Source organism: Pyrgilauda ruficollis, unplaced genomic scaffold, assembly GCF_017590135.1.
Source record: "Pyrgilauda ruficollis isolate IOZ18807 unplaced genomic scaffold, ASM1759013v1 scaffold169, whole genome shotgun sequence".
Lineage (NCBI taxonomy): Eukaryota > Metazoa > Chordata > Aves > Passeriformes > Passeridae > Pyrgilauda > Pyrgilauda ruficollis.
In genome coordinates this window covers 878,264-1,018,951 of record NW_024515764.1, presented here as the reverse complement: position 1 = coordinate 1,018,951, position 140,688 = coordinate 878,264, and the positions used below count along the sequence as shown (strand labels likewise).

The window sequence follows — 140,688 nt, the reverse complement described above, 5'->3', positions numbered from 1 at the left end:
GTCCCAGGCTGGGTTGGACAGGGCTTGGAGCCACCTGGGACAAAGTGTGGAAGGTGTCCCTGCCATGGCAGGGGTGGCACTGGATGGGCTTTAAGGTCCTTCCAACCCCAACCACTCTGGGATTCTATGAAATGATGGACAGCAAACCTTTTTCTACCTGTTCTGTGTCCGAGTGCAGGTGAGAGAAGCTTATCTGCAGTTCATGATCACCATCGCCAAAATGATCCGGGAAGACAAGAACGCGTCCAAAGATGATTCCTTTGTCCAAGAGGAAATGGCAAAGGTCATGGAGCTTGAAACAGAGATTGCAAACGTGAGTAGACAGGTCAAGGACTCCTCAGGAAGCTGTGGGGGGCAAGGGGAGAGGGGGAAGAGTCTCTTGCTGGTTTGAGCAGCAGTTTTCAATGCACCAGAAAACCCAGAGTTCAGAACAAGTGGGGGAAGAAGAATTTTTGTGCCATGAGCAGCCCAAAAATCAGAGCCTCTGTGTCTCTAATTCTGCCTTCTGTCTCTAACACTGCTGCTGTGCTGCTCCAGTCCCAGCCTTATTTCTATTTGGAACCCTTCTAAAGCAGGATAATTCACCCTCTGCTAACTATGCACTGGAATGACACCAGGGCAGGCTCTCTTGCATCCTTAATAACCTACAGCACCCCAAAAATCTCCCAGATATCTTTCCATTCTAAAGAGGACACAAGGAACCACTTGACTCAGCATATCCCTGAAACATTATTGAAAAGGGGGGACCCAGGTTCCTGCACTGAATTTTTGGAAGCAGCACTGGGCACAACCAAATGATTTTCCTTTTCCCAAACAAACTGGTTAATCTGAATATTATTGGAGTGTGTGTATGTGCACCTGCATGTGATTTCAGCCATTGATATTTCTGTCAGTTGATTCCAGTAATAACCTTGTGAATGTCTTCAGGCCACCACTCCAGCAGAGGAAAGGCACGATGTGACCTTGTTGTACAACAAAATGACCTTAGCAGAGCTGCAGGAAAAGTTTGCATTCAATGTAAGTGTTTCATGAGCAGCCTCATACTTCAGGTCTTTTAATTACAAAATGGCTTTGTGAATTGATCAGTGCTTCAACAAAGGTATAAAATCATTCCCATTCCTGATTTTATCTTCAGAATCTCTTTAAAGGCTTTGTCCTACTGAACAGCTGCATTCAAGGTCATAGGACTGTCAAAAGTCCAGTTACTGAGGCATTTAATCATCCAACTCTGGAATGTGTCTCTGTCTGCCTAGGAATTTAACTGGACCTTCTTCATCCAACGTGTCATGTCTTCAGTGAGCGTTCAGGTGGACCCAGAGGAAGAGGTGGTTGTGTATGGGATGCCTTATCTGCAAGAGCTGAAAGCAATTATCTCCAAGTACTCAGCCAGGTAAAGAAATCACAGGATAGGTAGGACAAAAGTCACAGAAGGATTGCTGAAATGTTGATTATTGGACTCCCTTGCTAGTTCTGAGTTTCTGAGGGAAAATGAGACCCCTGTAAAATACAGGAAATGTCTTTGGAGGTTTCAAATTCCAAATACTGCAGTACAAGCTGTCTCACTTGCTGCTTGCTTAGAAAAGGTTAAATGGGAAGAAAAAAATACATGACAGGCTTAGCTCTTGTTACATTCTAGAAGGAAGAAAAATAAGAAATGAATCCCAGAACAGACATGACAGCCCAGTCCTCAGGCTGGATGACTCTGCAGTTAAATGAGATGCTGTGAAACGCAGCACTGGCAGCAATGATTTCCTTGTCTCCATCCAAAATTGAGATTCCCCTCTGACTGCCCTAGTGCTGGTTTTTACAGGGGGCTAAGCTCAGCTTTGCTTTCCCACACAGCACCATCCAGAACTACCTCATCTGGCGGCTGGTGATCGACCGGGTCAGCAGCTTGAGCCGGCGCTTCAAGGACGCTCGGGCCAGCTACAGGAAGGTATTTCCTCTCTTCATAAAGAGGAGAGCACAACTGCCACCAAACCCAACACAACCACCCTCTCAGGCACTGGGAAAGAGATGAGCTTTAAGCTCCCTCCCAGCCCAAGCCATTCTAGATTCCGTGATTACATCACAGAATCTTCAAACAAGCCCAATTCCAGCAGTGGGAACCTTTGGGTCAATTCAGGCAGTGGTTTGAAAGCTTTGAGTTAATTTAAGCAGTGGTTTTAAATCTTTGGGTTAATTTAGGCAGTGGTTTGAAAGCTTTGAGTTAATTTAGGCCATGTAACCTTTGGGTTAATTCAGGCGGTGGTTTGAGAGCTTTGGGTTAATTTAGGCAGTGTATGAAAGCTTTGGGTTAATTTAGGCAGCAGTTTGAAATCTTTGGTTTAATTTAGGCAGTGGCTTGAAACCTTTGGGTTCATTTAGGCGGTGGTTTGAAACCTTTGGGTTCATTTAGGTGGTGGTTTGAAACGTTTGGGTTCATTTAGGCAGCAGTTTGAAACCCTTGGGTTAATTTAGGCATTGGTTTGAAACCCTTTGATTAATTTAGGCAGGGGTTTGAAACCCTTGGGTTAATTTAGGTGTTGGTTTGAAACCTTTGGGCTAATTTAGGCATTGGTTTGAAACCTTTGGGTTAATTTAGGCGTTGGTTTGAAACCCTTGGGTTAATTTAAGCAGTGGCTTGAAACCTTTGGGTTAATTTATCGCGGTGGGAAGGCTGCAGGGGCAGGGCTAACACTAGGCCCTGGTGCTGCAGGCCCTGTACGGGACGACGCTGGAGGAGGCGCGCTGGAGGGAGTGCGTCAGTTACGTCAACAACAACATGGAGAACGCGGTGGGAGCCATGTATGTCCGGGAGACTTTTGCTGGTGAGAGCAAGAGGATGGTATGTAGTTTACCCTTCATACTACTGTACATCCGCTGTGGTGGCAGCTCTCTGGTCAGAGAGAGGGAGGAAGTTAGATAAGCTTTGCCGTGAGTCGGCCTGGGAAGCTTTGGGGAGCTGGAGAGAAAGAATTCTGAGCAATCTGCGCCTGGTGTTTTGTAATAAGCTGTTTACAGCCCGTAAGGTTGATTACAAATGGGTGTCTTCTTAATTAGCCAATGGTGATGGTGTTTTAAGGGGCCAATCAGGCCCACCTGTAGTGAACTGGAATATAAAAAGGAATGGGTTTTCTAATAAAGTGAGTTAGCCTTCTGAATGCCTTGGGAGGCTGTGTCACCCATGATTCAACAGCCACACATCCACAATGCCCATAGTGCCCATTCCCTCTGGTGCCTGGGAGAGTTATCCACCAGTCAGGAAGGTGCAAGGACTCATTTGTGATGCTCTTTTATGTCATTGTTGTATGAAGAATGGCGAGAAGCAAATGACATTTGACTCTAAAACTCAGAAGGCATAAAGCAAAACTTTTTTGCCAAACTCCTCATATTCATAGGCTGGATCGTTCACCCAGAACCTGATTGGTTCTCAAACAACATTTCTCATACCATTGGATAGTTAGGAACAACACTTTCCTGTACATCTCTCTCTATAAAAATCACCTACAACATTCCACATGTTCATAAATACCAGGTGCAGAGACCAAGATAAGAATTGTTTTGATTCTTTTCTCTGAGCTTCTCACAGCTTTTCCCAGAACGACGCCTGGGAAAGTTATCTGTTTCACTCCCTGACCAAACTGTCACTTCCACACTTTTAGATGCTCAGTACCATGGTTCAGAGCACAGAATTTGGAGACATGGCCTTCCAGCAAGAAGCTCTTCATCCCTCCTTAGCTGTGCCTGGGAATAGGGCATGGGAATGATGAGTGTCTCCCTGGCTCTCTTTCAGGTCCGAGATTTAATAGAGAAGATCCGTGAAGTGTTCGTGGAGACCTTGGATGAGTTACAGTGGATGGATGAGGCATCCAAGGAGAAAGCTCGTGAGAAGGTCAGACATAACAAAGAACTTCAGTTTTCCCTTATGAACATGAAATATTTGGAATTTTGTAGTATCATCATATCCAGTTTCTCCACAAAAAAGAGGAAAAGAGAACATTATGATCCTGTTACATTGTCCTTTCCTTTCAATCCTTTGTTAGCCCACATCAATAAAAATGCCAACTGAATATGACGCAATTCCCAAAAAAAAAACCATTTCCAACTTCTAATTGACCTCAGGACCATCAGCACCATTCCAAAGCCAACAAAAAACCCCAAACATTTCACTGGTTTTTGTATTGAAACTTTAGCAAAAACAACCCAACAACAGCACACCAACAAAAATCACAATTAAGAGGAAACATTCAACTCTTTTCTTCCAGGCAATGGCAATCAAAGAACAAATTGGCTACCCAGATTACATTTTGGAAGATCACAATGAGAAACTGGACCTTGAATATGCCAATGTAAGTGTTTAGTGCATATCTCACTAAATACCTCAAAATAAACCCCGTTTTTCTTGCCACTGGAATATTTGTACCTGTGCAACTGCCCTTTCCAAGGACATTAAAATGAACATATTAATAAATAATTGGTGCAAAGAACCAACTATTCTGTGAAACCATGCAACCAAAACATTCTTTAGAGGACATTCAGTGGGACGAGGAGTTCCTCTTCCTGCTCAGCTGACCAATGTGCTTGGATCCCTGTTTGCGCAGTTAAACTTCAGTGAACACAGCTACTTTGAAAACATCCTGGAAAACCTGCGAGCTGGAGCCCAAAAGAGCCTGAAAAAGCTTCGAGAGAGAGTTGACCAAGATATGTGAGTTGCCAGACAGAGCCACAGACACAACCTAAATTCTGGGTTAATGGTGGGGGTGTTCAACTCATGCTGTGGGTACCTAGGAATGCCCGTGGCTGAGATAATCAAGGAATTAAACAATTCTAAGGTAAAGTGAAAAATGCTTTTCCCCTTGAATTTTGTGTGTTTGGGATGAAAGCTGCCCATAAAGAAGCCACCAGGTATTTCCTGGTATCAGGAATTCAGGAATTCTTCACAGCTGTGATCAATGCACCCTTTTCCCTACATCAATTCTTGCCTTATATAATCTCTTTGTAAGGATTTCCCTTCTTGTTACAAGGTTCTTCCTTCTCCTAACAAGAAAATTTTATTTCTTTATATATCCATATATAAATTCCTGATGATATATATATTACATATATATATATAGATATATAGTACATATATGTGTGTGTATATGTATACATATATATATACATACATAAATATATATGCACACATATATACATATATATATATATATATATATATATATATAATCCCTGAAAGGATTATATCCTTACAATCCTTTCCTACTTACCTTGCACTTTTTAACCAGAATTAAATTTAAAAAATGTCTGGGAAAAAAAAAAAAAAAAACATAATGACTAACTGTGTGCAACATTTATTTTTAGATGGATAATTGGAGCTGCAGTGGTCAACGCATTCTATTCCCCCAACAGGAACCAGATAGGTAGGTTTAAACACTTTTAACCAGCTGATTTTATCCACACAGCAGTGCAGCTCTGCATCCAGAGTCAAACCTGCTTGTGCCCGTGCAGGAATTGTGGGCAAGGCTGCCTGGCTGTTCAGCTCAGGCACGTTGGTGATGAATATTCAGCTCCCCTGTTTATTCCTGAACAGCCCTGGGTTTGAAAGCCTGGGACAGCACCAATGCCAGCACCCAGAGAACACCCCCAGCGTGCCCTGGTCTGCTCCTGCTCCTGAGTTTATGGCACAAGGGGCAGCTCTCCAGTTTGCTCTGTGCAATTACACTGCCAAGAGGCACCCAGAGTGCAGAAAGTGCCTCTGCCCCCAGAGCAGCAGCTGTGGGAGCTCTGCAGAGCTGCTGGGCTGCTCCTCCTCCTTCTTGGCACAGACCTTCAGAGCCTGCCTGGCTCCCTGTGCTCTCTGAGCTCACACCTCAGGCACGAGCTCAGGTCAGAACTGCTGAGTCTCTGCTGAATTCTGAGCACCCCAAGCAGGAGAGGCAATAGATAATTCCCTCCAGAAGTGCTTATTCAAATTCCCAGGCTGCCAGGAAGACCTGCTATCAACTGCTGATACCACAGAAGGACAAATCCATGGGGTTTTAGGCCAGACAGTAACTGCATCCTGCTCCCAGGGCAAAGGCAAACAGCCCAATCCACCAACAGGCACAACAGAAAACTTCTGTAACTGCTAAGAGCAGAAACATCCAAATTGCTGATCATTTAGCCCTCTGCTCTCACCCAAAATCTGATTTCCTTTGTGCAGCTTCCACTCACCTCCACCCTGCAGGTACAGCAGCAGCAGCACCTTCAGCCACAGCAGAGCCCTCCTGGGGGCTTTACTGGTGGCCAACCTCAGCTCCCAGTTTATCCCCAGTGCTTTTGCACAGACTGGAATCAGCTTTCCAGGCAGGCAACTCAGGTCCTGAAGCCACCTGGTTCCTCTCCAGCTTTGTCCCTATAAATCATACAAAAGTAACTCACTGAAGCAACTTGGAGATGAATATGGCTGTGTAAAAATCCAAGCACAGCCACCCACAATAGTGTGTATGCCAGTTAAATTCTGTTTCTTCATGTCTCTAGCTTGAGAAAACAATTCTCCACACTGCTCTGTCTTGCTGCAGTCTGGATTATGCATTTCTCCACAAAATTGTGTGGATAAAACCTGTGTAGCCAAAAGGGTTTTGTCTCTGAATTAACTTCTTGCAATATAATTTTAGATATCTCCCTTCATAGAAACTATCTCATTAGAGTGAATTACTGCCAGCCTGAATTCCTCTAGAATCATTTATGCTTTTCAGCTTGTGTAGAAGGGGTGAAAAGCAAACCCCATGGTTCTGGATAAGGTTTTTCCCAGCAGACTGGGGCAGAACAGATCTCATTGCCCCTCTCAGCTGGCATCGAGTGCCCTTGGTGGTCTGTAGGAATCACTCCTGTGCATGTTTTACACTCCAAGTGTTGGTGGTATCAGCAGATGATTTCTAACCTCTCCTTAACCCAAATAAAGCAATAAAACCCCCATTAGTTCCCCTATAAAATGGCTCTGGCACACAAACTGTGCCTGTCTCCAAAGGACAGCTCCTAAACATTCTGTTCTTGACTCACTGCAGCAAACATTGTGGACCAAATTAGGCTAAGCTTAATGTAAATGCTGCTCGGGTCTCAAACAGGGAGATATTGTAGCTGCAGATGTGCTAAATTAAACCTTTATTAACTTGTCATTTTCCATTTATCAGGAGAGAAACAATTTCACATGAGGCATGAGCTTGTTTCTCATCATTTTATATTTTCTGTTCCTTCCTGACCCTTACACCAAGCAAACAACCTGTCTGCCAAGGATGCAAAATGAATCCACTTTACAGCATCTCCCTCTTTCTCCCTGTTTTTGCAGTTTTTCCTGCTGGGATTCTCCAGCCCCCCTTCTTCAGCAAACACCAGCCCCAGGCCCTGAACTTTGGAGGGATTGGGATGGTTATTGGGCATGAGATCACTCATGGGTTCGATGACAATGGTGAGGAGATGATGGAAAAAAATGTTATTATGTCTAAATAACCCAAATGTTATTATTTCTAAATAATGCCATGAGCTAAAACTCATGGCATGGCAGGAATTAAAGTGCACTGGGACTGAAGATCCCTGCACAGTCACACCCAGCTCAGCAGCAACAGGAGCACACTGGGAACACTCTGTGGAAAGTTTTGCAGGGAGGGTTTCCTGAACAGAGCACAAGAAATAAGCAGATGTTAAAAAAAAAATTGAGGCAATGACAATTCTCAGTCAGAAAATGTTATTTTTACAGCATCATCGGGTCAGAAACACAAAACAAGCAGATCCATGGGCTCCTGAATACAGTGAAATCTGTGAACAACATTTTTGGGATAGAACAAATGTCAGTAGTGTCTTGAAATCCCAGGAGACTTTGTTTTTCAACACAAATGCTTGAAATAAGTTGACTTTTTAAAGTTTCTCAAATGCCATGTAAAAGAATTTGGGGGAAAAGCTCACTTCTGACTCTACAAGTCAGGAGTTTCTTCCATGTGTTTTTTCCCATGCTGATAAAGTTTGTGCAGATGGCACATGAACACACAACACAGCCTCAGAAACTGAGTTCCTGAGCAAAGAAAAGCCTTCTTCTAGCCAGAACGCCAAGAACACAAACTCCAGAACTGCAATTCCAGCTTTAAATTCTCTATAAACCTCAGTTCTGTCATGTGGCCACACAGAAAAAGCACCTCAGACACCTCAGGGCTGAGGGAAGGTTTTGTTACATGATATCTGAAAAACGCACCTGGATATAAAACCAGGCCTTGGAGCTATAGGTGAAGTCAGGGCTGCAGACTGAACAGGAAATCAGGGAATAACAGGGTCCACAGTTCCATTCCCTTGTGACAGAGAGAATAAACTGTGCCCAAAATATTTCTGAGCATCCAAATTCAAGGAGGAAAGAGGAAGGGAGTGCAGCTCCAGCATCCCGGCTGCTACACTGCAGGAGCAGCAGTTTTAAAATCTTGCTCAGGACCTTCCTCTTATCCCTGGGTTTTCCTGCAGGTAGGAATTTTGACAAGGATGGGAACATGCTGGACTGGTGGAGCAACTTCTCAGCGCTGCATTTCAAGGAGCAGTCCCTGTGCATGGTGCACCAGTATGGGAATTACACCTGGGAGCTGGCAGGGGGACAGAACGTGAGTAACAACCACGGCCACAGCTCTGGCTTTGCACAAATAATGATTTCTACAGGGATCCTGGCCCAGAAAGCCCAGGGTTTGTGTGCAGTGATGTTCTGTCCAGCAGCAGCCCAAGTTCTGTCCATGTTGTGTTTGTGTGTGCTTTGTTCCAATCTACAGCTCTTGCCCTGTGATTTGTTTAATTTCATTCTCTCCTCTCTTGTCCCAGCACAAAGTCACAGCTTCCCTCTGCTCCAGGCATGTCAGGCTGTTGTATGACTGGCCTGTGGTTCTTAGAGTCGCTGATTTTACTGACAGCAGGGTAAATAAATAATTATTTTTACAGGTCAGTGGCATAAGCACTTTAGGAGAAAATATTGCAGATAACGGAGGAGTCCGACAGGCTTATAAGGTAATCCTCAAACACCCTGTGAGTTAACTTTACCTATTCTATGCTAAAAAAAATTACAATTAACATGTTATTAGCATATTCCAAAAGCTGAAGCCTCAGCTGCACACCTGGAAGTTCATGTGGCCATGGCTTGCTGCCATTCTTGCCCCCAGGAGCAGCCCAAAGGTGGAGCTCAGTGTGAGCAGGGAATGTTCTTCCCTACAAAGAACCCGAGCTGATGTGACAGTAAAACCTTTTAACTTTGGTGGCTTGAGTATGGTGTTAAGGGTGTTTATAGAACACCCTGAATTTGAAATCTAAATTCCAACCCTAAGGGACACCATTCCAAGTAATTGCTTCATTAGGGAGGGGTGACACAAAGTCCCTGCACACGGAATCCATGGATGTCCTGTGGTGCTGGATCTGTTTTTACCCTCAGCTCTCCCTTTTGTTTCATGCTTTGGGACTATCTCAGCACCTGAGAGGCTGCAGAAACAGAATGTTGGGAATTAACCAGCATGAGGGCACATTAACTTGTCTCCATCAAGTCAATATACCTGAAAAAAGCAAATTGGCCAATTAATGTGCAACAATAACAGGTGATGGATTTAACATTGAGCAAGGTTATTATCTGCTATTTAATGAGCAGTTACCTGAAGAGAGAAAAATCATCACTACAGAGAAGCAGAGGAGATTTAACACTTTATTTACAGGTACAAATTCCTGTAGAAAGAATCCATGAAGTCAACAGTGCTCATGCTGACAGCTTTTTCATAAAATTCTCTGCACTGTTTGTATTGGAGAGAGAAAATGTATACAAATACAGAAGGGAAGCACGCTGGTTAATGCATGTGGTGACTAAAATCCCTCCTCCCATTCAAAATCCTCCTGCTGCTCCTCTGAGTTGATCTGTGATCATTTCCAGGCCTACTTGAAGTGGCTGGAACAGGAAGGGAAGGAGCCAAAGCTGCCTGGACTGAACATGTCCCACAAACAGCTTTTCTTCCTCAACTTTGCCCAGGTGAGAACACACAGGGTTGTGCCTCAGGCCCTTGGACTTTGCTGGAGCAAACACCTGGGGGCAAGGCAACTCAAGGGCAGGTAGATCTTTCCCAGAGCACCAGATCTTGATAAAACAAAAGCTAATTAATAAATAATTGCATCTATTCTGCCTCTCTATAAAAATACCCCAATGATATCATAGCAAACTGGGATGGTTCTTAAGAGAGCCACTGAGGGATTCCCAACATGAATTCCCAATACTGACCCACCAATGATGAATCTCCCTGTGCAGGTTTGGTGTGGCTCCTACAGACCAGAATATGCCAGTCAGTCCATAAAGACAGATGTCCACAGCCCTCTGAAGTACAGGTGGGTTTTACTCATTTACTGACTCACAACTCACTTCATTCAACCCCTTGCACCCCGACAGCACGGGAGAGTCTGATAACACACAAGATAACTCCCAAGTGATTTCCAGATTTTCTCCCATGGCTTGTAGGACACTGCTGGAGAGCACTTACCTATACCTGACCTGCAGGTGAATTTGCCAATCCACAGGGGATGGAGCAGACCAAACCCCCTCTGTTCTGGCATTTCATTGCTCATATCACCTACATTTCCTAAATCATCCCCTATCCTGAACTGCAATCAAGTTCTGAGGCTCCAAACCACTTTCTGCTCCCCACAACAACAATCTCCATGTAAACGAGTCTTTTCTTTTTATTTAGGGTGATGGGCTCACTGCAGAACTTTGAAGCCTTCTCCGAGGTGTTCCACTGCAAGAAGGGCACGGCCATGCATCCCGCGGGGAAGTGCCGCGTGTGGTAGGCAAGGATGGGACACTGGTGACACCACAAACAGCTGGTGGCAGGGATGTGCCCGCTGTTGTGCTCAGCCCCAGCCAGAGCTGCCGGGGCAGCTGCTGCAGTGAGAGCCAGGGAAGCACTCAGCTGTCCCAGAGGGACTGGGAAGCGCGCAGGGATCACGGGGATGGAACCCGCGGCCGGTGCCGGAGGCCACGCGGCGTTCCCGGCCTCAACGACTGTTCCCAATGACATCCTGACTGTTACTAAGACACTGCTTCAGGGTTACAAGGACTAATTCTTACACACAAAATATATATATATATATATATATAATTAAGAAATTGTCTATCATATTTTCCTTGAGAAAAAAGCCAACATTTCCCATTTTTTCCATTCCTCATGGTCATGTGGATGTCACCTCCCAGATGTCCCAGCACACCCATTCAGGGCCTTCTCTGTGCCTCTCCAGATTCTTTCACATCTCATTTTATAGACAATTCTGGTAACTAAAGCATTTCTATCCTCAGCAAATTCTTGCTTAAAAACATTCACAGGGATGCTCTTCCAGAATAATCCTTTTCCTTAAGATACAGCCAAAAGCCACATAACTCAGAGTTTTCCCTTCTGCAGGTATCAGGAAAGTTCTTCCACAAAGAGAATGTGTTTTCTTCAGGAAAAACTTTATTTTTTGACACAGTGGACACAGAGGATATTAACTTTCTTTACTAAAAGATCCATGGCTTTTGCTGTGCACAATTCCTTTTCCCAGCAATATCTCCTTTTCTCCTAAAACCTGAAAAATCTGTACAAAAATGCATTTGGAAACTGCACTGTGTATTATACAGAATATTTAAAATTAAGGAAAAAAAAAAAAAAGGCCATTTTTTCCCCACAAACAAGCAACAGCAGAATAATTAATGCATACCAAATGTCAACTGTCCATGGGGCAAGAAGAAAAGTCCAGGCATTCCACACAGCCCAGTGCTCCTGAAGGGGATGTGAAAGGGAAGAGTTTGCAGCCCCTGTGACACTCCCAGTGCCTTGATCACTCAGCTATTGCCGACTTTGATGCTTCACAAGATGCCACTGGGCTATTTCATTAACTCCTTTGCAAACCCTCCTTTTCATTTTCAAGCTGCCTTTCTCTTCATGATGATTTAGAGGGGAAAAAAAAAAACTTACACACAAAAAAAAAAAAAAACCAACAAGCAGCCACAAATCTATTTTTCAGAAAGGAATAATAATTTTAATACGCCAGCTCCGCTTTCTGGGGCTCAGCGATGCTGTCTGAGACGTTCCACTGCTCCGTTTCCACTGCTCTGGTTCCGTTTCTGGTGCATTTTTTCCCCAGATCAGGTTAGAGCTGGTGTAAACTCTCGTGCTGTCTGTGCCCCTGCACTTTGGTCACTGCTTTGTTGTTCATGGATTGCTATTTGTCGTGACAGTGAGCTCTATGTCAAGACGCCTGTTGCACTCTCCTCCTGCACTTGAGTTCCTCTGCTCCAAAGAACCCCCTTCAAGTGAGGCATCACTACAATTATCACATTTTAGGAGTACAAATTTTGTCTTTATGGTTGAATTACAGGGTCCCACCCTTCAGAGATATATTTAAAATGATGCTTATTCTTGTAGAAAGTGTATAAAACACCTTTTGCCAAATAGCAGACATGTATCCATGGAAACAATTAAGCTGGTTTTAATCCTGTGCCTTTTTATTTTGCCATAGGCTATTTTTCAGTATTTACACTTGAAAAATGTAACATGTATTAATTTTTAATAAAATTTAAAAGAAAAAAATCATGGTGTTGAATTCAGAAGGATTTCCCTATGGAGAAGTATGGGGAGCTTTCCTTGGTAAGCATCCTACTATAATGAGAGTATCTTAACTTCCAACATTTAATAGTGAGTTTTGAATATTATTCCAGTAAATGCTTTTCTTTCTAGCACAGGAATCACTCGACAGCAAGGCAGTAACTGCCTGTGTGACTCTGCAAAATCACTGAGCCCTGGAGATGGGCCACTAAAGGCTCTGGCACATGCAGCTAACTAAAATGTGCCTGGCAGGGTTAATTCCAAGTGACCACCACAGCACATGGAAGTTCCTCTATTTTTTTCCCTGTAAGTTTACCCCATCTCCCACCTGCAGAACACTTCCCAGCTGCCAGTTTGTGTCCGTGCCAAGGGCTCCAACCTCCCCTTACAGCCCCCCCGACCCTGGTGCTGTGCCCACACAAAACTGGAGATGGGAGACCGGCTCCAAACCCCCAGGAAAGGGCCCTGAATTCCTGCTGACCCCTGTGCTACCTTTCCACAAGGACAAAATGCTTCAGCCCTGCGGGAAGTTCTGCACCCAGGGGTGTTCTGCTGCGCTTTAGACTCCTAGACAAGCTTTATTACCTGCTTAGGAAAAGAAGATCCTGATGTTTCCCAGGAGGAATCCGAAGCCTTTCCCTCTCCCATGCTGCCACCTGGTGACAAATCCTGCTCCAGCGCCTAAAAGACCAAAATTCACATCCAACAGGAGCAGCTTTCAGGCTCCATCGAACCACAGCTGGTGTAGACATCAAATCCTGCAAAAAAAAAAAATCATTTTTAGTTGGCAGATTGCTGGTCCTGGTTGATGCTGCACCTCTCTCCCTGGCTGTGCAGAGCTCCCAGCTCCCCTACAGCAGCTGTGGTTTTGCACAGCCCTTCCTATAAAGCAGAGTTTCTGAAACATCACCTTACTCTGCAAAAACACCCAGAACTAATTCTGCTGAAACAACTAACACAGTAAAAAAAAAAAAAAAAGGGTTGTGCTTGGGTTTTTTAACCATCCCCATTGTGTGTCACAGCTCAAACAATGCCCAATTCAGGCCTGGTTTCTTTGGGGTAGGCACCAAGTTCCTGCACAGGAGCAGTTTTTGATCCCCTTTCTCCTTGTTAGCATCAAAACCTGCCCGTGCTGTTCATGCTTTATGACATGTTAAAGGAAAATACAGAGTTTGAACAGTCAGCTTTTATCAGCTTTTGTCAGCAAATCCTACTCTTTGGTTGAGAAATCTCAAAATTGGGGAAATCTTAAATTGGCGAACCAAAACCACTACGCCACTCTAACAGCAAGAATCACTGCTGGGTCACTCTCAAATCAGATTTTAATGTATTACCCAAAAAGATGCTGACTCCTGCGCTGCTGCAAAGGAAAGGAAACAGCCCCACCAACGAGCAGTGAGGGGAATTTTCAACTGAAGAGCTAAGACCATTATTCAGGATTTTATTACAAAACTACCCCTTTACAGTGATGTTCTTCATACTTGTGGGGCACGTAACTTTTCCTCCTTTGCCAGATATTTGTGAGGGCAGCTGCACCAGCCAGCAGAACCACTGAGACAAGGATTTCCATGATTGCTGCCAGAGGTGGAGCTGGGGAAGAGTTCTGCTCCTCAGGTGTGATGTGAGAAAACCCCTCAAAACCTGACAAAGCCCTCGAATCCTGGCAAGCCAACCCCTCAAAGCCTGGCAAAAACCCACCCCTCAAAACCTGGCAAACCAAGCCCTCAAATCCTGGTAAAAACCCAGCAAAACCTGACACAAACCCACCCCTCAAAACGTGGCAAACCAAGCCCTCAAATCCTGGTAAAAACCCAGCAAAACCTGACACAAACCCACCCCTCAAAACCTGGCAAACCAAGCCCTCAAATCCTGGTAAAAACCCAGCAAAACCTGACACAAACCCACCCCTCAAAACCTGGCAAACCAAGACCTCAAATCCTGGTACAAACCCCACTAAACCTAACACAAACCCACCCCTCAAAACCTGGCAAACTAAGCCTTCAAATTCTAGTACAAAACCCTCAAAACCTAACACAAACCCACCCCTCAAAACCTGGCAAACCAAGCCTTCAAATTCTAGTACAAACCCCTCTAAACTTGGCACAAACCAATCCTTCAAAGTCTGGCAAACCAAGTCCTAAAATTACAGTACAAGCCCCTCTGAACGTGGCACAAACCCACCCCTCAAAGCCCAGACAAACCAAGCCCTCAAATCCTGGTACAAACCCCTCTCATCCTAACACAACCCACCCCTCAAAACCTGGCAAACCAAGCCCTAAAATTACAGTACAAGCCCCTCTAAACCTGGCACAAACCCACCCCTCAAAACTCGGCTTAGGGGGCTAAGTTTGTGAACAAATGGTGTGGAAATAGTCAGGTTCTGGGCAGGTGCAGGGCATTGCTGCCCAGGTGGGGGATTTTGGGACAGGAGGGGCAGTGACTGAGGAAATGCTCAGCAGGATTCTGCAGGAATCTGTGTGACCTCAAGGAGCATTCCTTGAGGTTTGTGACTCACGTGGTGGGATTCACGGGAATATACAGAGTAAACATGAACAGGAGTTCCTTGAGCTTTATGAAAAATCCATTTCTTCAGAATTAAAACCTTTCTCAGGGATGCAAGAGGCTGCACATCCTTCAGATGGAGAGACCCACACCGAAGTTGCACACAAATGCATTTTATTGCTCTCTACACACACAGAGATGCATACACAGTATGCAGGTGAGCCATAGGGCAGTCCCAGCACTGGGAGAAACATCATCCACCAGGAATTCAACCACTCAATACAGATAAAAAAATCATTATTATAATGAAAATGCTAAAAAAAGCATAGCTTACACCCAAAATGTATAACATTGACAAATCAAGCCTGTTACCTACTACTTTTCTTTAACATAAAGCAATAACATACTCTTTTTCTAAATTGAAAAAAGCATCAAATAGTAGAAATATTCCACATAGTTTCCTAACTCCTGGTCATCCCTCACACTGTACATACAGGACTATGAAAGGGCCATGGGGGAGAAATCCAGACCAAAACCAAACCCGTTTTCAATGTTGCACAGCTGATAAGCAAAGAGAGGGAAATACTTTAACCAAGTGTGCATGAACCAAAGGGAATAAATTTATCCTCATGGTGTGACTGAGCCAACCAGGGTTGTCAGTCAAGCCAGAGCAAAGCTGATGGCTCTTACAGGGAATATTAGAGAAAATCTCCTACAGCAAGTCCTGTCCATCACAACATTTAACATTTACAAACACCCTCCTTCATTCTGAAGGTGTTGCCCCTGCCTGGGCAGCACTGCACCAGTGCCTACACAGCTTCAACACTCAGCTTTTGCCAGGGGATCCCAAAAAAGTCAAAAGCATGGCATTCTCTCATACATAAATAAAACACAGGGGGGGAAATAATATTCCCTACGGGAGAGAGGATCAGAGCTGGACTATCAGATGCAGTCAGGTCCTTCCTCTGGACTGTCACAGGTCCGTGCAGTGAGGACTCCCCTGACTACCAGGGCCTCCAGAGAGGGCTGCTGGCCTTTGGAGACACTTGTTTCAGGGCACCGGCGTTCCCAGGGGAGAAGGAGACCTCTGGAGCAGCTGACTGGCTCTTCTGGAAGTGGCTTAGAAGTTTGGTCTGTGTTTCAGTTCGGACTTTGTGGAGAGAGAGGAAATAGAAAGCTTCTTGCAAACACCTGGAATAGCCCTCTCTGAAGTCAAACTGGGAGCTTTTGTGGAAGGGTCCTGCAGCTGGAGAAGGGAAGAAAAGAGGGAGAGGGAAGGAAGAATAGTTTAGAACAGCTGTCCATGGCTCGAGATTCATACAACAGTCACAGATTTGCAGTAAAACGGAGACTGAAAGAAAACTCAATACTTACTCTTCATCTGCAGCTGGCTCTGCTGCTTCAGGTAGCTGACAGCCACTTCCAGGATGTCGGCTTTCTCCAGCTTGGAGTTGGGCTGGTGCCTCTGGAACTCCTTCTCCAGGAGCAGCTTCAGCTGCTCGATGCTGCTGTTAATCCGGTCCCGGCGCATTTTCTCCACCACCGGCTTCCTCAGCTGTAAAAAGCAAAGGAGAAGAAACCTGTTATTAAAGGATGCTCTCCCTGACACTCCGCAGGGCTGTTTGTCACCCAGCACTGCTCCTCAACAGAGCGAGGCAAGGTCTCAGCTGGTGTAAACTCCGCTGTGCCTGCACTTACTTTGTTTTTCTCCTTTGCTGTCAGCAGGTTGTCGGGCTCCAAGAAAACAGCGCTGGGAGCCATCCGTCCTGAGCAGAGAGGTCCGGGGGCGGAATCCAGGAGAAGCGTGTTGCTGGAAGCTGCCTGCAGCCGGTATTTATACCATCCAGGCTGAGCGAGAGCGTGTGGGTCTGCGGCTCGCTGGTGTTTCCCACACTCTCCAGCCAATCCTGGCCACGGGCAGCACAATGGGAGAAGCAGCTATTCCTGCATGCTCCAGTGGCACTGAAAAGCCGGCGGATAATGACCTTCTCCCGGAGGAGCAGGTGGGGAGTGCGCGCTCCCTGCAAGGCTGGCATCAGAGTTACGTGTCAGGAGCTGGGAAAGAGCTGCCCTGCCACGGGAAAGGCTGCTGACTAATGCCCGGGATCAATAGCATTCCGGGGGGAACCCGGGGTTCACAGGCGGGAGGAAGGAGGAGGAGGAGGAGGAGGCTGGAGGAGGTCAGCTGCCCATGGCTGGAAGGAAGGATGCTCCAGGAGCGCGCCCAGGCACACGCTGCACAGGAGCAGGGCACACGCCAGCAGCCCCTGGCTGTGAAAAATTACTGGCTTTTCCCAAATATTAAAATTAACGATATATGTTAGAATGTGTTATATGTGTTATGTTAAAATGCATATTTTATGATAGGCTTTTCACAAATATTAAAATCAATGTTATATGTGTTATGTTAGAATGCGTTATATGTGTTATGTTAAAATGCATATTTTATGATTGGCTTTTGGCAAATATTAAAATGAATATTATATGTGCTGTGTTAGAATGTGTTATGTGAAAATGCCTATTTTATAATTGGCTATTCGCAAATATTAAAATTAATATTATATAATGTGTTAAATCTTATATGTGTTATGTTAGAATGTCTTATGTTAAAATGCCTATTTTGTGATTGGCTTTTCGCAAATATTAAAATTAATATTATATAATGTGTTATATGTGTTATGTTAAAATGCATGTTTTATGATTGGCTTTTGGCAAATATTAAAATGAATATTATATGATCTATGTTAGCATGTGTTATATGTGTTATGTTTTACTTTAGAGGGAAATCTTTGGTATCAGGCCTATCAGGGAGTCTGTACCTCTCAAGTGCCTCAGGCAATGGGGAAGGAGAGAAGGGAAATGTGGCTGGGAAATTGGGATAAAAAGGAGGCTGGGTCCTCCAAAAATTTGAGAGACCCCAGGGGAATGCCCCATGGCCTCTCCTTTTATTGGAATAAAGTAAAAGGACTCCTCTGTCTCCTTTTTGGACATAAACCTCTGATGTTTGTGGATTAATATTCCTAACATTCCCTTCCCTCAGAACCTTATGCAGCCCTTTAGAAAACTCTCATTAGCGCTTTATGTTTCTGTTTCCAGACACCTGCAAGACAAACACTTGTGGAGAAGGGTCTTGGGATTGTTTCAGAATCAGTTCAGTATCACGTGCTGCCTCTTACTTCATCCCCAAAACACATTTCACTCTATTTTCATTTGGTCTATAAACAAAGGAAAACTGGGTGCAGAAGAGATTTATATCCTCATAAACGTATCAGAAACCAAATTCCTCATTCCTCATTATTCTCCCCTGTGCCAGTTGCTGTGTTTGGTGCACAGCCTCTGCTCAGGAAGTGCCTGAGCTGACAGTCTGATAAAACCACAGCCAGGGATTCCTGCTGGAAAACCAGAACCAGACCTGCCAGCAATTTATCCACCAAGGAATGTCAGCGCTTATGCTTGTGGAGCTCTTACTGTAGTGAGTAAATACCAGTTGTAGTCACATTAACACATGTGTAGGTGTGTTCACCTTTACATTAACGTGTGTGTGTGGTCACACAGGGCCTTTAAGGTGCACACACACACCCAGGGCACAGGGACACGTTTCTCCCTCACTCATTATTGGTGCAGCAGGTAAGGCTCCAATGACCTCTTCCAGGCTCTGCTTTTCCATCCCTATTGTGCTGCCCTGAATGGGCTCCCTTCCCTCGGCACAGAGCAGCAGCTGTTGAGCTCCGGCTCTTTTATGTCAGGTTGTGGGAAAGCTTTTGTGACACCGTTTCACATGTTCTCCTCAAAGCCTGTGGATTATCTCTGAGCCCATGTAATGCCACCTCTGAAACCAATCTGTGCATCCCTCTCGGGGACATTCCCTGAAACAGAAACTCCGGAGCTGGGACTTGTTTCTCCAGCTCGTTAATTGAGCACAGGAAGAAGAAAAGTGCCAGTCCTGTGATGGGCAGGGAAGTTTTGCTAGAGACAATTGCTGCTTCCCTCTTGCTGCTTTCCTCTGATTCTCCACTCAACACCCAGATAAAAACTACATTAATTCCATGGGAGCAGTCATGTCAACCTCACCCTCCTTGCTCTTGGCACAGTCAAGGGGTCAGTGCTCAGAATTTCCTCTCCACCAGCATCCAAACTGACCCAGAGCCTGCACCTGAGGAGTCTGAAGGCAAAATAATCATCTGTGGCATTCCACTTTTGCTGGAGAGGCTGGAAGCCTCTGTGGGTGTGATAAGAATTACAATATTCCATGTATTATTGGGAGGTGAACATAGCAAAATCTCCCCTGGGTGGGAAACGCACTGAGGTTCCTACATCCTTGCTCTGTGTCACACACAAATTTTAAGGAATTGGAAATACAAACATGTATTTAAAACAGCTTTTTCTTTTCTCTTTGGTTGCACAAGCTCTGAGGGGAAAAATTAGTCAATTACTGACCTATTTGGAAGAGTTATTCAAATTAGATGCTCAATAACCAAAAATAGATACTCTGCTTTGGCTGGAAATCCAAAAAAAAAAAAAAAAAAAAAAAAAAAAAAAAAAAAAAAGTGGTAACAAAAATTTCTCCCTATTATAAAGTTTGCAGACTCTGTGGACTTTACACTAAGAAGAATGAATTTGGAATGACACATCTCCTACTCCAAACACACACACTGCTGGACAGAAAGCTCATTAGGATCCCAAAATACTGGATCTGGATGTTTGAAACAGGGCATCAACAACAGCCTTGCCCCAGAATCCCTGCCAGATGTTAGCCCTTTAGAAAGCCTTGAGGATGCTGCTGCTTTCCCAGGTCTGGAGAGATGCTCCCTGCTCCCACTGCTTCCCTCCCAGCCCAGGCTGCCCAGATGGCCTTTTGGGAGCAGGGTTTCCCACTGAACACAAAGCAGAGCCAAGCACCGTTGCTAATGTGGTTTGTAGTCGGGCACACTTCCTTTGTGACAGGAGGGAATGTGGTTAAGGAATGGTGTGGGACACTCCGGAGCAGGCAAACTTCCCCAGCCCTGTGTTAGTCAGTCATTACTAACACAGAAAGGGGAGCAGGGGCAGGGATGAACTGGGGACAGGAAAGACAGCAAAATGTGGGATTTTTAGCCAGTGCTGAGTCCTGGAGAGCATCCTGAGGTGGAAAATAAAATGGGTCCAATCCCAAAGGCCTTACTGGGATCCACACTGAAGCCAACAGAGAATTTGGAGTCCAAGGTTTGCTCTTCTGATGTCGTACCTCTGGAGCTATTTCCTGATCTCTGTAAACTTTAAATACAAATTACCTCCACGCCTACCTCAGAATGTATCAAAACCTAATCAAAATTTGAATTTTCTCCTGCCAAATATCAAAACAATAATCAGATCTGTTGTTTCCCATTTCTTTTCTCCACCTGGTATTGCTGGTATAAAACTTGACTGAGTTTTCTCAGCCCTCACAGCTCCACATGGGCCATACAAAACTCTCACAATACCCTCATGGTCCACAGGAGTTGCTGCGTTTTCTGGGACATATTAAACAGATTGGGGAGTTAAAGAGGCAAAGAGGGGATGTGGCTCAGAATTCTCAGTGCAAGCTGACCCACCTCTGCCACCTCCCCTGGGACAATTCGCTGTGGCCTGACTGGTGGATGAGCAAGACTCTGCTCTGCAGCTCCTTTCCGTGTCATTTCCTCCCAGCCCTTCCCTGCTTTTCCTCCTAACCCTTCCCTACATTTCCTCCCGACCCTTCCCTACATTTCCTCCCTGTCCTTCCCTATCCTGCTGCTTGGCTGGTGCAATTTCTGTCTGCCTTCACAGCTTCCTTCCCTTTTTTTTTTTTTTTTTTTTCCTTTTTCCTCGTGGTTTACTTTCCCTCCATGCAGGTTTTATAATCTGGTTTTTCAATCTGTCACTCCTTTCCCCCCCTGCCTGTCACAGGCAGATGTGGTTTGAGGACAGGGGTGTCTCAGAGCCCCACAGCCGTGGTGAGTGTGGAGTTCCCTCCAGTTTCCCACACCACTCTCCCATTCAGGGCATTCAGGCTCAGGATAAAGGAAGTGTGCCATGCTACAAGCTGAATTAGAAATGGTGTTTGACTTCCCTTTGTACTGCACAGAAACCTTGCTCTGGGCAGACCATCTGCATAGCCCTCACCGTGGAGAAAACCATTGATCAAGGCCTGTCAGCCCAGCTGGGGGAACTTGGGAAAGTAATTCCTTGTGCCACTTCAGTTCTTTAGGGCTTAACATCTGGCTGGAGGGGGAGGCGACAGTTGATGGTTTAACAGTCTTGCTTCCTTTCAAGTTTGGGATGCTGTTTTGATCCCAGATAAGCCGTTCTGAAATCCTGATTTTAATAACATGGAAAGCATCCAGAATAGTAGGAATAATGCACTGGCTTTGCATTTTCAAAGTGCTTTACAAATACCAGCTAATGAATTCTCAGCGACCTCCTCCGTGGGTGAGGATGTATTATTAGCAGTGGTTTACAAAGGCGGGAAAACGAGGCTGAGAGGAGAAAACCAAGATTTCAAGATTTCAAACAGCCTACAGGTCGCAGGCTTCTACGGCCAAGAGGTTGCTTGAGACATCTGGTTTGCAAAAATGCTCAGCACCCGCTTTTGTTTTAATTAGCTTTGGCATCTCTGAATGGGGCCAGCTCCCTTGCTTGTGGGAGGACTTGGATTTCCAGGCTGGACCACACTCACAGCCATGCACCACCCAGATAAGCAGATACCAAAGTTCTCCTTTGCCCTCAAGTGCAGCAGTGGAGCTTTAAAATGTCGTTTAGTATCATTTTTCTAAGCCCATGAAACAGCTGGAAAGGAAGATAAACTCAAATCCCCAATCAGGAAATACTTATTGTTGTGTTCAACAGAAAATAACTCCATCTCTCCAGAAAGTAAACTAAGTTTTCAATTGCTTAATCATACCCCTGCAGACCTTCAGCTGTGCTTAGTCCCTGGGCAAGTCTGTCTGTCAGCACCATGGAATTCTGCTCAGCTGCTTCCCAGCAGGTATGGTTATCCTGGGATTGGAGCTCCTCAGGGAGGGGCTGCAGCGTGCCCTGGATGACCTGGACTCCTGAGGGAATACGAGGAAATCTGACAACGTGCCTTGCCCTGTGGATGGAGATGAGGGCACCCAGCCCTGCCCATGACCTGGCAGCTCTTGTGTGTGCCCCTCTGCCAGTCCTTTGCCTGGCTCAGGGCCAGGTTATCCACCTCCTGAAAAACCCTTCTTGCTTTTATCAGACACCCTCTCTTCATTCTGCTGCCAGCTGAGCGTGGCAAAGATGTCTCCAAACCCCACTGCCTGGCAGGGCAGGACCTCACAGGAGCCCTGGGACACTTTCCCCAGACGTGGGGGAAAAAAACATGTCCATTGTGCTTTACAGCTGGTGACTGATGGCTGCCAAGCACAAGAAAATGGGTTCCAGTGGGAGCTTACACCCCAAAACTCACCCCAAAACTCACCTCAGAACTCAGGCTGAGCTCAAGGGAAAAGGAGCAATCCACTGAGGCATAAGGGAGAGTCAGCTTCAGGTTATAGACTTGTTCCCAAGGCAGGGACAATCAAAGGAGGCTCAGGGGACACCAGGAAGCCTGTGGCTCTTATCTCCCACCACTACCCTCGCTGCCTCTGGGTGATTAAATATCTGCCCCATGCAGATGGGATTAATTGCTGATCCTGTCAGGATCCTGCCCTCCTGCCTGGCACAGACACACCATTCCCCTCTCATTAATGACAGTAAGTGGCTGCTGGGGCCAGACTTCAGGAGCCACGTTCCCTATTCCCAACCTGCTCTGCTGAAATATCCTCTCTGCAGGATACCTGCTCCCTGCCAAAAGCCTGGCAGCACTGTTTGCTGAGTCTTGTGACTTTTATCAGGAGACTCATAATACTTAGGGCCTTCAGCAGGACTTCATGGCCAAGCCTCATAATTCTATAAAGAGAGAAAACTAATTATATCAATCCAAAGTCCTAATGCTCAGTTTAAAAAAAAAAATAATAAATCTATCAAAATGCTTTTATTTTTATGGGAAACATCAAATTGTTTTTGTTAAACCTCTGTGATGTTCAGTCAATTTCTTGGTTCCTCAGAGCCCAAATTTTGGTATTTGAAAGGCTGGCAGCACTGTCAGACCCGCAGAGGTGTGGAAAAGCTGGGTGCCACCACCTCCCAAAAAACCCACCCAAAACCAAACAATGATGGAAGTGCATGAACCCAGCAGCTCCTGTTTGCTGCTCCCATTGCACTGTCACTGACAGGCTGCTCCTTTCCTTGGCCAGGCCAGGGGAGGTGACTGATGGGGAGCTCCAGAGGACTTTCAGGGAGCCCCCAGTGAACTCAGCACCATCCAGGATTGTTGGGAGAAACCTCAAACCCAGCTGGCAGCACGTGGGAGATGCCTCAGCCCCATCCCAGAGATGGGGAGCAGCAGCATTTCCAAACTCCCTCCTAACTCAGCCCTGAGAGCCCCGGGAAGGAGCAGGAGGACAGCATCCATCCTGTCCTCCTGCTCCTTCCCGGAGCTGTTTTCTCTCCGGGTTTGGAAGGAGGAGGGTGGTAAACACAGAACATGGTGGCTCCCGCCAAGCCTGCTCCCAGGGCAATGTGTTCCTTTGAGACATAATTGATTCCTGCCATCAGGCACCAGCCTGCTCTCCCCCAGGGTCAGCGCTTTCCCACATCCAACCCCATTATCCCACAGACCATGCCTTTTGTACAACACACTCCAGCTATTCATGTGCAAAGCAGCTGTAATCCCCAGACCTTTCAGAGTCAATATACCAGGAAATAATAAATCCCTCTTGTGCACTCTTGAATATGCCGAGAGGTGACTTGTGGGAATTTCAGCTGGGCAGAAAAATAATAAATTCTCCTTAATTTTTAATTATTTGTGATACTCGCTGTAGAAGGACTATGTCATTGGGACATGACTACTTGGGGGTCACCACACAAGCAGCTATAGAAATTGCTTTTGCCTCTAACAACCCTAAAAATGCAGATCAAGTTGTCTCACATGTTTCTTAATGATTAAAGTCCACTTTCCTTCACTCATGCACCGGGGAATGGCAGTATATTAAACATCCTGGATCTGAAGAAAAACTAATTAAAAAAGGTTAAATCTGTGAAGAATGTACTTTACAGTATTAAGACCCCTTTTTGAGTGGGTTCTGATGTCTCAAGGAGGCAAGATAATGCCACGTTAATGACATTTAATGGAATATTTCATACAACAGTTCTAATAACAACATAACCTTTTCCCCTGGAAGAGGAAGATTTCCCTCGACTCCCACTCCACTGGTTCACATGCAGAGTTCCCTGTGGGAACAGAAGCCAGTCCTGAATAACAAGTTTTTTTATGGTTATTTCTTTATATATTGCCTTCCAGCCAGACCATTTTTATACTACTTTCTGTGTGGAATGTCATGTCACTGAATGACCCTGAGTAGAGCATGATAGGCAGGATTAGGGTTAGGGCTGGGGTTAAGGGCAGGGGCAGGGTTAGGGCTGGGAGAAGGGATCTTCATCTGAGACACCAAAGGAAGCAGGGGCAGGGTTAGGGGCAGGGTTAGGGCTGGGAGAGGGATCTTCACCTGAGACACCAAAGGAAGCAGTGGCTCCTCAATTAAAAGCTGTCAGAGGGTCATTAGGGGTCACCTCAAACAGGTAGTTCCTTGTCTTTTCACACCTTGGCCAAGAGCCTCCAGGGAGGAGGTTGTGGGAATATGAGGGTGATGAAGGGATGTGCTAACACTGCAGGGATTTGTGGTGCTGAAATCTGTGAATCTTAACCTTTAGATCAGGTCCACCCAGCAGTGACATACAGACCCAGCAGTTTACCAGGGTTCATCATTTTGAGCAGCACTCAAAGATAACATTTCCCACCCAAGGTGTGTCTGCCTGGGACACTGGCACTGTTATTGCTGCCACCAGCAGTTCCCCACTCAGCTGAGATCAGAGCTGGCTTCATCCTGACCTCCCCCCATTTCCCTGGCTGTAAAAGCTTTCCCAGCACTGCTCCCAACACACAGGGAGAAGAGGCTCTCTCAGCACCCCCAGCACTGCTGCTCCTCCACTCTGCTCCCTGAGGTGCTCCCAGGTGATGCCAGAAAAGCACAGGGGCCAGGTGAGCCCCATCCCTGCCTCTTACCACAGGCACAGGTCAGCTCCCAGCTCCCACAGGGCTCTGTGGAAGAGCTCAGCACCACTCTCCCATTTCCCAGAACAGCAAACTGAGGCACAGTAGCACAAACCAGAGCCCCAGGACAGCCCAAGCTGCAGCTCAGCTCAGCACTCCTGCAGCCACCCCTGCATGAACCGCTGTCCCTGCCCTTGTCACCCCTTTCTCCCCTGGAGAAGCCCCTGGATGGTGAAACGTGCCCATTTCAGCCTTCCTGGGTGAAAAAGCCAAGAGTTCATGGTGCCCCAACAGAAGCACAGCTCCACAAAGGGGTTATTAGCGCCAGGCTGTGTGGGTTTGGATTTCTCTGCCTTTCCCATACTCTTCCCCCATTGATAACATTTCTTGCAGGGACAATAGAAGTGTGCCTTGCAACTACTCCCGACATTAGTGACGGTGCTTGAGCCTGAATGATTTAAAAGGAAGGAATCCAACTCCCAAAAGACCATCTGGCTATCAGTTCTAATACAGCAATAAAGGTCAGGGCTTCTCAGGAGTTGGGAAAAAGATGGTTTTTGACACTGAAGGGTCTTCAACCAGCTTGGTCCATGCCTACCTGTCTGCCAGCACGGCTCCCCTGCTAGGAAAGGGATAACCCAGGATAGCAGCTCCAGGAGGAAGGCCAGCCAGAGAACACAGGAAAACAGGCAACACCTCATTAAAGCTGGCAGAAGCTGGGGCTTGGTCTCTGAGCTGTGTCTTATTTTGTATCATAATCCTTTGACTGCTTCAAAGTGCTCATGAGATGTCTTGTCTCCTGGCTTTCCCACAACGCAGGGAATAAAGGGCTCCAAGGACAACATCTGCCCTTCACAAAGAGCTGGGTCCATTCAGGCTGCTACAATGAGTCCCACGTCACTGCCCATAGCAGTGACACCTCCTTCCTTCCTGTCAACTGCCCATTACCCCTTCGCTTCACTGCAGCATTTCCAAGCAAGAAATTCTTTGGTTTTCTTACCTCACTGCACACTTCCCTCCTCCCTTGCCATGCCCGGATGCTCAGAGGAGGAGCACACCTCTGCCTGGGGCACCCTGAGCTGGACCCACACGTGGCAGGATGCAGCACAGCTTTCCCCAGGTAGCTTCTGGGTTATTTTTGGTGCTGTCTCAAGGGCTGTACCCAAGCAGATATTTTACTCACAACGCAAGATCAGAGCTGACCTCCAGTGCCCTCACAGCTTCATTCTTTATCTCGCCCTTATCACAAAATAAAGGGTTTCTTAATCCATCCTGGCGTTTCCGTGCAGATACAAGCAAGCAGCACATTTTCCATATAAAAAATGGAGTGGGGATGACATGCTGAAGGTTACACAGCGAGGTGTCTGAGATCTGACATTCAGAACACTCACCAGGGCCAGGCTGCAGCGAGGCCAGGCCAGAACCAGGCACACCTGAAACCTCAGCAAGAAGCAGAACCAGCCTTACTGAGGGCCAAAGATGGGCCTCGGCTGCTAAATCCCATTCATGGCCCACCTCTGGTTCCCCAAGACTTCTCAGGACTCTGGGTTGAGCCTCGTGCTGTCCTTTAGCCCATCTTAACCATCATTCCTGAAAAGGTCTGTGTGGAAGAGATAGATGAGAAGAAGGAACAGCAAGAGCTCCAGGGGTGACTCTGCATGGCCCAGCTCTGCTGGGAGGTGTGGGCTCTCCTTGGTGGGGACAGTGGGAACAGTGGTGCATCGGGCTCACAGACTCTGGTGTGTATTAAGACCCGTTTTTGAGTGGGTTCTGATGTCTCAAGGAGGCAAGATGATGCCATATTAATGGCATTTAATGGAATATTTCATACAACAGTTCTAATAACAACATAACCTTTTCCCCTGGAAGAGGAAGATTTCCCTCGACTCCCACTCCACTGGTTCACATGCAGAGTTATGATTCCCCTGTGGGAACAGAAGCCAGAAGATAAAAAGTGGAGTTACAATTCTCTAGTTATTCTTGCTGTTGATCCAACAACCATTTAGACACGTCCTGCCAAGAACCCTGTGGTCACCCTTCGGGTCACCCATTAAAGTGCAACGACTGGATGGACACACACACACACACAGAGCTCCCCCAGGCTCTGGGGAGTGCAGAGATGTCCCTGGGGCTGTTGATTTCAACTCTAGCAGGGCTGCCCTCCCTTTCCCACCTTCCCCCCAAAGTGTGCCTCCTCCATGCCCGGCACATGCGAGGCTCAGGAATGCCATTGATCCCAGCCCAACCAGCTGGAGGCTCGGTGCTTTCCCAGCTCCCCACGCCCCGCACACTCCACCAGCAGCGTGGGCAGAAGGTTATTCTCCCCGGGGCATTGGCAATCAATGTACCATGCACTAATGGATGCTTCCTCTATTGTCCCTCTGCGGGCCTGGATTGGCTGCGGGGCTGTGGGAAACACCAGCCATCCCAACACTCACGTATCTGCCCCGGCTCCCCGGGTATAAATAGAGGCACTTGGGAGCTGCCAAAGCATCTCCTCACACTCGGCACAGCAGCTGCCTGGGGTCTGTGCCCAGGGCTCAGTGCTTAGGATGGCTCCCAGCAATGCTCTCATGATCCACATGGAGGAGAAGCTGCTGCCAAAGGAAAAGAATAAAGTAAGTAGAGCCCCAGAGGGGACTGAAAGGCTGGCTTGCCTCTAGCAAATAAATATTACCTGGGAGAAGAGGGGGAAGTGGTCTGGGGGAAAGCAAATATGTTAAAGAGAGATAAGAGGGATTTTATAGATTTTTAAAAATTAAAATGAGTGGGGAATGGGTAGGCATCATCACACAGCTATCCTGCCAAAAAAAAAAAAAAAAAAAAAAAAAAAGTGTCTTTGAAGATGGGTGTATCAGGGCATCAGAGGGGAAATTGGGTCAGGTCTCACCAAATCCCTGACGATCTGCTCCCTCTCTCACAGCTGAGGAAGCCGGTGGTGGAGAAAATGCGCCGGGACCGGATTAACAGCAGCATCGAGCAGCTGAAGCTGCTCCTGGAGAAGGAGTTCCAGAGGCACCAGCCCAACTCCAAGCTGGAGAAAGCCGACATCCTGGAAGTGGCTGTCAGCTACCTGAAGCAGCAGAGCCAGCTGCAGGACCAAAAAAGTGAGTGCAGAGCAGGTATTGCACACCTGGACCTGCTCCCAGGGCTGTGCCCTCCCAGACACCCCGAGGAGAGCAGTGCACATGAAAGTCACCCACAAATCATCGCTGCCCCATGTTTTGGTCATGATTTTAACCCTCTGCGTTTGCTTTTTCTTTCTCTTTCAGCATTCGTCCACAAGAACCCAGAGCAGGACTTTAACAGCGGGTACCTGCGGTGCCTCAAGGAAGCTATGCACTTTCTGTCCTACTACGAGCCCAAGAAGGAGACCCAGGTCCAGCTGATCAAGCACTTCTGCAAGGCTCAGCTGGGTGCAGATGCCTCCTACTCTGCAGCTCTGCGTGGCTCCCCCCTGTCTCCCTGTGTTTTTCCCAGAAAACAGCCTGCCCAGAAGAGCGTGGCTGCTGCTCCCACCATCTGGAGACCCTGGTAGACCTGCTGAACTTTATCCCCACGTTTTTGCTCCAAAAACTAGAGGGACCTGTGGTTTGTTAGTTCCTCTTTGAAGTAGGAAACATTGCTTTCCAAAGGTGGGAGGAGGGGGCGGTTATTGTTTTTCTGTCACCAGAAATGAGGGTCGCTGGGTGGTTTCCCTTCATAGTGAAGGACTCCGGGTATATCTTGCAGCAAATTTGTTGCTTTTATTGGTGGCTCCTGGCCAAAGACAGGACCAAGTTCTGTGGTGATTTAGAGAGCAAATGACCTTTGGTTTCCATCACAGGCTGCTGAGCCTGTGGCTGTCAGTTGAAATCTTTCTGCTGACTGCCTGGGTCACAGGTTCAAGTGCTCCATTGTCTCCAGATAATGTATTGACCTTCCTCAAGAAGGAGCCCTTTGGAGAATGTGTTTTGTATCATAAAGAGAGGATTCAGCCTTTCCCTTTTGAGTGAAAGATGTTGTTAAGAAATGCTGATTCCTCTGAAGCTCCTCTGCTATTTTTAGTATCCTTCTTACAGAAAGTTGTGATGATCACAGAGAGCTCTAGGGACAATTCCCTTCATGTCACTTTGTGCTGCTCTCATGTGAGGGATAATTGGTGCCTTTTGTAAAGGAAATACCTCTGCTATACCTTAAGGAAAAGGGGGAGGAAGGGAGGCAATAAGTACTTTATAATCATCCACTGAGCATGCTAAGGAGCTTAAAAAGCTTTTATAAAGTTGTGATGTATTCATCCTGTGTGATGTTCAGCTTGCATGTCTTCACTGTACAGTACAATAAAAATGGTTTTAGTCATTAATGCTTTGCTTTGGAATGATTAAAAGGGCTGACACTGCTGGACTGGGTGCCTGCAGCCTCTCCTGTGGTGGGGAAGCCTCAGGAGGTGTCAGTTCTGAGCCCTTCACTCCAATACATGAATTACATCTGTGAAATCCCTTTGGCAGAGCTGGGTTTCAGATGCTGTAAGGAAGCAACCTCTGGAAAAATTAGCAAAAAATCAAAATGGAAATGAATCTGAAGTGAGGTGCTGAGAAGTGGCAACCTTTCAGATTTAACAGTGACCTATTCAGCCTCCCAACAAATCACTCATTCCACAGCCACTTCATTTCCCCCACTAATTTTTCCACCAAGCTGAGATCAGCCTTGTGCTTTCTGCCTGTATTGTGCAAATTTCCCAATAATTTCCAAATAGTTTGGCACCTGCCTCAGCTTGGGGATCTTTAAAACTACCTGCAATGGGGTGAACTAATTTTTGGTGTCTTAATTTTATGACACAAATTCTGCTAGGCTCCCTTTACTGAAGTGAAATTAGCCCACATATGGCTAAAGGATAATTAGATAAGAGAGGCTGAGAAAGCATTTCCTCTCCTAAATTATTTCCTTTTATTTTACCTCCTCTTCAAAACAAATCTGCACAAATAATCATTTCACAAAGCTATTCTCTAACCACAGTAATTCACTGGTTTGGGTTTATGGCAGGGGACACTCTCCTTCTTCCAGAGATACAGGAACAGCACCAAACACATTTGGTCAACAATCCAACTTTCCTCCGACTCCCTGGGAGAGGTGCCCTTGAAAAGCTGCATTTCAAGCACTCAGGGTTTGCTCCCAAACAAAAGGAAACACTGAATACCTGATCTTGTCAAAAGCACAGAGCAACCTGAGATCTGCTCAGTTTGATCTGACAGATCAAACTGCATCCAGCACTGAACCTGCCCAGTGCTCCTTGGGTTTGCGGTGAAATCCTCTGTTAACCACACAGAAAATCCCCAAAAGCCAAACAAGGATGTGCTGCTCTGCCTTATTTTGGGCCGTGGATCATTTTGGTTTTATTTGTGCACAGACTGGTTGAGTGCTCTTCTCTGCCAGTGCAGTGCAAGGGGGGTTTGGTACAGGTCTCTACCAGTGCTCCAAATTTATTCTTCCTAATGAACTGCTAAATAATTCACAAGAGATATTTTTGGGCTTTATGGTTGCTTAGCAAGCTTGAAGAACTCACTTCAACCTCGCTGTGCTCAACTTGTCCTTGCCAATTAGCACAGGCTTCTGAATCCCAGCAAAACTCCAGCTGTTGCCCGTGCCTGTGGGGTTTTAAATCAAGCCTAATTAGGGCGGTTTGGGGGAGTTCAGGCTCAGCTGCAGTGCCATGTGCCCCAAAGCCCAGCCCAGCCTGATGTGCAGCGCTGGCAGCACAGCCACACGTGGCAAGGAGCGGGCTGCTGCTCTTCTGGGGATGGGATTCCACCCAAGGAACCAGGCTCGAGGGTCACAGCTGGCAGCACCTCTGCACGTTGTGTAAAAAAAAATTAGTGTAAGGGAAAGAAACAGTGAATTCCTCCTCCCTGGGTGCTGGGAAGGGACCAAACCCCGCTGGGAAAGCTGCTTTTTGTGGTGCAAGTGCTCCCTTTCTGCTTTCCACCAAGCCCAGCCTTGCCCCTCTGGGCTTTAATTAACCAATTAGCCCAGAGCTAAAAGCCAGACCTCCAGCCTGCCCGGCCCTGCGCAGCAAAGGTTATGTTTACAATTTATTAATTATTATCACTTCTCATAATTGAACTCAAAGCTTCTTAGGGCTCCTCCGGCCCCTGGGGTGAGTCTCCCCTGCTCCCAACACATTCCCACCCTTAGGGAAGATGTTGTTGATTATGCTGATCCCACAGCTCGGGAATACTCTCCTGACAAAGCCCCTATTAACCTCAGAGTGTGGGCCTGAGTTTCTCGGAGTTTCCCACACTTTCTTCCCTATTTAGGGCATTCAGAAGCCCACAAAGGAAGCGTGCCTCACAACAGCCCACATTAGTGACGCTTTTTGGCTCCGCATTGTGACGAGCAGCAATTCCTGTCCCGATGGACCATCTGGAGAGCTATTTTCCCAAGGAGCACATTGATCGATCAGCATTATTCGAAGCCCCTTTTAAAACTTGGGAACGTTATGCTCTTTGACACTAAATAGGTGTCTCAAGAGGGGTTGTCAGAAAGATTTTAAAACCATTTAAGGAAGGCACAAGGAAGGGGAAAAAAAACATTAAAAATCGTAATTATTTCTTTAAAAACGCCATCAATGGCACCTGGGAGACAGGCTGGCATGAATGTAGGAAATGGCCTGAAATAAAAACGCTCTAAAATTAGTGCAAGCCATCAAGTTGTGTGCTGGAAGCACAGCCACAGAGGTACAGGGCCCTGCTTTTTAAATCTGTGTGACACCGACAAGGAAATTCTGGGCTTCCACCTTCCTCCAGACCTGTTGCTCCATTGCAGCACACTGAGCTCCCCTCCATGGAAAATTATGGGCTAAGAAAGCTGCCAATTGGTGTTACGAGCAGTAGCAGCTTTTGTGCAAACTGTGTGGAGTAAATGACACCTGGGCTGAAACCACCACCCGTAAACCAGGAGCAGAAAGGCTCAGCAGCAATTCCTCAGGGAGGAGATCCTCCAGCTGCTCTGGTTTATGGATTGTCATGGACACCAGCCTAAAATGGCAGTCTTGGGGTGGCTGGATCCTTTCCTGGATCCCTGGGGTTGTTCCTCAGCTCACAGCAATCCCCCCACAGCTCAGGGTCAGCGGGGAGCAGCTCCCCTTGGAGGTGATGAAGATGGGAAAAGCTCCTGCCTGGCATTGCTGGGCTCTGAGGACAGACAGGGACAGCCCCTGGCAGGCTGTGATTTTGGGAACAGCACCTTCGTGATGCAGCTGAGGGTTTGGTGGGATTTACAGAGGAGCAGCCTCTGCCCACAGCATCTCCAGATCTCACAGCCCGCTCCAAAAAATGGAATTATTGTGTCCTGTTGTTCAGTCAGCTCCATGTTTGGCAGTTTTTGGGATTTGTCTCTTTTAATCCTTCCTTCCCAAACCAGGAAAAATTGTGTCTCTGAGCCTCAGACAGTCCAATTTTCTGGCTCTGCAGCAACAGTCCAAGGCACAAACTCCTCCCAGGGACAAGGATTTGGATCACAAACACGTTTCAGGGGGACAGACTGCTGCACCAACAGTGGGATTTTTTAAAAAGACCAAACTGAGCAAACTAATTACAGAGTTTTAACAAGGACTAAATGGACTTCCTACAGCAGAGGATGATTTTTCCTTGCTTAAGTCCTTGCAGGGAGGTCATTCTGCACTCCATATATACAGCAATATACTGTAAGGACAGCCCAAGTCTGGACAATTTCTTATTCACAACCACCAAGACAATTTATTATTCACAACCACCAGTTAGGAAATGCTGTTGCCATTAAATTTTCAGGTCTTAATAACCAAACCAACCAGGGGGAATATTTGCTTCTCTCACCCCACAGCAGCACACAGAGGGTGCAGATGTGGCAGGCACGGGGGAGTGGAACTGCTCTGACAGGAGCCAGGAGGAAGGGGACTGAGTCTGCACCTGTGAAAAACAGGATAAAGAATTATTGTAAAGTTTAGTAAGGGATAAAATAAGAGACAAAACTCCAGTGTCGGATTATGGCTTTTTCCGAACCACAGATGGGGCAACTGAGAGGTGTTTTAAAAATTTTTATTCAGTTTCGAGTCTTATGAGAAGGGTGAGATAGCACAGATGTTACAATTCATGTTGTTATAATATAATTTATAAACTTATAGTAATATAATTTATAAAGTTATGATTTGTTGTTATAATATTAGAAGTTAACTATTTTAATTACAATACACTATGTGTTTCTTAGCCTATCAGCTTTAACCACACCATACTATAAATACCTTAAAACCAATCATCTAAAGTTACCCCTCATAAGTCCTACTACAATACATCTTTCATAATTCTGTTTTTCTAAAATTTTTAACCTTATTTACAAAACCATCCTTTAAAACTTATTTCTAATTCGATTTCTCTCCCAATAATGTCTATCCTATTCTATAATATTTCTAAGTCAATATTTCTTATCTCAAAATTTGCATATACATAGACACTATATAAACCTTCTATCAAATTTTAAGAATTTTCTACAAATCCATTTCCCACACATGCAGCCAGGGATAGTCCCAGCTCCAAGGAATACTGCAGATTACAAGCTCACAAAATAATTCAGCAAGCTGATTTTGAATGGGACTCATGGTGTTCAGTTATAATTTTGACAACCATCAAGAATTAAAATCGCTACACCCTAAGTGATTAATCTAAACATAAATTGTCTTTGGGCTGGGGAGGGAATACACCTGGTTTATGCAAATCCATGAGGATCCAGGCAGTGAAAAAGGCTTTAAAACCTTCAGGTTAATAATGGATTACAGGATCATCTTTAGTAGAATTATATCCTTTTATTCACCAGCCCTCTGTGTGATGGCACACTTTGCTCTCCAGGTATCCACAGACATAGGGGAGGGATGCTCTGATTATTAAATCAGAGGTTTCCTGTCTGATTTTGAAAGGCAAACACAAGAAATAAGGAGGGTTTCCATCAGTGTTGTAGTTGTAAGAAACAGGTATTTAAAAACTGCATGAGGCCTCCCATGCCTGACTGGCAGATCCTGAACATGACGGGGTTTGTACTGGGTCGTGCTGGAAGGGGGCAGCAGACCTGAGCTGGCAGCTTAAAACCGCCTGGAAAATAAATAAATAAATATTGCTCCAAGGCAGCTCCAATCCAGGATCCTGCCTGGTCCTTTCTCCTTCATCACAGAGGTGAGAAATCCCAAGACTGAGCACAGTCACAGGAGGGCCTCACACCTGGGTACATCCTGAAAATGGGACAATATAGCAAAATAATAGTCAGGAATTGACTTTTCGCTCCCTCTCAGATGTCTGGAAACGGGAAATATATTCAGGTGGAGACTCAGGAACAGTGAGGCATTTACAAAGTGGCATGAAATTAAACAGGACGTGTTTGGGAAAGACATCACAATCACGACATGCCACGGGCTGCTGTAGGAAAGCCCAGATTACCCAAACAAAAGCAAGGAAGAGCTCTGGGTATAACTTACAGAGGGACTTTAAACAACAGAGAGGAAAATATTTCAAGCTAATGTTTGAAGGGTTCTTCCCTTGATTTTAGTCCCTCCTTGCCTGAAAATTATCTGGTACTGTATTCATCTGAGCACGGTTTAATGTCAATGAAAGGGTTTAGTCCCTCTAATTCTGCATCTTTCCCTTTTCAACCTCTCTTTGGGGCGCAGAGCATTATCTCTTCCTGGGATCAGTCTTCTGTGCTTCATTTCAGCCCAGCCTGGGAAAAGGCAGCGCGTTGAGATGCTGCCGCTCCCAACATCAGGCAGAAGCCGGGTGATAATGACGGCCAACGCTTTCCCACGTTCCCTGCCCAGCGCCGCGATGCCAAACCCTTTTGTGTCCCACACTCCCCAGCCCACCTGCTCCTTTGGGAGCGGGGTATTATCCCCAGGCAATTCACAGTCAATTTGCCATGCTGTAATGGATGCTTTCCCATTGTCCCGGGCACGCATGGATTGGCTGGCGACTGTGGGAAACTCCGGCTCGCTCCGGACCCAGACTTTTGTAATGCGGCCCCTGCGTATAAATAGGGCAGATCCCGGCTGCCTGCCCCACTCGGAGCTGGGAGCAGCCCTTGGGATGACGCTGCTCTCTCCCTGGACATCTGCCCTAAAGCAGGACAGCATCCCATGGGTCGGAGGGAAGCGCAGAGTGAGTACCTGAGAGCCGGGAAGGGCAGCACCTCTGCGGCGCTGAGAGCCGGGGAGGGGAAGGCTCGCTGCTCACCTTCCCTCACCTTCCCTTCTGTGTTACAGCTCCGGGAACCCCGCATGGGATTTACAGCAGCTGGAACTGTCTGGAGAAGGGATTTCAGAGGCGCCAGCCCAACTCCGAGCGGGGGAAAGGCGAAATCGTGGGGGGATGGCTGTGAGCGAGCCGGGATACGGGCGAGGTGAGTGCTGCCCATCCCATCCCATCCCATCCCATCCCATCCCATCCCATCCCATCCCATCCCATCCCATCCCATCCCATCCCATCCCTCTCACTGCCTTTTCCTTTGGGAAAAGCTCTGGCTGTGTAACACCCCCGTGTAACCCTTTTCTCCTCCCCTGCCCTTGCAGCCCGCAGCGGGATCATCCTGACGGGCTGAATTCCCGTCCCGTTCCACGGGCAAGCTGAGCTGCGGCTCCCGGAGGTCACAGGTGGCACCTGGGGACTCCGCTTCTTCCTCGCACCCACCTCCAGCCACCAGCCTCGGGCCAAACCAGCAGCCCCGAAGCGATGCCAAACCCGGCATGTGACGATTCCGCGATTTTTGGGCGTTTCCCGTGTTCCAGAGGAGACCGCGGCTTGCTGTACAAGTCGCCCCCGCTCCTCTCACGAGTAGGGAAGGATGTTCCCCCTTTGCAGGTCGTCGCCCTGCACGGATGTGAGCTCCCCTTCTCGCAGAAGGACTGCAGCCATCCCACCGCGGGGAGAGAGAGTTGTTCCGAGGGAATGTGAGCTGTATCCTCCCGCTGGGAGGAATGCAGGGGCCGCTCGGCTCTTCTCAGCCTCTGCGAGGTTGTCCTTGTAGCTCTGCTGGGAAAGCTGGAACCCCTGGGACGGTCAGAATTCCCAAAAAAAGCCTTTTCCTCTTTCCTTTCCCTCCCAGGGCATCCACAGCTGGAATGTGTCACACTGGACACATTTGGGAATCTGGCCTTTCCCACGGTGCCACGAGGGGTTCTGTAATATTTGTAATCTATAATATTTATAATTATAATATTTATAATCTATAATATTTATAGTCTGTACTGAGCACGCTCTGAGAATGGTTAAACCATATCCCAAACGGTGTAGAGGAAATTCCTCGGGATGTCTTGCTCACGAGCCAGGGCTGTTTGTGAGGTTCAGGATGCGTGTGTGCCTTTTGTAAAGGCAGGGGCTCGTTTTTGTGTCCTTGTAGGACTGAAAGTTACAGCTGTGCTGTCCATTATGAAAGAAATATTTAAGTCTTTCGTGAAAGGCGGGTGTATAAATTATATTTAGCTTTTGGTACCCTTTTGCCAGGGGAAAATGGGAATTTGTTACTGTCCTTGGAGGATGTTTTGATGTGTTCTGTGCAAGCTGCACCAATGTATGACCCGTGCCAGAGTTATCTTGAATGTCAGAAGTTGCAGAAACTTTTAGCGGTCAAAAATAAATAAAAATCTGCTTAATCGATCCAAAGTTATTCTTTTTTTTTTAAGTAGTTTTTACAGCTGGTTTCCCTGTGGTCCACTGACATGAGACAGATTCCAGTGAAAGCAAAGATATTCAGATTTAACACCGAATTTCCCATTGGGACCTCTGCAATGCTGATTTCCATAGCTCGGGAATATCAAACCCCAGCTCTCTCAATGTGAGACAAAAATAACAGCACGCCCGAGCAGCCAATTCTCTGGGAATTCAGAGCCAAGAAAGCTCACTGCAAGGGTGAAAAAAATCATGGAATGGTTTGGTTGGGAAGGACTTTCAATATCACCTAACTCCAACAGGCAGGGACACCAAACACAGAAACTACTTTTAATTAAGAGATAAAGTTTCCCAAGGCACAAATTCACATTCTTGGAGATGTGTCGGGGTCATAAATCACATGGAAACACTTGGTGGGGGTTAAAATTCAGGGGTTTGGCTACAGGGGACACGCACAGTGGGGCTGTCCTGGACCCCCGTGAGCTACCGGGGATCCCCCCGGGGGTCTCTGCCCTCCCTGGGGGTCTCTCTGCCCGTTCTCCCCAGTCCCCCCCAGGGGTCTCTCTGCCCCTTTTCTCTAATCCTTCCCGGGGGTCTCTCTGCCCGTTCTCCCCAGTCCTCCCCGGGGGTCTCTCTCCCCCCCTCCCAAGCTTCCCCCGGGGGTCTCTCTGCCCATTACCCCCCAGTTCCCCCCGGGGGTCTCTCTGCCCTCCCTCAGGTTCACTCTTCCCCCTCCTCAGCTCCCCCCAGGGTCTTTCTGCCCTCCCCGGGGGTCTCTGCCCGTTCTCCCCAATTCCCCCCGGGGGTCTCTCCCCCCATCTCCCCCAAGTTCCTCCCCTAGGGTCCCATCGACCCCACCAGGGCTCTGTCCTTGTCCCCCCCACCCTCGCTCCTCCCGGGATCTCTGCCCCGGGGTCTCTGCCCGTCCCCCCAAGCTGGCCCCGGGGGTCTCATCACCCCCTCCCTGCGGTCCCCCTAAAATTTCCCCTGAGGGTCTCTCCGCCCGTTCTCCCCCAGTTTTCCTCGGGGATCTCTCTGCCCTCCCCGGGGTTTCTCTGCAATCCCCGGCTCCGGGGTCTCACCGACCCCTCCCCGGGCTGTCCCCCCGTTCTCCCCGGGGTCTCACCGACCCCTCCCCGGGCTGTCCCCCCGTTCTCCCCGGGGTCTCACCGACCCCTCCCCGGGCTGTCCCCCCGTTCTCCCCGGTTCCTCCCGGGGTCTCTCCGCCCCCCTCACCGCGGAGTCCCTCAGGCTCAAGGCCCCGCCCCCGCTGGTGGGCGGGGCCGGCGCGCGCTCCCCGCCTGATTCCTCGCGCCTCCGCTCGTTCGCATGCAGATTTATGCGCATACATTTGCATGCCGATGAGGCCGGGGTGAGGGAGGGAGCGGGTCGCGTTCAAAATGGCGGAGCGGGGCGGGCGCGGCAGCGGTCACGGCAGCCTGGACAAGAGCATCACCCTCCCGCCCGACGAGATCTTCCGCAACCTGGAGAACGCCAAGCGCTTCGCCATAGACATCGGTAACCTCTCCGCCCCCCTCACCGCGGAGTCCCTCAGGCTCAAGGCCCCGCCCCCGCTGGTGGGCGGGGCCGGCGCGCGCTCCCCGCCTGATTCCCCGCGCCTCTGCTCGTTCGCATGCAGATTTATGCGCATACATTTGCATGCCGATGAGGCCGGGGTGAGGGAGGGAGCGGGTCGCGTTCAAAATGGCGGAGCGGGGCGGGCGCGGCAGCGGTCACGGCAGCCTGGACAAGAGCATCACCCTCCCGCCCGACGAGATCTTCCGCAACCTGGAGAACGCCAAGCGCTTCGCCATAGAGGCGGGGGGGACCTGCGGGGAGGGGGCGGCGGTGGGGAGCGGGCGGCGGCCCGGCCCCACTGAAGGAGCCCGCGGGGGGCCGGGCCGGGCGCGCGCGGGGCACGCTGGGAAGTGTAGTCCCCCGCGACGCGCGGGCCAGCGCGGGTGGGCGCGGATTCACTACAGCTCCCAGCGGGTTGCGCGGTATGGGGGGCGGCGCGGGGCACGACGGGAGTTGTAGTCCCGCCGCCGGGTGCCGGCGCGGCGCGGGTGAGGAGCGGCACTACATGTCCCGGTGGGCCGCGCGCGGGTAACGGGCCGCGGGGAGCCGGGCGGGGTGGCCCGGTCCGGGCTGCCCTTGGCGGCCAAGGGAGAACGGGGGAGAGCGCGGGGGGCTCGGCCGGACCGGCCGTGGGGCGGCGGGGCTGGGGGGCATCGGTTGCACCCCCTCAGAGTGCGCCGGGCCCTGCCCCAGTGCGCCAGCACCGAGTGCGGAGCCCCTCGGCCGCCCCCCGGGCCAGGCCGCGGCCCGCGGGATGCTGCGGGCGCTCCTCCGGCTCTCAAAAGCGGCCTGGAAGAAGCAAAAAGGGCTGGGGACGGCGGCTGTGGCACTGCCCGGGCAGGGCGGCTGGGGGGCTTGGCGTGTGTCGGGGTCTGTCACTGCTGCCTCAGTCACCCCCAAAACCACCCGCTGCCCTGTGCGTACGCGCCAGCAGCCGACACTGGCGATTCCCGAGGTGACACACAGGGTGACACACGTCAGGGGGACACACAGGGTGACAGGGTGACACACAGGGTGACAGGGTGACACACAGGGTGACACCTGCGCGCCGCAGCCGGGAACTGTGCGGGGACAGGCTGAGCCTGTTCGCAGTCCTTCCCGTGCAGGTTTCAGCAGTCGTTCTGCGGACACCCACTAAGCCGCAAGTGCCATTTCACACATTTTCCTTTAGGAGAAAAGCCAGGGAAAAGAAAAGCAAGTTATTGCTGCTCAGGTGAACACTGCTCTGTGTGCTGGAGACTCAGGGACAGCAGGGAGAAAACCTGCAGCATGATAGAAAATGTTGTCGTGTCACTTCAGCCCCTCAGGAGCTGCTGGTTCCACGCCTGTGAAAATAACAGCTGGAGCTGGCCCTTGGTGCGGGTCAGCTCGGAATTAGAGTCGTGGGATTAGTTATAAAACCTAGTTACATGTCTCAGCTGGTGTTCTGAATGGATTTAAGTCTTTAAAAAGTGGGAGGGGAAGGGGATAATGCACAAAGCGTGGCTCTGCGTCCCGTGGGTCTGGTGGTGAATTCCTGCAGCCCGTGTCATTGTCGGTGTAAAGAACGTGACATTCCAACACTGAGCCTCAGTTTGGAGCTGTGGAGGGAAACTTTCCCATAAAAACTGTGCAAGCCCTCACCTTTTAGTAGAACAGACCGTGGGTTTTGTTTACCAGAAACTTCAAAGCACTGCCTGGGACACTGAAATCAGATCCAAGGTCAGGGAAGCTTTATTGCTTTTGTTACTTTTAGTGTCTGTCCCTGGTCACTCTGTGTTGACCTCACTTAAATTTTCCTGGAGTAAACTGCCTGTTTTTCTCCTACAGGTTGCAAATATTTTCCTAACAAAAATGTTTGAGCACTGTGGAAGAGCTGACACTATCTTTCACCTCTGCTGCTTCATTTCTTGGTGCAGTGCCAGTGAATTTAGCCATTATTTAGGATCTAACATTGCCAGGTTTTTATTTACTTTCAGGACTTTAATGTTAACCCAGTAGTGGATCACAGTTACCCTCAGACCTGGAGCACTGTGGTGGAAAACATTGAAGTTATTCAGTGTAACCCCAGAAATCCACTTTTGCAGGTCAGATGCAAAGACAGGGCAAGGGGTTGAATTCTTTTTCAAGGGGAGAGTTGAAAGTTTTATTGCCATGAGCAGACTGGAGGCCTGAAGGGGGTGATGAGGCTGCTCTGCTCTGCCAGACTTGCACATTGCTAACATCTCCAACTGCTGTGTGCTTGAGAAACATCACTATGGGCATTCTTTAGCCCAAAGCCAAGACCAGTCTTGCAAAATAATTACTCAGTACAAAGGGTCATTTTCTAACCAGCCATGAGTTTGCAGATTTGTTCCTAAAAGCAGGGTAGGAATATTATTTAGGTGTTGCTGCTGAAACACTCTGTGCACATGGTGGGCATTGCTCAGTGGTGGCAAACCAGCTGAGAAAATCCTGCTACAGATTTGGGGGGTTTCATAAAGTTTCCAAACAAGGTGAATAACAGCAGTACATGTACTGGCCTGGCTAATTAAGAATTTCCACTGCTCATCCTCATCCCACATCAGTCAGGCAGAAACTGAATTTATGGAGTTTTTCCCTCCTGTGATGCTCTGGGGGTTAACCAGGCCAAGCAGTTCCTCAGCAAAGGTTCTTTCTGCATTCTCATTATTTTTCTCTGGCTTTAACTGAGGAAACTTGGAGAACCAACATGAACATAAGTTCTATTGTTTGCTCCAAGGTGAGCCATTAATCATAACTTGTCATCTCTTCATGAACAGGTGGTTCATTAACCAAGTTGGCTTATTACTCAACTGTACAGCACAAAGTGGCAAGAGTGAGATCCTTTGATCATTCTGGAAAGGTGAGAATTCCATCAGGGATCAGCTGCATGTGATTGACTCACAGGAGTGAGGTTCTGGACTGGGTAGAACAAAAATTGTACCCAAACACATCCAATAACTTGTTCTATATAAAACTTTTTGGGAGGTGTTTGTATTGCCAGGTACTATTTGAAATGTTTATTTTCCAGACAGTAAGTGTGGTACTTTTGTAAAAATACCCTTCTCCTGTGCAGACATAAGTTTCCTCATGCAGAGGGATTTCCTGCACATCAGCCACATGGGAGAATTGATTATCTCAGCTTAAGGAGAATTAAGACCTGTGAAACTCTATTCTTCTTTGACATAGCTTGAGGTGTTATGTTTAGTGGCATTAACACAGTTTCAAGGGCAAGAAAAGCACAAGTATTGATGTTCAGTAGTTCAGCATTTAACCTTGTTTCTGCAAGAATGTTCTCTAAGAAATCCCTTTCTCTTTTAAAGGACATAGACAATGAACCTTTGTATGAAATATCTGTTCAGGAGGAGATTACAGCTCGACTTCACTTCATTAAATTTGAAAACACTTACATTGAAACCTGCCTAGATTTCATCAAAGACCATCTTGTCAATACAGAGACAAAAGTCATCAAAGCCACAGGTGGTGGTGCCTATAAATTCAAAGACCTTATTGAGAAGAAACTGGGGTTGAAGTAAGTGGAACTGCTTTTTCTTCCGTAAAGAATTAACTTACACCTACTCCAAAAGCTTTTGTCATTTTCCTGGGCATGCTCAGAGGTGATTCATGTGACAGTCATTTATTGTACAGCTCCTACCTAAACTTCATGCAAAGGCTTGCAGGAGAACAAAGGGCAGCCCCATGAATTTACAGCTTCATAAATTTCCTGCTCAAGCACCGTTATCAAACACCAAATACTAAAATGCTTACCCTGAAACCTGCCTAGATGTCATCAAAGGCCATCTTATCAATACAGAGACAAAAGCCATCAAAGCCACAGATGGTGGTGCCTATAAATTCACACTTTCTCTGCTATAAGTGTAGAAGAACATTCATTTACCCCAATATTAAACATCACTGGGGAGAGCTTCAAGGCACCTCTCCTGTGTGATCTGTGTGGTAGATTCCTCAACCCCTGAGGCTCTGTGCTCATCTTTTACACTGTCTTTGCAAATTAAGTATTTCTCCTGATAAGCTGGGCTCTGTTATCTGTTTATTTCACACCAGCCCCTTTTAGTACCTTATTGGCTGTTACTAAAGATCAATTGATCAAGATAAGGAAGCACTTTCCCCTCTTATCTCATGTGGTGCACCTGGTTTAGATTTTTATTTGGTTCTGACATACTCAGTTTTTCTCCAGCTCCAAACCAGAGCAGCTTCCTCGCTGTGGAACACACAGATCGTTCTGTAGTAGTTGAGATGAGTTTGTGCCTTGTTTATGTGCTCCCAACAAGCCTCAGGATATTTCCTGTAAGAGTTTCCATAAATCAGTAACAGTACAGAGACACAGAAGTTCACAGAAGTGTTTGCTGACTTATCAATCATCTTCTCTAGGTTTTGTATCACATTCCCAGACTCCACACTGGGGATATCCTGTAGTGAATCCTGCTACTCTTGTGAGAAGTCTTTTTTTCTGTGTTTGCTAATCCCACTTGTAGGCTCCTCCCAGCCCCTTGAATCTGTCATAAACAAGTGCTGAAAAGTTGAGGGGGCCTTTTGTGCTTTATTAGGAGGCAGGGGAAGAGCAAGAGATGATTATTCCATGTTGGGAAATTATTTTCTGAGGTTAATTTCCAGCTAAGCCTCCTGACCTACTTTATAGCAGGGGTGCACAGACCATGAAAGGAGCAGGGCAGGAAAAGAGCAGTGTAAACAAGCAAACAGGATTATTTTTAATGACAACATGATTAAAGTTACTGTGTAACAGAACTCCAGTGTGGACTTCTGACATGGGAGGGGAGCACCAGACCATGTGCAGATGGAGGTTTCATGTTTCCATTAGAGCTGGGCTTGTGCCATGTTGTGTGAAAATTCCCCTCTGCAAAGTCTGTGCAAACTCCTGCTCCAAAAGCAAACTGCCTTATCAAGGAGGGCTGGGACATTTATTTAAGGCTTTTTCCTCTCCTTCAGAGTTGATAAGGAAGATGTAATGACCTGCCTAATTAAGGGGTGCAACTTTGTGCTGAGGAACATCCCCCACGAGGTGTTTGCTTACCAGAAGGATTCAGACACAGAATTCAGGTTCCAGACAAACCACCCCAACATTTTCCCTTATTTGCTGGTGAACATTGGCTCAGGGGTCTCCATAGTGAAGGTGAGTGGTGGCCAAAATGCTTTGCTGGAGATTTGATAAAGGTGATCTGAAACCTCTTACTGGTTCAGATTTGTACTTGTTTCTTCTTGGGTAATGTGAGGTTAAAAAATGAAACTGGGCATTTAAAAAAGTTTATTAATTGCAGAGTTATGAATGCCTTTCTATTCACTATTTTTTTAAAATTACATTCAATTTGATATTTAGAGAAGTGATTACCCAGTGAGAGCAAAGGCTGTCAGATCAAAGTGATTTTTGTTTGTTTTGTCACACTGTTGAGGAGACCAAGTTTAATGTCTATATTTAGCATTACTCGTCAAGAATTAAATGCAAAGATTTCCAAAATTGCTTGTGGTGTATGTGCAATGTGCCCTTCTCACCTGCCACTTCCACAATGGAAAGATTCCATCTCCACTGATTCCACTCTTCCAAAACCTTTCACACTCTGACATTTAAATCTGTGTTCAACATTATAAAAGGACTTTCTAAATAAATCTTGTTTGACTCACAGGTAGAAACAGAAGACAAATTTGAATGGATTGGTGGCAGCTCAATTGGAGGTGGAACCTTCTGGGGTCTTGGAGCTCTGCTCACCAAAACAAAGGTAACCAAGTGTCTCTTTTAAGGGGGGTGGGATTAAATTAAATGCTGGGAGGAAGCCTGAAATGTTGGAATGTTAGGTAAGAAGGCTGAGTCCTGCACTTGTGTTCATATTTTTGACACTTCTGATGCATAAAAGGAAAGTTTACATGGAAAAGGATACTGGTGGAATATAGGGACAAGAATTAGAAGATGCTTATTGTGACCAAAAGCAATCCTGTTGGGGCTCAAGGACAAGTGATGGACAAGAGCCTCCTCAAAGTGGCCTGGTAATTTTTTATTCTCTTTTCAACTTAAAATACCAGCCCAGTTCCTGCAGTACTGTCTGCAGAAGAAAGCAGGGAGCACACAATTGCTGCAAAGTGTCTGGGAGCTGAGAGGAGAAGTTTTGCCTCATGGTTGGTTCCTTGGTTGCCAATGCAAGTTTAAATCCTGGGCTGATGAACAAGGCCTGACTTAGTCCTGCTCTGACATCATGCTGTGCTTCCCAAAGAACCACCTGGCTTAAATGAGTGTCCTAAATGTCAGCAGTGTAGGAAAAGCTAGAGTTACAAATGAACCAGATAAGAAAATGTCAAAGGGAGGGCACAGCCTGGGCTGTGCTTTTGGTTTGATTCTCCTAAAGAAGAAATCTTAGAACATGACAGCGCCTGCTCTTAATTCTCTCTTGGTTTTGTAGAAGAAATTCAAGTTAACAGGGTTATGAATTAACTATTGGGATAATGGAGCTTGCCTGCAAGTTTAATTTCAGGGACAGTAAAGGCACACTGAGACTTTTTTCTCAAACTTCTCTTTTAGTGACCTTTCGGAAGACAAAATTGTTTCCTCTTAGTTCCTGTGTTTCTGACTTCCAAGATAAGGGATGCCACGAGGCCTCTGACTGTTTTTTATGTGCTGACCCACCCTAGTTTTCAGGGGAAATTCAACAAAATATCTGCAGATAAGAAAGAGGTTGATTGTGGTGTTCATCTTTAAAGGAGCTCCACTTGAGATCTGTGTGTTTAATCACTTTGGATTCAGCCTTGTAATTAGAAATAGCCTGTCTTTGGCTGGCAGGGTTAATTCTAAGGCTGGTTTTGGTCAGTAAAGATGCTGCAGAGCTCTGGCTCAGGTCAGCTGTGGTAACTGTGCTTCTCACCCTCAGAAATTTGATGAATTGCTGCAGCTGGCCTCAAAGGGCCAGCACACCAACGTGGACATGCTGGTCAAGGACGTGTATGGAGGTGCCTACCAGACCCTGGGGCTCAGTGGGAATCTCATTGCCAGCAGCTTTGGGAAGTCCACCACAGCAGACAAAGGTACTGGGATAAAAAACATCTACCCAAACATCTCTGGCTCTTGGGAATAACTTTGTACTTTTTACAAGTATAGCTGAAAATAATCACCAGCTTCTTTCATTATCTCGTGTTTTGCCTGCACAATGTTGATTAAAAATATTATGCAGTACCGCTTTATAAGCAGACATTTAAATTTTCAGTTTGGGATTGCCCAAGCCAAGGGAAAATTAAAAAATAGCTGTCTGGTTAGCCTGGGGTTAATTAATTCCTGTGGGAAATAGATGTGGCTTTCTGGGCTCTAGAAAGGCCCTTTGGCAGTGATTTATTGCAATTTGCAGTATCTTAATGAAATACTTGCAGTGCATCTCAGGCCAAGAGGGATGGATGAACCCTCACCCGTGGTTCCTAGAGAGAAGAAATGGATTCCTGCCATCCAGGAAGAGTTTTTGCAAGAAATCTTTCACACAGGCTTAGTGAGGGCTTTTTTTCCTGTTATCTTTAATCAAATCACACTCCTCCTTGTTAGAAGTACATTATATATGTGAGGTTTTTCTTTTCTTCTCCACACATCAGGAAAACTGCTCCAAGCCTGGATTTTTCTTTCCCCAACTGCAGGTTAAGTTAGAAAAGCACAGTCCACTGGAGCTCCCTCAATTTGTGTGTCATTTGCTTTACTCTTCCTTCCCTTCCAGAGTTTTCCAAAGAAGATATGGCCAAAAGTTTGCTCCACATGATCAGCAATGACATTGGGCAGCTGGCCTGCCTCTATGCCAAACTGCACAACCTGGATAAAATCTATTTTGGAGGGTTTTTTATCCGGGGCCACCCCGTCACCATGCGCACAATCACCTACAGCATCAACTTCTTCTCCAAGGTAAGGAAAACACAGGCTTCCTTACAGCAAAGTCACATTTTAGGTATTTTTCTAGGCTGTTGGGATACCTTAATAAATTAATTTGCACATGAAGTAAGCTTAGAATGCTGCTCCTTAGGTAGGTAAGGCTGGGATGTGTTGGGAGGGGTGAAATCAATGTGAAATGTCTGGGAGTTGTGTCTGGCCTTTTTTCTCTCTCCTTGCCTCCCTCTCTCTCTTTCTATTATTACTTTTTGATTGACAGTCTGTCTTGTAGCTCCAAGTAATGAGTTTCCACTGTGTTCTTAGATAGTCACCATCATTATTCAATTCCTCTTGCTGATTTGCATCTTTCCACCCCCAGGCCATGCAGTGTGGGGTTGTTCTGCTGAGACAGTTGGCATCAGTGGGGTTTTGTTACTAAAGAGAAAATCAAACCTCAAATCAACCAAGCTGAAGTTCTTTGCAGGTTTTGAAGCTGTGGAAAATACTGAAGATTTTTGACTAGAAAAAAGGTTCCAATCCACAAGCTTGTTAATGGTTGTTACAGGTAGATTAAGTTTTGAAGCTGTGGAAAATACTGAAGATTTTTGACTAGGAAAAAGGTCCTATCCACAAGCTTGTTGATGGTTGTTACAGGTAGATTAGTCCTGCACTTTGGGAATTTTATAGAGTAGGTGACACCAATTTTTTTCTCATCTCAGTGCTTCATGCAAGAGACTCCTGTGTGCTGCTTTTTCCCTTCTTTATTTCACCATTATTGTCCCTTTCTGTTCCAAGAAAGCTATTGCAAAACTGCAGCTTTAGGTTGTTGTAAGAGACACTTTGCCAGGGATTCAAATCCAAATCTCCCTGTGAGCTGGAGCTGCTGTTTCCCTGTAGCTGCCCTCAGGGTGAGCTGTTCCCACAGTCACTGCTGAATTCCTTGGGAAAGGCCATGTCTCACCCACCCTGGGAAAGCTGAGGGGCCCTGCTGTGAGGATGGAGGCTTCTCCTCCCCAGCATTCCTGTATTTTGCATTAATAATTGAATTATTTGGATGGGGCAATGCTTGCCTGTGGTGTTGAAGAGCAGTGCAATGAAACAAAGACAAGGAGCAGTGTCCCAAAGGTGTTGCTGCAGTGGCACACACTCACCTTGGCAGTCACATGCCCTTGCATTTCCAGCCTGTTGAAGCAAGAGGAGTTGAATATTCATGGAATGATGCAGTGGTGTTTCCCAGGGAAGGCCATAGAGCACACACCACTGGTGCATGGGTGTTTTCCAGCTGTGTGATAACTGGGGAATGATGTGTGTGAGCAGTTCCTCCCTGAGCTGTTCCAAAAGCACCATAAAAGTTGCTGAATGTGTGAGAATGTAGCACAAATGCCTATTACCATCTTCTAGTTGTTTCTATTAAATTAAAGTGTGAAATTAGTGACAAAGAAGTGCCTGTTAGCCCTCAGGGACCATCCAATTGCAATGTTTCATATTGTGGCAGGGAGAGGTTCAGGCATTGTTCCTGAGACATGAAGGCTACCTGGGAGCCATTGGGGCATTTTTAAAAGGAGCTGAACAAGACAGTAAGTACAGCACTGCTCTGTTCTGTATATGCTGTGTTCTGAAATGTCAGTGTACTGTCCAAGTTTCTCTTAAGAGGCTGCATGTAAGCTGTTGCCTAAATAAATCCATTTGGCACTAACAAACACAGATGCTGGGCTTTGGTTTTATGCATTCTGGCAAGGACATCTTAATTTCTCACTGGATTTCCTGCTCACCTCTGAGAAGGCAGCAGGAATGGGCTCTTCTCTACTCTGCAGTTCTACAAAGAGCAGTCACAGCTGTAAATCCAGCTGGAGAAATGTGGGTTTGGAGAACCTCCCCCTCTTTAAGAGGCCACTTCTGAATTCCTTTAATGTACTGAGGAATACCAGCATCTCCAAACTGTGTTTGTTGAGAGTGAAAAGCCTCACAGAGGAAACCCTTCTGTCCAGATCTCTTGGATCCCAGGGTGTTTTGGTGGAATTCTGCCTATTTAGTTTTCCTTTTCCCCTGTTGGTGTGCTGGCAAGCCAGGCAGTGCATTGGTTACAGTGGCACAGCCACAGGCTGCTAATGGTACTTAGCTCAGCAAGTATCAAATGCACCTCCAAAAAATGGATGTGGAATTCTTTTCCTGCCCATTTGATAGAGATGGGCAAGGAACCAGCTACTGAGGAATTAAAGACATTGCTTCTGCAGCATGTACTGTACATCTGAGCTCATTAAACTTTTCTCAAATAAAGCAAATCTGGAAATAACTTTAGTGTTTCTTGAAGCTTACATTGTGCTTTGAGAGTTCTGTAATACTATTTTGTTAATAATGGATCTAGATTTAGAAAGAAATGCTCAGTGATAGTGCTTTGGAGGCATGCTGATTAATGACAAGGAAATGGGGTTAAAATAATTCTTTTGGAGCTTAAATTGTCTCTTGTCTCATTCAGGTTGGAACTCTTTGGAGCAGGTAATTCATTGAGTGGTTGAAATATCTCTTTTGGGGGTTAGAGGGAAAAATTCTGTTTGCTTTTAAAGACAAGGGGAGCTGGCTTGTGTAGTGCAGCAGCTGCTCAGAGGGATGCTGGCTCTAGACTCACTCACAGGAGTATTCTCAGTTTTATTTTCAGATTATGTGTGTCTGTGTCTTTCTCTTTTCTAGATCCAAACCAGTACAGCTGGGGAGAGAATTATGCTGGGAGTTCTGGGCTTATGAGCACATCCCCTGATGTTTACCCCATGCAGAGAACACGGAGTGGTACAGTATGTGCTGTCTTTCCTAGCCCTGTGTGTGTTCTCTTAGCAGTGCTGACCTGGACATAGGTGATTATTCTCCAGCTGGTTGCTGCTTGCCCTTGAGGCTCCTGCTTCCCAGAGAAGTGACCAGTTTGGTGTCTGGTGTGGTGTTGTCTCGTGTCCTGTGTGGTGTTGGATGGAATGTTTCATGACACAGACTGCCTGCTACTTTGTCTTGCTCCCCTTCACCAAAGTGGGGAGAATGTTTGTCTCTCACCCTTTCTCTGGAGCAGCTGGATTTTGCTGCAGCTGAAATACCTCAGAATCTGGAATTTCATGTTCAGCCATCTTTAAGCAGTGTTAATTTGCTTCCTGTGAGAAGGCAAATACAAGATTGGACAGAAGAGCACAAGCCCAGTCACCTCTTAAAGTCACTGACAGTACAGCAATTCTGATTCCACAGTGGATTGTTTTCACACTGGATAATTTCTGTCTATAGGGTGGGCATGGATAAAATAATCCACAGAGGGAACTGGATTGTTTATGATGACCTATAATTGTCTGCAAATCTGTCAGTCTTAACAGTGGCTGGACTTCTGCAACCCTTGTGTTAATTTAATTAATTGTGAATTAATTTCTGAGTGAGTTCTAATCCATCTCTTTCATTTCTCCCCTAGTTTGACATGCTGGAAATGGACAGATTAGAGAGACCACTTGTTAACCTGCCACTGCTGAAAGACCCCTCCACCTATATCCCAGACACTGTTGACCTCACAGATGATGCCATGGCCAGAAAATACTGGCTCACCTGCTTTGAGGAGGCACTGGATGGGGTAAGTGTCACAGAACAGTCCTGTGTGAGTGACACAGGTATTTAGGAAACAAATCTTCTGTGGAGCAGCATGTTTGTCCTGTAAAATGTTCCTGCTGTGGCACCCTCTGGGAGTGCAGCCCCTCTTTCCCTGTAACAGAGGCACATGGCATTGTCCCAGTCTCTTAAGGAAGGGTTTGGTCCCTTCAAAGGCAGAAATGTTCTTTTGTCGTGCTTTTTTTTAGCACCTGAAAGGTGTTTTCAAAGCATTTCTCTCTTTAATGGCAGTTGGACCTCTGTGTACAGAGCTGCAAGCAGGACAGTTACACAACCAAAGGCCAGAGCTCCTTGGGTTGTTCCTCCTCTGGGAGCAGTCCTGCTGCCTCACAGACACTTTTCCATGGGAAGAGCACAATTGAACCAGACACAAATTATTTTTTTCTGCACTGAAGCTGATTCAGGCAGTTCACTGGAGTAAACAAAAAGAGAACACAAGGGGTCGATGTGCACCATTCAATGTCTGCCTGTTTCTCCTTCAGTGTATGAGCATTGTTATTTTTTTCCTCTCCTCTAAGCAGTTGGAATTTGTGCTTAATTTCTGACAGTACAGTCTGGAAAACCAGCTTTAACTCTTTTGGGATGAAAAGAGCCATTAAAATTGTTGTTTACTGTGTGGAATGAAGGGAGGCTGGGAGGTGCTGTGTGGGAGGGAGCAGCCAGGCTGCAGGCACAGAACAGGGAGGCAGATGGAGGGGTTATTGCTCAGACTGAACTTCACATCAATTACAAGGAGGAAGAGTTAATTTGGTAACTCCAGTGTTGTTTCTTTTCTCTGCCAGGTGGCAAAGCGAGCTGCAGCCAGTCAGCCAGACTCTGTGGATGCACAGGAGAGAGCTGAGAAATTCCGCCAGAAATACTGGAATAAGCTCCAGACACTCAGGCAGCAGCCTTTGTAAGTGGTTTTATTTTCCCTTTTGCAACACTTGCTGCTTCTGATGAGCAGTGGAAGCCCACCAAAAGCTAACCAGATTGTGAAGCAGAGCAAACAAAGCCAAGTAGGCTGAAGGCTCAGGCAAGTTTCTGTGCCAAACATCAGATCCTCTGCACGGAGATTTTGGATTTCATGTCTTGGAGTTGAGCAGTGAAATTCTATCTTGGCAGAAAAATTGTTATTAAAAATTTGTATGTGGTTATTAAAAATAGCAGCAAGTTAATTCTGAATAGTCTTCCTCCCTGTATTTAAATAATCTTATTGCAGATTTAAGATTATTGAATCTACAATAAATAATCTTAATTGTAGATTCAATATTCTTATTGCAAAGCCAGGGTTTAGCACCTGTGTCTTGCAACCTCAGTTCTCATGTGAGGGACTGTGACTTACAGCGGAAACAGAGAGAAACACAGCTTTTTCTGTTTGAAGTAATTGATTTGTTTTTTCCCCCTTCTCCCTTTTTAAAGTGCATATGGTACCTTAACAGTCAGAAGTCTCTTGGATACAAGGGAACACTGTTTGAACGAGTTCAGTTTTCCAGATCCCTATTCCAAGGTGAGTTCAAGACACTTTTCCAACACTCTGAAACTGTTCAAGTGATGGATGGCTCAGAGGGGAGAGATTAGGAGCCAGTTCTTGCAGTGGTTGGGAGGAGAAACAGCACTGGGGAATGGGACATAAACCTCTTTATGTCCCTGTTCACCTGAACAGGCTCCTGGTGAGGATAATGATAACCAAAAAGACCACAACTTCAGTTGCCTGACAGCCCTGAGAAGCCAGTCTTGGTGCCAGCCCTGCTCCTGAGCAGTGGCTGTCACCAGACACTGTCACCAGGCTGTCACTGCTCTAATTCACTCCTCTGTGGCTGCTTTTGTCATTTGTGAGGTTCTCAGCACTGGGTTGGAGAGGGGACAAAGCACAACCTCCTGCTCTTAAAAACATTCGTTGCCACTGTGCAGCTGTTTTCTCTCTGTGTTTTGTTCTGTGACATGAAATGTTTGGGAAGAGGAGATTTGAGTCATTATTTATCAAAAAACAGCTTTCTGTATGTCCATTCCTCACCACTTATTTGTGTGATATATAAATATCAACAGTGCTAGTGGCTGATCCAAGACTCTTTTCCTGACTGTTGACATGTTTCTGCAAAATACAGAGAAAGTTCTCCCTGGCTGCACTGTCATGTGGTGCCTTCACTGTGAGAAAGGACTAAAACACATGGGAGGTGGCTTTTGCTTATGTTTGCTTCTTGTAATTCAGACAAGTTTACTGGCAAGACAAGATTTTGGTACCCAGAATAATTTTAAATTTTCTAAGAGAAGTCACCCTGTAACACTGATCTCATTGGAAACAGAAAAGAGAAAAAAAACCTGAGAGCTGCTGAGAATTTGGGATGATGCAAAGAAAAACCAAAAAAAACACCCTTCAGATTTTGTGGGACTGCTGGTGGTGGTTTCCTGGGCTTGATGCATCATGTCACTGCTACAAGGTTTTTGTGTGTCCACTCTCCCATTCCCCACCTTGCCCAAGAGCCATTTCCCAATCTGCTCAAGATCTATTGCACCTCTAATTTGCTAAGAAAAGTAATTCTTGGGCTATAGATCATATCCTGGCACTCATGACACTTTTTGTGAGAATCCAGGAAAGTTTTTCCTTGGTCCTAAGCACGTTGACAACAATAACTGGTTGGTCCATGAGAGGCCATGAACTCAGAGGAGATGCTTAAAAGTGGCTTTGGGACTGAGACAGCCAGGGCTGGGTAAGAAATGTTGGTCTGTAAATCCAATGTTTCCTGTCTGTCTTACAGGTAAAGCAGAAAGAAAATGGAATAGCCTTAAAGTGTTTCCAGAGTGTGATCGAGTCCCTGGATTCCCTGGGCTGGGAGGAGAGGCAGTTTGCACTGGTGAAAGGACTTCTGGCAGGGAATGTCTTTGACTGGGGAGCAAAGGCAGTCTCAGAGTAGGTGTTACATCCTTAAACAGCACCATTTAAGCTACAGAATGTCCAGTTGTGGGGTTTTTTTCCTAAAAAATAAAGTTCCTCAATCTCCCCATCAGCCTTTGTACAGCACTGTTGCAGCCTGCAGCTGGTTTAAGTCATTACATTTCATGGTGGTTTGGAGACCCAAAAATGTATTTTTTGCCCTTTACTGCCTCCAAACATCTCTGCATTGCTGAGCCTGTTTTCTTTTAGCATCAAAACTCTGATTTAATGTCCTGATGAGCCTTTTGTTTTTAAAATTATCACAAAATACATTTCCCAGTCCTGGGACCCAGAGACACCCCCAGTATAAGCAGTGCAGTAAAATTGCTGGGCCCCAGCTAAAGAAATGTTTGAATTCCACTGATGTGAGGTGGAGGTGTTCAACTGTGCCCTTTGTCTCTCTCCTGTCCCAGTGTTCTGGAGTCTGAGCCACAGTTTGGGTTTGAAGAAGCCAAGTCAAAGCTCCAAGGTAAGGGGAGATCCCTGCTCATGGTTGGATGTTAATGAGGGAATGGAGTGGGAATGTTTGTGGGGTTCTGGTACCCAGATGACAGAGAATCATTTAGGGTTGTTAGGGTTATCTGAATGCAGACCCAGAGTTTAGGTATTGCTCCAAAGGAGTTAAACCTGCAGACTCTCTCCTTAAACACAGAGATGGTCACTCACTGTTGTGTCCCTGCCAGGGAACAGTGTCCTGGGGGGTCCACACCCAGCTTTAGGGTGAAAATTCCACTTCAGGCCTCCTGTCATGGAGCCATTCCCATAACAGAGAGCTGGGGAACCCTGTCAGCCTGCACATTTAACATTGGAAACCTGAGCTCAAATGTTTCAATGCTTCAGTGAGTGCAGCATGAGCCTCCTGCTTGTACCATGTGCAGAATGACTGCTGATAAGAGGTAGTGGCTGCTGATAAGAAATTCTGACACTGCTCTGTCTGTGCCACAGAACGTCCCTGGTTGGAAGATTCCTACAGCCAGTGGCTGGAACGACTGAAGGTACGACCCTGGGTGGCCCTAAACCCACTAATTAACCACTTTAATCATCAAACCACCTTGGTAATTGTGGGGTTTGAATAGAACTCTGTTCAGACAGCCCAAAACAAATCCCAGTAATTCACCATAAAGAAAGGAGTAAAGGAATTAGTCTAAAATGTGGTTACTTCCCAAGCTGCTTCCCTGAATTCCCACTGGAGCCCAGCTGCTCCCAGAGCCTCCCCTCCTTATCAGGGCTCTTATTTCCATACACCCAGACCCCTGAATTTAAAAACCTGGGGCCAAATACAGTGTTTGAGTTGTTCCTCCCCCTGAGTAGCCAAGCTAAAACTGGCATTAATGTAGGAGCTTGCTGGAAGTAATGAACTTACCAATTAGCAAAGCTTTTTTTCTTTTTTTCCCATGTGATCTCTTTTACCATTTAATTAAGATTCATTAACAAGCTTTTGTGTCTTTGTGTAAATCTCTGTGTTGAAAATGACAGTGTAAAGGTTGGGGATGAGCAGACTATGGCAAATCATTACATGCTCCATCCTAAAACAATGCACCAGCTAATCTTGTGTAACAGGGGTAATTAGGGAACTACAGGCACTGTCCTGTCAGTTTTTATTAGGAATTAAGCATTTTTCAGTTCTTCTGCTGGTATGAACTGGAGTGAACTAAGTTTCATAACACCAGGTTGAGAACAAATGAAGAGGTTAATGGAGAATAGGCACTATCTTTTCATTTTAGGATGTCACTGTCCCCACAGTCCATGCTGCCCTTTCCTGGCAGAAGGGAATGCTGTTCAGCCAGCACCAGGCTGGCTTGAAACACCCTCCAAGGTAGGTCCAGCTGGCACCCAGCACGTTCAGGATCAAAGCCTGACTCTGGAGTTAGGCCTGGCTTGAGCTGGCAGGTGGAGGTTTTATTGCTGGAGTTTGAGAGCCCTGTCTCAAACACAGCGCAGGAACTTGAGGGGTGTTTTAAAACAGGAACTGTTTTAAACCCCTGTGCAAAGACACCATCAGGGAGCCCCATTCCTCCTGTTTGTCACTGGTGTGTGCTGGGAGTTTGCTGCAATCCAGACCCCGAGGCTCAGGTGTTTGAGGGTATAAAATGTGGGACTTTGGAGGAGTAGCTGTGAATAACAAACTTCCCTGAGGTGAGTGGTGCTCCATCCTGAATGCATTGGTTTTCTCTTGCAGGAGGGTCCCCCTCATAAATGTGCCTTAATTTTCGCAGATAACAGTGGGATAGACATAATTTTAGGAGTCTTTCCTTTTGTCCGAGAGCTCCTTTCTAGAGGGACAGAGGTGAGTGCTTTTCCTTGCCAATTCCTGTGGAGTTTTGCTAACTGCTGGAAGGTGTCACTGCCCACCAGCAGGACACTCCTCTGCCAAACTAGGAATAATCCAAGCACCTGGAATGCCACAGCCTGACTGTGTGACCTCTCCTGGCACCTTTCCCCCAGGTGATTTTGGCCTGTAACTCTGGCCCTGCCCTCAACGACGTCACCTACAGCGAGTCCCTGATCGTGACCGAGCGCATCGCGGCCATGGACCCCGTGATCCAGTAAGCACCTCCTCTGTCACAGCTCCCTGGGGACAGCAGATCCTGCCTTTGCATTTCACTGTTCATCTGTAACTGCAGCCTCAGCCCAAGGCACAGCGTTTGCTTTCGTTAAAGTGAAAAATGTAGAAATTGGGTCTTTCTGGTACACCCATAGTTATATTTCTTGTATCTTCCCTGACAAGCACTCCAGCTGCTCTGCCAGGAATTCTCTATGTTAATAGAGGCAAACCCAAGGAAGTCACACACAGAGTGTCCCCAGGAGAGGATGCTCAAGGAAACATTGTGTTTCCTGGTGAAGCCCCTGCAGCAAAGGAAGCCTTTGTAAAAGAGGGTTTGATATTCCTGCTTCTCTGCCTTATTCCCAGATGTGCAAGGCCCTGCTGAAGCAGCTGTTTAATATTTTTGTCTTTCTAAACAGCTCTGCACTGAGGGATGAGAAGCTGCTGTTGGTTCAGACGGGCTCCAGTTCTCCGTGCCTGGATCTGAGGTACATGGGCAAAGTGCCACTGTGTGGTTTGCAGGATGGTCAGAGGTTTGGCTGTGGAGCATCCCAGGCACCCTTCCCACTGGGAATCGCTTCTGCACACCCATCAGTAGGTGCTTAGTGTGGATTTGCAGAGCTGTGACACTGCTCAGGCCTTACAGCTGTTGGCCCTTGGTGAGGTGTCTGTTCAGCACACAGCTGAGTGAGGAGCTGTGGTTATGGCTGATGTCAGATACTGCAGGTGGCCAAAACCCCCTGGGATAGAAGCATAATTTCACCTCCTTTAACCTATTCTGATCAGTTCTTCTACTGGAGACAGAACTTACCTGTGTCAAAATCCCAACTTGGGTACATTTAAACACCATTTCAATCCATCCCCTTGGCTTTCATGTGCTGCTGTTTGTGGGCACGTGTAACTCCTTGCAGAATCCCACCTGGCAGCTTGGGGCAGCTCTGGGGTGCAGCTGCAGGTGTGGCTGTGGTGTGGCTGCAGGTGGAGCTGAGGGGTGGCCAAGGTGTGGCCATGGTGTGGCTGCAGGTGGAGCTAAGGTGTGGCTGTAGTGTGGCTATGGTGTGGCCGAGGGGTGGCCATGGTGTGGCTGCAGGTGGAGCTAAGGTGTGGCTGTAGTGTGGCTATGGTGTGGCCAAGGGGTGGCCATGGTGTGGCCGCAGTGTAGCCATGGTGTGGCTGCAGGTGGAGCTGAGGTGTGGCTGCAGATGTGGCCGAGGTGTGGCTGCAGTGGGGCTGAAGATGGAGCTAAGGTGTGGCTGCAGTGGGGCTGAAGATGGAGCTAAGGTGTGGCCGCAGTGCGGCCGAGGTGTGGCCGCAGTGCAGCCGCCCTGACCGCGCTGTGTTGCAGCCGCCTGGACCAGGGCCTGGCCGTGCTGGTGCGGGAGCGGCAGACGGACCTGGTGGTCATCGAGGGCATGGGCAGGGCCATCCACACCAACTACTACGCCGTGCTCAGGTGTGAGAGCCTCAAGCTGGCCGTCATCAAGAACTCGTGGCTCGCCGACCGCCTCGGGGGCAAAATCTTCAGCGTCATCTTCAAGTACGAAGTGCCCTGTAAATGATGGAGCTGGCACAGCTGATGGACTTGCACTAGTTTTACTTTAACTGTAAAGAATGTATTTTTATTACAACAGGGACAAGAGTTCACAGGAAATTCCGTATTTATATTGTGCTTTTGTGACTTTAAAAGCGACAATATGATTCACTCTATAGTCTACACACTCAAATATATATATGTATATCACTCATTGTTTATTTTGGTAAGTGTTTATTTTAATGCTGCAGTATTTGTGATGAAAAGACTTTATTTTTTTGTTCTGTGAGACATTCATATAGAAATATATTTAAATGTCAATGAAACCTTTTTTTATACATCTCTGCCTACTCTGCCAGCAGTGACACAGCACCTACCAAATAGTTTTTAAGTGCTAAGTGAACCTGATGTTGCATTTTCTGACGTTGCATTTTCAGCTTTTAGACTTACCTAAAGCTCTCCTGCTCTGTGCAGCTCAGTTGATGGAAGGGCTGATCCACCTTCTCACCCCACAATTTTGCTCAGGCTGTGACTGAGCCAGGGCTGTTGCAGTCTGAGTTAGGGACCAGCTCTGGTTTCCCAAAACCTGGAATTCCTAACCCCTTGTTGGTTCCATTAGCAGGAGGGATGAGGGAGGGAGTCCTGCAGCTGCCCTGAATTCCTTCACAGCAGCTGGAAGCTGAGTCTCACTAAGCTCCCCTCCCAGGGGATGTGCAGTGCTGGATTCAGGATCACCCACAAGTTCCCAGCCTGAGCCCCCTTGGTTCCTGTTCCTTTCAGTTCTCCCTGCTGGGACTGACAAGGATTGGTGGCTTTGTTCCTGCAGTGCAATTACAGCCATTCCCAAGGAACCCAATTTGTTTTTCCCTCCTTCAGCTGTGCAGTTCACAAATGGAGTGATTTCACCACCAATTTGCCCTAACACTTAAATGCCTCAGTCATCCCAGCTCTGAAGGGAAAACAGCTTAATGAGGAAGATGTTTAACATGCAGCTGAGAAAACTGTTCCCCTGAACTTCAGCATTGTTTGAGAGCAGGAGAGTGATGCAAAACACCCTCACATCTCCCCTTGCAGGGGAGCTGGGGCTGTGCTGTGTTTGACTCATCCCTGCACTCCTTCCCTGCTCTGGTACTGATAGATTTCCACTGTCAATCCTCATTTCTTGGGCAACGAGAACAAAACATTCTCTGTCACCCACCAGAGGCCCTTATCCTGTGATGGGAAGGGACAAAGGACAAGCCCTGCCTGCCATTTCTTAGCTCAGGTGCTTCCTTGGTGGCAGGGGCTCCCTTTCTGGGCTTTGGGGTGCAGCCTGTTTGGGGTTACACAGCAGCACTGTCACTTCTGATCCAGGAATTACCTTCCCAGGGACCAGCCCCTCCTGCTCAGGGTGAGGCTATTCATAGCTGCAAGGCTTAAGCTGCTGTTGCTGATTACAAGAGACAGACAAGAGCTTTGATGTTCCACGACTGTTCCTCACACAGGAATTAGTAGCAGAGGCTTCACATTAACCTGTCCCCAGTCACTTCCTCCTACAGGCCTTGATGGACTTACAGGGTGAACTTCAAACCTAACCATGGATCCACCATCCTGGCCAGCTCTGCTCCAGTTTGTCCATTTGTCACAGTTCCACTCTAGCCCTTAGCAGTTTAAATTCTTCCAAGCCACTTAATTTCCTTGTGTCTGCAGCTCCACCACCACTCCAGAAGTGCTGTGTGTGTGTGTAATTAGCAAACTAACACTCTAGACTAGCAGAAAAACATCTTCCTACGCTGATACAGCTCCTAGGACGTGGCACAACCCTAACACAGCAAAAGCTCCTCAAGCATTTGCCTTCCCTGACGTCTCCTGGCTTTGTCTGGCGGCTCCTTTTATGCGTAGACGAGTGCAGATTTCTTCTGTGAAAACAGAGCAGCAAGATTTCTGAAAGAGAAGGGGGGAGACAAAGCTGTGGGTGGGTTGTTCTGTGGATCCATCTTTTCCATGTGCACATTGGGAGGGCTGGAGAGCAGGAGCACCAAGGGTTTACGCTGGGACACTGATGCAGTTTCACTCTGTGTGTGTTTGCCTTGTGTTATGACTAAAGAACAGCCACCACTGGGAGTAAACTCATTAAGGATCATTTACTGTCCTCTCTAACACCCAGGGCAGTGGAATGCAATTTGGCTGCCTTGGGAGTTCAGGGAATGTTACTTAATTTTTTTTTTTTTTTGGGTGGGGGGGAAAGGGGTGCAGGGGGTTTATTTTATTCCTATCTATTATATTTATGCCGTTCAGGCTACAAACCCATCCCACAGCCCAAGCTGTGAAATTTTGGCACTTTAAGGAGTAACTGCATAGCCTCCCCTCACCCCCTCACAGCTTTCCTTAGAAAACCAAGAGCAGGGTGGAAATGCTGGTGCATGAGGGACACAGGGGACAGGACAAGATGCAGGGCCCACTTCGGTGAAAGGAGGGACACAGGGGACAGGACAGGATTAAATGCAGGAGCCAGGGCCCACCTTGGAGAGAGACATAGGAAAGCAGGACAAGGTGCAGGGCCCACCTTGGTGGAAGGGGGGACATGGAGAGGCAGGATGGGGCTCAGAGCAGGAGCCAGGGCCCACCTTGGTGGAAGGAGGGACACAGGACAAGGTGCAGGGCCCACCTTGGTGGAAGGGGGGACACAGGGGAGGCAGGACAAGGTGAGGGGTCACCTTGGAGGGAGGAGGGACACAGGGATGCAGGATGGGGCTCAGAGCAGGAGTCAGGCCCACCATGGTAGAAGGAGGGACACGGGGATACAGGACAAGGTGCAGGGCCCACCTTGGTGGAAGGAAGGACATAGGGGGCAGGACAGGACCTGGAGCAGGAGCCAGGGTCCACCTGGGTGGAAGCAGGGTCACAGGAGGCGGGATGGGGCTCAGAGCAGGAGCCAAGGCATATGTTGTTGGAAGGAGGGACACGGGGCAGGACAGGAGCAGGAGCCAGGGCCCACCTTGGGGGAAGAAGGGACACAGGATGGGGCTTGGATCAGGAACCAGGGCCCACCTTGGGGGAAGAAGGGACACAGGGGGCAGGACAGGAGCAGGAACCAGGGCCCACCTTGGTGGAAGAAGGGACACAGGATGGGGCTTGGATCAGGGGCTTGGATCAGGAGCCAGGGCCCACCTTGGGGGAAGAAGGGACACAGGGGGCAGGACAGGAGCAGGAGCAGGAGCCAGGGCCCACCTTGGAGGAAGAAGGGACACTGGGGGCAGGACAGGAGCAGGAGCAGGAGCCAGGGCCCACCTTGGCGTGCGCGGCCGCGCGGCGGCTGCTGCTGGAGAGCTCGGCCAGGGCGGCGAGGATGCCGAGGGCCAGGCCGATGCCCAGGGTGAGGAAGAGCCCCCCCAGCGCCGGCGGCTCCAGCGGCCCCCAGCGCTCCCGGCTCTGGCGCAGGCAGCTGCTCTCCCACCACTTGTTCCTCAGGTAGTCCAGGTCGCCCGACTCGCGCAGCTTGAGCACGGCGATGGACAGAGGCTTGGTCCAGGGGGATGCTGGGCAGCGGGAGAGGAGAGAGGGGAGGATGGGAGAGCTCCCAGCCATGGTTTAGTTAGATGTTGTTAAAGGGGTCAGAGGTGTCACCGAACACAGCCCCGCCTGCCAAAGGCTTTTCCTGGCTAACATTGATCCTGCCCTGGCCACAGAGGGTGGTTACACCTGGAGGATAAGGGCAGAGTGAAGGTGCTTTGGGAAGAACACGAGCAGACTGTCCCCTGCTCACTGCATTAGGGGACCCGCATTCCTGGGGCCAAGGCCACCAGAGATGGAATATTTGCGCACTAGAGTCCAAAGTGAGAGCCAGTGTTAATTCCCCACAGAGCAGTGACCCCGCCACGCAGCGTTTTCACTCTGCTCGCCCTGACAGCAGTGGTGGCTCCGGCCCGTTGCTGTCCCAGGGAGGAGGGGGGCAGCAGAGGGGACAGGGACTCACCCTGGGTGGTGGCGATGCCGAAGCCACGGGCCCCGATCACCTCGGGGGCCCTGATGAGGTTGCAGTGGCGGGCGGCCGCCAGGTCCTGCGAGATGGACTCGCCGATGAAGGCGTAGTTGGAGTCCATCACGCGCTGCACGGCCTCCTGGTAGGTCTTGACCAGCACGTGCTCCCTCCTCTTCTCCATGTACTCATAGATCATCTGGTGGATGGGGTTCTTGGAGTTCTGCAGCCCAGAAATCCAAGTGTCAAACTCAAATGTCAAACCCAAGTGTGAAAAAATCCAAGTGTCAAACTCAAGGGTTTGACAACCACCAAAAAAATTAAAATCTGCCTGTATGTTCAAGGGTTGTAAAACAGTTTGGAGAAGAAGAGCACTTAAACCATGTGTGAAGCCCTGCAAGCACAGATTGTCCCCAACACTGGGGACAAGCATCACACAGGGGTACAAGTGTCACCTGCTGCCCGAGGTACACAAGGACAGCCCCTGCAGAGTACAGAGATTTTAAAAGGAGAATTCAAAACAAAATAAGAATTCTGTGCCTGCTTTCCTGTGAGAAGAGGTGGAGGAAGGGCTGAACAGAACAATAATTGTATATTTGAAGTATTCCAGGAAAACTGAGGGAGTCAACAGTGACGAGGGTGCTGTAGGGGTTGTAAGGCCTGAGCTGTGAGACTCAGCCCCAGCTCAGCAGTCCTGCAGCCCTGGGTGTGGGCACAAGGAGATTCTCTGCACCTTGAAGTAGTAGAAAGTCGAGGAGCCCTCCAGTGTCCCAAACTCCAGGTTCCTTTGCTTGACCAGGTCCTCGAAGGTCTGGATGGGGAGCTGCTCGCTGCCGGAGCTCAGCAGGGCCGTGAAGTTGGCGATGTAGGCGGCCAGCAGGGCCAGGGTGAAGAGCCACCAGACCACAGCAATGACCCTCACCGAGAGTGCCTGGGGCCGGGGGGTGGCACCTGCACCACAGGGAGCCAATAAATCACCATAAATCACACCGCAGGGGACGTGGGGCCAGAGACACACCAAGAACTGCAGATGCAGCAGACTGAGTTACAGACTTCGCTTTAAATAAAGGCAAAGTGCAGACCCTGCCCTGCAGCTGCACAGAGCCTGAGCCTGGAGGGCCCCTCTGTGCTGCTCTGGGCAGCAGCAGTGGCACAAAAAAAAAAATCCTCCGTACAAAGCAGCCCTACCTGCTCAGCTGGGCATTGCCCCAAGCCGTGATTGCCCAGAGCAGAAAATGTTCCCCAGCCAGAGTCAATCACCTGCACAAGCCCAGCAGGTCTGTACTCACACCTTCCCAAACTGGTTTAGTGCTCCAAGTGTCCCTGCTAAGACAGCTTTTCACCCCAGTGTCACAGAAGGAGGTGGGTGCACCATCATCTTGAAAACCCTGCTGCTCCCAGAGCTGCCCTGGTGCATCCTCCCAGCTCACCTTGCAGGGCCAGTGCTCCTGCCCCAAACCAGAGGCTGTTCAGGAAGGTGAAGTGGTTCTCTTCACTCTTTGGCTCGTTCCATTCACAGGGGCTCAGTCTGTGGGAAAATGACAGGATAAAACCAGACATTCAGAGGGGAAAAAATAAAAATAATCCCCATCAAGAGATCTGGTATTCTTCATGGGAAGGTCCCACTCGTAATGCTGGCTTAATCTGACAGGGTTTAAGCTTTCTTAGCCATTGTACTAGAGCTGTGCAGGAGGTTCCTCAGAGCAAAAAGCTCTGGGACTTCCTAATTTTTTCATAGGTGAGAAAGGCACTGACTTGAACACAATCTGTGAAACAAATGCATTTGTACCTGGCGACAAGGAAGAGGCAGAAGCACGTGAGCAGGTAAGCAAATAGAAGAGCTGTCCAGGTCTCCTTGCTGAAAGGAGACAGGAAGTGGAAGAAGGACATGTCCTGGGAGGCCGTGTCCTTGCGGAGCAGGATCCCAATCCCAGTCTGCAGGAAGGGTGTGGTGAAGGACACCACCTCCTCCCTGGCTGAAGTGACAGTCAGCGGAGCCACTGCAATGTCAGCTTCCTGCCAAGGAGATAAAAACCAGTCAGCCACCAGCCCAGGGAACATTTCTATCCCTCAAATATTTCTGTCCCTCAAGCAGGTGCTTCCCTGGCTGAGTGGGTGGGTGCTCCGTTATTACAGAGCTCCATTATTAAACTTAGAATTTCCTAATATTTTACTAGATATGCTTTTTTTGTAACTTAGAGAGTTATTTTAGACAAGCATTAATACACAAACCATTATTCTGTTTGTCCTTACTTTTCTACTTCTTATAAAATTTTTCCACTGACAAATCTTACAGATTAGAGCTTAGTTCTACTGGCTCTAAAACCTGCCTTTTGCAGCTTTCCCAAAACCCCCTAATTTTAGAGATTCCCACAGAAATGGCATCACATCTCCAGGTCAACAGCCTTGGGACGTGAGCCCCAAGGAGCAGGACAGGTTTCCCATGGGAATCACGGGAATGGAATTCCACCCATGGAATCATTCACAGCGAGGTGCTGGTTGGTATCTGGTTTCCTTCTGCAGCAGGAGCTAGGCTGGGTTTACTCCAGAAGAAAAGGCTGCTCCTGTCTGACTCCGGCTGAGAGCTGGGCACAGACTGAGCTCAGAGGGGCAAAGAGCTTGAAGTGAAGTGCTCCCCACAGGTGACAGAACATCAACCATGGGGAGTGCACCCGATGGGGTGAAATGTGCATGAAGAGCCTGGGCATTGCCATTCTGACTGAGATGAGTCTCAGGTGACAGAACATCAGCCACAGGGAGTGCACCTGATGGGCTGAAATGCATATAAAGTGCCTGGGCATTGCTTATCTGACTGAAAAGGGTCCCACCCAGGGGTTAAACTCAGGGTAGGTTTTGCCAAGGTGTCTGCACAGTCTCACAGGCTGCAGAGAAACACTGAGACAGACAAGAGGGAGTGCCTGGCTGTAGCAGGGCTTTCCTGCTGTGGCTGTGTCTCCTTGTATTTCCATCCCTGCAGGCCAAACCCAACTCCCAGTCTTGCTGCTCATCCCTCCTCCTCTCCAGGTGTAGCAGCCTGAATTGCTGCTGGCAGAGTCCAGGGTAAGGAAGCAAAAAGGAGCTTTGCACGACATCCACAGACATCCACGTCCCTGTTCGTGCGCCACTCGCCGCAGCCTGAATTGCTGCCAGCACGGTCCAGGGAAAGGGAGCAAAAACGACCTCTGCACCATCCAGGCAGCACAACTCCGAGTTCCTCCATCCCTAAGGAATCCCAGCAGCTGCTCCTGCCCCTGCACGGTGGGTGGGGAGCAGCCTGGGCCTTACCCTCCTGAGGATCTCTCCGATCATGCCGCTCCAGTTGCCGCCGGCCGCCACGGCGCCGTACTGGCCGTCGCCCACCACCCTGACGCGGTACTGGAAGCGCAGCATCCCCGCCAGGGCTGCCAGCAGCTCCATGCAGTACCCCTCCAGCTCTGCTCCCCTCACCATCACGTAGGGATCCTCCTGGGAGGGACGGACACACACCCAGATCAGCCCAGGGGGGATAAACCCGGCCGTGGCAAACCCGCCCCGTTATTCCTCTCCACTTTTGTTTTTCTCCTTTTTTTTTCCTGTTTTTTCTTTCTTTTATTATTATTTATATTAATATTTATTATTATTATTATTATTACTATTACTATTATTATTGTTATTATTACTGATATCAACATTTTCCAGGATTTTTTCCCCCAAAAAATTCCCAAATTTCTGAAGTTTCCCGGAATTCCAGCAGGGCTGGGGAAGGATTTTTTTTTTATTTGGGGATTTTTGGGATGCGAAATCCATGGAAATTCCCAGGGCTGCCTCAAACCAGGGTGTTCTCATCACAGAGAGAATCCCCCCCAAATTCCAGAATTCCCAAAAATTCCTGACCCCCTGCTTTAGTGCAATTGGGCTCCTGCTGAAGTTTTGGGGGGGAAAAGAGGAATTATCCCTGCAAAAAAGTTGGGAATTTTAGGGAGACAAAATCCTGGAAAATGTTGCTATCAGTAAAATTCCTTGTTTCCAGACTGGGAAGATATTCCCTGGAGACGTGAACCACCCCCAGGGCAGCTGCATCCTGCAGGTCACAGGCAGCACAGGAATATGTGAAAATCTCTTCTCAGCCTAAAAGCCAAATATTTTCATTCTGGCCCAGCAAAGCCTCAGGTGAGGCACACGACAGGATCAGAAAATTCACTGCTGCAGCTTCTCCTGCTTGTCTGAAGCACCTGGTGATGCATTTGGGGGATTTTATCCCTGGGTTTGTCCCTGTGTGACCTTTACAAACAACACTCAGGGGACTGAGCCCCTCAGGTACAGCCCAGCAGAGAGACCTGGCTGCCCCCCCAGAGCGCTGACACAGCCCTGAGCCCCCAGTGACACCCCCTGAATCCTCCCTGTGCCCACTGCAGGCACCTGGCACCTCCACAGCCCTGAGCCAGCCCCCAAAACCCTGCCAGGAGCAGGGACATCCCTGTCAAAGCCAGCCCAAAACCCCCCCTGCACATCAATAAAATAAATGAAATAAACGCAAGGCGCAGCTCCAGCTGCTCCCTGCCACTGGCACGGCCTTACCAGGATGGTTGTGACAGTCAGGGTTGGAAGTCCCTCTCCTGCTCCCCGGGGATCTGTGCCCTGCCAAGCAGAAATTGAGGAACTCCTGGATTTCAAAGTGCCAGCATGGCCCCACCAGGCTGGGCCCTACTTTGGGGTGACCTAGGAGGTTTAGGGGGTTAAACCGGCCCTAAACCTGCTAATAATAATGAATAAATCACAGCGTTTCACTTCATTGCCTGGTGCAAACAAAAATCACTGCAAATGCTGCTGCACATCTTCAGATGGAGTGTACAGCCTCCCCAAGGGACCAATTCCTGCTGCAGACAAAAGAATTAGCAGCCAATTAAGGTCTCATTAGAGAGCAATTCCAGGAGACACAGAACAGTTGGAAACCTGAGAGGAGGAGGAGGAGAGGAAAACTGGATTCATTTCTGGAAGTTAAAGATAAATCTTCCAATTTTACAGTCACCCACTCGAGAGGATTCCTCATCAAAGCCACTTCAGGAAAATTGTAGCTTTTTCTAGTGAAGTGTCAGATTCCGTGAGGTTTGTTGGTCTTAAATGTATCTGCTTATTGGAAAATTGCAGGGTGATTTTTTTCTAGACAGAGAGAGGATGTGTGTGTGAATATATAAATATATGTATGCAGTACAAAATGTGCAAAAGAAACCTCTGTCCTTCCAGGAGCCAAAGGATCTTGGTTTAATTCTTTCTGTGCAGTGGAAGGGTTTGAGGGATGAGCTTTGAGTGGAAAGCTGTGATTACAAGTTCCCCAACTCTAACAGCCATGAAGAGAGGGCTACTGGCAGGTTCTTCCCTGGGGCACAACTGAATTTTGAGCTCTGGACAAAAAATGCAGTCAAAAAAAACCCCACAAAAACAAACAAAGGAAAACAGCTACAGAGACACGGCCAGCCATGAACAGTGTACTTAAAATAATAACTCTTTAAAGACAAAAATCTTTTACATTCTGATCACTATTTCTGAATTAAATATGTAAGATCATCTGCCCCACGCCTTCGTTAGTGGCTCTGCACTAATGAACTCAGACATACCTTACCCACAGCATCATCATTCCTCCCAGCTCCTGGAAAAACACAACAAAATCAGATTTGTGTGGGGCTTGTGTTCACAGCTCCTCATTTCACAGTGCACTGAGATAGTCAGAACATCACCCCCAACTCCCAAATTCCCCTTGTTTCCTCCCCCGGGACACAAAAGGAGGCAGAAACAGCAGAGAGGGGCTGCAGGAGGTTCTAATGTCACTTAATGATGTCACCTGATGTCCCTCACCCTCTGAGGGACCCCTGCACAGCCAGTCCATCCCTGAGGAGGGGCAGCACCAGCTCTTCTTCCTCACACAGCCCAGACCTTCCCCCTCTCCTGCCAAGCCCCATCCTCCCCTGAGGAGAAGCCAAAATTTCCTCACCACCCACTTCCCAGACACTGTTTTTTCTTACCCTTCCTTTCCCCTACTGCTGGCAGGCTCTGCAGCTGAGATGCAGAATTAAAACCACAATTTTGTCAATATATTGCTTATTAATTGCTTGGGATGATTTTTCTAGGATCTGCTGAGCATTGCTCTTTGGACTCAGGGAATTCACAGCACAAAAGCCAAAAATCCCTCAAGATAAACCAAAAAATGCAGGATGTTTTCACTCTTTCAAGCAAAAGCTGTGAGTTTTTCTCTAAATATAACAGCATATTCATTCATTATGTATTTATTTTTCCTTCTTTGGTGTTGCATTTTCTGGCCTTGTGCTGAACTCCACATTATTGTAAAACAAAACCTGTTTTTCCCCTCTCCACTACACTTCTCCATGGGGGCTGGAAATCTCCACAAAGGAGTTCTCTTGTCTCCCTTTAGAAACCCTTTAAAGCCAGCAGCAGCTTTTGGAGGCCCCGTGGGGTTCCTTGGAAGGCAGCAGAGCCTTCTGAGGGCTCCCAGCTCAAAGCCCCTTTGTGAGCCCTCCTGAAAGGCCCAGGGCTGATGGGGCTGCAGCACCAACCCCAGGTCATGGCAGGGACACTGCCCAGCACCAAGGCTTCTGCTGGGAATCCTCCTGGAAATCCTGGGAATCCTCCTGGGAATCCTCCTGGGAGGCTGCAGCAGCACAGGACAAAGGGAAGGGCTCATCCCTCCCTTCCCCGTAGGTTGGTGGTTGCAGGAAGAGACTGTGGCTGTAAAAAAATCAGCTTTTTCTTTGCTCCTGCTACCCTGAGCTTGCCCAGCCTTCCAAAGGGAGGCTCCTGGGAAAGAGGCTCCTGGCACTGGTCAGGACTGGCCACCTCCCCTCAGTTTTCTCCCCCATCCTCAGCACACCTTGCTGCAGCTCAAGGGACCATAAACTCACAGAAGTGCAGCTTTAGCCACAGTAACCACACCTAAACCCACCCTTTTTCTTGGCTTTTTTCATCTTCCCCCATCTCTGTCATCTGGTTTTCAACTGTAGCAGCAAAGGCACTTGGGGACATCAAAGGCACTTGGGGACATCAAAGGCACTTGGTGGCAGCACTCACAAAGTCCCAGCCACCAGGTGAGCCCTGGGGAATCTCTTAATAACCCATTTGAAAGCAAATTCTGAGATTAGGACAAAATCCTTCAAGGACTGGCAGGTAAAAACTGAAGGAATGAATGATCTGAAGAAGAATAAAACCAGGTTTGTGTGCAGCCAAAGCTTCTGGATCCTTTTCCTCACCTGCCTGGCTTGATTCCCTCAGGAGCAGCAGGGCTGTAAGCACACAGATTGTGAAGTGAAGTGATTTATCCATTGGAGCAGAAACTCCTGCTGCTCTACAGGAACCTTCCTGCTGGAGGTGAAAGGCAAGCAGTTAAAGCTGGTTCTGCAGTTCCTCATCACTGGGTGAGATCACTTTGTCCTGGATTTTCTGCTCCTTTTTCTGTAGAGCCACAATTCCAAATCAAGTCTCCAGCTGAAAACAGTCACTGCTGAGCTCAGCCAGAGCAAACACTAAAGAAAGGCTCTGGTGAAGTCCCCACTGCAGGAAAAAGGATGTGACAAACCTAAAAAAGGGGATTTACCCACTGGTGGTTCTCTCCCTGTGGGTTCCCCCCCAGGGAAAGGGCAGGAGAGGAAGCAGCAGCAATATTTTAATGGTATTTGTTGCCCAACAAGATACAGGACAACATTACACCAGAAATGATAAAAAATAAATTTTAAATGCCCAGGAAAACTTACCATTTATGAGAGTGTGTAGGCAAAAATATACTACACATGGCATTACTTGTGGCTGACTGATGCTCAGAAAACACTGGATTTCGTGACCTTACCTCATCAGCTTTTAGGAAATTTCCCAATCCTGCATCCTATGAAAACTCCCAGCATTACAGCTCAGCACTTTCCCTCACTCATTTTCCCTAATGAGAGAAATAACTAAAACCTCCACAGAAGGTTCTTTCCAGATTAAATTTCTATGCTGATTTTGTTGTTGCTGCTGTTAAAGAATTCTGTCAAATGGGAAAATGTTGCTCCTTGTGAAAGGATCCCAGAGGAGAGGGCTGAGATCTGAGCTGTACATCAGCCAACACTTGTGGGAAATGGATTTGTAAAGAACCCTCAAAACCTGATAGAAAGCTTATACAGTCTTGTACATCTGTATGCAAATACTGAGATGAGGTGTGCTGATTTAGGAAGGCCATGGAATAGAGATGACATTGTTGAGAGAGAGGTTGAACTAGAAACAAATTTCAACAAGTTTCAACATATGGCTTTGCAAAAAAAACCAGATATTTTAGAGAATTAGAGCTGTGAAAGATGCACTGTATCGTAACCAGGAAATAGGTTGGCTTCTGATGGGATGGCATTGAGTTTTACATCTCTTGCGTCTCACAAGAGACTGATAATGGAATAAAAACTTTTAAAACACGTCTCAGTTGCCCCATCTCTGCAAAAGCTGAGAAAACCAACAAACACTGACTTTATTCTACAACTACTTTTTAGACAAAGTAGCTGCTGCTCTTGGCTGTTGCCAGAGCAGCACAAAAACTGAGCAGCTGCATCAACCACATGGGAAAAAAAAAGGAAAAGAAGTAGCTCAGGCTGAGCCAGGGAGGAGCTGTGCTTTTCCTGGTAAGTTTAGCCTCTAAATTCCTGTTCCTTTTCCCTTACAATTTGGTACATGCAACAAAAATAATCTTTGTGATGATTTCAAGTGGCCTCCTGTGAAAAAACCCGAAGTGATCAGAGCTGGTATTGCTGGCATCACCTTGAACAGAAAGTTGTTAAACACGCTGCTGATCTAAGAGCACAGACAGGGTGCAAATCTGGGTTAAAAAGCCAGGAAGGAGCCGGTGGCAGCAGGCTTTGCCCCTTGCCAGAAGCAGAGCACGAATGGAAGGCAGTTTCTCACTTACAGAGACTCCTTTGGGCCCGTCTGTCTGTCTGTCTGTCTGTCCGTCCGGGAGCTGCTCGGGATGCCCGGCAGAGCAGTGAGCATCCCGCAGGTTTGGGCATCCCGCGCTGGGTTAAATACCCGGGAGAGGAGGAGGAGGAGGAGGAGGAGGAGGAGGAGGAGGAGTGGCCTCTGAGTGTGCAGCTGGACCAGGGGACACCTGGGGCTTCGGGGAAGGAGGAGGCCACACCAGAGGACAGCCTTTGGAAGCTGCTGGTTCCACAGCTGGATGCTGCACCAGGACTCACGAAATTCTCTCTCTGTCCTGTGGTGTTGCTGTAAAATTCCTCCCTTTGGAGCTGTCCCCAGCAGCTGTGCCCGTTTTCCTGCCTGTTGACCGCACAGACAAAATCAGCTTTGAAAGACACAATTGAATGTTCATTATCAGTGCTCATGAAGGCCGGGCTGGAGGAACAGAGCCCATAATCCCACATCCAGCCATGTCCAATACACTGCTCGTGATCTGGAGACTTTGGATTTCAGATTTTACCATTTAATGAACTGAATCCACATCCAGGAGTCCCAGGATGCACAGGAAAAGCAGAAGAATGAAGAGCAAAACTGTGACCTTCTGCTGACTTAAATTCCAAATAATTCTTAAATGCTGGAATAAATTCCACTTACAGGAATAAATAAATACATGATGAATGATCAGTCTTATGTAGTGTCACAAAACAAGCTGTAAAAGTGGTTGGTACTAATCTGGAAGCAAGAGGGCAAATTTCACATGTACCCTAATGATTTAAATCCAAACTCTGTTGGTTAAAAGTCTGAATGAAGGTAAATGTTTTAAAGTGCTCCATGACACTGCCTCCTGTGAGGTGCATTCATTTAACGAGTGTTGCTTAATCAATTAAAGATGAAAATAATCTGATTGTGAGACTCAGTCTTTGAGAAGACACAAATAGGCCTTTTAAACATTGACTTTCCAAAGCTGTAAAGTTGCATGTACTTGCCATTAAAGCTACAAAAGCATTAAAGTTACAAAAGCAGCGGCTCCCTGCAGCTTTTCAGCCCGAAATTAAAGTATTACACGAATGATTTTTTCATCCAGAGAATGTTAATGAAATTTGCTTTGTGCTGGGACACAATGGGAGGCTCCTCTTGGCAGATCACACGTTCTGCTGCAGCTTCACCTCCTTCCCTCCAGAGCCTGCAGTGATGCTGTGGGGTCACCTCGGTGCACATCCCAAAGCTCTGCTGCACAAAGCTGCCCTGGGATCTGCAGGATCTGAGTCCTGCAGACAAGCTGTGCAGATCTGAGCCAGCCTGGAAAACTGAGGGAATATTTTCAGACAAAACGTAAGGGAGAGCATCTGAAAAGATTTAATCAGGAAATTTAACCCCTCCAGCCCCATCGCCGTGTCATGGTGATAACACAGTCAGCCTTACATTTTGAAATCTCAGAGTTTAAATTTTGTTACTGTTTTGGTATCTCAGAGTTTAAATTCTTGTGGCCGAGTGATACTAAAATTAGAACCAAGAGCCCCTTCCCAGCTCCACAAGTGACAGCCCTTCCAGGAGGAGTGTGAAGGCAGTAAAATCCACTTTCACTGTGCACTTTGCTGGGACAGGAATAGAAGTGATTTTTCAATCAAGTGACAGGTGAAGAGCAAAACTGTGCTGCAGCATTTTCAGCCAGACTTTAAACCCCCTCAGTGATGCAACAGGGCCATCTGTGTTACTTGTACAGCTGCTCCAGGATGGATCAGCTCCTTCTGTTTGTTTGGCTACTAATTCCACCAGTTGCCCCAGAATTTTCATCCTGCCCCAGCTCCTGTGCTGTGTCTCACACCACACAATGTCAGTCTCTGCTAATCCTTGCACAGGTTCCAGAGGACCTGAGAAAATCTGAGTGGGTTTGCACTGGCTACCTCTCTGAAAAAGAGTAAAATTAAATGTTATCCACAAAGGAAGCTGAAAAACAAAGCAGATAGAATGAACGATGTTTGTGTATCACAAACCCCAGTGTTGTGTTACAGCTAAAGAGTCACCAGCTGGGAGGTTAAATATGTTTATTTTAGTAGTGTAAGGTGGTTTTACAAACAAATTTTTAAATTTTGCAATATACACAAAAGAATCATTACAAAGGCAAAATATCCTCTCAATAATAGGGACTCTATGCAGTCTGAAATAAAATTAAAACTCTGTTTCTCTTTAAAATGCATCTCAGTAAACATTCTTCTCCATCACTGATAAAATGTACATCTATAATAAATGACATCATAACTGGGGACGGGGGGGGACACATGACAACATCCCTAAAAATAAAAAGTAAAAAAAAGGGGGGAGGAAGAATTATTACTCTGTTTATGTTGTTATTTAATTCTAAATATGTCCATCTAAAAAAATTAAATATCTCTTTTTTTTTTTTTTTAAACATATAATTGAAAATTTTGCATGGCAGTGCAATACAGAAATAGTAAAATTCATCCAAAAAGTGCTATGTACAGCAGCATTGTTAAAATACCATAAGAAGGGACAGTGCTGTTTCAAGAAAAGACTAACATGCTTCGTAGCCATTTCTGAAGTAAAGTCAGAAGATATTTCTATTTTTAGCCATTCCCTTCTCTCTCCTGTCTCAATTCCCTCAGACAATGCCTTGAGACAAGGAGCAGTCACAGTTCAGGTTCAGGGTGTGCATGTGTACATACATGTGCAGACACATCTTTGCATACACACAGGTGTATATATATAGATATTTATATATATATAGATATATAAACAGGCTGGGTTTATAAAAGCATTGCTTTGGAACAAGAGAAGTTTTCTTCAAAGAGAAAATATGGATTTTCACTGAAATAAGCAGGTCCACGATGGAAGATGGACTGTATCTACTACATTATTAATTCACACCCTCAGAGGCCTCAAACTCTTCCAGAAAATAAAATGTGATTTAAAGTCCAGCCTCCTTTCACGGATCCATGATTTGTAAGAGCAAAATTCACCTTAGCCGTCATTAGCATCACATTTAGCTGTTACACATCAAGGTTACTATTGTCAGAAGAATTATTGAAATTAGTAAAGACCAAGAGCAAACTGCAAACGCAAGAAGTGGTCACACACAAAGGAGGCCAAATCGGAGGCTGGGCAAAGCGCAATTAAAAATGAATCCTCATCTATTCCCTTGGAGTCGTGGTATCAAGCACCCTTGGCTCAAGGGAAGGCCAGGAAGCACAGGACGCTTGGGGCCTCTCAGGTGTTTTGCTGTGACAGGAGTGCAAGCAGTGCCCAGCGCTGCCAGGGTCACAGTTTGAGCATGAAGAACACCTCGGTGTCCGCCGCGCAGTCGGGCTGGGCTTTGGGCGAGGCCGCCAGGGCCGTGTGGGCAGCGAGGTCGGTGCAGCCGGCCCTGCCCACGCTGCAGGCGCCCTCGGGGTTGCCCCTCTCCTCGATGGGGCTGCTGTGCCCGAGCTGTGCCCGGCCCTGCAGGCGCTGCCTCTCCTGGGCCTGCCGCGCTCTGTTGGCGATGTAGCGCACGCGGCTCTGGCTGCGCGACGACGAGCGGCGCAGCAGCCCCACGCTCTCGCCCTCCTCCTCCGACTCGCTGGGCTCCAGGCTGATGGGGGAGGTGATGTCGTTTTCCTGCTGGAAGGCTGTCAGCTTCTTCAGCTGCTCAGTCAGTTCGTCCCGGGATTTGGCCGAGGGCCGCAGGCCGGAGGGGCGGCGCTGCTCCCGCATGGAGCGGGTGACGAAGCTCCTGCTGATGCTGCGGTATTTGCTTTCAAAAGTGCACACGATGTCGTCAGAGGTAAGGTCCCCGAGGCTTTTCGACTTTGTCTGGTTATTCCCAACCATGTCATGCGCTTTGGATTTGTTAGAGGACTGCCTGAGACTCTCCATGTAGAGCCTGCTCCAGGTGTGCCTTCTAGGAATGGACGAGAAGGCGTCCTGAGGGCTCCTGGCCAGGGGCCGGGGGCACAGCTCGTCGGCCGGCAGCTGGCCAGACCTCAGGTTGGGGTTGGACTTGCTCTTGCTGACCATTGGCATCTCGTTGCTGCAGGTGGTGGCGGAGCGCGGGCGCATGCCCTTCCTGATGGCCAGGGGCTCCAGGCTGTCCTGGCGCATGCCCAGGTCCGGGAGGCTTTTTCGAGCCAGGCTGGGGAGGGACAGATCGATGACGGTGTCGTTGGAGGACATGCTGGACGAGGAGGACATGCTGTCACGGTGGCTGCCGCAGTCCAGCTTGCTCCAGATCCGGTCGTTGACAGTGGCATCAAAGTAGACTTCAGCTGCTGGAGACTGGCTGCTCGGAATTTTTATTGAGGCTGAGGAGTCTGGTGTCTTCAGTCCTTCACTCTTTGCCCTTCTCGCCAACGTGTAAGAGCTCATCTGGGAAACAGAGACAGGGAGAGCCTGTGCAGCTCGGGTTTTCTGGGGAGAATCTGCCTGAGGGTGGTTACTGACTCTGCTTTGCTGGGGTGGAACAGCTGCAGCACCTGGGTTTTGCCCTTTGGATTCAGAGGTGCTTTTTGTGTCTGCTGATACCTGACCTGGTTGGTTTTGCTTTTGGCAGTTTCCTACAGGTTGGCCAGCACCGTGATCTGCTGCCTCTACCAGCCTGGCTTTATGGGGATGTGCTGCTGATCCACCTTGATCTTCAGCCTCACTGCACTGTGTCCAGCCATTTCCTTCTGTGGGACATCCTGCCACGCTTGTCCTCTCATCCTCTGGGGCTGCTAAACTTGTGTCAGCTGCTCCTGGGACATCCTGCCCTTGGTTTTCTGCAGCCAGGTTGGTTCCTTGTTCTCTGGAGGGTAGGGGCTCTTGAGGCTGGTTGGGTGATCTGCTTCCCTCTGATGGAGCTTCTGTGGAATGGTCAGAGCCAGATCCTTCCTCAAAGTCACTGTAAGGGGTAACGGGCAGGGGGAAGAGAAGGCTGCACTGATGGCTGTCACTGGCAAGGACAGGCTCTTCTGTGATCGTTTCTAGGCTGCATAAAGAAGTGACTGACCTCTGCATTGAGAAGTGGCAGATGTCTGCTTGGGAGGCATGAAAAGAAAAAGAAAGAAACAAGAAAAACAGAGATACAGGGTTAGTTATCTCTTACAAATTACAGCTGAGCTAAGATTCATTCCTTATGTGTTACCATTTTGTTCTCAAGGTACAAGTTGCCCATGTTAATAATGATTTTTAAAATAACTTGTGATTTCAAATGCCTGGCCAAAGGCAGCAAAACATTTTGCACATTCAGTTTTAGCTGCGCAAAGCCCTGTTGCTTCAAGAAATCTCAGTCCATGCACAGCAGCACCATGTGACTCTTCTGGTTTTCTTATCAAACAACAACAGTACCCAGCAATTTTTTGCCCTTTGTGTCCCCTTTTGTAAACCAGCTTTTCTTCCTCCACCATCCAGCACCACTTGGTTTTCAGTTTTCCTTCCTTCCAGCAGTCAAACAGGTCAGGGTATCAGAGCACAACCAGAGCATGTACAATGATCAAACACCAGTTTGACCAGCAGATGTGATCCCAATGACCAACCACTCAGAAGAGAAGCAGCACAGGACTTGTGGAGCAGATTACAAATGATCTGCAGACAGTGGAATGTTGGCAATGGGACTTTTAGAAACAAAACAAAAGCTTTAAACAGACTTTGTTCTTCCTAAAAAAAACTTGGTAATTTCTATTTCAAAAAAAGCTCTGCAGACAGATGGGTCATGAACAGCAGGATGTGAGTGCAGCCCTGGAGAATCACTACAGCCACCAATTACCTGGAGAAAATACTCCATTCTCTGCAGTGTTTATCACCTGCACCCCGGGAGCCAAAGCAATCATGCCAAAAAGATTATTTCCCATATCTCCAAGGCACAGTGCAGACATGCATTCCAGAACTAACAAAGCACCACCAAGGCAGACCACGACCTCAAGGATACAGGAGCAGGTAATTACAGGGCAGCAAACAGGCAAAAATCAGGACTACAGGCAACAAGGTGCTCGAATCAGGGACACTCAGCAGACATTACCTTTGACTTGCTTGTCCTTTCAGTTCTTAACTAGAGAGAGAGAGTGTGCATGTAGAATAATAGGACAGAACAGAGGAAAAATCCAATTAATGTAGGGAAGGCAGGTGCAGATAACAGGATAAATTAGTGCTGAGGGAGGGAAAGGAGACATACAGGAATAGTCACACATGATTGTAGGATCCTAAGAATTTCTGACCAACCAGAGCACTCAATGGAGTCCACACATGGACAGATATTAAATTCTTTTTTTTTTTTTTATCATAGGGTGAAAATATTTGTTAGTGTTGAAGGAACACATTCCACTGGACAGGGGAATGGAATCACAGAATCATGGAATCACAGAAGGGTTCGTGATGGGAAGGACCCCAAAAATCATCAAGTACCCTGATATAGGCAAGGACACCTTCCAAGTTGCTCAGAGGAATCTGGACTCCTCCAAAGCCCTCTCCTAATGGGAAACATCACTCCCAGAACCTTGGCACCAGGATTTCCAGCCCAGTGCAGAACTCAGGGGTGGGAGCAGCTCTGCCCTGTCCTGCATTAGCTGGGGGTGCTGGAAGGGAACCAGGCACCTGTGCCCATCCAACATGCCATAACCCAACTCCACCATCCCATAATCCAACTCCAATACCCCACAACCCAACTCCAACATGCCATAACCCAACTCCAACATCCCAAAACCCAACTCCAACATCCCATATCCCAACTCCAACATCCCAAAACCCAAATCCAACATTCCAGACTCTCAGTGCCTGGAAGAGTGTCAGGAAGGGCCCAGATCTGATCAGATTATGAACTCTCCTCCTGCCCATCCAGCAGCATAGATTGGGACACATTGGGAAGGGAAATTCCTCGAAAATGTCATTCTGGGCCAGCTATAGTAATAATAAATATTATTAAAATATTATTAAATATATTCATATTCTATATTATTATGTAATGAAGGGCCAGCTATAGTTTCCTGCCTTATCCCAGGGGCACTTCCCCCAGCAGAATGCCAATTCCCAAGTGCAGCCATGGAGCTGGTTTCCCTGGTTTCCTGGCCCAAGGCATGGCCTTGCAGGAGGATGGGAAAGGGAGCTGTTTGTGCAAACAGAGGGGCTGTCACTGGACCAGCAGCAGCCAGTCCAAGGCACCATTTCACCTTTTTAAGAGTTTGCTGATTCCATGCTTGGGAAGTCAGATGGATTTAATCAAATTTCAAGCATATCACAATATTTGTTTAGTGACTTGGGGGGCTGGCAGGGGAGCTGGCACTGATAATGGGAAATGGTTTCATATGTCACAGTACTCAGAGTTTGTGAAAAGCCCAATGCCAATAATTTAGGCATAGAAAGAGTTCTGCTGCTTTGGATTAACTGCAAGTCACGGGAACCAGCAAATTTCTCCCCTCCCATTGTCCTGGTATTTTCCTAAAAGCCTGAAGCAGATATTGGAAAAATATGTTTAAAAAAATGGCATAAAAAAAAATAGAAGGAAAATTTCAGACACCCAGCCACATAAAATTGGTCAAATAAATAAAATGTTTCAAATTTCTGTATGAGGCTTTCAAAGAAACCCACTATAGGTGGGCACTCAGAATCTGTTATTAAGAAAGGGATTACATCTTAGGAAAAACACCAAAATCACTTCACTGTTGCTGAGAATGTAACCATCAGAGTCCAAATTTCTTGGACAATTAACAAGGAGGGTGAGGATTTGAAGAGGAGCTCCTGCAGCCACAGCCAAAAGCTGTATTTCCTACTTTCTCCTTACAGTTCTGTGAAGCAGAAAATTCTTATCAAAATCTCTTTCCTTCTGTCCCATTCCTGCCAAATCAGGAGGAAAAATGCCGTTTTTCTTACTAAAAGATACCCTTTGATTGCCTCTGCTTTGAATTCCCATCTCTACAAACCCCCAGTTCATGGCACAGGCGCAGCCACACAGTCCCAGTGTGAAACAACCACAAAATGCTGCAGCTTTAGGAGCTTTCCTCTAAGTGGGAACGTTTTGGGGTGCAGTGGGGAATGCCAGCAGTGCCCCAGGCTGGCTGATGCCAGGGAGCAGCAGATCACACACTCTGCTGCTCTCTGCAGCTCTGTCCTCAGGCTACCAACATCACAGCAGAAAGGTTTGCACACACATTTAGGAGCAGAACGGGCTGCTGTGTTTATAAAATACACCTCCTGAACAGAGCAGAGAAATCCATCCAGTAATTCCTGGACTGACAGCAGTGATTTTCATCTTTGAGGAGGGAACAGGTTTACTGTTATCAGAGAGCACATTAGACATCGTTCCTGATGTGGTTATCCCTCAGTGGAACAAAAAGGCTGATGATGGAAATATTGTTTGTTGATGTGGGTTTCCCATATTCAATCTCACTTAATGCTCTGGTTTGGATCTTAAAATTTACTTAGTATCATACCACATTCACTAAGAAAATCAAGGAAACAAAAAGCCCTGAACAAACAACCCCAACATTTATGGACTACTGACAGTGCCACTACTGCAGATGGTTAACTAGGCATGGCAAGGACTAAGCTAAACCAGACACGTCTACAAAAAAGAAAATAAAAATATTTATGCAGATTTTTTTCCTTCTGTCATTGCCAAAATTAAAAAAAAAAAAAGACCTCTTGACAGCCAAACAACATAGAGGAGCTTCTAAGTAAGGATGCTATGCAGAAGCTGGGACAATGATGTGATCTACAGCAGAGAAGGGTGAAGAAAATCTGGTCTTACCAGTAAAGAATATAGGGGATTTACTTCGAATTTCCTCCAATTTTTGAACGAACAAGGCGTTCATTTCCCTCTGTAGGGTGCCCACTTGCCTTCGAGAAGGTTCAGACCAGTGCTTGGGGAACTCTGGGCTTCCAAGGCTCTCTAGACTGCTGGAGTTGGAGGATATGGAGCCATTGCTGGCTGCAACCAAGTTGACAGTGCTTCCATACTTGCCACCTGACTGGCAGTGCCAGCGCTGCCGGGAATGAGCCTTCATCCCGTGGCACTTAGAGTCACCACTCGTCTTCCCTGGGCTCACAAAAGACTGGGTGCTCCTCCTCGGGTCACCTGCGGGTCCAGGGCTGCTGCAGGGCTGCAAATCTGAGTGTGGCCTGGGCTGCCCTCTGACCACCCAGGTGTGCAGCTCTACCCTCTCCTCTGCACTGCTGCCCTGCCCGGGGTGCAGGGGCTCTCTAGCAATGGGCCTGCCAGGGTGGTCACTCCAGGGCCCCTCTGGGTCAGGGCTCTCCTTGGAGCCAATCATGCATTTCATGCAGTTGGTGGCCACGCCGATCCTGCCCGAGCTGTTGATGGCACAGCGGGCGAAGACGCTTGGCTTCTCTCCCTGGGGCTCCTGCAGCCTCACCCTGTGTGCCCTGGGCAAGGGCTCGCTGAAGGGAGCCCCGGGGTGGGCACAGCTCTGCCCTGGCCCCTGGGGACAGCCCTGGGCCTTACCTTTCAAGGCCTTGCCAGGTGCCTCCCCAGCGGCACCGTCGCGGGGAGCTGGGGACGGGGAAGCGCTTTCTGGCTCTTGCACAAAGCGAGGCTGGGAGGCAGCTTCCACTTCCCGCCCTTCTCCAGCCCCTGCAGAGCTGCTGTCCTTTGTGTCAAAAGCAATTTCTGGAAAGCCTTTCTTGTTCTTCTTCTGGCTCTTGGTGGGTGCGCTGGCCGTCCGTCTCAGGATGTGGCTGCTAAAGGAATGTTTGCGATGGAGCTGCCCAGCAGCATGACTGTCCAGAGAGGCCTGCTTTGGATTTCTGAGAAACAGCCCTTTTAGACCTAGAGCTTGTTTGGCCTGCAAAAGAAACGAGAAAAAATAAAAATATAAAAAATTCCCTTATAAAAAAAATGCAAGGCTCTTCCTCTGGGCACAGGAACTCATGAACAAATGATCGTTCACATGCAGTCTCCTGCTATATTCCTGCCATCTGCATGAGAACTAACCCAGAAATAGGACAGGCATTAAAAATGAAAAAAAAAGAAATCACTAACAGCAGCCTTGCAAAATAACACATCTCTCTTTTTTTTTTTCTCAGCTCTGTTTTTAGATAACATTTTCCAGCCACACTTATCTCTGTATTTGTCATCATTTTCTTTCTAGCATGTAACTACTTACAACATCTACATAAACATTAGAGCTACTGAAAAGACAAAAAAAAAAAAAAAAAAGGAAGTACTTCTGTCTACAAGGCTTTCATTCTGAAAACTGAAGAGTTTCTCAGTTTCACCCAAAGCAAATGTATTTAAAGTTCTTGCTGTAAATGAATTTTCTAGGAACTGCTGGGAAATATACACTGACCATAAAATAAAATATTTTTTTAATATAAAGGAGATCTACACTTGAATTGAATTGAGCACTGTCAGGAATAGCAGTTAACTAGACACACACAAAAGATCATTGAGTATTTCAAATTTCTACCTGTGTGATTACATTTTGGTAATTTTTCCTACCATACAACACTTATCCCAAGACACTGGTGTATGTGTTCAGCACTGAGGAAACACACTACAAACAAGGGAAGTTAGTGTCATATTACAGTTCTCCATAGTCTTCAGTAGTTATTTAAGCATTCAACACATAAATTCACCATCATAAATCTCCCACCACCATACAACTGATTAACATTTCAATGAAACAGAGGTCCAGCATTCCTGCAAACATTCCAGGTGTACTTGCCAACTTTTCCAGCCCAGACTGATGCCTGAGTCAGCGTTGGTTTGCTCTGGGCACAGAGATCCCTTCCAGCACAGAAAGGTATTTCTCTTTTAATCTACTTCTCCCTCTTTGCTCTCTTTATTTCCCACTTGGATCAGACTTTTGAGCAGCTGTAGCACCAGAATGAACAAACCAAGGGTGGATCATGGCTGAAGTGCATTTTAAGAAGCCCGTGACAGAACCTGAGCAGCAGCCACGCTCGCTGGCACTCGCTGCCAGTTCCAGTTCTGCCCTGTGATGTCACACGAGGTCACATTTCTGCAGTGCTAAACAAAGGCACAGAAGGGTCTCATTTAAATTACAACAGCCTTTCATCCCCAAATAAATATTTGAGTGCCTGCTTGTGCATTTCCAGTTCTGCTGTGCAGGACTTAATGCAGATGTTGGCTGCCCTGTGCACTGAGCCTGGGCTAAGAGCTGCTTTTACCCTGAGTGTTCTGCCCAAGCTGCCATGTGGGACCAAGGTTTATTTGGGTGACACAAGGGCCAGTAAAAGTGTTCATAATATTATTTTTTGATTAAATATTTAGTCAATTATAATTGACTGAAGTTTAGTTATCACGTGCCAATTTCCAATGTGAGTAGGACATTATCAAAAATTACCTTTAGGATAAGACAGAGATGGTGGGGTTTGAATTTTCCCATGCAAGGCAAATATTAAATATAGGAAAACCTTCTGTGAGAGCCAGACTATTGAACAGTCTGCTTGGATTACTGGGAGACAAGTTGGCAAGTACATGAATTTATTGCTATAAAAATCAGACCATATAAATATTTGCAAAACCCAGAAAAAATTGTCATACAAACAACACAGACAAATAATATCCACCAAAAAGAAAAGGGAAGCACTGATGGAATGGGTGACACGCAGTGCAGGGCCCAAGGTGTCATTCTGGCTTGTTTGCTGCAGCTTTGTTAAGCTGGACACTGTTGCTTGAATCAATGAAGTGATTCAAGAACACAAAGGCAGATTTGATTAACTTGGTGGGGGGAAAAAAGTTTTAAAAGAATGAAAAAAAATAAAAGAGAGCAGTTTTGAGGGAGATCCAGGACACTGTGCTTTTAGCCTCCAGCCCAGCTTTTACAGGGCTGTTTCACTCTGGAAAACAGACTTGAAAAACAGCACAAGAGGCTTTCCCACAATTTAGCAAATGATTCACTGTCAATGTTCTTTTCAGCGTGAAAGAAGGGGTTTGAATGATAACCCTCCAGAGAAAAGGCAGGAGAGGGAGAGGCTCAGAGAAGGGGGAGAGTGGCAGGACTTTTATCCTGGATCTGCTTCACACGGGGAGGGCTCTGTGGCTGTCCATGACCCCACAGGGGTGAGCCAGTCAAATGTCACAGCTCATGTTCCATGAGTTGGAGAGCTCGGAAATGCTACCAAGGAAAGGTTGATGCTGATGAAGCTACCAGCTCAAGGCATGCAGGTGTGTGGTGGTGTCTGCACCTCCCTGGGGCAGGAGGGGTACCTTCAAGGCGTCTAAAAACGCTCTGCTTCTAAAAGGAGACTTTTTTGACATAGAGAAGCCCACTGAAATCACAAACAGACAGAGTAAAGGCAGAGTAACGGTGAGGGAGGAGCTCAGAGATAGGCACATCTAGAAAAACCACAAGAAATCCTGCACTACATCAGCAGACCACAGAAGAGACAGAAACAAAGAAAAGCCTTTCCAGGAAACAGAGCGATCTGGAAGAGATTTCACACATAAGTTAAGGTGAAAAAAAAAAACCAACAATCTAAGACTGTTTTAGTAAGACCAAGCTACTGAGCAGGTGGAATATCTCCATTTATAAAAAAGTCCCAAAATGTAAAATGTTTGCATTAGAATCTCTGGATTAGTAAGGATGGGTAAAACCAGGCTGATAACTGGGGTGATTTTTCTGCCCATAATTAAGAGAGGAGAAAAGAAAAAATTCTAATTTGGACAGCCCTTTAGCCAAAAATCAAAGCAAAAATAGATTCAGACAGACCAAACCAGAAAGGGATGTGTAATATTTGTTCCACATTTTCAGTAGTTTTTATTAAAAATTTTAAATTAAAAAAAAAAAAAAAAAAACCAAAAACCACAACACATACAGACTTTCCTTCCAAATCCTTATATTTTGTCAGTGCACAGAATCACTTCCTAACACCAGCAAGCCCAGAGAGACTGCAGTGACAATGAGAAGCAATCAGGGAACACCAAGAAAAATCCATGTCCCAAAACACCTGCCAAAGTTTAAATGGACAGGTTACCCTTCTGCAAACTATCACTGCCAGTCACTCATTAAGAAGTTAGTAAGAGCAAATAATTATGAAAGGCCAGGAAATCAAGGCTAAACAGAGAGAGAATTTGCCAAAGGAGGTTTGCATTGAAAATACCTCGAACATTCCCAGAGGATGAACATTGGCCCTTCCATTAAACACTGCTGGCAAGGGCAGGGAGTGGAGTTAAGTAACTGAGTGATGATTAAAAGTGTAAAAAAGCTGTTTTCCTGTTCAGGATTGCTCGAATTTCCCTCTGGAGGAGGACCTGGGCATTCCCAGCCCGCTGGATGCCTCCTCCTGCTGTCCTGATGCTGATATTGCATCTCATTGCTGCGGGACAAACTGGGATCCTGCAAGGTGCTCTGTACCCGATTTCATCAGCATTAACAGCCCTGACCACTGTTGATGTTTTACTCGTGCTTGAGTAGGTTTTTGTAACTCTGATTTTGAAGTTAAAGAAGAAAAATGAGAAAACAAAGGAGGCAGAGAAGTTTTCTTTCCTCCTGCTGTCCTGATGCTGATATTGCATCTCATTGCTGCGGGACAAACTGGGATCCTGCAAGGAGCTTTGTGCCTGATTTCACTGGAATTAACAGCTCTGAACACTGCACTCAGAGGACAGGAGCTGTGTCCTTTTTATCTGGCCTAGAACAAGTCTGAAATTAGGGCTTTACTTTCGTGGCAATTGAGATGTGGCACCCTGAGAGTTGTTTGTTTCCTGCATATGAAGCAAACACACAAGGAGTGTAAATATGTCCAACTATTACCAGCATCACCTTTCCTCTGTTTTAAGAGTTATTATGGCAAAAAATCAAAAGCAAAAAAAAAGCTTGTGGAATTTAATTAAAGTGCCAAAACATCAGGCAGAGCCTTTATGGCATCAGCTTTGCAGGGAACAAGTGCTCAGGGTTAAGGTGTGTAACCTTTGGTCAGCAAGGTGCACCCACAATCACATTATTTATATAAATGTGTGTGCTGCAAGAAAATAACCCTCCCCTATGTCTTCCTCAAAAAGGCACTGCAAGAATCTTTTTGATAACTTTCCCTGTGATTTGCCTTTATCTCCATGGATATTCAGAAAGATCTCAGGCTACCATGACAAGCACAGAGATCATTTTTACTCCAAGTGAACAAAAATGTCAGCCTGGACCTTCACCCCCTGAGCTTCCCTGGTGTGGTACAAGATCCTGGCAGCTCCTGTGGGGGTGCTGCACACCATGGAGACACTCACCTTACCACTGATGTCATTTATAGCCACATGCACAAAGATGGAAGCCTCTTCTATGCCTTCCAGGTACACGTGTCTGTAACCTGAAACAGAGGGAGCAGAGCTGGCACAGGACTGGGACAGGTCACAGGGGGAGCAGCTGGAGGTTTTCCTTTTGTGAGCAGCAGAAGAGATCAAGCAGGTTTCTCCCAACTCCTCCTCACAGTGAGGATCCAGGCTTGAGCATCACCTTGCCACGCTCAGGTACCTGAGCCACACCACCTGCAAACTTCACCCCCCTTTTTTGTCATGATTTCATAAAACAGCCCTGTCCTGTTTCATCCAGGCTCTGTTATTGCTGCTGTCAAGCTATGATTTAAACTTGACCACATTCCCTCCTCTGGAGTTTTAGTCCTTTATTGAGACTGCAAACCTTTCATCCAAGGTCAGTTTAGTGAGACTAGATGGTTTTTTTAATCTTAAAGACAAACTTTTTTCTTTACTTTGAAAGGAAAGAAAAATACACACACAAGAAGTTTTAATGTGAAAGAAGACTGAAATGAAAACAGAAAGAGGAAACTGTCAGAAAATGGCATTTAATGGCCTGGATCCCATCATTAGAAGAGGTAACTTTCTATTCTGTGTTAAACTACTACTCATAGTCACAAAACCAAGCAAAACCCTAGAGTTTTTTCAAAAACTGGTGTGAAGAAAGAGAGTAAAAAGCACTAAAGGAGTAAAGATTCTGTATAGCAGCCTGCCAAGCCCACAGTATTTACCCACCCTGCTTAACAATCTTACCCACTTTTTCAAAATCTAATCCCAAAAATCTAGAGCTAATTGATTTAGTGTTCATCACCTTATCAGTCAGGAGCTGATTAAGGCAGAGAACTCAGGGCCCAAACTCCAGCCTCTTGTCCTAACTAGAAATTTCCGCAGCAGACAGATGAATTTTGATTTTTTTTTTCACAGGAAAAAATCCCAGCCTTTTAATTTGGGATGTCAGCTTTCTCTTACCTGGCATCATGCTGCTGAAGGCTATTGTCCTCTGCCCGATGAAATCCCTCCCGATGGGGTCGTGGTCCCACACCAGGAACCGGATCAGGGCAATCTCTGGCATGTGCACTGTGAACACCAAGGTCTCCTCCCACATGGGGTTAAAACCTTCCAGAGGGGGAATCAGCCTTTAGGAATCTCATTCACAACAAACAACAAGCCTGCCCAAGCTGTGGTGTCATTCTGGTTTTCCTGACTGATTGATTGTTCTTGGAAAATCCAGCATTCCCACAAGGAACAGAGTTGGGTCTTGCCTAAATTTGGCCAACCTGCCTTTTGACCACAGCAAGCTCAAAATACCCTTCTCTCACACATAATGAGAAAACAAATGTTTTGTTTCTTACCAAGGCCTTCAGCATATTTATACCAACTCAAGTCAAAATCCAAGTTTAATAAACATTTAAAATGCTGAAATCCAATTTTCAGTGTTTTGCCATAATAGGCACCAAATCTTATCTTCTCCTATTCTTATGAAAAAAAACTTGCCTGAAAGAGGATGTTTCAGCCATTAAAAAACCTAAATCCCAGACAATCTTACCATTATCATCAACTACTCTGGTTTGTTCTTTGAAGCAATCAACAGGCAAGCCTATAACTTCTACTTCAACAAATGGATCTATGATCTGAAAAACAAAAAACAACAAATATTGAAAAGAAAGAGTGGCAAAGATTAAACCCAAGCAAATGGCTTTTACAATATGGGCACTGTACATGAATGCCTGGGTAATTATTGGTCCTGAGCCTTATGGAGTGAATTATTAAATTGATAACATCTCTCTCCTTTTTTTTTTTGTTTTTGCTTCTTCTGGAAGTACTGTGTTGGCAACTGAGGAAAACCATCAAAGCACAGCTGTGATGCTTAAAAGAGAAGAAAACCACCTGAAGATGTAGGGTGTTCATGACCTAATTTATTCATGGTCTGTGTCTCCTGACAAGCAACTGCAGGATGTGAAATCCTCATCCTCAGCCCAGCCAGAATGGAAATAAACCTTCTGCATCACAAAATAACAACCACAGCTGTCCCATACCTCTCCTCTGTCTCCCAGCATGGAATCACGTGGTTTGGGGAGTTGTTGACCACTGATAATTCTTAGAACCAGCTGTTTCTTCAATTGACCAGGCAGGGGGTCTTCAGAATTTGGGTTAAAGACACCTGTTAGAATGAAGGGTCCCATAACGTGAAAGTGCAACGTGACTTTAATTACAGATACCTTCTGGCTCTTTTGCTTCTGGCATCAGAAATGAATCTCTAAACGAACTGTAACAAGGCCTCACAGTCAATCCTGTCCTGCAATCAGTGTTGCACTGGTGTTGCTGCTTTTCCTTACCTTGACACATGCAGTTTGGTTTGAGGACATAGCCACAGTTCCCATTGGCACTGAATTTGGCCCGGTTCAGTTGCAGCATTCTCCCCTCTGACTGGTAGTTTAGTGCAACTATTAAAAAAAAAATTAAATCAGATTCCAATTTGACTTTTTAAATGTAAAAAAAAATCAGACATCTTATGGAAGACTATTCTCATATATTACAGCTTCAGGGGGAGAAGCTCCCCAGAAGAGCTGAACTCTGAAGCCCTCTTGCATTTGAGAAGTTCATTTATTTCCATTTACCAGACAACTCCTTGCATGTAAATCACATGTTCAAGGTAATCAGTCCAGGGACAGTACCAAGGAGGACTCCATGGTCAGCAAAGCTGGGTAAGCAGAGGAATTAGAGTGTCCTAAGGGGTGATTCCAGAGCTCCTATTCAAACATCCTGTTGAATTAAGCTCTTTTCTGACCCAGAGATGGGGCAGCTGAGAGGTGTTTCAAAAACTTTTATTCTGTTTTCAGTCTCATGTGAAGGATGAGACAACACAGCTGTTATAATTCACACCATCACAATCAGAAGCCAACTATTTCCTAATTACAATACATTATAAGCATTCCTTGGCCTATCAGCTTCTGTTATAAATGTTTTAAAGCAAATAATCTAAAATTTCCCCTTGTAAGTCTCACTACAATGCATCTTTCATAGTTCTGTTTCTCCAAAGTATCCAGCTTTATTTGCAAGGCCATCCTTTGAAACTTGTTTCTAGCTCCATTTCTCTCTCAACAACGTCTATCCTATTCCATGGACAGAATTCTCTACAAATCCATTTCCCACAACATCCCTCCCAAAAACAGAAGGAAAAATAAAGAAGTTTCCTTCCAGCTCACCAAGCTGGCAGCCAGCATTCCAGAAGGGCTGGGGGTTGTAGTTGCTGGAGTCCACTCTGTAGGAGGAGGGGTAGATGCGGGACAGCTGGTGCTGGTTGAAGCGCAGGTACTGCGCTGGCTTCTGCTGCAGGATCTGGTGGGCTTTGGTTTCACTGAAAGATGAAACCTGCCAGCTGGAAGAGACTGCAGAGGAGATTAGAGGTAATCTCCTTATTCATTTATTCATTATCTAGATAAAGCTTTCAAAAGTACATAGCATTGGTTCCTTTTTAGCTATCAAGCATCATTTCAGTGCATGCCACTCAGAGGGAACTCTGTTTTCCTTAAATTACAGCAGACACTGTGCTTATTGGAGCAGTTGTGGTTGGGAAAGTGAAGCTGAATATGATGAAGACCTGAATCTTCATTAAGAAGTCTTCTTCTAATGAAAACATATGCAAGAACATAAATGTTTCCATTTCTTTGTGCAGCAATTATTTTCACCAAACTTTTAGTTCAACTTACTTTCAGTTTCAACATCATGGATGCCAACAGACTTTGTGTATTTCACCAGGTCAGACAGGGCCCTGGACAGCTTCATTGTCTTCTTCTGTCGGCTTACTCTAGAAAGGTAACAAATTAACAGAACAAATCAACTTCCCACCAATTAAGGGGTAAATGTTGTCTTTCATATTTAAAAATAAATCAGGGTAAAGAAATAGATGAGACAGTAAGAGCTCAAAATGTGTAAAAGGTCCACTGTGCTTTGCTAATTAATCTGAACAGCACCAAGAGGTCATTCTGGTGATTTTGTGGCAGACATTGCATCTCCCCACATTCCTGTCACGAACAAACTGGCATCTAGACCAGAAGCAAACCTATTTAGTGGGTGCATTTAGCATATTTTAGCAACAAAGTTGTCAAATCATTTGTTAACAAACCTGCTGTAATGTACAGAGCTCCTGGCCAAATTCCCTTGAGAATCCGAATCGTCTTCACCCTCTTCCAAACTTGATGCCTTTTTCAATTTGCTTCCTTTTTTCTGTGCCAGAAGGAAATAAAACCACAATATCATAACTGTGTGATCAAAGTTTGAGCAGCTGGCTACAATTCTGCTTTGTTATGCCAATGAGTGTGTTACTTAGAGAAAATGGAAAATGACAGCTTTCGTAACACTCGGCTCTGCAGCACAATTTGCACGTGGGGAAAACTCAGCCCAAGGTCTGAGCCTTGTTATAAAGGAAGCCCAAATCCTCAGATAAAAGGTGTAAATTATTTTTTGTCGTTCTCAGTTAGATCTTGGACGCCCTCAGACCTTCATGTAGATTGAATCTCTGTTGTTATGCACAATGCTAAGCAGCTCCCCAGCCTGTCTGTTCAGTGAACAGCCTCAGAGCGAGGTGCTGCAGATGTTGCAGTTATGAAATTCCTCTCCTCTGCGTGCAAAACCAAAAATCCCTCCAAGAATCCAAGCTCTGGTGCAGACCTCACCTTGGCAGGGGCTCACCTTGCGTTTGGAGAAGCTGCCCATGAGTGACCTGCTGTGCCTTTTGCTGGCACTGAAATCTTCCCCAGATTCTGCATCATCCTCAAGTTTACTCTGAAGCAACCAAAGAGAGAGGAAAAAAACACAGGAGCTCAGACAGAGTGCTCAGACAGTCTCTGGATATCAGCACAAACAGGAGGGGGTTTTGGCACTGACTATTCTGGGTAACATCTCTGCTAAAGGGTTTGGAAGCCTTGGCCTTGTAGTGGCTCTCACAAGAATTCTCTGTTACATCATGTAAAGCACTGGATTTAAAATACATCAAAACTCACCCCACAGAATGTTTTGGGAAGCTGGTTTTTAGTTCTCATCCCTAGTTTAGTTTTAATCCCTGGTTATTACACCTGCTTGTTGTTGGCAGATCTCCACTGCTTTTCACTTGCGTGGAACAATCTTCCCAAAGTTTTTGTGGCTTATTACAAAGCTAAAATGAAAATGCCTCAACTTCATGAAGTGTAGTCTGTGGGCTGAGTACATTTTTATAAATTAGAGTTAATATAAAATTAAAATTTAACTGAAAATGCATAGAACACAGAGAACTGAGGAAGAAAAAGAGCCCAAAATTCAGAAGCAGTTTTTATAAAGGAAAATCAAATTCTTTCTGTTGAAAAGTCATTTCAGAGTACATTTCATGCTCCAATTGCTGTGTGAGCAAGACAAATAGTTTGTATATCTGACAGTGATGTTCACCTGGCATCATCATTAACTGCATGAATTCAGCTATGAAACTGAAGTCAATAGTACAAGATATATTTAGTAAACTAATGAAACACAAGTACAATTAAACACAAATTCACCTTCTTACTATCAGACTTCAGCCCAGCCTTTCCTGAGGATGGTAGAGTGGAAACTGTAAAATTGTTTGGATCTTCACAGTCACGGATTTTGGATTCTTTTATCAGTGAGTCAAGTTTTTTCTTTGCTATATTCTCCACTCTTTTCCTGTTAGCAGATGCCTGCAAACAAGCCATTAAATCATTAAACAAGGCAGTGATGAAGAAAGCATCATGTGAGTCCCATGCCATGTCCAGGCTGACTCTGCAGCTGCAGTAGGTCTTTTGGGTGGAATGGATGGGAGATGATTTAGAATCCTCTTTTCAGCAGATCAAAGGCAAAATGCAAGAGAACTCCTGTTCCTGCTCTGTGTGCACCATGGCCCGTGTGGGGAAGTGAGGAAATAAAACTAAAAATAAAAATCAAGAGCTTCCTTTTTCACTCAGGTCTTTTAAGGGGTGGCAGATTGTGTTCTCTCTGTAGGCCCCAAGAATTCCCAGTTACATTTGTCATGAAACAAACTCTGATTTTCTGAACTCTTCAAAATTTCATTTTGGAAAGCAAACCGAGTGTAGGAAACCTCAGACTTAAAGCATCAGTAAATCTCAGCAAAGTGAACTGTTAGTAACAAAGATGGTGCTGTAAAATATTGAAAAGTGATATGCTAACATGTAATAACTTCCAAAAAGCAAAGAAATTATTTTTCTCCTTTGGTAGTCTTATTCACAAAGAAGTTTCTCTTTTAGATGAAAAGGATCAGATCCATAATACAAAATGAGGAAATAGCCTGAGGGAGAGAGGACTGAGAATGCAAACTCTCTCCAAGGCAATCTAGTTCATGTCATTAAATGGTTTTGCTGTGTTTTGTATTGTTTCTGCAAGGTGCAGTGGAATTTGCCAAAAGATTAAAGTGACAAAAAATAGAACTTTTAAAAAAAGATGAAGAAATAAGGGATTTTCAGATTGAAGCCAGCAGAGATTTTTCTTCCAGTAACAATCAATCAAGCCCAGCATTCAGCAAAGCAAAGGGATGCTCTGTAAAAATGACCACAATTTAATGTAAATAGAATATTTTGTTCTCTTTTTTTTTTTTTGCATTTTAGGGGAAAGCACACTGTGATGCACTGAAGAGTCGTGAGATATTACCCTTTAATATTCTAAACTTGAAACATAACCCCTAGAGCAGGTGCTGCTTCCTGTGCACTTTTGTCAGTGTGCCCCCATGAAGGTTTAGAACCTGAACCACTTGTGCTGAATCCCAAAGATCAGACCCCACCCCAAATCCAGAGAGCTCCTACAAGGTTTCCTCTGACATGGGAAGCCTTGACAGACATTTACATTCACTTCACTTACATCTCCATTCATTAGTTTACAGTCATCATCAATCTCATCTGCACTGTCCTCATCAGAAACTTCTCCTTCCTCTGCATCATCACTGATGTTGGCTGGAAGTTTCTTGCCCTAGAAGACAAATTTATTACAGAGGCAGGTGATCACGCAGCACTTGCTATGACATATTGTAAAAAAAACCCCAAAATTATTCAAAGCATGTTCTTTCCAGGTTGTTACTGACTGAGAAGACTTTTTTTTCTGAACCTTAAGTAGCAGTTTCCTAAGGTCTGCTTTTTGTGAAGTGATTTAAGTTAGGGTACAGTGATAATCAGGCAGAAATCATCATCATCATCATCACAAACGAGAGGAGGGAAAGGACACATGAAGCAGGAGTTTACCTTAACCAGGATCTTCCCTTTAAGACTTGCTGGTGAAGGGAGCTTTGTGGAGTCATCGTTGTGCACAGAAGACAGGTCCAGTTTGTCTCCCAGGATTTCTGTGAGATACTGAGCCATCTTCTTCTGCTGCACGATGCTGCAGTGGTTCTCAATGGACAGGATCACAGGGTACCTGCAGAGACCAGAAAGCATCAGCTGCAAATTTGGCTTTGACAGCATGAAGGCTTTTCCCACTAACAACAGAGCAGTATCATACAGATAAACCTGCAGACAAAGCCTCTTCTACAAAAATAGCAAGTGTTGTTTCTAGTTTTAGTTTTACTGTTCTCATTTATTGTTGGTTATCCAAGCCAAGGCCAAAGAACAACAATGCCTGGTTGCAGATAAGATCTGTGGAACATCTACTCCAGTGTGGTCAGTGCCAGTAAAACCACACTGAAGATGGATTTCTCTTTAGAGATGATGCTTTTCTAAGATCAGCACAACAGTCTTTTATAAAGGAGTTATGCAGGATCAAACTATCAGGGATTCATTAATAAAAAATAAATTATTTCTATCCTGACATCTGGCCTTCATTAGCTCCTCATCAGGATTTGAGCCCCACCAGGACCAAACTTTCCCAGTTGGTGATGTGGTCCCAGTTACACTTTTTTGCAAAGGTTAAAAAACCTGAACAATTTCAGAAGCACTGCCTTTGATTTGTTTAGCATGGCTTCAGGCAAACTGCAAAAAGTATCAGGCTCACAAGAAGTTTACCTGGCCTGAAAATTTAGTGCAAGTTTAGCTCTATTTGTAAAGGCAGATGGGCTGCTTTGGGGGAGCTACTGGAAATTTTTTACAGCAATGAAGTAATTTCTGTTTAAAAAAAAAAAACCCAAAGGTTGACACACACATTTTGACTGTGTGGAGGAGGAGAAGAGTAACTGCCAAGGTATATGAAATTTCCCATGAATAATACTGATTTTCTGAGCAATGTACCTGTAGGGAAAAAAACTTCTTTCTGATGAACACTCTGCTTTGTCCACAGTCAGGCTGCTCTCTTTTTGGATTCTTTATTCCCTGATTTGTTTCCTATCCCTGGAGCACCCAGGTGTAACCTTGGCAGCACCAGAGTGCACATCCAGAGAGACAAAGTTGTTTAACTGCCAGCCCTTCACTGAAAACCTTCACTGGCAAATCTTGTTGTTCCTCAGGTGTTGGGCAAGCTCAAGAAAGCCAGCTCCACACCTCTGTGCAGAATGTCCCTACTCAGCTTTGCCTTGTTTCTTTCTGAAGGATCTGAAGGATTCCCCCCAGAAAACAACTCCAAATCCTGTCTGGAATTCTGGAGCAGGTCAGCGATGTACAAGGATGCCAGGGAACCCTCCCATTCATAGCCCTGAGACTCAAAGGTTGGCAGGCTGGATACATACTCATTCTTGATAAAGGCATATTTGTTGATGGTTTCAATCACATCTTTGAAGAGGATTTTGGAAGTCAAGGTGTATCCATGGTGGACAATTGGTTCCCCATCCGGCCCATCCCAGCAGTCAACTGTAGGGCAGAAGCAGTGACACCATCAGAGCAGGAACACCTGGGCCACCCTCTGTGGGGGACAATAAAACCCTGAATTTCCCTTCAGCAGCTCAGCCAGCCATGTCCCCAAAGCAGGGCACAGGTTCATTCCCACCCTGCATCTCCCTCATCTCTGTGCTGAGCATCCTTCCTGGGAAGGAACTTCCTGAGCTTGGCCTCATGCTGGGACCAGGTGACTGTTCCCACTGTCTGAGAAAGCCCCAAGCAAAGAAACTCTTTTTAAAAGTACTGAGGAGTTTATGGCAGGGAGAGAAGTGACAGAGCAGAGCATTGCTTTCATTGTGCTCCTGCTGAACCTGAAAAGGAAAGCAGAGACTCTCAGCCAAGCTGCTCACACCACAGGCCAAGCCAAGACCTGCTCATCCCTGGATTTTGCCTGACTTTGTCTATAACACTTGTCCATGGGATGTTTTACTCCTCTGAAGCACCCAATGGCACAATCCAACCTGAGCAAACCATATTTGCCTTCTGAAAGGCTGTGCGAACACCGTGATGGTCAGAACATTAAAGATGATTATGAAAGAGGCAATGTCTCAGAAAGGCAGCACAAGAAGGGATTGCACAAAAAGGTCTCCTGGTCACTGCAGAGACTGTCACCATTTCACAGAATAGTTCCCTGAGCAGAAATATCCACTTTCCTCTCAGGTGTGGCAGGAACTCTGCCATATTTGCCAGTTTGGTTGTCACACCTGGCTAGGCAGGAGAAGCACCAGTGCACTCTGCCCAACATCAGCATTCTCTCTACAACAGGACTTTTACTGCTTTTTTCCTCACTACCAACAACACCACTCCTCAAATATCTGTCTTATTTCCATGCTCAAGAAAATTTTTCCATTCTATGACAGCATTATTTTGTTGTTCTTTATGACAGGAAAACAGCATTTTCCCAGGATTTTTCCTCTCCCCAGCTACCGTGCCTTCTGCAGAAGTCACAAATCTTTTTTCAGAGAGGAGGAACAAGACCACAGAGCCCACTGGCAGCTCCTTTTGCTCTTTACCTTCCACACAGCGACAGCCAGACTGTAGCACCCATGCATACATGTCCACCCTGGACTGGGACATCAGCTGATCTCCCATGAGGTAGGTGTTGTGTGAAGAGGTAATGAAATAGTGACTCAGGGGGTAGCTCATGTCCTGGTTCACTTGGTAATGTTCTGGGTTGAAGATGTCCCCCGACGGACTCCGCATGTAATTGGTGAAACCTGTCAACAAACAACACTGTAAATAACACAGTTTCATCTTTTTTGTTGCTGTAACCTCCCTAAAACCAGCCTAAAATGCATCCCTGTATTCACCACCATATTTAAGATAAAGAAATAGCACCACTACACCCAAACTGTCACCATGACCAAGTGCAATTATTGCTTTGTATGTTTTCTTGCTCTGCCTTTCCTGAGAAAAATATGTCTATTTAATCCAAATCTTATAACTTGTGTCAAAAGATTCTGCTAGGACATTGGGTCATATGGCATATAAAAGCCTCCAGAGATCTGCAGTCATCCTGGAGTTGCTCCTCAGTGAAATCTTGTAAGATCTACAGTATTGGGCTGTGTAGAGACAGGTTTTGATGGTCCAGGAGATACTCTTCTCTCCTCTTGCAGTATTTTCCCAAAAAAACCCACCAAAATAATGACAGTGCACATTGGCTTGTACAAGCTACACTCTCTAATTTGGATATGACACCACAAACCTGCCTGTGGAGTGAGGAGCTCTGCAGTACTGCACTCATGTCACTTCAGAGACTAAAGTTCACTCCAGAATTGACACTGAAATATCAATTATCGGTGGGGCTTTCAGTGATGCTACCAGAATAATTTATTTTCCAGAGCAGTGGAATGCTTGCAAATCCTACAGACATCATCACCTGGGCCCTCTGTGTATTGCAATCACTACTCTAGTTCAGAAGCAAAGTTTTAGCAAGTTATGATTTCATCTTTGTGTGAAATTGCTCTCTCAGACCTCCAGCAGACATTTGTGCACATATCACAGCCACTTTCACAATTCAGACTGACACAAAACACTGTAACTTCCACTTCAAATCTCCCCCAAAGGTTTTTCTTTCACCATCAAGGAAAGACTCAGACTCCCATTCACACCCTTTGCTGAGAGTGATGATGCCTTTGGTCAGTAGGTTTCTGCTTCAAGACTTCTAATGCTCCTGACATTTCACTCATTCCATAAATGAATCAGTGCCCCTGTAAAAATCCTGCCAGACTTCCAAAGGTCTTAACACACTTTGTTAAGTGTGACTGTGACAGGAGAAAATGTCACCTTTATGATGGTCCTCCTAGGCTCCACATTTGGTGTTGATGAAAGTTTTATTAGAGGAAAAGAGCTAATAAACACAAATAGCAGCCAAAACATTTTGAACAACACACTGGGACACAGTGCCAGGGAATTCAACTCAGCCCAGCTGAATATTGGAGTCTCTTGGAGCACACACCACGATCAATGAGCACATCAGTGATAGAGGCAGGGTGAAAACAAAAGATGAACCAAGGCAGAGCAGCCACTGTGGCAAATGGATAGAGCACAGAGTGTGTCAGCAAACACACAGCCAACCACTGTGGCAGGTAATCAGCTCTTCCTGCAAACCAATCAGCTGCTGCAAGATTAATTCCACCCAGCACTGGGAGGGCAGCTGCTGCAACAACACCATTGTTTGCTTTAAGCTCTTGTTAAAATACCATGGCATGATGGCTGTAGTGAGTTCACACTAACTGGATTTATCAGTCCTACAAGGAAGCAACAGGAATGGAGGAAGGTGCTGTCAGCAGTGAGTCCCACAGGACTGCAGGTCACACTCAGGGAAGGTGCACTGGCAGGTGTCACTTTGATCAGCAGACAGAGGTAAAGAGTTTATTTAGAGTCTGTGAATGAGTCCATTATCACAGGCCAGTCCAAGGTGCTCCATGACAAAAGCCAGCACAGCTGAGGACAGGCACGTGAATCGATAGGAAAGGACAAAGATCACTGTACTGTTATCTCACTACTACTGAGGTGCAGCCAAGTGTGGACAGGATGCTCCTGTCTGGGCTGTTCCAATGTGAGGGATAATCAGGCAGCTCCAGCTTCCATGGCTGCTGCATTTCCATCCCCAGGGCAGCACTGGACTTGTTTTCTGGGAGGCAGGAGACATCTAAAGTCTCAACTCCACACAGACAAGAGAGGAATAACTCCTCTGTTTGTGTGTGCACACATGTTCATACATGGTGTACATGCAGAAACAGATTTAGGATTTTTAAGCAGCTCTTCCTCCTTTGTCAGCCCCAGCCCAGCAGTGTGCTGCTGTCAGCTCCTCAGTCACCTCTGTTTGGATTTTATCAGAAATGTCCTGCATTAATTAAGCTCTAGATTGGGTCTGTTCTGTTCTGTTCTGCTGCACTTGCTGCAAGTTACTGGAGGGGTTAGGGTCAAAAAGCTTTTTCCAGTTGTCTCCAAATGACCTCACCTTCTCCTTCACTGTGATCAGGAGCAGACACCAGCAGAATGTCACCATGCTGGAGTCTCTCTTATCCTAACCCATAAATTCTCTGATGTTTTATCATCCATTCTGAGGCAAAGCAATTGTATAGATTTTGTTGTTGTTGTTGTTGTTATTGTTTTTCTCTATGGAAACTTACAGTAGTTTGAAAAGCCTGCTCTTTACTTTTTTAGGTATGAGGAAGGTAAGATAATGAACTTGCTTATTCATTATTTATGTGACTGCAACTGTCTGTAAAGACCAGAAAATGAAAAGAATGTCATCTCCTCCCTCATTGGCATTAGCATAAGCATTAAAATAAATTGAAAATTTAGTCTGGAAGTAGAACAGACCTTGACCCATCCTAAGCAACCACCTTACACAGTGTACCAGAAACTACCCACTTCTTCCTGCAGGAAACCAAACAACTTCTGTTCTGTCACTTTTCAGGATGACAACACACCCACAGAAATGGACAAGACTGATTTTCTAAACGTCCAAGAACTTTTGCACAGAACCTAATTCTTCAGGAAAGTACTCCCTTCTTGGGGTCAGTAAGATCTGGCTGAAGATTTACTATTTAGGGGAAAGGACTTACAGTCAGCCCCCAAAATAACAGCTACCAGCCTGGTGGTACAACATTGATATATTTAGAGAGAAGGCTTCAGCAGGAAAGGTCAGGAAGGCAGGACCAATTTCATCTATCATCCCACTCAGACATTTACTCTGGATCACATCACTCCTCTTATATTAAGACTTAAATGATTTCCAAAAATACCTGCAGGAATGATGCAACTAAATTCAACTGTATTTTCCAAAAGCACAAATAGAGACACCTCCAGTTCCAGCTGATTTTCAATGAGTGCTGCTTCATCCTGATATGTACCTTTCAAAACTCCCCCAAAGAGATCTGATTTTTTCAGGTTCCTCAGTAAATGGTAGATATTTTTTAAAAAGGCAAAAATACTGGAAACATCCTCTATACAACATGACAAAATTCCACATCTATATATTCTGCAAGCTGCAGCAATATTCTCCTGAGCATTGAGACTGTTCCCTTTTCCCCACAAAAGCTGCACCAGCCAGCTTACCATCAATTCCCAGGGCTCCCTCCTTCTTGTTCTCTGGGCATGGCTCAAACTTGCTGATGATTTCCAGGCAGTGTTCTTTAGTCACATTTGTCATCTGTAAAAGCAGCAGAAGTGCAGTGTTAACTATTAATCACGGCTTCTCTGAGCTCTCTCCACCTCCAGTCCAACAACTGGGCAGATTATCCACAGTGGGACTCAGGATTTCCAGTTCCCCAGAGGGATTCTCACTGCTGTCAATCAGTGTCAGGGCAGATCAGAAGGGGAGCTCTCTGTGAAAAGTTTCTGTGCTATTGGCAGCTGCCTGATGACAGAGTTCTGCTTTGTAGGTCAGATCTGTTGTTAGGCACCACAGAGCGTCCAAACAGAACGAGCTTTGCCACAAACCAATGGGATTTCTTCTCTTGTAGGATTAGAGGATTAGTTTGCATTATCAAAGGGTTTTTTTATTTTAAAATAAAACAAGAAAATGTCTCATCTTTATGCAGCAGACAGAAAAATCTGTTAGTAGCAGGGAAACAGAGAAACGGGACATAATGTTCTCAGGAAATCTGCTAACTTCAAGGTTGCTCTGCATTCTCAACTGAAAAAGAAAAGAGTACAAAGGGAAATGTGTGTCTGTAAATGTTGTCATTTATGAAACTAGGGATATTAATGTTGAGCTGTAACTTTTTTTACATAATGAAGTGTTTTAATAACTTAATTTTAGCACAATTAATACTCCTGCTAATAACTGTTGATGTATTCTCTATTATCCTGATATTATTTAACATTCCTGTCCTGAGTGGACCAGCAAATCCTTGCTATTATATGCTGTACATGAAAACACAGCCCTCGTCATCAGAGTGCAATAAAGTGACAACACAAAATCTTTGCCTGGGGAAAAATGAAACCACCATCACATCTGCTACAAGATCAATGCCTTTTCTGGGGGTAATTTAAAACCTAATAAATAAAAGTAAAAGAAGAAGACCAAAACCTCTAACTCTGGATTTGAACATTGATGATACTAGGTTCGAAAGATGAAGTTCTGGAACACCAGGTTTTCCTGGAATGGAGTAAAGTTGATTTCCCTATCCATGTTGTATGAGAAAGGGTGGCAAGGGAGAGAAGCCCCCCAGGCAGGATTTGGCCATGTCAATAATTAGCAGAGTGGATTTCTGTCCTGTGGTGAGTGTTCATTTTTCCCTCAGCATCTGGAGGATCAATTGACCAATGAAATGGAAACACACCCCACTTATCTAAGAAGATAACTGCCAGAGAGGTGGATTTTTTATTCATTCCTTTTATGGACAATGACTGAAAATCATGGACATTTATGACTTACAGGCATGAAGCTTCAGAGGAGACCATGAGAGGAAAAGGGCAAAGATAAGTCAAAGGAGTTGTTCCTGCAGCACTGGACTTAAATCACTCAGAAAATTCCTTAGGTACTACAATGTGTTTCAAAAACTCTCCTATACATTAATCATCCTCTCAACTGCTCTTTGAAAGATAATCTTCCAGTTTACACACTGAGATGGAGTGACAAAGTAATTCAGAGTTTCATCATGGGCTGTGCACTAGGTCACAAGCAGAGCAGGAACACCAGCTCTGCTGCAAGGCACTGAATGCTGGGAACAGACAGATGCTGATGGGATTGTTCAAGGGGAACACATGAAAAAAGAAAGCAATTCTAGAGATCATATTTAGGGGCACACTAAAAGAGCCTATAAGAAAAAAAAAAAGGTAGTGAGAGCAAGAAGATTCAAGAAATAGTCCTGGATGAAAAGCAAGAGACATCTGTCTCTTTTCCACATGCACAGCATCAAAGTCCCCATCCCTTTCAAAAGAGAATTCATTCCCAGTGGCAAGCAGGAAGGCATGCAGCTGGAATTCTGCTCCTGGCTTGGGCCTACCTTCTGTTCAGTCTCCAAGAAGCGTTTCAGGTCATCTGTGTCCAGGTAGTCCTTGTGGTTGCTGTAGGTGAGCATCAGCAGGTACAGATCGCGCCGCGTCGACATCATCTTGTAGAAGGCACAGAACTCCTCAAAGTCCAGCATGCCCTGGTTGTCATCTGTGTCAGCCTCCTGCAGCACACAACAACCAGTCACAACCCAACTGCCTGCACCAATTTTAAACAAACAAAGCCCCGCATGAGAGTGAAGCACTGGAATCAAATGCAGGTTGAAGCTGAGTGACGTGGCTGCTAGAACTGACTGATCTATCAGCCTGGCCACAGGAATCCTCTGCACAGCTCTGAACCTCTCCCATGGATACCTCCATGCCAAAAACCACTTTGAAGGTTTTAATTGTTCCACAGGGAACCCTGCTGAAGGATTTCTTCTGTCTATGGCAATCAAGTGAAGGCAAGTTCCCCTCCAACAATATGCGTGTGTCTGGCAGAATTACCCACTCACATCTTCAGAAGATCATCGGAGCCCAAGTCATCTTGAAATTAATTTTATATCCAGGATTTAAGAGGATATCTATTAAATCCATGGCCATAAACTAATAAGATCTGGAAGAATACTAATTTTGCAAGTAAAGAAAAAAATCATCAGGGATTTCACATAAAGGCTTGCTGGTCCCTGCAGGGACTTTGTGATAACAAAAGCTGCACATCTCTATTGTTGCTCACTAAATTGGGCCAAGGTCAGCAGAACGCAATGTCAAACAAACAGCTCTCAGCACCGCAAAAATCTGACAGATACAAAAGTATGCATGCTGGGTATTTTATTAGTACCAGCTATCAGAGGATATTGGATACTTTATTTGATAATATTTGTTAGAGAGAACATAACTGGGGGAGGAAACATGACTGGGTTTCTGATCAAAAAGGTGTAGCAAAAGAGCAATCTTGGAACTGTGTGTTTTCATGTTATGTAACACCAGAATGTACCTGGTGTGTTGCCTTTTTCTGTGCATAACAATTTATCTGTGATGCGTTTCTGGAGCTCTTTCCAATTTACCAAATGGACTGTGTAGTATCTCTCAGTAGAGTGGAAACAAACCAGTTGCTGAAGTATTTGAAATCTCTTCTACTGGATTTTGTGTTAAATCCTTGTTTTTTCAGGGAAAAAAAATCTTACCTTAAACATTTGCTTGACTTTCTGTCTGGGTAGGTTCACATTAAGTTTGTGCATGAGCTGGAGCACTTCACTAATACTCAGACTTCCATCCCCATTTTTATCTGCCTCATCAAATGTCTGCTTCAACCACATTGAACAGGAGTTAAGGAACAGCACGGAATATTGAAGGGTATCACTGAACATCATGGATATATTATTCTTTTCACATTAGGAAACACTGCAAATGAGACTGGGAATGAAAGGTCAAGCTAATATCTAACTCTCCTCATGTTAGTTCAGTAACAGCTTCTAGGCTTGCTGTGCTCAACATGCCACATGTGCTCTGTGCCTATCTGACAACACAGAAGAAAAAAGGGCACTTTCTGAGTGAATCTCAGTGTTACATCACCAAATTAAATGGATGGGAGTGAGACTGAAGAATGTGCCTGTGTGTTTTTCAGTCCACTGCAGTCACTCATCTCCATCTCCAGAACAATCCTCTTCAGGAACTCTGTCTCTGGAAACAAGGAATACAGTGGGAACTGCTCTGAAGCTCTGAGCCTAGTGCTCATTTTTAGCAAAGCAAACACTGTAAGGAATCCTGAGCTTCTCCAGAGCTCTCACTGCTGGGAAAGCTCCCAGGCAGCACAGCAAGGATATTGGTCTCTGGTCCTTTGGCGTTTGGAGAGGCTGTCCTCGTCACTGATGCCTGCCATCAGGTACTTCAGCCCTGTGATCCAGGTCCGTGCTTCCTCAGCACTGGAGGACACCAGGTCCAGGGACTCCATGTGGTCCCCGTAGTAGATGCTGAAGCAGCAGTTGGGGTCGAAGCTGCCATCGGCGTAGCGCTGGAAGATCTCCGACTGCTTCCCCTCACACACCTCCTGGATGGAGTCGATGGAAACTGCAGGGACACAGGTGCAGTAATGGCTGTGAGCATGCCCCGGGCTGGAAATCCCAGAGAGGCAGAGCTCAAACCTCACACTGCAGGCCCCAGTTCACACAGGGGTTGCTCCCAACTCATTTACAGCACCCTACACCCTACAACCTGCATGGCCAACTGCAGCAACTTCAGCTTCATAAACTACCCATCATAAAATCACTTACTGCCCTTTAAAGTCAAGTACAACACTGTGGAATCCTTTGAACCCTTCAGAGAAATCCCCAGGGCCTTGCCTTGGAAGAAGGTAGAGTTTTCCCCACCTAGGCTGAAAGAGAGGGCTTCCCCATGGTGCCCTGCAGCACTATTGCCAATCTAATGTAGATTGCTTCCCCCATTGGCCTGCTGACCCTGCCCACCCCAATTATTCATCCCTCATTGCCTCTAGAGGTTGCTGCCCTTTGCACCACCCCTGTACCCTCAGGTTATTGGTCACTGACCCCATAGTTAAGTCTGTGCACAGCAAATGCTCATGTATTTTGTCCCTGATTTCCCTTCAGCGTGCTGGAGTAAACCTTTGCTGGAATTTATCATACAAAAGGCCCTTCTGCCTCTCTTGGCTGAGCTAGCTGTGGTGAGTGTGGTGTGTGTGGACTTGACTGCTTTCCCTGAATGCTTACCCAAGCAGCTTTTCCACAGGAGATGCTCATTGGGAAATAGGTGACACCATCCACTATCTAAACCCCACGCTGCAGCACACCACCTCTCATTGAGCCAGGCCCTTCATTCTCCTTTGTTTACAAGAGGACAAGGCCCCAGGAGGGGTCAGGGGGGAGGTTCTGTGGCTGACACTCACTTTTGGCTTTCTCATTCTTCCGAGAGGGTCTCCAGCGAATGCAGGACCTGTGGTCATCCAAGTAGTAGAAGCGGACCAGCCCCTTGGAGCCTCCTCGGAGTTTGATCATCTGGGTGCCAGCCTGCATGGAGCTCATACATCTTTCCACTGAGGAGAGGAAGGAAGAGAGAGCAGTGAGCCAGACCTTGCTCCCTTTGGAGTTGCCTTTACAGGATGAAAACACATCAAGCTGCCAAATGAACAGTTCAAGTCAAAGGACAAGGGTTCCTGTAGTGTCTGGGATAAGAGGTCAGGTGGTAAGATCAAAAAGTCAGAAAGATTCTTGGTGACTGTGGGCTTAACCTGTAAATGTGAAAGTTTTCATTCCCATATTGATTTATAAGAAGTGATCATATGTTGGAACTAGCACAAGGTATGTGCCTTTCTCAAGACCATCTCAAATCTGAGCTCCTACAACATGTAAATGTTGTGCTGGACACAGGATGAAATTTCACCTGGAAACTGGAATCCTTGGCCAGCAAGGTCCCACTGCTTCTATGGATTAAGTCACTGATCCTATAGATTTGCTCAGCAAGAACCTCACAAACTCTTCATCTCCAAAATCCCCCAAACCCACATTTTCCTAGCAGGAAGCCTCTCACCTGTGTTGTACTTTGCCTCTGGGCCTCAGGACCTGTTCCATTCCCGTGGGTTTGGCAGAATCCCGGACAGAGCAGCCTTAAAAGCCATGAGTGCTGGGAGAAGCTCCCTCCAAGGCTCTGCTCTGCCTCTGCAGGGATCCTGCTCTTTCCTGGGGAGCTGCTGCCAGACCAGGGCTCTGGCACTGGAAGCCCCTGGGAGCCAGGTTGGGACCTTCTGAAATCCAGCTGCTGCAAGGACTAAGCTCAACAGCTTCAATCCAACTGTGTGAGTGGCTGGCTCTGTCCCAGGAATAAATGCAGACTCACATTTTCTGCCAAGTCTCCCATTTATTTCCCCTGATGACAGAGCAGAGCCTGTGACCTGATTTTCCTCTGACTTTCTGCCTGATCTGTTTAAGTAAAATTAAAACTATTACTGTGTTCAGCATTTTTTTTTTCAGCCCTAGAGATGAGAAGTGAAAATTGCTACTGAGATTCTGGATTGAGGAATGAAAATTAATTCATGCAATACACATTCTAATTCAGAAATAAATGCAAGGAGATTCTGAGGTCAGCTTTCTTTTATCAATCTTCTGCCATCAAGATTAAAGATGAAGGAGTGTGTAAATGAAAACACTGATTCTGTGTGTTCCAAAATGCATCAACACCACCACAACTCTTTGGGGTGATTCAAGTCCATCTCTCAGGCAAAAGCAAAAGCAAGGTAAGTAAAAAGAAATGGGGAAAAAACTTTGATGTCCCTGTGCTTTAGAGCTCATGTTCAGATAAAGTCAATTAATTGACTCTGGAAAAGGTTCAGCAAAATAGATTCATTTGAAAGCAGGCCTCTATGGTACAAGAAAATTTTAATTTGAAGGCACGATTCTGTAGAGTTCATTGTCCATGTTAATAAAATATTCATGGAGAGAAGGTGTAGAATTGAGAGCAAGATAATCCCTTGTGTAACATTTTACTTCTTAAAGCTGGACCCTTGTCCTCAGTCACAGTTGCCTTTGGAGAAAATCAATATTCAGCAGGTATCACCATAAAGGCAAGAGCTGTGCCAGAAACATCCACAGCAACATCAGAGCCAAACTCAGCCCAACCCTCTCCCAGACACTCAATCTTTTCAATATCTGCTTTCATTCTGATTCAGAAGAAGATAAATATTTCTCAGATTTACTGAAATAATAATTATGGGAAGCTTGAACTTATTTTAATTTCACAAGGCTCATAGGGTTTTTGAAAAAAAAAATTTGGTCAAAATAGCTAATAAAAGAACTTCTCTGAACACTAATCACACACACTTCAAATCACATTAAATTTCCAACTTCCTCTTTGGGAATTATAGCAAGTAAATAATCTTTTTGGAAGAAATCAGAAATGGGAAAAGTATCAAAGATCACACCTGTTACAAAGCAGAACATAATGAAGAAGTACCAAAATAAAACCACACTTTCTGCAGCACACATTTACTTTGCTTTTGCATGAAGCAGGAACATGTTCTCTGCTGTTAAAATTTTAATAAGCATCCTTGGATTGCTTTTTCAGTGCTGCTGTTTATTTTGTTGCAGGATTTCTCCCCCAAAGCCACCCTGAGCCCCTCACAGCTGCCTGCAGCAGTTCCAGCTCATCTGGACTGAGCTTGGGTGACCCATGACAGCCCCAATATCTCAGTGTTGCCATCTTTTGGGGCTGGTGACACGGGGAAAGGAGGGCACAAGAAATCCCTCCTTCCCTGTGAGAGAGCAGCAGCTTTTGTGGATCCTGGCAATGCAGTGGGAAGGAAAACTCCAAAGGGAATGCAGAGGGAATGCTGGGGGCACCAGGCAAGGGCCAGGACATGGAGCAGGGACACCTCCACACCTGTCCCTGTGTGTGGCACTCACACCCTCCCTCGTGGGACTGAAAGTTTAGAGCACTACAGAGACTGGAAGAGAGGAAAAAAAAAAAAAAGCAGAAAAAAGAAATCCTAGTGGTACTTATATCAAACAGAAAATGATATGGTTTCTTTCTGAAGTCTTTCACAGCATGTAAGTGAAAAGGGCACACTGCTGAGAAGTAGAACTGCTTCTCCTTGCCATTGTTCACATTCCTTCTTTAAGGATTCATTCCTATACTTCAGATAAAAATCCCCCAAGTCTTGCAATGAATCAGGTTTTTGAAGAAATGGCTCTTAACTATCTTCAATTAAGGCTGAATTACAGCTTTTCTGTTTTTCACTTCATTAGTCCCTTTTTTTTTTCAGAATTCAGCTTATGTTCAGCTCTCTTCTGATCTAATGAGTTGCCTCAATTTGCATCTGAACAAAAAAATTGTGGCGAGAAGATGGATCTCTGTATACTGCAGCACAGAGCACTGTCAGAGCAGAGCAGGGAATAGAAACATGGAACAGCCAGTTCCACACCTGACTGATGCAGCAAAAAGACTCACAGTGATTTGTCATGCTTCTTAATAACATTTATATTTACTACACAAAGTGTTAAAGTAACAATAAATAGCAAAACTAAACAAACCATAAACCCTACAATTTGTCCTGAAAAAATGGGGTAAAAGGAGACTAATATAATTCCTATTGTTAGAAAGATGTTCTAGTGTCTACAAATTAATTATTTATGGTTCAGTAGCGTTATTGTCTTTTAGGAGTCTCTGAGATTGATATAAATATGTGAAGGAGTGGGAGTATTTTAGCATGTGGGGATGAAAAGAAGTCAGGAGATTGAGTCATTGAGTATTTTTGTACATGGACCAGCTTTGTCAAAAGATTCCCATCCCTGGGCTCCAGGCAGCCCCAGGCTGTGTCACACACCTTTGCCCCAGGGACAGCGAGCAGGGAGCATCAAACCCCTCTGCTGAGTTCTGCCCCAAGAACAGATCCTGCAGGGATGAATCCCAGTTGTGTGCCCCACACCAACCACCCTCCCAAACAACATCAGGAGAGGAGAACAGATTCCAGCAGCTTACTTCTCTCCAGAAGATGTTTGTGAGCCCAGAGAAACCCCCCAGTACACGTGCACCAGAAGGGCAAGAAAATATCCCCTTAAAATATCACCAAACCAAAACAGCTTTCCCACACACAAACAGAGGACTCCCACACTTGTCACACATTCAGCACTGCCAATCCATTGAAGACATAGTGACTGCCCCATTTCTTTAAAGTCTCACTGGAAATGGTTTCACAGCTATAAGTGGCTCATCAATACATAAACCAAGGAGCTGGCTGGCTCCAACTATTCCTGCCAGGAATATCACTTTCTTTCTAGACAGGGGGAATAAAATCTTTTAAAAAATCAATATATCAATATAATGATAAAAAATATGTCCAAATATATCCAATATATCCAAAAAATATGTCCCAGGAATATCACTTTCTTTCTAGACAGGGGGAATAAAATCTTTTTAAAAATCAATGTATCAATATAATGATAAAAAATATGTAATATATCCAAATTCATAATATATCAGCAGAGTGTGTTGGGAATTCTGTCCAGCTGAACAGTCCAGAAGATATTTTGCCAGTCCTGCCTAAGAACTGGCTGAGGTGTTCCTGGCCCAGGTACACCAGGCTCACTCACATCGCTACACTGGATCCAGTTAAAAACCAGATCACATCCAAACTCATTAATCTCCATTTGTTTCATTTTGCATCCCTCCAGCCTAATGAACAGGTCCCTCTCACCTTTTAAACCAACCATCTCATTCCTAGCACAGCTTTGTCCCCCTTGTTGGCTCTCAGTGGCTCGAGCTTCACTGAAGTCCAGGACTTCTACTGTTCTGCTCATTGGCCCAAAATATCTGAAAGTGTCTTTGGAAAATAACATTTCTCTCTAATTCTGCCAGCAATGGTTGGGACAGTGTTTACTGTGTGCAAGAGATGATGGAAGATTGAACCCATCCTTAAAGCATACCACTCCTAATAAATGAGGTGTTAATGGGAGAAGAGATGTTATTAATCCTGTGGAAATTAGGGGCTTGATTTGAGGTCAAGCTGCCAGCTCTCCATCCCTCCATCAGCCACCTGCATCCAGGGAAATGCAGAGGCAGAGTAGGATGGTGTTTCTCCTCTAAAAAAATTCCCAGTACTTGCTAAGCTATCTATGTGTCCAACTTTCTTGCTAAAAAAAAATCTTTGATTGATGAAGCTGACAGACAAATAGGACAAAAAAGTGCTCCAAGGAACGGGTGGTTCTGGTCAGGCTGCAGATTTCCTCACTGGCCATGCAGAAGTGGCCCAAGAAGATTGTTATTAAAGTGCTTTTACCAGAACATCTGTTTTCTCTGGCTATCTCTAATTAGGTTTGCTGGGTTTATTAGCTATTTAAAAGAAAGGCTGCTGTGAGCACCCAAAGGGGATCCTCCTCACAGAGCCAGTGAAGCTTGAGAGTTTTGTGTATCTGTATTCAGAAAACAGCCTCTAAACAGTCCAGTGACCTGGTGTGGATCAAGACAGCAGAGATACTTCCAAATGCTCATTTTAAAAACTCTAAACTACAAATAAAATTAAAGAGTTAGGAGGTGTACAGCACTGGCAGATAGCAAAACTGTCGTGCTGTGGGTAAGGAGAAGGAGACAGAGTCTATGCAACAGAATATTTAAAAGGGTCAGCAAGTGTCAAAATGTACAACTTTGCTCTAGCTTGTCCCAAAGAACACAAATCAATCATGAAATGTTAAGTGGGGGCTTGCTGAAGACAAAAAGAACTGCATTACCAACCACAAAATGGAATATTAGCCCAGGGCTGCCTCCTCCTTCCTTCTCTTCTGCTCCCCACGCTGCTGCTACACAAAGGTGCCACTAACTAAGGTTTCAACATGAAAGATGTAAAGGTGTCACCATTTCGCTGAATGCAGGGCTTCAGCATCTTACCAAAGTGGCCGATTTTCCATCTCGGAGAGGCAACGATGCTGCCACCAACCCAGAAAAAGTCTTCAGCCAGACGGGCCACTGAGAACTTATTTTGAAGCAAGGGAGATTTTGAGATATCCATATCTGAGCTGGACTGGAAACAAGCACTGATGGCCTTAGGAGGTATCAAAATTCTGTAGTGCACATTCTCCATGTAGCAGAATAAAAATATTATCAGAAAAATAGAAAATAGCCATTGATTTCCAAAATCCAGTGGTAGTTTTCAGGTTGTTTCAGAAAAGTTTCTTAGCTAAATTAAGCCTCTTTCACAATCCAGATTTAGAGCATTAAAAAAAAAATAAATCCTTTTTATTGTGATGTACCTGTGACTACTTTGGAGGATTGGGTGGGCTTCAGTTCAAGATTTTAAAGAAGACACATGATGGAGCATGAGGCAATTTGGCAGGTAGATGAAACCATTTCTGGACAGCAAGGCCTCCTGATGATATTCTTTTCCTCCTGCTGATTTTCTTTTTCCTTTGGTACTTTCCCAACTGCTTGGCATCATCAAGACATTACGGCAATTTATAGTTGTTGGCTCCTCCACCACTTCCTCCTCCTGATGGCGATTCCCACAAGGAGAAAATCCTTTCCTTTCTTTGGTTACAAACAGATTTGCAGGTCCCACTCTTTCAGGGGCTCTACCTGCTCTTCAAAACCAACCAACAACATCCCCTGCAGTAAATAATGCACAGTTAGCAGCACAATCCATTCCCCTCTCTGCCCTCCTGAGCCCCCCTTGCCTTTCACTGTGGATCTGCCCAGGTTCATAAGCTCTCCAGTCTCTTTCCAGGGCTGGAAAAAAAAGAATAATCACATTTTCTTCTCATAAAGCTCCTCAAAATATCATTGTGCCAGTCTTCTTCTCTTCTCTGAAGGTTCTCCTCACTATTTTAATGGGCATTTCTGATAAAAGAAAGAACATTTCTCTCTAGGCAGCAAAAACTAGACACGATGGAAACACAGCAACACATGTTTGCTTCAAATCCTAAATCCATCACAGGCACTAATCCTAAAGCTGTGCTCCTGCCCTATCCAGTCAAAGGATTTAGGTGACACATTACAGCTGAGAAAAAAAAAAGGTTTCAAATAAGTGCATTCTTCTTCTGCTTCTCTTCTTCATCTTCTTCTCCTCCTCCTCTTCCTTCTTCTCCTTCTTCCCCGGTACCTTCCATCTCACACTCTGTTTAGGGATGTCTTTGCAAGCTGGCACAGCCACAGAAGATCTTGCTCAGGGCACAACCAGGCAGCTCCTGTGCCCAGAGCTGCTGTAACAGAACCAGGAGCACTGAGGGGGCTCCAGGACTGGCAGATACAAGCAGGTGAGGATGAATTTTTAAAAAGCACTAAGTCACTACCTCGTTCCGTTTGAAATGCACCCATTGAACTCCAAATACAGAAATCTGTCACGGAGGTTATCACAACCACTCAAGCTACATTAAGTTTTAAGTACAATAGACAATCTCTCTTGCCATCTGTGATCTGTACAAGGAGCCTCATATGCTTCTACCCTGATGAGCTAAACACAAATTGCCCATTTAAAAACACATTCATTAAGTGCTTCCTACTCTTCCTTTCACAGTTTGAAAAAAGCTTTGGAGTAGTTAATTCTGGAGATGATTCACTCTCAATTACAAGTTGTTTATTTCACCACCGATGCCCAGAGTTCTTATACTGGGCTTGACTCAGAGTTTAACCACAGATTAATTCCAAACTAGAACCAAACTGGGTCTGCACCACGGGAAGCAGTGATCCTATGTACACTCTTGCCACTATTTATTCAAACATTTCAACCACAGCCTTCCACCCTCCTAAGGCATCTTTCAAGAGCAATTTAGTGAGATGACTGCAAACTGTCATCAGGGAAAGAGCAAATTCTCCTGTAAAATGCTCACAAGGATATATGCATCCCACAGAAAACTCTGCCCTGAAGGGAAGAACAAGGGAAACTTTGTTCTAAAGATCCTAATCCTTTCTTCACGTGAAGCCTGGGCCAGGATGAGAGCTGGGACCTCTGAGTTTCATTGCCTTCTCTATCACCTGCTTCTTATTTGAATTCCTCAAATAAACCCATAAACATCTTTGTGTAATGTCTTTAGATATACACCTTAAATGCTGAGGATGTCACTGCTGTACCTCACAGGGAAGGAGAGAGAACTTTGAGGCTCTCAATTACAAGGAGACAGAGTAAAGGCAAACTTCTGCATAAACCAAAAGTATTGCAGCTGTTTAGCTCCTTTTTTTCCCCTCTTGCAGTACTAATCAGGTTTCCTTGCAGTTTTCCAGGATGTGCATGCAACAAAACCAGTGGCTGGCACAGAATGCTAAAGGTATTCCCTTCAAAATTCAAATATCAGTTCTGCCAGGACATCCTAGATCCTGCATTCACCATTTTTGTGTTATCAACCTGGGGACAAGAGGAAGGGAAGAGAAGAGGGAAATGTAACTCCCATTGCAGCATTGCTCAAGATATTGGTTTCATGGTTCATAATTAGAATTCTGCAAATGCAGGGCTTCAAATATGGATTTGGTTTTATTTGAGTAGAGAGAAATGCCAATGATTTACAGCACTGGAAAAGAACTATTACAATATTCAAGTTAAAGTTAGATTTTTAATCCTAAGAGCACACAGAGAAGTTAATTTAAATTATTTCAGTTGACTGTCCATACACCCCTTCAGGCCTCCTAAGAAAATCCTCATGGAAACAGAGAAAAATAAAATCTTTTAGAAGGTTCCTCCATTTATTATACTGGATAATAGTGTGGAAAAGCAACTGGGAATAACAAAGGGTTAAACTGGACACAATCCCTCTCCCAACTCTTAAGCACACTGAGCTGAGGACTTAGGATCTAAGCCTACTGAAATGGGTTTCTATTCTTGCCTCTCTCGACATCCTCAGAGCAATCTTGCTCACCTGACCCAACTCGGAGATTAAAGTCTTCTTTCCACAGCACTTCAGGAACTTATTCTTGTCTGAGTGTAACAAAGGCTTTTCATGCCACGAAATAGATTTTAAAACCAACATTGTCTGAGTCTCCAGGCTGGCCTGTGGCTTAGCTAAAAATGGAACTCAGAAGGCTTGAACAATGCTGGAATGTCAAAGTCTTGCAGAGGAAGAAAGTCACTTGGAGAGTGCCAGAGGAGCCAGACTCCATCCCACAGAAAGAACATCTTGAGGAAGACACAGGAGCACAACACACATATGGTTTGGAAGATGGAGAAAAGGGAACAGGATGGAGATCCTCCTGAGACAAATGGGTTTATCATTAATGCAATCCTTCAGGATGGAGGGATTCACTTGACTGCTGAGGGATGGAAAAAGTGTGAACAGTTATGTAATACATAGGGAAACAGCTGCAGACCTCAAAGTAGAAAAAGCAAAACTAGAAATTTCAATATCCTGACTGCCAAAGACATTAAATGTTACAGAGCAGGCAATGTATTTGACCTGCAATTCCACCAGGATTAGACCTGTGACTTCCCAGCCAAGCACTCCCTTTACCTTTGCATGGACACACTACAGACCCAGTTTACCAGATTAACAAACTGACCTCGTCACAAGAGGCTGATTCTGAAACACTGAGCTGCTCATGGGCAGCTATGAGTGATACACAGCAGAACTTTGATACAAGTATTCCCATTTTCCACTTCCCACCCAGGGAAATCTTGCTTCTAATGGCTGTAGAATCACAAGAAAATTAATTATTGCCAACCAACAACACAATCATAAAATACAAGGAGGAAACAGAAGATATCAGTGCCTTCTGGCACATCTCTCTCTCACATTTTTTTACCCTCCCTGTTGCACTTTCAGCTCTAAACCCCAGTCAAAAGAACTGTGAAAACTGCAGTAAAAACTGCAGAAACTCCATTTACATCTACATCTTAGCTACCCCAGCCCAAGATCTTCATAGGAGTTAGCCAGCCTGTTACCACCTTCCGAAGCACTAAATGCAAAGATGTTTCTGAAATATCAAAAGCAAAAACATCTCACAGAAGTGCACATCACTAAATGCAAGTCAGGAATACTCTCAGTTATGGTAAAGGTTCAAAACCCCGCCTGCATGGGCACAAACTCAAGCAGCAGGAGATGACTGGACTTGATGAACCAAAGGTGAATGATGCTCATTCACTACTTTTAAATATGTGATTTATACTTCTTCCCTTTCCCCCAGAAATGCTGCTTCCAAGAGGGCTAAAGCAGCCAGACCAGCCAGCTCAGCTGCAGTTTCTCTTCTCTCTGCTGGAGTCCTTTGCCTTTGTGTTTCCAATGCATTCTGTTTTTTCACAGCTGTGTCTGCATGCAACAGCTGCCCACTGTTTTTTAGGGTGGGCTCTTCCCAAGAAGAGGGATTTGGGGAGCAGATGCTGGTGGGAAAAAAGACATTCACAGTTACATCTTCTATTTTTGTCTTTCAACTAAAAACTTGTGTATTAGTTCTATTAAGAATTGACTAAATCAATCACTTTCAGATGGTTTTGGCTCAGAAAGGCCAGAGCACCTGCTCTGGGGCCACAACCTTATCCCAACTGTGCATAAGCTGCCTTTTCCCTAATTCTAGCCCAGCTCCATCCTCTGCCATGGGCACAGGCAGAGCCTGCCCAACCATCTGGACTGCACCTCTAAGCACAGTAATCCCCCTCGAGATTAACACTGCACATCTTGCCCAGATCAGTGGAATTCAGGTTATTCCAAGGCCCCTGTGCCTCACCCACCAGGCCTCCAAGTGAAACATTTGTGCACTGGCTCAGAGTATATTCAGCAAGTTATTTAGCTTGTCTGAAATCCACCTGTGCTCAGCATCCATCCACTGGCAAGGCACTGACTCCACTGGGAGAGGCTGTAACATCACATTTTCCTGGTGCTCCTTTCCATGCTGGAATTCACAGTGGGCAAACTCTGGGACAGCTCTTCAGGCAACCACAGCCAGGAACGTTCCCAGGGATCCCCAAAACTGTTTGGAAAGTCCCATTAGTAAAATGAACCAGTTGTGAAATCCCTTAAATTACTTTGTTCACTTGAAGGAGTGTTTGTGGAACGGGGACCCATTAGCAACAACAGCACTAATTTAATGACAATTACTCTGCCTCCTGCCATGATGTTTAGTTCTCTTGGGCTCATCTGGAAAAAAATGATGCAATTATTTTAATTAAGTGAGAACAGGCTTTGTGATTTGAGCTGCTGAAGTCTTTTCCTTGCAAAGCTGTGACAAACAAATTTTGTCAGTTGTAGAAAAATGTCAGCATAAAATGAAGGTTTTAAGACTATAAATGGTGCTCTAAGGTCACCTTGTCTCCAACCACCAACTCGTGTAAGAAAATGTCCCTACACACTTAATTGAAGTAAGATCATAAACCCTTTACATTTAAAGGTCTTTCAGTGCTTGACCATCTGTTCAGGGCCATGGGGCATAAACACACAGAGGGAGATTAAGGCAGGTTGGGACAAAAGCAATCCATCAATGTGATTATTCCTTCTAGGAAATCCCTCTAAGAACTCAAGAATCCAAGGCAAAATGGGCACGGGAATGCAAGACAGGTTGAAAGACGTTCAGAAAAGACACCTGATACTGAAATGCATCGCCACAAAGTGATTTTGACTCACAACTTTTACTTCTGTATTTGGGATGAATTTTAATGTATTCTATCTGTATAAATTGAGAACTGCTCCAGACCTTCCTTTTGTGCCATGTACATTTTGAAATATGTGACAGACTCCCTATTTCTTCAAATATAGACCAGTTTCATGAAAGATGGGAAAAAGAGGAGCTGCAATGGCTCTAGGAATAACTCAGTCTCTGTCTCCATTCAGTGCTTTTCTCAGCTTCTGAGACATCTGAGAGACAGCCTTATGAGGCTGTTCTTTAAATTTTCCTTAACCTCTCAAAAACTTACCACTCAACAGAACCCAGCATCTGTAAATCTCAGAAACCAACGGCATGTCCTTCTGGAAGCTTGAAAGGTGACCATGATTGTGGTTTCCTTCGAGCAGGAACCACCTGCTGCAATTCCAGAGGGGAAGATTGCCAGCAGAAAACAACACAGAGTGCAGGGTGCTGAGCTGGAGCCCACAGCAAGCTCAGGGGCTGAAGTTTCACAGCTGACTGCCCAATTTCATTCGGTCCTGGATTCAGTAGGGCTCAGGTAAATGTACAGGAAGTAAAGTAATTGCTCCTGGGCTCTTACAGGAAATCTGTTTCTATCTTTTGCTATGGCCTCCAATATCCACTTCATCTGGAAACAAAGCATCCTGACAGATTCATTTTTCCCCAGGGCTTAGAGCCAGAAGATAAGCAGGCATTTGAAGGCTGATGCAAGTGTCAGCTCGCTGGCTGAACTGGAAAAATGGGCTTGCAGGAAAATATTTTACAGAGAGCCACATTTAACAGCAGTTCTGGACTTTGTTCAGTGCTGGCGGGTCCACAGTCACTCCATGGCAGATCACATCATGCCAGAAAATTTAGTTGCTCTCTGCCACATAATGTCTTTAGACCTGCACAGGCCAATATTGATTATCCCTCTGTAATTCCCTGAAGTGGGAAAGCTTTCCCATTTAGCTGGACTCGATTCACATTCCCCCACAAATGATTGTCAGGGACAGAAGGGATATGAATCAGCAATCTGCACGTATGGCACCAGTTAATTTGAAGTTGTGCACTTAGCATTAATGTGACATTTTCTTTGCAGTGTTTCCCTATTTTTTTTTTAATCAAGTTGAAGATGAGGCATCTGTAAACCATCTCTACTTGAGGGTTAGATCAGCAGAAACATCTTCAGTAAAAGGCAAAATCAGGAGCAGTGATGCTGGAGAACCAGAGAACACCTGAGTATTGATCTCAGAGAGATCAATTGAAGACACTGTCCAAGTGCTGTTCCTGGGAGTCTGTAGTAGTTTGGAGGCTGAAATTCTGCAGCCACATCTCATGAGCTGTTCCACTGGAAAGTGTTTGCCAGCTGCCACCTTCTTGAAGGATTTTCCCAGACAAGATGCTTCCCTCAGGACATGCCCCATTCTTCTCCCAATAGCACTGACAGTATCAGTTGTTTCTTTACTGATAGCTGAACATTTCAGAATTACTTGGAACAAGGAGTATTTTGGATCATCAGCAATGACTCCTAAACCCCCAGTCAGACAGAACCCCTTAAAAAAGGAGTGGCAAGTCAATGGAACACCAAAGCCTTGAGGATGTTGGTGCCTCTCACTATGAATGTTTGAACAGACCATCATATGGAGGCTTCCATACACTGGGGAATTACTGGTTTCAGTTGCATCATGGCTGGTTTTATATCTAAGTGGGAGGAGAATCCCATTTCCTTTTAATGCTACAGATGACAGCAAGAAGTGGAACCCTTAAAAAGAACCTTCATGCAGCCCCCTGCCTGTGCCTGGAAGCCCTGCCCATGAAGCTCTGCTCTTTTCAGTTAGCCCATTTCTTTTCCAGGTGTTTCCACTCCCTGGCTTAGAAGGACACCATCTGGCAGAAACACTGAGCTGGTTCAATCACAAACACAGATTCAATCTCAGCCTCAGCAGTGTCCCCTGCAAGCAAGGAATCAACCTGAGTAACTGCTACCTGGATGATCTCCAGGGAGATCCTCAGGTGAGAGCCCCTCTCTCTCATTCCTGCTTTCACAAGTTGGAAGCTGAACCCAGTAAGAAGAAGCCAAAAGGACTTTGGGTGTCACAATTCCTGCTCCATCACACCTTCCCTGAGGACCTTGTCTGTTTAAAGTACAAATGCACACTGGTGCATTTTCAGAGAACAATAACTGGATCATGAATACTCAGGGTGTCCCATCGTGATATTTTCAAAACCAAACTATTCTGGTTTTCAGTCCTGAAACACTTCTGTCAGAAAATGCAATCATTAAAAGCGTGTTAAGGCTCTCCACTGCCAGAGGGCAGGGTGAGATGGGATACTGGGATGGAATTGTTCCCTGTGAGGGTTCTGAGGCCCTGGCACAGGGTGCCCAGAGAAGCTGTGACTGCCCCTGGATCCCTGGCAGTGCTCAGGGCCAGGCTGGATGGGGCTGGGAGCAGCCTGGGACAGTGGGAGGTGTCCCTGCCATGGCAAGGGATGAAACAAAACAATATTTTAGGTCTCTTCCAACCCAAACCATTCCAAGGTTCTATGATAAATGTACCAATTCAGCCAACTCAATCCAAAACTTGAGGATTTACACGTTCTGAAGATTTAAGAAAACCACCTTCTTTCCTTGGAACAAAAAAAGTTCTTGCATAAAGGAAATAGTTTCTCCCTATTTAGCACATTGTTCATTTAAAGCTTCCATGCCCCCAAATCTCCAGCCTCTATGCCAGCAATATGGTACAGGTAAATAAATTCTTATGCCAAGTAATAAAATCTGCTTTTTCGCTTTTTAAATAAATATTGACAATGCCCAAATGCACCTCATCATCTCTGCTTCATTCTTAACAAATCTCCAAGGAAATTGGTTAACATTTGTCTGTTGTTGTGATGCACATGGAGACTCTCTCATTATTTACCTGAATTGTTTGCATACTTCTCAGGTTCATGAAATCTGTTGCAGCCTAGAAGTATTCTTGGATTTCATATTAATTTCATCAATAAACAAAACAATTTCCAAAATGGTCATAAAACTATGGAAAAAACAATGGCAATTTCTATGTACAATAGAAGCTTTTCCTATGTGATGTTCTGTGGTCACCCTCTTCCTTTTTTAATTACAGTTCTGCTCTACAATGGGACCCTTTAAAGTCAATTTGCTGTAATTTTCACATCCACATCCTTCTTCAGTTTCTGGAGCAGTGTTTGCTGCAGTGATGAGTGACTGCACAGGTACAGCCACACCTGAGTTACCTGTTGGCCTTTTCTCAGTGAATGGCACTGCTGGAGTTTATTTTTGGTGTTTTAATAACAAAGACATGGCAAAACCAAACCAGAGCTCACAGGTACGAGGTTTGGTTCTGACAGCCAAACACCAAATTAGAGCCAAGCATTTTTCCACTTTGGTAAAGTTTTCTTCTAGGAATGATTTTTAGAAAAGGAGAGAGAACTTTAAGGAGTGCTCCCTTCAAAAGGGATTGAGGAACAGGCACTAAGCATTGATTAGTTGAGTGAGGGATACTGCTCTGCCTTCCCAAAGACACCAAGGTGTGAGACCAGTGTCCAGAGCAGCTTTTTGAGCACACAGAACCCAAGACAACCTTCTTTACTTGTTGCATAACTCCACAAGCCTAACAGGCATAAAATACAGAATGCATACAGACAAGCTGCCAGGCACTGGAGTCAATTAATTTACATCAGGGGAAGGGTTTCTCTCTCTGGGCTTTTCCTGAGTAAATTAATGAGGAAATAAAGCTTTTAAAAATAAAAACTGGGCTTTTGACAATTGGTCTTGAGTTCATAGATTCCTTCAGCAGCCACCACTACAGGAGGGATGAGCTCCAAGTCCAGCATGCAGGACACTGCAGCACAGTTTTCCCAGCTCGAGGCACTTCCCTGACTTCACCCCTGGTTTAATCCCACCAGGGAGAACTTCAACCCCAACTGACTCTGTGCACTCTTCTTGTTGGATGGGTGTATAGAACCTACATCTAATGAGTAGCAAATCACCTGTTTTAAAAAATTAAAACAATACAGCTGACTCACAACAGTACTGGAGTCTCTTTTCTCTCTTCTAATGTGGGTAGCAGAAGGTCTCAGGTTAAAAATAGAAAGCCTTTCTTATGGTGACAGCAGCTAGTTAAGCAAGCAGAAAAGGAACATGAACATACCTGGAGCACTCCTTCGTTGCACACTTTATGCAGGAGGAAACAGCCATTAGAGATACATTTATTATTTAAGCTTTAGTGATAGTAGGAGGCAAAGGTACAGCAAAAGCTCCCTTAAGAACCTGCTGTATTTGTTTAAAGCATTTAAGTTTGAATAGCAGAAGTGTCCAAGGAAGCTTTGTAAACTACACTTTACAAATTAGTAAAACTAATTTCCCTCAGCAAGGTGGTTAAAACAAACATTTCCCCCCCTTACCTTTTTCAGGACTGAGGCATTTAATTGTGCTTGCATCATCCATATTCCAGTGAGAGATTCAAGTGAAAACACCAGAGGAAGCAGCAAAGACCATAAGCACATCCCTGATCTTTCAAAAGACTCTTGTGAAGAACGAGGAAAAGAGCATTGCCCGTGGTTTCACTGCAGCATCCGAGGGCTCCTAGGGATGCCTGCTGCCTGTGCTCTGAGCAGGCTCATCCTTTATTCCCTGTGCAGGGGTGCAGCAGGAGCTGCTGCCAGGTAGAAGCCAGTGCAGGAGCTCAATGAATGTTCCCAGCCTTTCCCTGCAACTCAAGTGTTCAGCCACCTGGGATAACTGTTCCTTAACTCTTTGCCTCCCTGCTGCCAGATGGCTTTTGCTTTACTCCTTTGGAAAAGAACTGAAGGAAAAACTTGTGGATGTCAGCAAAGAAGCACAGAGGATAATTCACTTTTAATTCCTCCGGGATGTATTGCAGTAGGCAGCAAATGTCAGTGAGGTGCTACTTCATCTAAGAAGGGAAAAAAAACCAACCTCTTTTTTATGTTAATGCCTCCCCTGTGTCCATTCAGCATCCTACACATTGTTATGGGATCCTCCCAGACTTGCTTAAGTTTAGAAAGCAAGTCTACAGCTACTGATAAAAATAGTCAAGCTGTTCTTTTTGGATTTCTTTCTAACTCCTTTTCTTGGCAAAGATGACAATTTTCCCACCTTTTTAACTTGCAAGGAAATATTAATGCAGAATTAATGGGATATGTCTAGGAAACAATACACATTATTGTAGTCTGTGTCCCAAAGCACAATGCAGAAGACAGACACAGACCTCTGAGTTCTGTCTAAATCCTGGAGAAGAACATCAGCCTCTTGGTATGAGGGTGCTGCCTAAAAATTCCTACCAGGAATAGTTCTTGCCCCTCCTACATGCCACTGAAATACACAGGATAAAACAATTTGTTCCATTGAGGGCTTGAAATCCAATTAAACAGGAATGATAAAGGATTGGGGAAAGTTAGTTTCCCCTCTAGGAAAGGAATCTTTGCTGGGGGAGCAGGGTAGGCAGGATCACAGCATCCTGCCCAGCACCCAGGGCACTGCAGGGCACAGCTGCCATGGAGCCCTGCAGGCAGTGACCCTACACGGGTCCATCAGGCAGTGCAGCTCTGGATCCTCTCCCCCCCGACTGCAGGAACTGAAGCCAGTCTGGTTGTGCTGTTTGATGTTGCCTTCTTGCCTTGCACCTCCCCATCCTGACCCCCTCTAGCACACGAGGTGCTGTGGAAAGCTCACAGTCACTTCCTCCCACCCCACTCAGGCTCTCCACGCTGGGAATGTTGACTCTCGTTCATATTCCCAGCTGCTGCAGCTGGGTTCTCCTGCTGTTTCCATCCTACATCATCTTTGCATTTTAGGTATCAGTCCCTATTGCAGAAAGATCAAGATCTTTGCAAGGTCTGACACAACCCTCTGCAGTTTTCATTTAGGCATGAATCCCACGGTCATTGCCATCTAAGGAATGGCTCCAGGACTTGGCTCAAGTTTACTTTCAATAAAACATTATCCTATTTGCTTAGTGGCTTTCAGCACTAGCTGTGTCCCCTGAGGTCTCATCTCCTGAGCAACCCATCCAGAAGCACTTGAGGAGCACTTACTGCAGGAGCCTCTGGGGCCTCCTGCATTTACACCACGTTAGTTTGGGTAATTCCTCTTGCAGCCACTGTGCTTCAACACAGGCTCATCAGGGTGAACACTGGCAGACAATGTGCCAGGTTTATCCTAAAAGTAACTCTCATTTCTGTTCTTATTTCCTGCTGGCAAGTGCAGGTTATCAATAAATCTCGTCTCATATCAGAAGGGAGAAGATGGGCAAGTGCTGAGGCCCAGAAAGTGCCTGGCAGACAACTTCCCTAGGGAATCCCAGGGCAGGAAATCTTCACACTGCAGGCTAGGCTCAATTCACTGCTAGAGACAACCCTCCCGTTCAACACCACCTATTCCTCACAACTTATCAAGAGACAGAGCAAATTTAAAGATTACAGCTAAGGATGATCAACTAATTCACTAATTACCCCATCAAATTGAGCAAAACTTGTTGCTTCACCAGGCTATGCTTTCTTTAGGAGAAAAATGTGCTTCCATCTGAGACTATTAGAGATTGAGAATCAGTACCTAATTACTGTATGACATCAATTTCATAAAATGAAATGTTTTGTTTCTCTGGGAATTTTTTTGCTGTGCAGTTAGAACAGGGTCACAGAACAAACGTCAGAGAAACATTTGAATGCCTTCACAACACATGCAAATTTTTTGAAATAAAGAGAACACAGACTGTGCTATCATCGAGACCAAAGCATTTTACATTAAAAGATTCTCTTATTCCAAGTAATGTCTAGTCCAAAACAGGAAATTTCTCTGTGCAAAGACAATCTGCTGACTCTTTAAATCAACGACAAACTTTTATCTGGATTTGTGCACTCTGATTCACACCAGAAGTTCATACATGGCTGGGAAAGGTCACCAGCACTCCAGTTTGGGGAGCACACTGCTGGCACGGAGCAAACCTACCCCGTTGTCAGTTCCATATTACACAAAGCATAGCATGCCCTAATTCCTTCATCCTCCATTCCCAGCTCTCCAGCTCTACCAAACAGAGCAGAAGAGTGACTTGTGGTGTGCTGCTGTCACATCACAAAGGTTTAAAGTCCTAAGAAGGGACTAAAAGGGGCCAGGACTTCTCTCAACTCATGCAGAGGAAGCCCAGAGTGATGCCACTGAGCAGCTGACCCCGGTTAGGGGAGCTGAGCCATGACCTGACAAAGATCTGCCCTTGCTGAGTGGCTGCTCTGTCCATACAGGATCCTGAGCTATCCCAGACCTCTGCCAGGGCCACAGCCCCATCCTGGCTGCCTGGAAAGGAACAGGGCCCTTCCAGAGAAACAGCACAAAGCACCCAAGCTGATGGCACAGCTACATTTTAATTTGACTACACATTCACCTACACATACATCCGTCATCCCAAGGCTCCAGCTGCCACATTTTATCACATTCTAAGACCTATTTCCTGACAGAAATAACAGGGATCTTGTTGCCCAGCACAGGGGAGGAGTGTTAGCACTGCTGGGGACTGAATGAGCTAGCTGGGAAATGCAGCACCACCACGTTACACCACGGTTAAGTGGAGAATGGAACATCCACAGCGTCAGGGACGTTCTAAATAACTTCTAAAAGTCGAACATTGAGCCCTCGTTGAAAGCCATTAAACTCCATCCAAAGAGTTCCATCCCTCACAATCCGTGGCATCATTCAAGACCTTCTATAAATCAACTTCAACACATGTGGGTGTCTGTTCTTAAGTTTTTGTTCCCATAGTTACCAATGTACTTTACCACAGAAGAGAACAGCAGGTGGCAAGACACAGAACAAAATCACCATTCTTTTAACATATGAAGAGTTGGGAAGTTTCAAATTAAGGTTTTATTGCAAAATGTTTACAGACAGTAACCAAGACAAACACTATCAGATTAGAAAACTCTAAGATCCTTCCATACATTTAATCCTGAGTCAACAAAAAATTCAGCATCCAGTAGGATGATCAATTTCCAGCCCTGCATCAGATAATGCCATGGGATTGCACAATCTACTGCAGCAATAGTTTTGTCTTTGTAATTTGAAATTCTCCCAGGTCCCCTTCATACCTTCCCCTGTACTTTCTGCAGAGAAAAGGTGAAGAGGCCCAGCACACTGTGTACAGGATAGATTTCTCCAAATAAAATTATCTTTGTGGGATAGAAACAGTAAAAACAACCACCAACAGTCTGTTCAACTAAAACAACAATTGACTTGAAGGCTGCTATCAAAACTCTCACAGTTTGAAAGTAATAACTTCTCCATTGTCAACACAAATAGAGGGCAAAATGACTGGCATTGAATGTGCTGTAAATACCAAGGAGATGCTTTGCATGAATAAGTTTTGTGACTCTTTCTATAATAAAATCATGCACTGTGGTACTGTGTGCTGTCCATTGCCTTCTGCTCCTCCTCAGGCAGAGGAATAAAGGTGATGTCCTTTACATGTCCTGTGCTACAGGCTCCCACCCTGTCACACGTGTCTGACAGCAGGACAGGAATCAAAACTTAACAGCTAAATTGCACCTGCTCTGAAACCCTCTGCCACTGACCAGCTCACCTCCCTGGGGGCTCACCAGTCTGTTTATAACACAGAGACAACCACCATTCCTGTGGCTCTCAGAGGTATCAACCATTCCTTTGGCTCTCCCTTTCATCCCCCTTCTCCCAAACTTCTACTGAGCACCAGAAGCAGAGAGAACACTGAGAAAGCTGTTTGAACTAAGCTGGTTTAACCTGATTTTTTTCACCACACAGTTTCAGAATAAACAACATTTACAATCTTTATTATTTCAGTCTTAGATCTTTTTCTGGTTTGGAGATTGGAAGAACTGAAGTGTTTTGGTGGCCTATTTTCTTATAGACCCATAAATCATCTTGGCTGTTTGAGGTTTTCAGGGAACACACATTCTTCCAAGAAAATCTGTGTTACATAAGATGGGAAGATGCTCATGTCTAGCAGAGAAGGGGGAAAGGCAGCAGTGAAAGAAGGCAAAACCAGCTTCAAATAGATCTTGGGGTCTTAGAAATCCTTCAGAAGTAAAGCTCAGCTATCAACCAGATTGAACCATCCTGAGTTCTCAACCACTTCAGTGACAAGAACAGTCCACAGCACCACACACACCAGAGCCTCTGCAGCACTTCTATTTCCTGCAGTGTTTTATAAACAAGTTTTCAATGTGTTTTCAAACTTCTGACTAACAACCTGAAAATGAGGGAAAGATCACTGGCTGCACCACTTTGTTTAGACAAAAACACTTCAGTAAGTGGTTACACTGCGTGCAGGTGATAAAATCTGGAGGTGCTGCAGTGACAGCTGCAGACAGATGCTCTTGCTGCTGGAATTCCTGCTACTTCTTTTCAGATCACTAAAAGGAAAACATAAAAATCCCTTGGCTTGCTGCTCCTCTTTGTCCCTCCGAGGTTTAGAACTGAAAAGTCGAACTCTGTGTTATATCTTGCTGCACAATTGCTCTCATTGTGGTATCATGAAATACCTGACAAGCTGCAAGCAGCCCACAGGCAGCAGTGTAAGCTGCTTTGCACGGTGGGTGTGTGGTTTCCCAACTGCAGGAATTCTGTACAGCCAGAGCTGGCAGGCAAACAGCTGGGAGCTGGACATTTTTAGGGCAGGAGATCTTCCAAGTGTCCTAGCAAGTAGCTGTGTTGGAAGTATGATCCTGGAGATCATTTCCCTTCCCTGTGACTGTAGCTCCTTCCTCACAGTACTTTCCCTGTCTTTTCTACTTCGTTTTGTCAACACCTCCAGTGAGGTGCTGAACCTCAGTTACTCCAGTGAGTCTGGTTATCCCAGAGGCATCCAAGCAACAGAGACACAGTTCACAAAGATTAATGTTAAATTACCTCAGATCCCTTCTTTTCTCCGCGCAATCTTTTTTCTCCCCTTAAAAATAGAAATACATTCATATTCTTGCTTGAGTGCAGCCCAGCACTGTTGCTTTTTTCCATGTTTCTGCTGTTGGTAGTGGAGGGAGCCTGCTCACAGCTCCCTGCTCCTGGTGCTGTTACTGCCTGTGACATATTTCCACCCTGCAGCCCATTGTCTGCAAAGCTCTGCTGCCTCTGAGAATCCGGTGTCAGCACTGTGGAAAAGGCACAAAACAACCACAGCCATGCCTGAACTACATGGATTGTCCCTATGAACAGATAATAACCTGCTTCAGGGTGAATCATATCTTTGGTGCGTGCTGGGGACAAGATATGAGATACCCAAGACAGGAATGGAGCCAAGAAATAAATTAATCATTTCATTTTTCAGCAGACAGCACTCTGACACATATGACAAAATCTCCTGAGCTAATTTTCTCCCAAAATCAAAACTTGCAATTCATTCAGTCACAACTGTGACATGGATTTCTGAGCACAGACACAGTTCTCAGACAGTTGAGCCATGAAAAACGCACGGTGGGGTGGAATTGATTACTAATTAGTAATAGAAGACACATATGCTTGCATCCATAGAAAACAGCTGTGCTGCACTCTGCTCCATTGTCCCAAATAAATTGGAAAAGATAAATGCATTGCTCTGTGAGGCACAAAGTAGATAAGGCATTCATGCTTTGTTAAACTTTCCAGGCTCTTGAGGGTGTTTGAAATTATGATGCATGTTAAATTTAAGCAGATTTATTATCCACGTGTTCCGAATGCAATGAACATTTCACTGCCTCACATTTCCTACTTTAAAAATAGCAGATTTTCTAGACTGAACACACACATGTGTCTTGTGTAGGACTAACACAAAACTTCTAGTCATACAGATGTTCCAAAGCAGCAATTAATGCCTAATTTTAATCATTTTCCTATATATTTATGCACAAGTGCCCACAAGAGCAGGTACAACAAAAGACTTGCATAATAATAAAGGAGAAGTGCTGGGTCTTTTTAAGCCAAAGGAATTTGGGGTACTTTGCATCAGAAGTTCTTAAATAAAAAAGTTTCATCAAGAAACACTCAGATCACTCCACCTGTTGCCAAAATGAGGAGAAAAAATTTGCACTCTAAGGCCTGATAATTAGATGGTTGCAGCCCTGATACATTTGGGTTTGGATAACCACTGTCCAAACTTTGTTTGCCCACACAAGATTGAAGCAGAGGATGAAGATGCAGCGATACAAGAAGAGCAGTATAGAGTGTGGAAATGATCATTCACTATCTGCACTAATTAGGACTCTGGGTACTCATTAAGAGGAACTAACTCACCTTTTTGCACAGTAAAAAGGTGTCTCAAATCAGACCTTTTTGTAGTGTACTTTGTATTTTGTAATTAGAACAAACTCCCATAGCAGATACGTGAGATTTCTGTGTCAGGTTCTCGGTGTGTAGAGAAAGCAAAACTGAGATCTCCGAGTTCTACATGAAATTTTCAGGCTTGTTCCTTTACTTCCCAGCACTCTCCTTATGCAATGCTTTAATTTAGACTATCCTGAGTACTGGTGCAGAATTAATCAGGTCAGCAAAGGGCCTGCCAGCCACGATTACTGCACCTTTAAATACTTCTTTTCACCGTCACTTCAGCTGTTACTCTTCTATTTTTAAATCGGTTTCAAACTCAAGACCCACGGGCAGGGGGCAAATCCTTCCCCAAAAATGCCACGGACAAGAGGCCAACACCAACCTCAGCTCTTGAGGTTATTCCCCTTTTTCCTACAGCTTGTTTACTGGATTGTTAAGCATTCTGGCAGCAAATGGAAGGGGGTGGGGAAGAAGACGAGCTGCCACATTTCTAAAATTAGCATCTTCTGTCTCCGAGAAGCCTGTGGAGATTTAAAAAAATTAGGTTTCTCTGCAAGATGCAGAGAGATGTGGAATTTAAACTGCGTTGCACAGCTAAAATCCTGAGCTCTGTTTCATACCTGCAAGCTAGTTCACCTACCTTCCCTTTCATGCCCCTTCTCCCAGCTGTCAGTTAGAGACTGTTACAAAACACCTAGTCCATTTTATTGTGAAAAGAAATTGCATTCTTGTGCCCTGCCATCCCCAGGAGCCAGCCCATGGAGCCACAGACTGGTTCCCTGTTCCAGGTCACTCCTGCTGGGCTCTCACTCAGCCTCTGGGGGGGCTGCCATTCCCTGCTCACTGATTTTCTCCCCTCAGCTGTGGTTTTTTGGTGCTCAGGTAGCAGGTAATGCCCTGCTCAGGGGATGTGTTGTGTCCTTCTCCAGTCTGGGATGTAAATATTCCTTGCAGAGCCTGCTGCAGGAGCTGCTGTGCCATATTGTGTGTGGATGGAGCCAGGATTGCTCCAGTTCCAGAGCTGAGTTGTACAGACATGTTGGTTTTATCACACACACTGCCAGGAGAACACCATTAAAAGTGACATTTTGGTCTTTGCTGTTTATTAATAAAACCCAACAGTGAAAGAACTGACTGTGCCTCAGTTCCTTCAATGCCACCACTGCCATTTCTTCTGCACAGAAATATCAGAATATTATACCAGACCTGTGCTGGAAAATCCTAACCCAGAAAACTGGGCTTTCACAGATGGGCTTGAAGTTAGAAATGGAAGAGACTCAAGAATAAAACTCAAGTTTCTTTCCAAGAACCACTAAGGGTGCCAAAGTCTTCCTTTGGATCACCTCGTGAAGGAACCAAAGACTCAGCCATGACACAAATGCAGACTGGCACAGGCAGAATTAAAACATATGGGACCAGAAGGGTTTGTTCCAAAAGTCCCTTTTCTTCTTTTAGCAATTATATTTATTCTACTCCTATTACAAGTCACAGTTCATGTCTTGTGACAACTATATATGCTTAGATTTCTTTCAGATATTGGAAGCATCAGTGGGCAGTGTTGCAGCAGAAAATTGTGAAAAGAAAGGGGAAGGTTTCAGGATTTCCCTGAATAATTCATGCATTTTGGATCAACATGTTTTGGTTCATCAAAATAGTTACTGGCTTAAAAAGTACATGAGATAGTATATAGTAGATGTTATTTATATATATATTATAGATTAGATGTACCTGATAGTATGTAGTATAGATTAGATATATATTTAGATATAAATATAATATAGATATAAATTTATATATTTATATAGATATAAATTTAAACATGAGATGGGATGAGATGAGATGAGATGGTATAAAACAATGAAAAAGTCTGCACATTTTGTTCTAAACTGACAAAAACAGGTTTATTAGCAACTCCAGTGAAATACTTTCTTCTTTTTAAATCTGACATGAGAAAAAAATCTAAAAAAATTCTCTTCTACAAAGCATTTCCCATTTGGTGAAACCCCACAGAGCCAAAGTGATTTCATTCAAATTGCTCAAGGCACCTCTAGTTAAGATGCTTCGTACAACTTTTTTCTGGACCTGAGTCTTGCAGTTAAAAGATGATCTTTCCTGACTGGAGACAGAAAAATCACATAAACCTGACCCAAAATGCAGCAGAGCAAATCAGAGGGTTCAAGAGACACAAGTCAAGGCCTTGCCACATCCCAGGGCTGTCCTACAGACAGCACAGGGGTGCTGCAGCCTGCCTTAGCACAGGAGCTTGCTGCAAGTCAATTCTCTGCACATATCTCTGCCTGTCACTGCTAAATTTCAATTACAGTCACCCCTTTTAGCTATTTGCACTGATTAAATGAAAGCACAGAACTCAGTTTATCTGATTAGCCAGTCTGAGCAGCAAAAAATTAACCTGGAAGCAGCAGCTTCACTGTTCTTAGTGACACCCTGCACCCGCTTTATGTTTGCTCTGCCCTCTCAAGCACAGCCCTTGGAAATTTCCAGGATCAGAGTTTTCCCCCAAAGCTGATTTTACTCCCAGGTGCCCAAAGGTGCATGAAACCCTCTTGCCCCTCCTTAAGGGAAACCCCTGCCCCCACCAGAGCAGGGAGCTCAGTCCTCACTGTCCACAGGCCAGGGTTTGTTCATCCTTGTAATAAATTATGGATGCCCCCCCACAGGCATCTGTTACTCAAATCACCAGTTAATAATGTATGAATAAATGAAGAGACTGCTCTGAGGGGTGAGAACTGTGGGAGACTAAACTTTGAATTCTCTGCTACAGCAGCAAGCATCAAAGCTGTACTGCCAGGCTTGACCTCAGCTGGGTTTTCTTTTTTAAGAGGGTTAGAACTAGCACCTTATGAACATGAATGGCTGAACAGCAGGGGCATGGCATGAAAGCTGGCCCAGAAACACGGGGAAAGAATGAAACACCGAATGAAAATCTTGGCAGAAGCACATGGGTATCAAAGGTCTTTGCTATCTTGTGTCAGTCTGAACTGGGAGTGAAGGTCACAAGTGAATTGATAATTCTCACCAGAAATACGTTGTTAATTCTCACTAACAGAGTTCTCAATCAGGGGACCAGATGCCATTTGAAAATACAAAGCCTGCAAATATGAAAAAAGGTGAAGAATGGCTGCTGAAGAAGTTTCTAAATTTATAGGAAGCTTGTGCATCACACGCTCCAGAACCGCAGCTTGGGACCAAGTGCTGCTGGATCTTAAGCTGGAAACCTGACCGTGTGTTTTAGGAGCTGGAAACAGCGCTGGTGTGGCCTCAGCAGCGGCGCTGGGGAGGGGACAGTCGCCTCGCCCGGCCCGCGGGTGTCGCTCGCCGCCGCCGGGATGCGCTGCGGGCGCTCGGAGCGACAAGCGCGGCACGGGAAGCGCTCCCGACCGCGGCGCCGGCGCTGGCATCAGCCCGAGCGGCACAGCCCCTACCCAGGGCACCGGGGGACACTGAGCAGCACAACCCTCGGCTGTTCCGTACTCACAGAAACTGCAAACAGAACTGCAAGTATCCCACGGGGCGGAAGGGCGCAAGAATTCAGTGCACAGTGCGCTGCAGGAACAAGTGCCAGACACAAAAAGCTGTGCTGACCCAGGTAGAGTCTCCCTCTGCTCCGACAGCCTCCCGAGTCTCCTCCTCTCACGAGTAAGTGCAGCTCATCCATCTAGAGAAGCATCACCTGTTCAGGTGCTGGAGACTGATGGAAAAGCTATTTCTCCGCTATAAAAATAAATGGCACAGTCTGTCACTGTCTCTTGTCCCTAAATTACCTACTTATGCTGCACCTTTCACAATAAAAAAGAAGCATGGAATCTTCATAACTCCCTCACAGTTCTAACTTTTGTTATTGCTTTAAACTTTATTCTGACCAAGGCAGAAAATCTGCACATCTTGCATGTTGCTTGCAGTCAGCTCACAGCTTTGACTGAGAAGCAAACAGCAAACTGCTCAGAGCACACCCTGTCCAGCCACCTGAACTCAGGGCAGGAAAGCAAATCAGGCTCTGAACCAGACACTGAAGAACTCAGAGACCCTCTGGTGATAGTTATTGGCAAAGCCTCTCTGATCTCACAGCCATATTTACAGGACATCACAACCACGATACGCTGTGCAGAGAATCCAGACTTTATCCCTACACTGCCTGTAAGAAGCTTGAGTCTAAAATCTGGTACTTGTACGATTAAAAAAGCTCTTCCAGCTGAGGATTAATCATCTCAGTAGGACTGTGCAAATGCATGTGAGATGAGTGGGGAAGGTTATATAAAGCCCACAGAGAGAAGGAAAATGCAAGAATAGAACTGAGGACCTGGCTTGCACAGCACCTGAATGCCTGCAGGTGCTTTTTACAGAGATGCATTCCGAGTACTGATTGTAATTTACTTGTCAGTCATTTACTTGATTAATTATCTCCTCCAAATGGCTCATCACCCAGCGTACCTGAAGTGTTACAACCATCATTAGAGATGCAGTAGTGTGATCCTCCAGCAGACACAGAGGAACAGCTCCCTCTGCACAAACACACTTTGCCACGAGACTTGCAGCTGACAAACGTGTTTACAGAGCCCCAGGAGCACACAACCCTGCAGAACCATCTGAGAACTGCACCTGGGAATGGCTTTAATGAACTATGCACCACAGGTAAAGATAAGATGACTGCACAATCAAACCTGATCAGCTTAATCTACACCAGCAGAACTCCTGTAAAATCACTGAGAGAACACAGGAACATCGGCACTGTGTGCCAGCAAATTATTTTATACACACAGCAGTGAGTAATGACACTAAGAAATGATGGGCAGAGTTTAGCACAGTGCATTGTGGTGGAGTTTCTGTTGTTTAAGAGCCATCCTTCCCTTCCTCCATCAGTAAACTTTGCAAGGCACAGGCACACTGAAATGCAATGTCTACAGCTACTGAAACTGCTCTGGAGTAAACAATTCATTCAGAGAATTGGGAATTGCTCTGTCCTTAGCATTATGGTTTCTCCAAAGCAATCCATGTTTCATTTGCTGTAAGTGGAATGGATTTTCATTTACTTAGCAGTCTTTGTATTTATCTAGATACTATGGCCATAATTAATAAAACATGCCTTCTTAAAAGATCTTTTGAAATTACAGTGAGCTGATGAGATCTAAAAAAATATTATCCTCTAACTAACAGGGTCAAATGGCTGAATATCTCTGAGCAAGTGAGAAAAGGAAGAGTAATGTGATGTTATGAAAGTACTACTGAACAACAACTGAGCCCATAAGCACAAGTACAATTTATCTTCTAGCAAAAATTCTAGTGGATGAGGTAAAAAGAATAAATCCACCTACTGTGTTTCTGCGATGGGCTTCCTAAATCCATCATCCTGTGGAGATAAGAGGGTTTTTCTCAATTTCCTATGTTAGGAAGTAAAAATACTCTGCATTTTCCCTCCGTCTTGCTCCCTCTTCTGCAAGTCTGTGTCTGCGTGAGAAGGCAGTTTGAATTTCATCCCATTTATTAGCTCAGGCACTGAGGAATCACTGTCAGTTTTGTGATGTACAAGCTCCTTTCCTCTACACAACACCAAGGAAGCGGGGGAGAGAGGAGAGGTAGGATTTTATCTAAACTACTTTTTGCTGGATCAATTAACTCTTTGCTGACTGACAGCTCCTTCCTGGTATATCTCCTGTCAGCTGACACTGAAATGTTTGCTCCTCTAAGGCAACAGGGGACTCTCTGCCAGCTGTTAAATGCTCATGTTCCTTCTTTTAAGGTTTCCTCTGCTTTTCTCTTCCACTGCTTAACTGGGCACTCCAGTCAGAGACTGCCACAGCCATGATCTCTCACAACCACACAAGGTGCCCCTGATCAATTATGCCAGAGGGACTCAGGGTCACAAATTTCTTCCTCAGTTCCTACAGCTTCTAAAACTCACAGAGGTCTCTAATAGGGATTTATTCCCCACATACTAATGCTTGCTGCTTCTTCAGGTACAGCATTTAACACCTCTAACCCTGAATATCCAAAACTGAACAGAATTATTTGCAATGAAACCAAATTCACTGCTGCCAGAAGAATGAAATGGGGATGCACTTGTGTATACCACCATCCTCAAACACTTAAATTTTCAAGGTAACAGAACAGAATCCTGTTCATTCCTCTGCAGTGAATTTTCAGTTAGGCAACAACAAATGATCTTTCTTCACTTTCTCGGCCACCTGTTCTAAAAAAGAAACACAGTTCAGTAGCACCACCCCATAGCCAGTTCCACATTCAGCAAGGTCTGCAAAGGTTTCCCCAAGTTTAGTGTTTTCCTGGGAGAACTATCACATATATATAAATATATGAATATATGTATGTATGTATATACAAAACTCTGTAGATATTTGCATCTCTTGAGAGAATTTTAACTTTTTAATCCCTGCCCACAGTAAAACCTCTCTGATGCAAATTTTTACTTAGAGGTCTATGAGAAAAACGAGTCAAATTAACTAGATTTTCCACACTAACCATTTTCCTCCAGAGAACAGCATGCAGGATTAAGCACAAACCTTTCTTCCCCCCTACTTCAAATAGCACTTTGTAGTCCATCTCTTCCTTTTTTCTGCTGGTAAATGAGGACAAAACCTGTTCTGCAATCGTGGATCTGAATGCTAGTGCTTCTGACATATTTCTATTTTCATACTTAATTCTAGCAAATGAGCATTTTGAACTTTCATTAAATTTTATTTCTTGATTTTTGAGCATTATCTTGACAGCAACCCAGCTCCTGTATCTGCCACTATTCCAAAGACTTGCCTGGTGCTGGAGCACACTTCCTTGGAATGACTTTCCTCTGACTTTCACTGATGGCCCCACACATTCCAAGTACCTGCCTATGTCAACACACAGTTCATTCACTCTGACACAACCTCAAGCTTTTTCTTCCTTAGATCCAGTCACAAATCCTGCTGTCCTACTGGGAATCAATATCTCCCCTTTCAGTTCAGTAAGAGAGACACCAGTTAAGGGGATTAGAATAGTCTCTAAACAGGTTTAAAATCTTTTGTCTTCTTCACTGAGCCAATTGCCTGGAACTTCAGCATTTCAGCAGGGAAAAAGATTATTACTCCAGGGAAATATCAGTGGTTCTGATATTGTCAGAAACAATCTCACTCACTCTTCTCTAAACTATTCACAGCTCTTCTATTGTGTGCAGAGCATTTTCAGCATAAAAGGGCCATAATAGAACAGCTTCTCTTCACAGTGGCTACACAGGTTTAACTCATGGTTTGTACTTCTGAGATCATGAGTTCAAGAATATTCTCATTTCTTTTCTACAGAGCCAGCAATGCAGCTGAAGGATCCTGTATTTGCCTGAGAGATGGCATCAGCCACGCATCAAGTGGTTCCTCATAGTTTGATAAGTGTAGAAAACCACTATGGTTTGCTTCAGAAGACAACTGGAGTTATTTGTTCTCTCAAGAAACAAAGCATTCCTCTCTCTGATGAAGCACTTAACCTCAGATCAAACTGACAGATAAGATTCTGATGTGAAGATAAATAAAAACTCCTTGGAGATGAAGGGCATTGAAATGTTTGGAGAGGTGAGTAATACCAAAAACCAGGGTGGTTCACAGTATCACAGTCACGATTTTAAAACACAATTTGCCAGACTCCAAATGCAAACCAAAGCCAGTCATGCTGTAAGGCACACAGGCTAGTTGTCACTTGGCTGTACCTGCATTTGGAGGCTTTCAGGGGGATTAAGTTTACCAGAACTACCAGCAGATGCAAATAATTTGCTTGTGAGAAAGTGTAAGAAGGAGAGACTGAGCTGTTGTTTACAGAGCCTCAGAGCAGCATCCCTGTGAGTGGCTTTGACTGACAGGCTTATTCACAGCTAATGGCAGCATCTCCAGAACTTCCCACAGATAATGCCAATATCGTTGCACTTTGTTAAACAATACTGGATTTCCACCCCTCCCATCTCTGACAACACACAGGCTGAGCACTCATATGAATGAATGAAAGGAACATATTTTTCCTCTCGCAGCATTATAAAGACCTAGTTTTTAGTTGCTCCAGCACTGGTTCAGTCAATCCAGAAGTTGGTTTACTACCTCTAAACATGCTGCACTTATTCTAGTCATCTGACTGAGCATGGTTTTTACCTATTTCACTATTATTAGGGTCAAACCAGGGTAACTTCCCTGCTACCAGGTACACCTATCAAGAATTTCACTCTGCCTTGCAAGGAGCAGCGATTACAAGTAGAAGTTACCCTGGTTAATAACCCTCAAGGGATGCCAGGTACAAAAGCTCCAGGAAGAGCAGCACTCAGGTGGTTCTGAGGCAGCTGAGAGGTCCCAGCGCTGGGTTCTGGCGGGATGGAGGCTGTGAGACCGAGCACACGCTCACCCAGCAGATGGCAACCGCGGCACAGCCCGCGGCATCAGCGCTGTCCTGAACCGGGCATGGGGCGCGCACGGGGCTCTTCGCTCTGCTGGGTTTGTCCAAAATCCTCACAGGCAGAAGCAGATATATCAGATAGGGCAGGAAGACTTGAGGGGGCAGAGGAGAAGAAAGAAGAAACAGATGTAACAGATGGTAACATTCAGGTGATTCAGTTTCTAAACCAGGAAAAAAAACACTGATTCTGCAACAGAGTTCAGTCAGTGATTTAATCTCCTTTTCTCCAGTTAACTTTTACAGGAAAAGCAGAGCTGCTACATAAATTGAGTATCCAGGTAACGCTCCCCTTTTTATTACAGCCTCATGATTCACTAGCACAGAGCAAAGAAAGGTGAGGCCAAACTGCAATATTCCTACAGACCACAGAGAAGGAGCAACAAAGCAGAGCTCTGTCAGAAGCACCTTTGTGGTGCCCATTGCTTTTCCTGTCAGATTTACAACCTTTATCCTAACAAACCTCCACTGAGACAAAGACAGGTGGTTATTAGTGTTTCCTGATTCTAAAACAAAATCACTACCAAGGGCAGAGGCTGTGTGAGCTGGAGACAAAGCAGATTCCTCCCTGCTCCATAGCAGGTGTCAATTCATTGGTATTTAGGCTCCTGCTTTCCAAGAGATTGCAGCAGGAATGTCTGAGCCTGAATAGGAGTTAGGAGACTAAACACCTTTAGGCATCTTGGCACAGAGCCTCCAAAAACTACATTACAATGCACTTTAACAAAAACACAGGCAAACAAAAATCCCAACCAAAAAAAATAAGAAAGAAGTTAATCTAGAAAGCCTTCGAGATTTTTATTACCTGTTGAATTTATATGGGCTAAATGGCAAGGCTTGAAATGGTCACTTGATTGAAACTAAAATCACTGAGGAAACAAATATACATTCCTCAAAGACAGGAAAAAGGAATCTGAGTCACATCAGCTGAAAGACAAGATTCTTAGTCATAATGAAGTTCAAGGTCCTGGGCTCCAGTGGTTCATTCTGGACTCCTGAGCCTGAGCCTCCTGCTCAGCCCTTTGCAGGCAGCAATGAGCCAGACATCCTCCAGGTACCTTGTGCCACACATGATTCCCAGATCCCTGCCCTCCATCAGGTGCAGGAGATGTATTTAGGGAGTGTCAATGAATGGACAGAGCTGAGAGCTGCCCTTGGGTGCTGAGCCCCAGCCAAGGTTACCTCTGCCTGCAGTGACCCCAAGACACTTCCTCATCCTTTACAATGCACTCTGCTTCACACAAAGGGACATTTTCTTATAATTTTGTCATCTCTTAATGTGATATAAACATTCTCAAAGACTGAATGCTTTCAAACAATTTTCCTTCTAAGACTTGAACAGTATTAAAGAATTCTACATGAGCCTGGATGTCCAAAACCAGCCAAATTTGATTCAGTTTCACTGTTCCATCAGTCCTCAGATCTACTCCAGGCCACCACCACGCAAGATTAAAAATCTCCAGGGTTCAGACTCCTTTGTGGTCTGCAGATTGCATGTTGCAGAATAGTTCCCAAGCAGCTGATATCAGCACCCACTATTGCCACTCTCTAGATCTTACCAGAGTTATTTCAGCTCTGAATTGCTGAGGTTGGGCATTATTATTATTTGTATTTCAGAACACATAAAAAACACCTAAACGTGACTGAGAAGTGTCTGTTGTACAGGAACAGCAGCTCCCATTTATAATCAGAATAAGAGACAACATAAGGATAAAATGAAATTACAAAAAGAGCCAAGCAAGAAGGCAGTAACAGAATCAGAACTAGAACCTGGATCTGCTGAGCAATCCAGTATTGTGTCCTTAGGTTCATATCTTCATTACAACATTAACATAAATTAGTATAAGCTGACACTGCCAACAAAGGAAACAATTGTGCATTCTGCAAACCTCACTTGTGCATTTCTGCCTCTGCAGCAAAAGGGAGGACAAACAGCAGCTCTCAGTGTTCATTACACTGCAGCCTTGTCCTCCATTCAGAAAGGAAAAAAGGTGTTGAAAATATAACTCTCAGCTGAGACTGTGCAAAACCTTCAGGATTTGGTGTCACAATTGTGTAGCACCACTGTCTGTGCCATACCAAACCGAGGACAGTGACATGTTTGAGCTCCATCACCATAGGGATAACAGTGTGTCTGTTCAGATTGGATTCAAACTGCACCAACAAAACCCAAACCCAAACCAGGTCCCATCCTTCCCTCACTCCCCTGTACATGCAGAACAAGCAGAACTGCAGCATCAGGTCACATTTTATTTTTAGCTGCAAAACCAGTGAAACTGGGCAGCTTCACAGAAATCTAACTCTAACTGAAATTCCTGTCAGACAGCTGCTGCCAATTCACAAAATATCACCTGCCTGTCTGTCCTTCAGCTCAGTTTGTGCCAGAGTGGTCTGGGTTGGAAGGGAGCTCTGGAGATGCCCCAGCCCAAGCCCTGCCATGACAGCAGCTGCTCACAGCCAGGCAGATGTTGGAGCCCCAGCTGAAGGCCAGCTCAAGAGCTTCTCCAGGCTAATGTGATGTACCACATATCTCAGCAAACAGGATTTTGCATGTCTGTGCACAACACTCTTTCATCAGATTACAAGGGAAAAGTGAGTCTAGACATGCCAGAGCATATTTGAAAAATAGAGGATTACTGAATTTGCCATATCCCTCCTTGATTTTGGACTCTCCCAATGCTGCCGTAATAAGGACTAATGGCATTCTATATAACCAAATTAAGTAAAACTTAATTGCATTCCACTCAGATTTCCTTTTTACATAGCAATCTGCTTCCTCATCCATGTACAGCCTACACAGAAAAGTGGAGATTTTACTGCAAAAAAGCAACAGGTTTTGAAAAGTCTCAGTTGATGAAACATCAGAAAGCTGCACAAAAGTGCCAGGAGTTCCAAGGCATTGAAGATGAGTAAGCACAGAAGGAGATTGTGGGTAACTGTGAAACTGTGGGGCCAAAGGATCAGTTGAGGGGCATTTAATTAACTTCATGGAGTAATTGCAACCAGTGGTTTAACTCCAGCTCGGTCCTTTCCTAAGTTTTCTGGCAGATAAACTCACCCAAATATGAAAAGAGAAGCATTGCATTTGGCAGGCTGGGCCTGGCAGAGCTGAAATGTTATTTCTGAAGGCTCCAGGCAGCAGCTCAGCACTGTCACTGTCACATCTGTGCAGGTGGCTCTGTGTCTGTCACAGTGCAGAGGCAAAACCAGATCAGAGCTGCATTTCAACAGAGCCATGGAAAGAGTTAATGAGGGAGTCAAGGCCAGGCTCAAGTGGGTGTTCTGAACCAGCCTGCAAAGGGATTCCTGAGCCCAGACCAGCTTTTGTTCAGGTCCAGACCCACTTGCATTGGAATGCTGGAAGTGCTGCCCAGGCACAATGCAGACTTTCTCTCCCTCCAGCTGTTTCTGCCTTTTCTTTGCACTTTGTCCTAGGTTTGCACACTGACAGAGCTTCATGTACAGGAATATGTCATGCACATCCAGAGTCATCAGCCTACAAATAAAAAATGAGTTCTATATCACACAAACAGTCAGTTTGTGTGATACCTGGAATAGATCACCTCACTTCAGTAGTGCCAGAACACACAAATGATGCAATACACCCATTTCACATCTGAATTTCTGCACTTTACTTTTTCAAACTCCTTGCAAATCAATATAAAAAGCACACTGAGACAATGATAATGGCTTGATGGCTCTACTAGGAAAAGTAACATCAGTAAATGTGTAAGAAAGATAAGAACTAGGATAATGACAATCATTCACGGATTAATTATTTCACTGACAGGCTATTTTTAGTACACCTACAATATAAATATATTCAGCTAGTAAAAATATATACTTATCAGCACAAATTGTAAGCCAACAGAAAGAGAAATTGATCTCACAGTTGCTGGATATTTAACCAAAATTACAAAATTAGGTCCTGTGAAAACCCAGCCAAAACTTTCAGTGCTGTCTACTTCATGACTGTAGGCAGTAAATTAAATGCATTTCAAGCAAATGAGTCCTGTGTTGAATAAATGAAGTCTTGATTTAAATATTAAGCTAAATAATCTTTTTATTATTTATTTTAAATGCAAAAAACACCAGGCCCTCCTCCCTCAGATGTCTCCCATAGCACAAATTCATCTGCCACAGACATCAGTTACACAATTCCCTCCCTCCTACCCAATCTCCAGTCTACACTTGATGTGCACAATCACATCTGTAATCTCCAGAGCTTCCTAAGAGAAGAGCTCATTTTCCCCTGCTCGAGCTGTCAACACTGAAAAAAAAGAGCAACAGCCAACAATAGTTATTCTTTGAGCTTTGCATCTCCCAGCTCAGTTCAGACAACTCCATGGCACAGAGCCACAACCTGAGGCACTATAAATCCCAGTCTCATCAACTTCAAGAAACATTTTCCAGAAGCACTGGAAAGGATCAAGGAAAAAAGTTGCAATCTCTTGACAGTCTCATCCCAGGATACTCATCTACATTTTTTTAGAAGTTTTACAAATTCTGCACATGAAGGTCTGTTCGCACAGCTGAAATCTCACAGACTGCACAAGCAAGGACAGAAGAAAGATTGATTCAAAGTTTTCCTCAGTGTACAGGGCGATGGTTGTTTTGGGGATTTTTTGATACATTTTACCCAAACTGTAGTCACAATAAAAGCTACACAGGAAAAAAGGGACTGAGGAATATACAAGCACAGTTCCCTCAAATTTAAGGAAAACTAGCAGCCCCATATGAAATATCAACACAATAAAAGTAAATTTGGAGAAAAAGAAGAGAATGCATTTTCAATACCAAACTACGAGATGAAAGGATGGCACCTTCCACTCACCTACTGTGAGGATGTTTGCAGAGAGGAAATGGCAGCAGTTTCCCTCATGGAGAATGGATTCTTCTCTTTGTGTCAAATCCCCTGCTAGAGATTTTGGAGAAGTCAGAGCCATCTCAAGCTTTCAGAGCAGCCTGGCAACAGTGCCTGCTCCAAGTCAAACAAAGCACTTCAGTGCAGATATCTGCAGAAAATTTCAGTCAAGCAATGAAAATATCTGAGAAAAAGTAACAATTTCAGGATGTTGCTGCTTTGCTTGCTTTGGAAGTTCCAGTGAGTGCCTTCTCTGGAATTCCACATTCAGGAGACTGCCCTGGTTTAATTCTTTTGGCACATATTCCACTCATTGAACAACAGGATTTGCAGTATCAATGTGGAGAAAGAACCACGGAGCCCAGTCTTGACAGGATGGATGTGAGGAACCTTCCCAGGACCACAGGAGTTACAAACATTCCGTGGATCTTCCCAGTGTTTCTTGCATGTGGCGACCCTGGAGAAGACATTTTTTTAAATAATGGAAGATACTTTAATGGTGAGATATTTACCACAGGAACATACTTAGGTGATGTGCAATGCACTGACCTCAGCAGACAGAAGGCACCAACTCTTCCATCCCTCACCCCAGGATTTTCCACAGACAAAGCTCCATTTTTGCCAGCAGCAACTTCTCCAGAAGCCAAAGCACTCATGCTGGGGTTAATTATTTTACACACACAAACACACAGAGACATAATATGTACATACACACTTAGCTCAGTCATTCTGCACAACAAGTGAAGGTATTGGGTGCATTTCCAAAGGACCCTGCCTGATGATGGCTCCCTCATTCACTTCCATCTCCAGCCCTTGAAGCTCTTTGCTCCTCTTACCTGTTGTCAGCTGTCTCCATCCTGTATCTCTGTCATTGTCTGGCATTCTCTTTCCCTTTTCTTACCCATCTTCTGCCCACTGGATACAGAAGACTCACCTTTCCAAAGCTTTCAGTGGACACCTTCCCCAGAGAAACAAGGTCAGAGAGGCTCCCTCCAAAACAGCAATCACCCCAGACAGAAACCTGGGATCCTACCTAGTGCTGGTAACTGTTTGAATCTCTGGGAGTCTCCTTCAGTTTGTAATTACAAGTTGAGCTCCGAAACATTGCCCTAACATGTTTTGTTGTGAAAGCACGGATCCAGTTTGACATTATTTTAAAGAGAGAGGGCAATGAAGCTCACTATTAATTACAGTGATTAGAAATAAAGGAGGGGGTTTGAGACATTTGTAGCAAAAAATGAGTAAGAGAATGCCCTGCTAGAGCATCTGCCGTTTGAAGCTGTACCTCTCTCCTTGTGTTTGGTCCCTCATTCAGCTTCTTTGGGAAGTCACTTCCTCCCTGCCATTATCTTTTCACCAAGCCCCACCTTCTCCTTTCTCATGCTGTTAAAAACTCCTGTGTTCAGAGGGAGCATCAGTCAGTGAAGTAACACCCTTATGTGGAGCCAAATGCATGGCAACTTCATCTAAGGGACAGTAGTGCTTGGCAATAATTATCCTGTAAAAAATCAGCATCATTACAATCATTTGTTTCCGCATTTAAATGGGAAATATCTCACAGGGCATCCTGTGGCTCTGCAATTGTTATGGACACCTCAGAGAGTGACATTCATTTGGCAAAGAATATCTTTATTACAGAGCACAGCTGGAGTAATCAAAACCCAAATTAGAAGCTTAGGGCAGCTTTCAAAAGCAGACTGGATTGAGAGGGGAGGAAGATAACAGATTATCAAAGATACATCCTGTGCCCCCCATACACTCATTCTTGTACATGCTGTCACCTGTTCCTGTAATTGTATCCCTTGTAATTGTATTCCCTGGCATATACATAATTAGGTAAAAGAATACAGAGATAGCATTCTGCTTTAGACTGAGCAAAATGAATTCATACATTTCCCTGTATTCATTTAATACATTTCATGTATTCATTTTGTGCATCCCAAAATAAACGTTGTTGGTTGGTTTTTTGGTTTTTTTTTTTTTTTCTAATCTAGGTTAATCCTTGAATCAATACCAAAAATACACTTCCATATACAGAGCTGACTTGTTTTATTTAGAATGGAACCCAAAGTAGATGTTAGAAGGTATGTCAGGATGTAAATCAACTTGTCCAGTGAAAAATCCAAAACTGCACCCAGCAGCATTTCTGGAGCTGCTCAATTGCATGCTCTGTGCAGGTACTGCAGATGCCAGCACTGCCTCAGTTATCATCCGCTTTGGTCATCTGGGCAACTCCTGACCACAATTTTGTAGCCACTAGCCACCAAGTGCCATTTCTGGTACCTGTGCACCGAATGTTTAACCTGGGATGAATCCAGGGGGTCCCAGGCTCACAGGACAGAGGAACTGTTCTAACACCAAGACAAGGTCAGCCCATTTCCTTTGCAGAAAGATGAACTGGTGGGTAGTTGCTTGGCTGACTCTCTCACCTCTTTGCTTCAGGGCTTATTTGAGAGGCCATTTCCTTTGGAGGAAGTTCAATCAGTGTGACTAATTAGACACCAAAGAACATGTCCATGAGGGCAAGGAAGACTGAATGGGCACGGGTGCTCCTGCTGGTGCCAGAGCAGCATCATTCCAGTGAAAGCAGCTGAGCTTTACATTGATGTGGCTTGTTAAATATTTTATTGTCTCGAGTTATGTCAAATTCATGTTCTTTATGCTTTGTTATGATCTGAAAGTGAAGCTACTTTGAGGCAGCTGATCTCTGAATGTCTTCACTTTCCATGCAAAATTGTTCTTCCTGCACTCAGTCCCACCTTTTACAGCTTCCTACAGGTCCTCAGAGTTCCATTCCTCCCCTCCCTCTCTTCAGCATACCTGTGCTGGTAAAAATAAAAGCCAAGCCCCTCTTCC

General features: G+C 45.5%; 6 protein-coding genes across 7 annotated transcripts in view; 3 read left to right on the top strand and 3 right to left on the bottom strand.

The window, feature by feature from the left end:
- MMEL1 (membrane metalloendopeptidase like 1) overlaps positions 1–11,088 on the top strand; it is a 23,731-nt gene extending 12,643 nt beyond the window's left edge. The window contains exons 9-23 of the mRNA XM_041463650.1: positions 179–313; positions 928–1,017; positions 1,254–1,390; positions 1,843–1,936; positions 2,699–2,827; positions 3,776–3,874; positions 4,248–4,331; positions 4,584–4,687; positions 5,341–5,399; positions 7,307–7,426; positions 8,464–8,597; positions 8,926–8,991; positions 9,896–9,991; positions 10,265–10,341; positions 10,701–11,088. Coding sequence (XP_041319584.1) covers positions 179–313; positions 928–1,017; positions 1,254–1,390; positions 1,843–1,936; positions 2,699–2,827; positions 3,776–3,874; positions 4,248–4,331; positions 4,584–4,687; positions 5,341–5,399; positions 7,307–7,426; positions 8,464–8,597; positions 8,926–8,991; positions 9,896–9,991; positions 10,265–10,341; positions 10,701–10,800 — 1,524 coding nt within the window. The 3' untranslated portion in view covers positions 10,801–11,088. The remainder of the gene's footprint in view (positions 1–178; positions 314–927; positions 1,018–1,253; positions 1,391–1,842; positions 1,937–2,698; positions 2,828–3,775; positions 3,875–4,247; positions 4,332–4,583; positions 4,688–5,340; positions 5,400–7,306; positions 7,427–8,463; positions 8,598–8,925; positions 8,992–9,895; positions 9,992–10,264; positions 10,342–10,700) is intronic.
- Positions 11,089–15,249: 4,161 nt separating this feature from the next.
- On the bottom strand, positions 15,250–17,396 carry LOC121351495 (transcription factor HES-5-like). The gene is made up of 3 exons (XM_041463658.1): positions 16,791–17,396; positions 16,467–16,647; positions 15,250–16,338 (listed from the first exon to the last, which is right to left on the bottom strand). Exons 1-3 carry the CDS (start codon positions 16,851–16,853, stop codon positions 16,097–16,099), a joined length of 486 nt encoding a protein of 161 aa, XP_041319592.1. The 5' UTR covers positions 16,854–17,396; the 3' UTR covers positions 15,250–16,096.
- Positions 17,397–27,758: 10,362 nt separating this feature from the next.
- On the top strand, positions 27,759–28,744 carry HES5 (hes family bHLH transcription factor 5). The gene is made up of 3 exons (XM_041463667.1): positions 27,759–27,824; positions 28,130–28,307; positions 28,476–28,744. The coding sequence occupies exons 1-3, from the start codon at positions 27,759–27,761 to the stop codon at positions 28,742–28,744; spliced, it is 513 nt and encodes a 170-aa protein (XP_041319601.1).
- A 9,403-nt stretch (positions 28,745–38,147) lies between these two features.
- Positions 38,148–57,114, top strand: PANK4 (pantothenate kinase 4 (inactive)). 2 transcript variants are annotated; one of them, XM_041463637.1, is made up of 20 exons: positions 38,535–38,680; positions 39,093–39,097; positions 41,201–41,283; positions 41,744–41,952; positions 43,389–43,572; positions 44,081–44,173; positions 45,314–45,467; positions 46,139–46,320; positions 47,780–47,861; positions 48,973–49,073; positions 49,724–49,879; positions 50,697–50,809; positions 51,316–51,403; positions 52,653–52,804; positions 53,242–53,297; positions 53,774–53,823; positions 55,008–55,115; positions 55,274–55,374; positions 55,793–55,861; positions 56,719–57,114. In XM_041463637.1, exons 1-20 carry the CDS (start codon positions 38,568–38,570, stop codon positions 56,930–56,932), a joined length of 2,313 nt encoding a protein of 770 aa, XP_041319571.1. In that variant the 5' UTR covers positions 38,535–38,567; the 3' UTR covers positions 56,933–57,114. The 2 variants fall into 2 exon arrangements, with proteins under 2 accessions (XP_041319570.1, XP_041319571.1); XM_041463636.1 differs by lacking the exons at positions 38,535–38,680; positions 39,093–39,097 and adding an exon at positions 38,148–38,381.
- Positions 56,951–68,198, bottom strand: LOC121351481 (probable glutamate receptor). The gene is made up of 10 exons (XM_041463638.1): positions 68,101–68,198; positions 66,457–66,488; positions 65,420–65,479; positions 64,148–64,327; positions 62,652–62,878; positions 62,293–62,390; positions 61,596–61,813; positions 60,860–61,085; positions 60,175–60,422; positions 56,951–58,827 (listed from the first exon to the last, which is right to left on the bottom strand). The coding sequence occupies exons 1-10, from the start codon at positions 68,171–68,173 to the stop codon at positions 58,726–58,728; spliced, it is 1,464 nt and encodes a 487-aa protein (XP_041319572.1). The 5' UTR covers positions 68,174–68,198; the 3' UTR covers positions 56,951–58,725.
- A 4,862-nt stretch (positions 68,199–73,060) lies between these two features.
- PLCH2 (phospholipase C eta 2) lies at positions 73,061–137,914 on the bottom strand. Its single transcript, XM_041463651.1, has 22 exons — positions 137,803–137,914; positions 102,123–102,269; positions 101,047–101,290; positions 100,408–100,537; positions 99,235–99,405; positions 97,340–97,433; positions 93,784–93,987; positions 92,623–92,743; positions 91,211–91,382; positions 90,834–90,941; positions 89,504–89,662; positions 88,668–88,760; positions 88,102–88,202; positions 87,686–87,783; positions 87,182–87,364; positions 86,312–86,419; positions 86,012–86,136; positions 85,522–85,606; positions 84,945–85,091; positions 83,952–84,031; positions 78,498–79,551; positions 73,061–74,793 (listed from the first exon to the last, which is right to left on the bottom strand). Exons 1-22 carry the CDS (start codon positions 137,912–137,914, stop codon positions 73,061–73,063), a joined length of 5,469 nt encoding a protein of 1,822 aa, XP_041319585.1.
- Between the last annotated feature and the right edge of the window lie 2,774 nt (positions 137,915–140,688).

What these genes read in the sequence shown, in the direction of transcription:
- LOC121351495 (XM_041463658.1), bottom strand. Translation starts at nt 16,853, where the DNA reads ATGGCTCCCAGCGCTGTTTTCTTGGAGCCCGACAACCTGCTGACAGCA. An exon ending in CAGCAAAGGAGAAAAACAAA is followed by an intron (nt 16,648 to 16,790) that starts GTAAGTGCAGGC and finishes TGCTTTTTACAG; the next exon opens with CTGAGGAAGCCGGTGGTGGA. An exon ending in GAGCCAGCTGCAGATGAAGA is followed by an intron (nt 16,339 to 16,466) that starts GTAAGTATTGAG and finishes TCCCTTCTCCAG; the next exon opens with CTGCAGGACCCTTCCACAAA.
- HES5 (XM_041463667.1), top strand. Translation starts at nt 27,759, where the DNA reads ATGGCTCCCAGCAATGCTCTCATGATCCACATGGAGGAGAAGCTGCTG. An exon ending in TGCCAAAGGAAAAGAATAAA is followed by an intron (nt 27,825 to 28,129) that starts GTAAGTAGAGCC and finishes CCTCTCTCACAG; the next exon opens with CTGAGGAAGCCGGTGGTGGA. An exon ending in GCAGAGCCAGCTGCAGGACC is followed by an intron (nt 28,308 to 28,475) that starts AAAAAAGTGAGT and finishes TTCTTTCTCTTT; the next exon opens with CAGCATTCGTCCACAAGAAC.
- PANK4 (XM_041463636.1), top strand. Translation starts at nt 38,264, where the DNA reads ATGGCGGAGCGGGGCGGGCGCGGCAGCGGTCACGGCAGCCTGGACAAG. An exon ending in CTCTGCTCACCAAAACAAAG is followed by an intron (nt 44,174 to 45,313) that starts GTAACCAAGTGT and finishes TCTCACCCTCAG; the next exon opens with AAATTTGATGAATTGCTGCA. An exon ending in TTGAGGAGGCACTGGATGGG is followed by an intron (nt 49,880 to 50,696) that starts GTAAGTGTCACA and finishes TTTCTCTGCCAG; the next exon opens with GTGGCAAAGCGAGCTGCAGC.
- LOC121351481 (XM_041463638.1), bottom strand. Translation starts at nt 68,173, where the DNA reads ATGGATAAATCACTTCACTTCACAATCTGTGTGCTTACAGCCCTGCTG. An exon ending in TGACTGTCACAACCATCCTG is followed by an intron (nt 64,328 to 65,419) that starts GTAAGGCCGTGC and finishes CGTCCCTCCCAG; the next exon opens with GAGGATCCCTACGTGATGGT. An exon ending in CGACTTTCTACTACTTCAAG is followed by an intron (nt 61,086 to 61,595) that starts GTGCAGAGAATC and finishes TCTGGGCTGCAG; the next exon opens with AACTCCAAGAACCCCATCCA.
- PLCH2 (XM_041463651.1), bottom strand. Translation starts at nt 137,914, where the DNA reads ATGGCTCTGACTTCTCCAAAATCTCTAGCAGGGGATTTGACACAAAGA. An exon ending in CGCCAAAGGACCAGAGACCA is followed by an intron (nt 100,538 to 101,046) that starts ATATCCTTGCTG and finishes CTCCTGTTCAAT; the next exon opens with GTGGTTGAAGCAGACATTTG. An exon ending in ATCCCCTATATTCTTTACTG is followed by an intron (nt 74,794 to 78,497) that starts GTAAGACCAGAT and finishes CCTCCCAAGCAG; the next exon opens with ACATCTGCCACTTCTCAATG.